Source organism: Rhinolophus sinicus, chromosome 2, assembly GCF_057876585.1.
Source record: "Rhinolophus sinicus isolate RSI-liver-muscle chromosome 2, RSI-T2T, whole genome shotgun sequence".
Taxonomy (NCBI): Eukaryota; Metazoa; Chordata; class Mammalia; order Chiroptera; family Rhinolophidae; genus Rhinolophus; species Rhinolophus sinicus.
In genome coordinates, this window is record NC_142502.1 from 94716154 (window position 1) to 94855326 (window position 139173).

General features: G+C 51.9%; 4 protein-coding genes and 2 long non-coding RNA genes across 21 annotated transcripts; 3 read left to right on the plus strand and 3 right to left on the minus strand.

Annotated features, from left to right (window-relative positions):
* Positions 1-1123: 1123 nt before the first annotated feature.
* MYMX (myomixer, myoblast fusion factor) lies at positions 1124-8352 on the minus strand. 3 transcript variants are annotated; one of them, XM_074333014.2, is made up of 4 exons: positions 7866-8352; positions 5999-6332; positions 4951-5165; positions 1124-1981 (listed from the first exon to the last, which is right to left on the minus strand). In XM_074333014.2, exon 4 carries the CDS (start codon positions 1915-1917, stop codon positions 1663-1665), a length of 255 nt encoding a protein of 84 aa, XP_074189115.1. In that variant the 5' UTR covers positions 1918-1981; positions 4951-5165; positions 5999-6332; positions 7866-8352; the 3' UTR covers positions 1124-1662. The 3 variants fall into 3 exon arrangements, with proteins under 3 accessions (XP_074189115.1, XP_074189118.1, XP_074189116.1); XM_074333017.2 differs by lacking the exons at positions 4951-5165; positions 5999-6332; XM_074333015.2 differs by lacking the exons at positions 4951-5165; positions 5999-6332; positions 7866-8352 and adding an exon at positions 2360-4274 and having other exon boundaries at positions 1126-1981.
* Positions 8353-24472: 16120 nt separating this feature from the next.
* LOC141571659 (uncharacterized) lies at positions 24473-32426 on the plus strand. Its single transcript, XR_012496622.2, has 3 exons — positions 24473-24966; positions 26980-27108; positions 28424-32426. It is a non-coding gene; the product is annotated as an uncharacterized LOC141571659 (long non-coding RNA).
* On the minus strand, positions 26001-44306 carry CAPN11 (calpain 11). Its single transcript, XM_019734798.3, has 21 exons — positions 36399-44306; positions 35959-36028; positions 34134-34252; positions 33233-33366; positions 32870-33038; positions 31406-31489; positions 31222-31307; positions 30916-30990; positions 30605-30765; positions 30232-30401; positions 28957-28968; positions 28468-28679; positions 28132-28171; positions 27962-28027; positions 27820-27877; positions 27627-27691; positions 27278-27346; positions 26992-27070; positions 26796-26912; positions 26260-26318; positions 26001-26162 (listed from the first exon to the last, which is right to left on the minus strand). The coding sequence occupies exons 1-21, from the start codon at positions 36642-36644 to the stop codon at positions 26136-26138; spliced, it is 2118 nt and encodes a 705-aa protein (XP_019590357.2). The 5' UTR covers positions 36645-44306; the 3' UTR covers positions 26001-26135.
* Positions 44307-45901: 1595 nt separating this feature from the next.
* TMEM63B (transmembrane protein 63B) lies at positions 45902-70894 on the minus strand. 7 transcript variants are annotated; one of them, XM_074333005.2, is made up of 24 exons: positions 70757-70894; positions 64221-64403; positions 63921-64000; positions 63654-63692; positions 62595-62685; positions 61127-61164; positions 59977-60119; positions 59840-59891; positions 58883-58991; positions 58199-58269; positions 55051-55131; positions 54460-54583; positions 53781-53914; positions 53502-53639; positions 53205-53358; positions 51949-52055; positions 51615-51701; positions 51295-51360; positions 49907-50069; positions 49257-49362; positions 48147-48314; positions 47800-47915; positions 47544-47624; positions 45902-47275 (listed from the first exon to the last, which is right to left on the minus strand). In XM_074333005.2, the coding sequence occupies exons 2-24, from the start codon at positions 64377-64379 to the stop codon at positions 47084-47086; spliced, it is 2499 nt and encodes an 832-aa protein (XP_074189106.1). In that variant the 5' UTR covers positions 64380-64403; positions 70757-70894; the 3' UTR covers positions 45902-47083. The 7 variants fall into 7 exon arrangements, with proteins under 7 accessions (XP_074189106.1, XP_074189107.1, XP_074189103.1 ...); XM_074333006.2 differs by lacking the exon at positions 70757-70894 and adding an exon at positions 70591-70721; XM_074333002.2 differs by lacking the exon at positions 70757-70894 and adding an exon at positions 69996-70127.
* On the plus strand, positions 69283-82151 carry MRPL14 (mitochondrial ribosomal protein L14). Of its 8 annotated transcripts, XM_088795693.1 has the most exons (4): positions 70961-71376; positions 76720-76767; positions 78493-78573; positions 81650-82151. In XM_088795693.1, the coding sequence occupies exons 1-4, from the start codon at positions 71267-71269 to the stop codon at positions 82014-82016; spliced, it is 606 nt and encodes a 201-aa protein (XP_088651819.1). In that variant the 5' UTR covers positions 70961-71266; the 3' UTR covers positions 82017-82151. The 8 variants fall into 8 exon arrangements, with proteins under 8 accessions (XP_088651818.1, XP_019594031.1, XP_019594030.1 ...); XM_088795692.1 differs by lacking the exons at positions 70961-71376; positions 76720-76767 and adding an exon at positions 69283-69634 and having other exon boundaries at positions 78483-78573; XM_019738472.3 differs by lacking the exons at positions 70961-71376; positions 76720-76767 and adding an exon at positions 70185-70339 and having other exon boundaries at positions 78483-78573.
* A 10309-nt stretch (positions 82152-92460) lies between these two features.
* LOC141571658 (uncharacterized) lies at positions 92461-95189 on the plus strand. The gene is made up of 3 exons (XR_012496619.2): positions 92461-92800; positions 93622-93751; positions 94932-95189. It is a non-coding gene; the product is annotated as an uncharacterized LOC141571658 (long non-coding RNA).
* Positions 95190-139173: the final 43984 nt, after the last annotated feature.

The window sequence follows — 139173 nt, forward strand, 5'->3', positions numbered from 1 at the left end:
GGAGGAGCATCCGAGTTGGGGAGGAGGGGCGGAAATCCTCAGCCCGGCTGGCCCCTAGTAGTCCTCTTGGCCCCCTCACCTCGGGGTTGGGGCCGAAACGGGAAATCGCAGCCCGCGCGGGGTCGGGCGGGTCTGTGTCGCCGGGCGGGAGAGGGGCTGTAACGCACTATCCCGCGCCCGGCCGACGCTGCTAGAGAGTGGGAAGCGCTTCAGGGAAGTCGGCGGCAAGGGAGGCCCGCGGAAAAGGAACAAGGCCCGAAGCAGGGGGATGGGGCGGAAGGCGCCGTGACCCCGGAGGGGGACGGGGTTCCCAGAGGATCTCACCCACTTCATTCTGCCCCTCCCCCTAGGCCTCCTTGCGGAGAGGGCCGAGCACGTGCACTGGCTTTTGAGGACTCCTGGAAGAAGCAGATGGCCCAGCAAGTGGGGAGGCAAGGGTCTGGCGGAAAGCCCCGCAGAGGCTGGGATGGTGGGGGCGCACAGCTCTGGTCTCAGGTCTTCCCCCTACGCAAGCTTCTGACGGGTATGGGGACAGGATGAGGGTCCTGAAAGATGCCTGTATCCCTAGAGCCCAAGACTCGCTGCTGGAGGGAGGGAGGGAGGGAGCGCGGGAGGACTATTGCAGGGCAACCCTAAGCAAATTATCCGGAGGCTGAATTGCAAATACACATAACAATTCTTGTTTGACCCCTGAGGGGCCTCCCATTGGGGAGGGTAAATGAAGCAGTGAATTCCTCAGGTCACCCCTCACCCCATCTCTTAAGGGGCACAGTGTCCCTCAGGGGAGCAGTGCATTTGTGGGGGGGGGGGTTGCCCACGGGCTCCCTAAACTAACAAATCTCCCACCACCACTAGCTGAAAAGAGTCTCCAAACTCTTTCAAGGACGTTTTCTTCCTTACCTTGAGGTGGACAACCGAACTCTAAAAGAGCCTCGGGACTGCTGGGTGGGAGTGTGCAGTCCTGACTGAAGGGAGACAAAATAAACAACTTCCTGGAGATGAGGACTGACAGGGACAATGGAACAAGGAGCCTTGAGTTGTTCCCCATGCCCATCGCCCAGCGGGACTGTCTTGCTGCACAAGCTTGAGTGCTGGTGACAAGACTTTCAAAGGCATCCCAAGAATTCAAAAGTATTTATTGAGTACCTGCTGCATGCTGGGCTTGGGTGTGGAGGGGTGGGGGGGCGTGGGGGTTGGGGGGGTTGGAAGGACTGATTCTCTGGGGAATCAAGTTCTTCATTCTTTTAAGGTAAATCCCGAATCTGGAAAACAGTCTGGATTAAAATCTTGCCTCTCCACTAAATTGTCAGTTGTCCCGAGGATAAATATTGTCCCACACTGGACCTCCTGTCCCCACTTATCTGGGGATGTGGAGACCAGGGAGAGTCAGTTCCTCTCCAGGCCAAGGCCCGAGGCGATTAGGATGGGTCTTGGGAGGAATGCGGGAAGGGGGGGGGGGCGGGTAAAGATCAGTTCTCTGCTGATGCTGGGCATCGGCCTAGTCATTTTTGCTGGGAGCCCGGAGGCATGTCTTGGTCAAACCCATCTCATGCTCAGTCCTGCTCAGTCTAATGCCCTGGGCAAGCTGCTGTCAGTGATGGTGCCAGGACTCGTACTCCAAAAGAAAGCCTTTCGTATCTGCTGCTACCAGGACTCATGGCCTTATTTTTGCGGGGCTAGCCTCTCCCTCCTCTCCGGGTGGGCCACTCTGGAGGCCTCCCCAGCATCTGGCCGGTGTCTCTGGCTGAGGATGAACAACAGACAGCCCAGCAAAGCCTCTCGCATGTCTTGGGAGCCCAGGCGGCGAGCCAGTCGGCGCAGCAGGGGCAAGAGGTGTTGGCGGGCCAGACGGGCGGCAGGCAGCAACAGGCCGGTCAGCAGCATTCGAAGCAGCAGCGGGAGCAGTGGAGCGGGCATGGCCGGGTCAGTGACTCCGCAGGCAATCCAGATTCTATGCCTGCCTTTTCTGCTCCCTCCTCACCTGGCAAAGACATGGGGTGGGCAGGATGCCCCCCACCACACATCCCGTTTACACGCTCATGCTCCCCAGACCTCAATTCACGTGTCACTTCTGCTTCCCTGAAGCCCTTTCTCTCAGCAAGGTACCTATGGCAGGAGGGTTCTCACTGTAAAGCCGGGACTAGGGCCCCCAGGGGCTCCTGCTGTTCCCTGTACTCTCCCCTCCTCCCCTGCTTTTGCACACCCTCAGTCTCCTGACATTCTCCATCCCTTTTCCCTCAATCCAGCAGTTCTTCCCCAGCAAGTTTTAAGTTTTCTTTTGTAGGCCCTTGATCCACCCTGACCTGACACTTCTTACCTTCCCCACTCCCCATCCCCATCCATGGGCAGCAACTCTCACCAGTCAGAACCACTGCTCAGAAGCAATCTCTGGCTGAATTTGCCTGTCGAGACACAGCCCACAGTCGCACAGGACACTCAATACACAGGGCTGCCCCACCCAGCTCAGCCCTACCCAGCAGAGCTTGCTAGGGTGGGGGGGAGCAAGGAAGAGACAGCTGTGTGTTGGCACCTGGTATATGGAGAGAAGGGGCAGCTGGCTGCAAGAAGGGGAGGGAACAGATGTCGGAATTCTCCCTGCTGGGTGCAAACCTCGGAGTTGGAACCAAGATTGCACTTTCTCATGATGTAAGTGGAGGCACATTGATTCTTTAAGGCTCCAGCCACCTCCTCAGCTACCTCCATAACTGGGACTAGCTGGGAGAAGTAAGTGGAATGGGACTGTATCTGAGACCCACTTGTCCAAACCTCAGAAGCAGTAAGACTGCAGCCCAGACACACCAGGCATGCTCAGAGTGGCCACGACAGGGAGAAAAGGACCTGGGCAGGCATTGGTGTGTCCTCTTCTGGGGTAGACTAGTGGAGTGACAGTCCAGCTCATAGCTGGGCCCAATTGGACAGAGCTGCGTGGCACTCCCACTTAGGAACGGGAAGAGCAATACCCACTTCAGGTCCCCCTTCTCCACCTACTTTTCCCCCCCAGGATTAAATGAGGTTCCATACGACAGCAAGATTTAGAGACACCCTGGGTTTGTTTTGTTTTTAAATACAGTAGTACCTTGGTTTTCGAATGTCTCCATTGACGAACATTTCGGTTTACGAACGCCGTAAATCTTATGGGTCTATGGTATCATTAGATAGTACAATTCCTGCCAAATTTGCAGTTTTAGGGGTTGCTTTTAAAGGTCTGGAATGGATTAATCCATTTTGCATTACTTTCTATGGGGAAACCGTGCCTCAGTTTTCCAACGTTTCAGAATTCGAACTGCCTTCCAGGACGGATTACGTTTGAAAACCGAGGTACCGCTGTATCTGATTCTCCTACTTAATAAAATGGAAATAATTTCTGCCTTGCTGGACTCACGTGAGGTAATGGCCTTGAAAGTGTTTTGTGAACTTCACAGCCTTGGGAATAGGATCACTTACCCACCACCAGCCTCCCTGAGCATTATCACATCTCCAAAACCATTGAAGCCTTTGAAAAAAGACAACTTAACCATCCAAAAGGCCTGTTCCACTTCTACCTGGATGAAGCAGGGGAGGAAGTAGGAGCTAGAGTGTAAATTTATAAACATTTCCTCCCTCGCCTTCCAGTTGCTTCCTGGAAAGATATGGCAACGTGTCATCCCTTGGCCATGGGCAGCATGTGTATGACAAGCCTGAGTTCCTGACCTCACTCAGTTCTCACTACCACTCTGGAAGGGTGTGAGGACTATAACCATTGTACGGAGGAGGAAACTGAGGTTCAGAGTGGTTAAGTAACTTACCTATGAGTAAAATCACACAACATATACATGGCCTGATCTCCCCCCACCCCCCAAACCTGCTCCTTTCTCAGGCTTTCTCATCTCTGTAAATGGCAACTGCACCTTTCTAGTTACTGTGGCCCAAATCTTGGAAGTTATCCTTGACTTCTCTCTTCCTATCACCTACATTAGTCAATTCAGGTGACTCTACTTTCAAAATGCTCAGCATCTCACCACATCTCACCAACACCACATGACTACCCTCGTCTGAGCCTTCATCACCTCTTGCCTGAATTATTGTAGTAGCTTCCTAACTGGTGTCCTGTTCCTCTTTTCCATATAGTGACCGGAATAATCTTTATACAACATGAATCAGATCCTGTCCTTGTTTTGCTCAAACTGTCCACTGACTCCCATTCACTCAAAGTTAAAGCCAAAGGCTTGAATTATGACCTACAAGGCCCTGGATGGTCTTACCTCCCCTGGCTTCCTGATTCAACTTCTAGTTCTCTCTCTCTCTCTCTCTCTCTCTCTCTCTCTCTCTCTCTCTCTCTCTCTCTCTCTCTCCCCCCTTCCCTCCCTCCCTCCCTCCCTCCCTCCCTCCCTCCCTCCCTCCCTCCAACCCCCTCCTCCAGCCACACTGGGTTCCTTGCAGCTCTTTAACTGTGTCACACATATTTCTGCCTCAGGGCCTTTGCACCTACTATTGCTCCTGCCTGCAAGGCTCTTTCTCTTGGTATCCACATGGCTCCATCTCTTATCTCCCTCAAGTCTTTGCCCAAATGTTGTTCATCCATCCTGTTTAAAAGCATACTCCTTCCACCCCATCCGCTCCTCTGCTGCCTCCACAGCAAATCATTGTCTGACATGCTGTATATTTAATTGTACTTCCTTATCTTGTTGATTATCTGCCTCCCCCCCGCCCGTAGAGTAAAAATTCCATGATAGTGACTTATGCCTTTTGTCAGCTGCTGTGTCCCTGGTGCTTGGCAATAAACATGTGATGTAAGAATACGTAAATGAAGGTTCTGTGACGGGCCCCACCTGCAGGCCTGCTTGCTCCAGAGTCTGTGCCCCTGAGCCCCAGAGTTCCATTGATCCAAACACACTCCTAGGTACTTGTACGTGTGAGAACCCTGCAGGTCACATACAATTGGACAGAGCTATATGGAAGGGAGGTACTGACCATACTGAGCCAAAGGAAGGGAAAGTCAGGCCTCGATGGGTCTCTCCGGGAATTTCCAAAGCATGTCATTTCCAGTATATCATGGAGGCTCCACCAAGGCGCTGGCCCACATCTGCAGTTGCTGTGACCTTGGGTGACATATACTCCACCCATCCCAGCCTAATAGTTTTTGCAGCTGTGGTATCTTGTAGCTGTGAGATTCTTCGACCCTGGGCCTGGGGACAGTGAGGAAAGTAAGGGAAACAGGATGTAGGCCCTCAGAACAATGGGGAACGCCAGAGGACTTTGGGAACAGAGGTCAGGAGGGGCAACGGCTGAGTCCAGGGCAGGGATGGAGTTATGGTTTATTCTCTACCCCTACCCCCTCCTGGGGTTAACTCCGCTTTCCTCCCCCTCTCCACCCTCACCTGGGATTAACCCCACCCCAGCCCCCTCAGCGTGCCCCAGATATTTTCTCCAAGGCAGAAAACCAAGGGCTCTGCTAAGTTTGTCCTCAGCCTTTTCTGGAAAGATAACCATCCTTTCTGGCAACAACGCTGCTGTGGGGCAGTTCCTTCCAGTTCCTGATTAAGCCTCGTGTAATGAATCCTGCCTGTACTGCCATGACCTCTTCCCCTCATCCTCTGCTGACCAGGGAGGGGCCCGGCAACTTTGAGGAAATTGGCCAAACCTCCTGTTTTGAAAAGTAAACTGAAAAAAAAAATATCTGGGGACCAACGTGTGAAGTGGAAACCTGTGGACGGGGCTCTTGTGAAACCTGGGAGCACGGGGTGTCCTGCGCCTCCCACCTCTTTCTGTTCATCTCATCCACACATTCAAATGACTCTACAGCCTGGCTACCGCCTCTGCAATGGCCTACACAGGGAGGTGAAGCGTGCTTCTGTATGTGCTGGCTCAGATCTGGATTCCCCTGTGGGGACCCTGTCTCAGGGCCGCTCTGGCTACCTGAGCGGACTGTACACTGCACAGCCTGGGGTGGGAATGGCACCCTCGGGGGGGGGGGGGGGCTGGTCCTCTTCCCTAAACCGGGAATGATCGTAACACCTACCTCCACCAGGATCAAGAGATGGGAGAGTAGTAGGTCAGAGCCTGGCTCCTCGAATGTGTCCAATAAACAAGAGTTTCCTGCCTTCCATCATTTTGGGTTTTCCCTCTTGGTATACCCTATGTCTGACGCTAGCCCAGGGAGCGGCTTCCTGAAGGCCTGCCCCTGAAAATGGATGCTGGGGCTCACTTCATGCTTGAAGAATTGATGGAGCCCCTGGGACATGGCTCTGTTATGTTTCACGGTCCTGGTGTCCCCTCCAAAGGATCGGCACTGGCTTAGAGCACTTCCTGGTCGTGGGAGGTGGAGGACAGGGCTGATGTCCACACAAGGAGCTCTGAAAAGAGGCCAGGAAGACCTCATGGAGGGAAGGGAGTGCTGAGAGGCCCAGGGGCCCAGGAGCAGGCGCGGAGACTGGCTGGGTTGAGGAAGCGTCGACGGGGAAGGCTGAATACTAGCCCAGAGGAATAGGAGTTCAGCCCTGTGACCAAGCACAGCCACAGTGGTCCTGAAACCACCCAGCTGAGTGGAGCTGCTGGGAGGATCTGAGGCCTGCATGTAGAGACAACTGAAAGAACATTTTGTAAACTGCAGCACCTCTGAGGTAAGAGGTGCTGCATGCAGGAGGGACTGTCCCTTACCCATGACCCCCATTCCTCTGCCCACCATGCCAGGCAAGGATAGTCCCATGCCCAGGCAGTTAGGCAGTAGGACACACACTACACATGCTCAGAAGACACATAGAAAGTGGGTCAGGGAGTTGGATGCTGCCTGAAAGAGTAGAGCTGACAGGTGGGACCACCCTACCCACAAGAGCAGCTGCTCTGCCCAGAGAGTGGCCTGTATAGAATGCAGGCCATTGTCTCCACTGAAACAACTGTCACTCTCCCCAGACTCAGCTGGCAGGACTCAAGTTGGGAATGTGAAAGCAACCCTTCTGGCAAGGCCTCTCAGGAAAAGGCACAGCTGTTCCTTGGACAGTGGGAGGGAGAAGCATGGACTGAAAGGCTGGAGTTGGGATAAGGAAGGACATGCCAGGCATATTTGATGCAGAGAGGGAGAGCAGCAAAACCCACAGGCCCCAGGGATAAATTTAGCAAAGATTGAGCAAGACCCTCACGGAGGAAAAAAACAACATTTTTACAAAAAAGAAGTTTTAAATGTTGGATGGATGTGCCAAGGTAATGGTCAGGAAAGTTCATGTTATAAAGTTGTTAGTTGTCTCCCAAATTAATCTGGAAATTCAATTAGATTCCAATTAAGAACCCAACAGTTGTTTGTTTTCCCTTTCTGGAATTGAGTAAGCTGATCCTAAAATTTATATGGAAGGAAAAAAGGGCCAAGAATAGCAAAGTCCATCTGAAGAAGAAAAAGAAGAGGAGATGCAAATCTGGCCCTATGGATATTAATCCGGTGAATCTGGTCAGATGGGAATGAAAACAGTGTGACAAGACGCAAGAATATGGACACAGCGACTAAAGAATAGAATACAGAGTTTAGAAACAAGTGCAAGAGTATATAGGGCAGAGGTAGAATTTCTGGTTAGAGGAGAAAGGACATACAGGTCAGAAACGGGGTTGGGACAGTTGACAATCCATGACAGAAAGATAAGATTTGATCTTTTGACATACCAACTACAAAAATAAATTCCAGTGGTGTTAGCGACCTCTGGGTGGAAGGTAAAACTGTAAAATCTAGGAGCTGATCTTTAGGAATTTGGGATAGTAGAGAATTATTTGTTTTATAAATGTTTACCTCTAGTTATGGTAATTGTCATGCAGGGACTCTGGTCCCCCTCCCCACATAAGAACACAGGACATGGTGAGGCCAAAAAGGAGCACCCACGGAACCACAGATAGGGGAGTCGTACCAGTATATTCTTGCTGGCGGCTGGTCGAGACACACAAGCAAACATCCGCCAGTACCCCAACAAGGGGTCTTCCTGTACCCCAGTCTCGCTGGCGGCCAGGCTAGACACAGGAAGTAGGTTCCACACGATCCACAATCTGCCATCCATGCTTGCTAACCCCACTCGCGAGCCACAATCTGCTGTCCACTTCTCTGCCAACCAACCAAGAGTAGCCACAACAGTTATATTAGTGGCTAATGGTTAACCGGTAACAGCTGATGGCCATCTACTACACGAGCCAGCACCTTTCCACGTGAGGCCGAGAGCCTGAAAACTACTCTCTGGGACTCTGTCGCCACAGGGGCCCTGTATCAGGTACCCAGCTCATGCTAAAAAGTTCCAGTCCAGCTCAAACAATGTCCCAGGGGGTGTCCCCCGATGTCCACCCACCAGTCTTTCTGGGCACACAGCCAGACCTCTTGGGCACAGACAGGGTCTCTCAGGGTACCACCAGCTTTTCTGGGCACAACAAGACCTCCTGTTTACAGCCAGGGTCTCTCAGGGTACCACCAGCCTTTCTGGGCACAGCCAGACCTCTCGGGCACAGCCAGGGTCTCACAGGGTACCACCAGCCTTTCTGGGCACAACCAGACCTCCTAGGCACAGCCAGGATCCTCAGGGTACCACCAGTCTTTTTGGGCACAGCCAGGCTTCCTAGACACAGACAGCGTTCTTAGGGCACCGCACTGGAACAATAGTGACTCTCAGCCAAGGTGCCTACATATTCGCGACAGCAGCCAGTCCTGACACAAAAGCAAACATCCGCCCGCACCCCAACAAGGGGTCTTCCTGCACCAGCCTCGCTGGCGGCGGGTCAAGACACAGGAAGCCTGTTCCGCTATATGGTGTACATTCCCAAGCAAACAGTCAAGTGGTCCATCAAATCAGGGATGGAAGGCACTTGCAGCATGTACAGGTGGAATCACCTTATTCAATTCCCCATAGTCCACAGTCATTCGCCAGGGCTGTGCATTGGCCTCACAATGTGTGCCCTCTCCGCAGGGCGAGGGCTCCAAGTCCTCCCCAACCTGGGGTTGAGGGACAACCTTGACCTCACCGCATCCTCCACCGAGGACTCAGCAAGCATTTCCTCCTGGGACCACAAGTCCCGCATCTGGGCCACCCCAGCAAGCACTGCACAGCCCACACGACCACAATGACCTTCACTTTCTCTGGCCTATGCTGGTTGGAGAGACATCCACGTCCTCCCACCCCTCCACAGGGGTCCAGCTCCCGAGAACGGTGGCCACTGGGCACCACACACTGTGTGGGGGCCACCTGTCCTCCTGCCCGAGTCAGACATCATTCATACCTGGCCGGAGTCCCGCTCGCCGCGCCAAGTATCTGAGTGGGTGGAGGCCTCGGTGCAAGATGTCCACAACCCTCAGAGCCTACAGCAGCAGATTACCAAAAAACAGGCGACGCCCGTCATGGCCAACAGGGTGGCGTGCCATCCAGAGGCTAGAGAGGCCCACCAATTCACCCAGGGCTCACGTTTCTCCCAGGCAGATTGTGTTTCCTGCTCCCGGCGCTGCTCCTCACGGGCTTCCCGAGACTGAGTATTCATATGCACAAAGTGCTCCACAGCCCTTCGGAGAGTTTTGGCTGGCACCGTACCCTGCTCGCTGTGCCATGTGTCATGCAGGGTCTCTGGGCCCCCTCCCCGTATAAGAACGCAGGATATGGTAAGGCCAAAAAGTAACACCAATGGAGCCATAGACAGGGGAGTCATACCACTATATTCTCACTGGGTTGGCGATACGGGAAGCAGGAGCCACATGATCCACAGTCCGGCGTCTGCTTCTCTGCCTGCCTGCCTGCCAGCCAGCCAACCAACCAACCAACCAACCAACTAACCCCACTTAGTAACTGCAATCTGCTTGCTAACTCAGCCATGGCAGTTATATCAGTGGCCAATGGCTAACTGGTTACAGCTGATGGCCAACTAGTCACAGCTGATGGCCATCTACTACCCGAGCCAGCACCTTTCCACGTGACACCGAGAGCCTGGAAACTGTTCTCTGGGACTCTGTCCCCACAGTAATTTTCAAAATTATATAAAAGTGGAGATAATATAACGAATCCCCTTTTATCAATATAACGAATCCCCTTTAATCAATCACCCAGCTTCAATAATAATTCAGAAATGCTCAATTTACAAAATACACTACAAATAAAGTGAAAAGACAGTCCCTCACAGACGGGGAGAAGAAATTTGCAATCCACATAACTGAAAAAGATTTAGCACCAATCATAAATAATTTTACAACAAATAAGAAAAGGACAAAAAAAAAAACACAACAGAAAAATTAACAAAGGACACGAGTAAGTTATTTCCTGAGGAGGAAACATGAGTGGTCCATAAATATGAACAGTATGAACAATATCCTGAAAGAGCTACCTTTTTGCATCCCTGAGCAGTGGAAATTCATAGAGTGCTGGAGGGAGGGTTACCTGCTATAATACAATCGTTGTAGAGGGCAATTTGGCAATATCTGGTAAGACTGGAAACACACATTTCCTTGGAACCCAGTGATTCTACTTGTAAGTGTGACTCTAGAGAAATTCTCACAGATACACACGGAGAGACGTGTATGAAGATGGCCTTTCATGCTTTTTGTAATAACGAAAAAACTGGAAACAACTGAAATGTCCACCAACAGGAGAAAAGCAAACTAGGTCATAAAACGGAATGCTATACAGCAGGTAATATGAATGCACTAACTGTTATGTATCAACATATCAACAGGGATAACTATCAAAAACATGATGTTGAGCAAGATAAAAAACCAAGTGGCAAAAGAATAAGAGCCAAATGATACCATTTATGTAAAAATTTTAAACCCATGAGCAATAGTGTGTGTGTGTGTATTTGTGGATACTAACCCATGTAAAACTAGAAACACAGGTGGGAAAGACAGACAGGACTTTAGGAGAATGGCTTCCTCTAAGGGAGAAGGGCCAGAGGAAATGACGGTCCACAGATGACTGTGCCCCCCATGGCGACCCAGGCGATCACAGCCTGCTCCCTGAGCCGCAGACTCAGAAGGAGTGTGGTGCTCTCCACACCTCCACTTATCTCTCTTCTCCTGCCCCTTGTGAATCCAAGGGAGACCCCACCAGGCTGTCCTCTTCCCTTCCCTCCCTCACCCCTGTCTCTCTCAGTGAGGGAATTCTGCAAATATGAGGCAAGGGACTGCACACCTCATCCTAAGAGTGGTTGGTGGACCTGGAGTGGTGGGTTTGGGGAATACACATCTGCCAAGACCACTGACAGTAAGTCTGTATCAATTATGGTAAAACAGATGCCGTTAAACTTGTCTGTTTAATTCAGTGGATGAGTATTTATTCTGTTGGAATCTAACAATACAAATGTCCAATAATGGAAAATATGGGTATGATTCTTTCTAAGGAGCTACCCTTGGAACGTGTCTTCATTCTTGGAATAGATACATGTTTATCTACACAAAAGCCTACCTACAGAATTACCATTCTAGTTAGAATTGTGCTGGGAGAGGTCACACCAACCAATTAATTAATGAATTGAAGAGGGTAGCTCTCAGACCTATAAATAATACTTCATTTATCACATTGCCATTTACAAAGATTATGATTCATTTGGTCCTTATAATTTTCCCCTGAATGTTCTCATCTCTGAAGAGATAAATAAACTGAGGTTCAGACACGACCTCAGTGACAGCCAGAAGAGGATGGTAGGAAGACAGTTGAGGTAGAGGAGTTTGCGTATCAGACCCAAAAGGGTTCCAATTCCAGCAGGGACCCCTTGGCCCTGCAGGAAGCATCCTCCATGGGGAGCTTTAAGGTTCAAAATGTGGGACGTGTTCACATTAGCTAGGAGAGCCGTTCGTTTCCTTAGTCATACACTTATTTAGTGTTCATAGGTGCATCAATGACTAAGACTATCCTGTGCCAATAGATAGTCAGTAGGGGAGTCAGAGGAGTAACCAAGAAATGACAACAGAGAGAGATTAATAAATGCTATGCCAGGAAAAATGCCTGGTAGCTTAGGAGTCCCGGGCACCTGGCCAGGGTAGGGCCTGGGGTGTGTGTACATACCACGGAGCTTCTCAGAGAAGGGCTCCTGGTGGACGGAACTTCTGAGCTGAGGCTTGAAGGAGTGGCCAGGAAGGGGTGAGGCCTCAGGAGGAAGAGGAAGAGGCAGAGGATGTGCTGGGAGCAGAGGATGGGAAGAATGTGACACACAGTTGTGGGGAGACCTGCTGCAGGTGGGGGACAGAGCCCAGGCGAGGAAAAGCATGAAGGCTGAACAGAGTGGGGTGAATTCAGGAAATGTTTGGTGCAGGCAGGCATTGACTGGAAGCAGTGCTTTGGCGAGTCTTGGACATTCCTCCTGGCTGCTGTCACGAATAGTGGGAAACCAGGATCATTTTGGGGGAAATGGGTTGATGAACCCAGGTTTCCAACAAGGTGGTTCTGAAGACCCCATGAGACCTCGAGTTTGACGTCTTTGGCAGGAGTGTGGGCAGCAGTGAAGCTTGGAAGGGGTAGGGGCGGGGCAGGAGCAATGTGGACAGTGATCCACAAGACAGAATGAGACTGTTGTGGGGATAGGTGGCGGGGGTGGGGGGGTGGGGGGGGGAGAAGTTCCCATTCACATCAGCACCTTGATTTCTCCTCCTTGTGGAGACAGAATTAGCCCAAGAGCAATCCAAGAAGTGGGAAAATGAAGTTACAGATTTCCAAAGGGAATGGGTACGTGTAAGACATTTATTTTGTAAATAAATAAGCACACATACAAACACACACAGGCATTGACAAACAGGAAGTGGTGACCCTGGGAGGTGGAATAGAAGGTGAGGTTTGGTTTGTTTCTCTGTGCTGTTCCGTATTTTCCATGTTCTAAGAAGACTATGTGACCCCTGAAGTCCAAGAAGGACACAATAGTTGTTATTTATACACAAGAGGCGTCTTCCGTATAGAGTCAGATGTCACCAGGAAGTGTGAGGAATTAGCATAGCAGGTTTTGGGGATGCATGTAGCTTTACGAGGGGACAGGTGGCCTGGAAAGGGCAGTTCTGCTGGAGTGAAGGGGCGGAGTCCATGTAGCAGGATTTAAAAACCTAGTGGAAAAAACAAAACAAAAACAAAACTAGTGAAAATGATGCAGGATTTGTTGCTTAGTGAATGCGGAGGGTTTGAGGGTTCATAGTTTCATGGAGCCGAAGAATGGATACACGGCAAGAAGTTTCACAGTTTAAGAAGATAGTTTATCATAGTAAGCAAAGAATTACAGCTTCGGAGTGCGAAGGGGTACCCGAAACTGGGATGCCCACTAGCTAAGGCATAAGCTTGTGTGTATATACCTTTATTTCTACCTGGGAGGGGATGCTGGGATGTGGGTGCCTATGGATACAATGTTTTCCAGACTCCCTTTACTGCTTAGCTTGGGGGGAGACCAGTGAAACAAACCCGATTGTCCCAGAGTATGATTGATGATATTTTTGTTCTGGTACAGTTGTTCTGGTACAGTTGCCCTGTGTTCTGTTTTTGTTTTGTTTTTGCTTAGTTTACCAAGGAGTTTTTAACTGCCTGATGTTATATTAACTAATCTGCTTTAATTCCCCCTTTGAAGACCAAACCCTAACTGCTGTTAGGGAGTGGGGGGCATGACTGCTTTGGCTACTTCAGGCTGAGGAGGGGCATAAAGAGACAGGCAGGTAGGGCTTGTCCAGAGGTCTACTTAAAGGACCTGTGTAGACAAGCGATTGCAGATGGGGGCAGTGTTGTTTCCTAGGCCATCGTAGCCACCCCAGGGCTGGTTTGCAAGATGAGAGATACACTGTAGGCAACAACATGAAGTGATTTCTATAATGATGAATAAATGAAAAATTAGAAAAGCTTTTTTAAGTTCTGTTAAGCTAGGAAGCCAGGAAGGACAGATTTACGCTGAAAAATGTTGTTCGTTGTTTAATGTATGAATTTGTTGAACTTTATTTTTAATTAGCTGAGAGTTGTCAGAAAGATTGAAACATCATAATCCTTTAAAATGTTTACATCCTTTATTACGTTTGAGGAGGAGGTAGTCTATGGCAGCTCTGTTTTCGAGAACTGCTTCTCTGACCTGTCCTAACTCTTGTCCCATGGCATGAAGTGCCTGTGAATTAGCATTCAGGGCCTTTGCCATTGAGCAAGCTATATGATTAATTTCTACATTTAGGGCAATGGTTACAGCAGGTACCACAAAAAGAGACAAGAATATATATTCAGCTGGACTGACATGCACATTCCCGTTGCAGCTAGGATTTAAAGTAAGCTCTTTGCGGTGTCTACCTTGGCAGCTTTTGGGGAAAGAAGACAATTAATCATCCCAGAGAGCACAATCCCTCAGTGCTGTAAGCTGGAACATAAGAATAGGCAACATTTTCACAAATGAGAAACCATTCAGCTGGCAATTTGTTATGGGCATTAGCATAGCTTATGAAGATGATGGAGCTACAATTTAGGCTACAAGTGGTAGAAAGACTAAAACATTGTTTGGAGCACCCAGTAAAAACAACACATTGATCAGCTGGAGTTACAGTTTTTACCTGTAAAGGAAACATTTCTTTTGGGTGCTGGTGGGACCCCAATTATAAATACTAGTATATATTGGCTTTTTTTTTTTTTTTTACTTAACTGTAATGCTCGGGTGAGAGCTATTAGCTCAGCCAGTTGTGCACTGGCACCAGAGGGAATGCTTGCATTTTTAAATATGTTATGTGAAGTAACAACAGCATATTCAGCTCTCCGAATGCCATTTTTCATAAAAAGAGCTCCCATTAGTGAAGAGTGAACAATTTGGATTATCTAGGGGTGTTTCTTGTAGATTTGCTTTAGCAGCATAGGGTTGTAATAAAACTTGTTGGCAGTTATGAGTTAATCTTTCTTTCGTTTTTGGAAGGAAAGTAGCAGGATTAAGAGTGGAGTAAATTCATATTTGGATTACAGGACCTTTAGCATTTAGTAGTCCTTGAATATAGTGAGGGGCATAAACGGTTAAGTCTTGTCCGTTGTAAGCTTGGTTGCCTCAGGGACCAGAAGAGCAGCTGCTGCTACTGCCCAGAGGCCGGCTGGCCAACCTCCCCACAGCTCTAGTTCCTTACTTAGCTAGCCCACCGGTTGTTGTGATGGTCCCTTGGGCTATGTTAGGACTTCTAAGGCTACTCCCTGTTTTTTTTTTTTTTTTTTTTTTTTGGTTACATATATATGAAAGGATTTTCCTGTGGGCAGATTTAAACCTGGGGCGCTTAAAAGAGCTTGTTTTAAAAGGCTGAAAGCCTATTTTGCCTTTGGGCTCCAAAGTAACAGGTGGGTATTTGCAGTCTGAGTGTCTTTAATCAATTGATAGAGAGGACGGGCTATTATTTTGTATCGGGGGTCCATAGATGCAGTAGCCAGTGATGCCTAGGCAGCCCCTTAGTTGCTTAAGGGTCTTAGGTAGGAGATATGAGGAGATGGGGTGAATTCTGTCCTCCCCTGGGCCCTAGTCCCTTCAGAGATAATTAGCCCAAGGTATTTGACAGAAGTCTGACGCATTTGGGCCTTGGTCTTGGAAATTTTGTAGCCCTTAGAGTGTAAAAAATTCAAAAGAGCAGTGGTGCCTGGCTAATGAGGTCTTCAGATGGAGCACACAATAGGAGATCATTAACAGATTCTAAGAGCGTGCAACTGTCATAAGAAAAGTCTGACAGGTGCTTAGAGAGGGTCTGTCCAGGGAGGTGAGGACTATCTCTAAATCCCTGGGGGGGATCGGTCCAGGTGAGCTGTGAAGTCTGGGACCTCAAAGGCAAAGAGATATTGTGATTCAGGGTGTACACATATGTAGAAGAAGGTATCTTTTAAGTTTAAGACTGTGAACCATTTGGCAGTTTCAGATATTTGAGCTAAGAGCGTGTAAGATGTGGAATTATAGGGTGTATAGGAATAACGGCCTCACTGATGGCTCGGAGGTCTTGAACTAATTTCCATTTTTTATTGGATTTTAGAGTTTCTAAGATGAGGGTGTTGCAAGGGCTACTGCATTCTCTAAGAAGGCCCTGTTGCTTGAGATTGGCAATTATTTGTATCAGTTTTTTGAGTGTCTTAGGTTTTAGAGGGTATTGTTTTTGGCAAGGAAATAGAGTGGGGTTCTTAAGATGGATGTATACTGGGATGGCTGTTAAGGCAAGACCAACTACGCCCTGTGAGGCCCAAACATTATGGTTGATGTTGGCTTTTATTACCAGGAGGCAGCTAGGAATACTTTCAGGGGCTAAGAGAACAATAGTTCCCATTTCAGTCATAATGTCTTTTCCTAATAGTGGGTAGAGCTTTCTGGCATAATCAAGAAAGAATGGGAGAATATTAGGTCACCCCACATACAGCCTAAGGGCTGAGAGAAATATTTAGTAGCTGGCTTGCCCCTTACTCCACGGATAGTAACATGTTGCTTGGAGAGCGCCCCTGGGTTGGAAAGGAGGACGGAGAAAGTGGCTTCTGTGTTTAGAAGGAAATTAATGGATTTTTTTTTTTTTTTTTACTTTTAGGGTTATCCGGGCTCAGGTCCCGATAGTGAAATGGGAGAAGGGAGACATTGGTATAAGCCCTGGGACCCATCAGTCTCCAGCAGGGGTCGGCTAGGCGAGGCTGGCCCCAGGGGTAGAGGCCTCTGGGGACAGTCTGACTTCCAATGATCCCCTTGGCGAATGAGACAGGGCTGCGGAGATCTCCAAGTTAGCTTCAGTGGCCATGGGCATTCCCTTCGCCAGTGGCCAGACTGTCCACAATGGTGGCAGTCAGACTTTCCTCGGGTACCCTGTTGAGCTGGGGTGTGTAAGGCAGCCGCTAATACCTTCGCCTTTTAAAAAAAATTTCTTTTCTTGTTTTGGGCTTTCTTCTGGTCCCAATTGTAAAAGACAGTTTTGGCTACCTTGAGTAACTGATTCAAGGTGTCTTCAGGACCAATGGCCAATTTTTGTAATTTTCTGCAGATGTTTGGGGCAGCCTGAGTTACAAATTTATCCTTTAAAATGATTTTTATTTTAAGGGAGTTTGGCCAATAGGAGTGTACTTGATTAGGGCTTCCCTGAGTCTTTCTAAAAAAGCTGAGGGATTTTTTCCCGAATTTTGGCTAATGGTAGATAGTTTTGAATAATTGATGGGCTTAGTCCTCGTGTTTTTTAGACCTTTTAAAATGCATGCCAGAAAATGGTTTGTTTGTTTTTGCCAGTTTCCCATGGCTGTGTTAGGATCCCATTGTGGATTTGCAGTAGGTATTGCTTGCTTTCCTGTAGGGAAAGTCTTTAGAGTGGGGTCTCGTTCTGTTTGTTTATTATGATATGTTAGGAACTGATTATTTTCAAATTTTTTGGCTGCTTGTAAAGCTACCTGCTTTTCAGAGTTAGGGAAAGTCTGATTTAAAAGTAACATAACATTCTTCCAAGAAAAGTTAAAGACCTGAGAGAGGTTTTGGAAGGCTTCTATATATTTGTTAGGGTTATTTGAAAACTTCCCTCGGTTCCCCCTTTATTTGTTTGAGATCCTGTAGGAAGAAAGGGACTTGAACCCTGACAGGCCCAAATTTTCCTGGCATTTCCTGTAAGGGAAGGAGATTTGTTCTTAATTGGACGCGCCTTCGTACAGGAGGTCCCAAATGTGGGGCAACAAGACAGAGCTGGGGTAGGAACCGGCTTCAGAGGAAGAGGAGGGTATAGAGCTTTGGGGCGATGCCTTGACTGGGTGTTCATTAAAGGCACCTCCTCAGGAAAGGAGAGTCCTGCTGGGGGTTCCTTTGGAGGAGTCTCCTTAGGAGGGGTTTTCTGAGGAAGAGTCTCCTCAAAAAGAGTCTCCCTAGGAGGAGGGAGGCAAGAGATCATGGCCAAAAGAGCCGGGTCAACTTTACGTTTTTTACAGAGATTTGGGTTGTTCCTTAGGGTGAAAAAAGCGGGTACATAAGGAACTTTTGTCCATTTGCCTTCCCGCCTACAAAATAGATTTAACTGCATGATAGTATTATAGTTTGTACTTTCCTTAGGAGGCCAAGTTTTCCCATTTTTCAGCTTGTATTGAGGCCAAATCTTGGCGCAAAAGAAAACCAAACTCCGCTTTTTTAAAGTTTGAGGATTAAATTTGTCCCGATGTTTCAAGATGCAATTCAGGGGGGTGAAGGCGCGTGAGGGCTGATTGCCTATCTGGAAGGGAGGAAGAACAGAAAGGAGTCCCTTTGAAATTCATTTTCCACAATTTGCTCTAGGGTGTCCCCTAGACACGGCCATGGACACCGCGACCGGTTCCGAGGCAGGTGGGGAGACACGGCGTGCCAGGATTATTCGCACTTCCCTGGGCGGCCAGCCCATGCTTCCGTGAGTGCCTACCCAAATCCGTGTGTGTGTGTGTGTGTGTGTGTGTGTGTGTGTGTGTGTGTGTGTGTCCCCGCCTGAACGTCTGGCACTGGCCCACAGGCCAGTAAAGGCTGTGGCTGATAATAAGATGTTTTAAGGTAGAGGGGTGTGGGCCCCGACTTTGAGCGTTACAAAAAGTGATGGCACGATTAATATAATAGTGGCCTTTTAAATAAAGATGTTTAAGGAGGGAATATATACTTAAGGCTTGTAAAGAAGGCATGTGGTCAAAACAAAAAGGTGTAGGGGGTTGTCTTGAGATTGGGAACTATTTTGTTTCCACCTATGATGAATGTAAGTAAGGTGCTTGTCAGCTTGTAGGGCTGTGCTGGCCCAGGGAGTTAGGGCCAAGCGGTTAACGTTTAGCTCGTTTCTGTTAGCCCATAAGCTCACTTCTGTTAACTTTTTGTTTGTTCCATCCTACCAGCTTACAACCTGGTAACTGTTAACTTCTGTTAACTGTTTATTTGTTTTATTAGGAAGGTTGCAAAAACAACAGAGCGATTTGGGGTGTGTATCAGGACACTTCCACCTGCGCTTTAAACTTGAAAGAGATCCCAATAAGAGGATATAAGAGGGTGAGCTAACTGACAGGAAAATTTTATTCTGAGCAACAAGGGATGTCCTATAGAGACAAAGATCCACGTTTTTACCTTAAGGTGTTTTGAGGCTTGTGGAATGTGTTGAGGAAATTTCACAGGGGAGAGACCCTGGACCAGTGTTTTAAAAGCTAAGGAGAGACGGTGACAGGATGAAAAGAGCAGTATAGACGGAGGAGTTATTCCACTGGCACCCTTATGGGCGGTTGGGCTGGGAAGGAACCAGAGAGACCTTTGGGACCCACCACAGAATAGCCACAGGCAGGGTCCCTCAGTTTTCTGCAAAGGCCCACAGTCCTGGCCACACGCCAGTATTTAGCTTCCTCGAGGAAAGGAGGAAAAAATAGCAGAGGTGTAGGAGAAAGCAGCTGAGAGGGGGAGGGAGAGCCTCTGGATGGCACCCTTCTGGGCAGTTGGGCCAGGGGAAGACCCAGGGAGCCTTTGGGACCCACCGCAGAGTAACCGTGCCAGAGCCCCTCAATTGCTTCCAAGAGCCATTCACCCCTACCTTGCTCCATTTTGGGGCTCCCCTTCTCACAAGAGAGAAAGCAAGAGGAAAGGCAGTCAGACTCTGGCCAATGTTCCTCCAGCTTGGTGGCGGAGGGGATTGACCAGAGCCTTTCTTCAAAGCCTGTCCTCTGAGTCTTAAGGTTGGCAGCCATGCTATTCACTTTTAACTGGCTGACAGAGGCCCAATATTTGTGTGACAAGAGAAAGAGACAAAAATAATGAAAGCCCATAAGTGGGCAAGTAGACAAGGACAGATCATATTTACCTCTCCCAGGTCCCGGACGAGCCCCCAAATGATGCAGGATTTGTTGCTTAGTGAATGCCGGGTTCGAAGTCTTGTGGAGCCAAAGAATGGATACACGGATCAGGGAGAGGCAAGAAGTTGCACAGGAAGATAGTTTATTATAGCAAGCAAAGAGTTACAGATCCCAAGTGGGAGGGGGTACCCGAAGCTCAGATGCCCACTAGCTAAGGCAAAAAGCTTGTGTTTATATACCTTTATTTTTACCTGGGAGTGGGTGTTGGGATGTGGGTGCCTATGGATACAATGTTTCCCAGACTCGCTTTACTGTTTAGTTTGGAGGGAGACCAGTGAAACAAACCCAATTGCCCCAGAGTATGATTGGTGGTATGTTTTGTTCTGGCGTGGTTGTCCTGATACAGTTGCCCTGTGTTCTGGTTTTGTTTCGCTTTTGCTTAGTTTACCAAGCAGTTTTTAACTGCCTGATGTCATACTAACTAACCTGTTTCAAAAAGACAAATAACAAGCAAAGAAAAATATTTGCAGGCTCTTTGCAAAGTTCAAATCTTCCTAAAAAAATACCTCCTAGAACTTTAGAGGGAAAAACACAGAAAGCCTGTATAAAAATGGGCAAAGACTATGAAGAGACAGCTTACAGGAAACAAAATGCAAGCAAAACATGGATATTTGATCAGCTTCACTTGCAATAAGAGAAATACAAACCACAAGGACACTGAGAAAACATTTTTCTTCTATCGGATTAGAAATATGCAAAAGTTTGACCACACACCTATTGATGAGACTGTAGGAAAATACATACTCCCTTATATTTCTGGTGGGAATGTAAATTGGTATGACCTTTATGGAGGAGAATTTGATATTTATCCGAATTACAGATATATATGTACTCTTTAGCTCAATATCCCACTTTTATAAATTTATTCTATAGAAATATTTGCCCTGTATAAAATGGCATATGTATAGTTTATTCATTATAGCATTGTTTATAATAATGAAAGATTGAAAACAACCCTCAATAAAGAACTAATAAATAAATGATGAAACTTCACTGCAGTAGAAACCTCACTACTATGTACTTATAAAAAATCATAACAGTGGGGTGGCCAGATGGCTCAGTTGGTTAGAGCGAGAGCTCTCAACAACAACATTGCTGGTTCAATTCCTGCATGGGATGGTGAGCTGTGCCCCCTGCAACTAAGATTGAAAACAGCGACTGGACTTGGAGCTGAGCTGTGCCTTCCACAACTAGATTGAAGGACAACGACTTGGAGCTGATGGGCCCTGGAGAAAACACACTGTTCCCCGATATTCCCCAATAAAAAATTAAAAACAAAAATCGGAGCTCTCTATGTACTAAGAGAAAAATATGTTCAAGGTATATATTTTAATTACTTTAAAAAATAAAGTTTATTTTAGAATAGTTTTACATTTACAGAAAAGTTAAGACAGTACAGAGAATTTCTGTATATCCCACACAAAATTTCGCCTATAATTAACATCTTACCTTAATAAAGTATATTTGTTACAAGTAAAGAACCAATAGTGATATTGATATATTAGTATTAACTGGAATCCATACTTCATTCAGATTTCCTTAGTTTTTATGGAATGTCCCTTTTCTGTGCCAGGATCCCATCCAGGATACACCACACTTAGTTGTCTTGTCTCCTTAGGCTCTTCTTGGCTCTGACAGTTTCTCAGACTTTCCTTGTTTTTGATGACTTTGACAGTTTTGAGGAGTATTGGTCAGGTGTTTTGTAAAATGTCCCTCAAGTGGGATTTGTCTGATGTTTTTCTCATGATTAGACTGGAGGTTTGGAGAAGGAACCACAGAGATAAAATGCCCGTCTCGTCACATCATATCAAAGGTACCTTGTATGAGCATGACGTCACTACTTATGTTCACTTTCATCACCTCCCTGAACTAGTGTTTGTCATGTTTCTCTACTATGAAGTTATTCTTTTCTCTCGCCTTCCATACTGTCCTCTTTGGAAGGAAGTCAGCCCACGCTTAGGGGATGGAGAATTACGCTCTACTTTTGACATACTTCCATCATTGTGTTTTGCTATTTCTTTGAGCACTTCCTTTCTGGCACTAAAAGATGCCCCCAGGCTCATCTTGTATATTTCCTGCCCCCAGTCCTAGAATCAGACATTTTTCCAAGGAACCCTGGTTCTACTTATTGGAGAATGCTATTAAAAACAAAGTACTGAGCACTAGGTGTGTTCATTGCTAGTGGGGTGTTGTTGGTTTTGGGCCCTCTCAGCTAAGAGTAAGGAAATGCACGCATGTATACTAATCCCTGTATATAGACATATCTATAGCTATAAAATTGCTGAGATCTACTCTCTTAGCAACTTTCAAATATGCAGTAACAGTATTGTCAACTATAGTCGCCATGCTGTACATTACATCCCCCATAACTATCTCTATCTATATTAAGCTAAACATGAATTCATATTGATATTTCCAAATCTAATCTATTACCACATGGATCATTCTAATCTTTTCCCCTTGCTTATCTGGACTTTTCCCAAGATATATATTTTTTAAGTGAAAAAAGTAGGGTGTAGACTGATGTGGCTGTTAGGAGCACGGTGCTCCAACCACCTGAGCCACCGGGCTGGCCCCGCTTTGCTGTTTTCTACTCAGCATGCTTTTGGGCTATAAAGCTGTTGCTGTGTGGCGTCTAGTCCATTGCTTCTAACTGGTTGTCCATGGTTTTCCTAGCACATTTTATTTTATTTTTTATTGAGATATAATTGACAGATAGCATTATATTAGTTTCAGGTGTACAACATAATAATTCTGTGTTTCTGTGCATTGAGAAATGATCACCACAATAAGTCTAGTTACTATCCACCAACATACATAGTAACACTTTTTTTTTTCTTGTGATGAGGACTTTTAAGATCTACTCTCTTAGGAACTTTCAAATATGCAGTAGAGTATTGTCAGCTGTAGTCACCAAGTTGTGTGTTACACCTCCATGACTTTATTTATTTTGTAACTGGAAGTTTGTACCTTTTGACCACATTCGCCCATTTCTCACACTCCTCACCCGCTGCCTCTGGCAACCACCAATTTGCTCTGTGTGTGTATATGAGGTTTTTATTTTTATTTTTATTTCACATATAAGTGAAAGCATATGGTATTTGTCTTTCTCTGACTTATTTCACTCAGCACAATGCCCTCAAGGTCCATCCATGTTGTTGCAAGTGGCAAAATTTCTAGCACATATTAAACACCATTTTTTCAGAGATCAGAGGTTGAAGCTATAGATGTCTTCTGTGGAACAGGAGACGTTGAGTTGAGGCTGTTCCTCTGATGTGGTCTTTGAGTTAAATTAGAGGCGGTGGAGAAGGTTCTGGAGGAAGCCGGGGCAAAAGCTGTGGCAGTTAATGGCAGTTAATCAAGAGATGAAATCTAGATTGCCACGTGGCCTCAATTGAGTTGACACAACCCAGGATGAGTTATGCAGGGTGCAGGCAGCATGGTTTAGTGCCCTTCCCAGGTAGACCTCCACCACCCAGCACTCTGAACACAGGAAATTACCGTTGCCGAGACCCAGAAAAGAAGAGCAGAGAGTGTGGTTACGCACCCTTGGGAGATAGCAAGGACATAGTGAGAACAACTTCCCAGGGCATTAGGGTGGGCAAGGAGGCACTTGAAGTAGAACTGGGATTGAGTCAGAAGGGGCTATAGAAATGGTGAATGATGTGGGGTGCAGAGACCAGATTTGGCAGACAGAAGGGAGCAGCCAGGCTATGGTGTAGCTGGGGGGGAATTTTTAGATTTCGGATGTGGAGGAATGTGACGCATATTTACACACGTGTTGAATGCATGTGTTAATTAGATATACCGAGGGTGCAAAAACTATGTATACAAGTGGACACTTCGGTCAACGTGGCTCAAGCAGTAGTTCGCCGTAATCAGAAGTGTCTGGACGCTGATGGTAACCACTTTGAGCACCTCTTGTCATTGCAGATGTCAAACGTGACTTGTATTCATCTTTTGTTACTGGTATATATTGAGTAGTATTACAATTTTAATACAGTTTTCCTTTCTTAAAATGTATATACGGTTTTTGTTGGCACCCTCTGTATTTAGTAAATGGATGCTAATTCATCTCATGTCTCTATTGCAGGACAGCCATGTGGTAAAACGCTGAAGGTGCCGCTCACGTAAACTACATGAAATGACTCCCCCTTGAGTTGTTCAGCACACAAACTAGATAGGGCTTTGCTGGAACCTGAGTGTGACAATGATGAGCTTATCACCTATGGAATGCTTACTGCGTGTGGAGCACTGAGCACACTGCCTCACGTTCACTGTCTCAGTTGTCCCCACGACACCCCTTGGAGGTAGGCCCTGTCACCCCGAATTGCCAGATGAGAAAAAGGACTCTGTTCTCTGTTAGAGAAGGAAAATAACTTGTCCAAGGTCACCCAGCCAGAAGTTAGCAGCATCTCTTGCTCGGGCTCGGAGCACGGATCAGGCCCCCCAGAACCAACTGGGACTACCCAGGACCTCTCAAAAGCTCAAAGGACCTCTTAGTTTTCAGGCCTCCCCACTGTGATCCCTGACCCCGCCCCTGGGGACCTTCACTCCTTAGAGAGCAGCTCTTTGGAGAAAAGGTGGCAAAAGATAGGGGTGGAGGAATCAGTCATTAAGAGGCTTCTTGGGGTGACTGGTTAGCTTAGTTGGTTAGAACGTGGTGCTAATAACACCAAGGTTGCCAGTTCGATCCCCGCACGGGCCACTGTGAGCTGCGTCCTCCTTAAAAGAAAAAAAAAAATAGGCTTCTTAACACAGTATGACCTTGAGGGGAGACAAGGGAGAGGGGGTGGTAGGGCCGGTGGGAAATGATTCCTCAGGAGGTGGTGGGGGTGGTGATGGAAGGAGCATTGGCAGATTCGGTTTAATCTTTGAAGTCACAAAGGAGTGGGGGCAGGGCTCATGCAGTTAGTCTCGAGATCAAGGGATATTGGAATGCCAGCCCCCAACTAAGCATAAGAGAGGTGGGTGGGTCAGTGCAAATGGACGGGAGCCTTTAGCGTTGCTCTAGGAGGAAACATGAAGCCAGCTATCTTGGGAAGCAGGAAATGTACACAGATCAGGAAGGAGTTAGTCATTTGGGGTTGACAGCTCCCTAATCAAAGGAAATGTGGAGGCTGTTCCTCTCCAAGAGGCTGAGAAACTCGCATGCCCCAGTGTCCCGGTCAGAGAGACCAGAGCTCTGGAAGCCGTGGAGAGATCAGGAAGGATGGGGACGACGGGAGGAGTGCTGGTGAGGAGCTGCGGCAGATAGTCTCCAACTTTGCACGGCAGCTGGAGGCTGGGGGCTGGGGGGCTGGGAGCGTCTGGGCAGAGACTCCAAGGTCAAGACCTGGTGGACTGAGGATCCCTGGATGCTTCCTGTGAGGGCACTAGTTTGGCAGCAGCAATGTTCTGACAATAATAACTATTTGAATATGAACACCTCAAGGCAGGAGAGAATTCACCTGTGTCACAATCCTCACCCCTCCCAGCGTCACACCCAGGAGGGTCAGTTCATATCTGACCTGTTGGCTTTTGCAGCTGTTGGATTTTTGACCTTTAAGACACCTGCAGTGCCACCTCTGGAGACCCCATTTTGAATGAGGAGGGGAGGAGGCTCAGGGCCCTGTGGACCCCTAACTTTGTTCAGCTCCAGTGGGGGTGCTTGGCTGGGCCCTGGCTCAGCCCTCCCCTCGGACGCTGCCCCATGGCTCTGCTCAGTACAGTTCACAGGGATGTGCCTTTAGCATCCCCTGCATTGCCCATAAATGCCAATAGTGCCCTCTAGCTTTTGTGACAACCACAAATGTCTAAATGCTCCCTGGAAGTGGGGTGGTACCATCCTGAGAACTACTGGAACCCACCCCCCACTCGCACCCCTTCCACCCTTCCACCCCCTGTGCCAGGGAAGTGACTTCCACCCCCGCCAGTCTTTTCCTGGCATGGAAACATAGAGACACAGAAGGCAGTGGCATGTGCTGTTTATTATAATAATGCCCCTGAGTGAGAAAGGAGAGAGAGAGAGGCCATGCCAAGCAGGGTGGTCGGCAGGGTGGTGTGGGCAGGACAGAAAGTGTGGAGAGCCTCCCCAGCCAGGGGAACTGGGGAAATGTCACTTAATCTTTAATAAAATAGACTCAGAGAGGGAGAGAGACTATGGGGGTAAATCCAGCCACCAGAAGCCTAGCTGGGGAAAAAGAGAAACACTTTGAACTGGGAGGGTGGGCATGGAGGTCCACTGCTAGAGAAAACATGGCATCTGGGCCCAAGTGCTGCTACTGGAGCCCATTCCGTCAGCAGAGACTGCAGAGCTGACAGCTGCAAAGAGTACTCGCCCCCTGGGGCAGAACCCCCAGTGGGCGGGTGGTGGTGGTGGTGGTGGTGGTGGTGGTGGTAGTGAGCCAGGCTCCTGAAGCCCCTCTAGCCCCACATGGTTATTTGCAGCCACTGTGGGGAGAGAAGCAGCACATGGGAGAGGTGGGGGTGGGACAGGATGTCTGGAGAGAGCCATGGGTGAGGGCGTGGTAAGCTCCCTTCCATGTACCTGGTTCAGGTTCAAGTGAATATGGCCAGTATTCTTGGGGTCCATGGTTAGAAAGTATGCTGTTTTGGGGAGGAATCAAGGGAGGCGGAGTTGAGAGCTGAGTCAGTGGTCTGAAAGACCCACTCCCAACCAGGGAGGATGTCAGAGCGTGTTAGAGGCTGTCCCTTGCTGCTCCCCAGCTAAACCCTCCACCTCCCGCCACGCAGGGGATTAATGACCACAACTCAGAAAGTTGCCATGATCCAAGCCCAGTTCTGAGTGCTGTCCATATACTAACTCATTTAATCTGTGCCTCCTTCTCATGGGGGCATGACTATTATTATCTCCATCTCACAGGCGAGGCAACAGAGGCACAGAGAGATAAAGCGACTTACTCAAGGCACAGAGCTAGCAAGTGGTGGAGCTAGGGTTTGAACGCAGATTATCTGAGTCCTATAAGGGGGAGTGGTTCTAGGGCAGAGCTCCTCATGCGGGTGTGTGGGAGAAGGCCAGGGGTCCCCCGCCTAGGATGGACAGCGGGCAGATGCCTGACTCACTGAACATGGCCTTCAGCCTCAGGAAACAGCTGATGAAGCTGTCAAAATCCATGATCATGTTCTCATTTGCGTACCTGGCCACCATCACTTGCGTCACCTTGTTAGTCACCTTGATGCCTGGGAGAGAGAGGAGTGTGGAGGGGGAACGGTCTAGCCCTCTGACCACTGCCTCCCCCTCCTCCAGACCCCTGACCACCTGCTTTCTCAATTGCCAAGCGCATCTCATAGGAGTTCAAGGTGCCTGAGTTGTCCTGGTCACACTCTCGGAAGATGTCCTGAAGGAACACACAGATGAGGGAGGGCCATACGCATGGTATGGTGCTTGAAATAATGAAACAACAGACCCCGTTCTTGTGTGTGTGTGTGTGCGTGTGTGTGGCCAGGGGCTCCAGTTCTAGGTTCATCCTCACTAATCCCCATCCCTCTTGAGGACCTCCCTTTCTCACCCACATGAACTGCCCCCCCGCTCTGAAGCCCGTTACCGTCCATTTCTTGATTTTCTTCCATAGGATTTGGAACTCCAGGAGCCCCAGCTTGCCAGAGCCATCTTTCTGGGGGGCGCGTGGTCAAGGATATCGGAGGAGGAGTGAGGGGTCATTGTGGGGGCAGGGAAGCAGAGGGACTCACAGGGTAGGGGGACAAGACCACGGGGTGCTGGCTGGTAACTATGGTAACAGCCAGAAAAACTGGCGTCTTTTGCTGCCCGAGAGTCTACTTCCCATCAGGAAGGAGGGCATGGCTGGCCAGAGAGTTAACCTCCGGCCAGGCGGAGGGGTAGGGGGACAGGGGCGGAGAACACCAGACAGGACCACCCACTGGACAGGAAGATACATCCAAGATGTTGATCATGCTGCGACACACGTCCAGGCTGAAGCCCTTGCTCTTAAGGTTACTGACTGTGAGGGAGGGAAGAGGCAGGAGCAAGAGAAGGGGTGAGTGGGGGTGAGTGGGGGCTGCAAAGAGTGGTCAAGGCGGGGGAATGCTGTGGGGAAAGGGCTGTGAGCAGCAGGGCTGGGACACTCACGTTTGAAGATCACCTTGTTGAGCAGCCTTTGTAGCTCGTACACGCCTATCTCCTTGCCCTAGGAAGGGGGACCGTAAACCCCTGCTCTGGCCCCTTCAGCTCCAGTCCACCTCCTTTCCGCTCCCAGCTCTCAGCCTCTCACCTCTCCTGCCACTATCTCAAACAAATGTCTGAAATCTTCGTCTATATCATCCTCAGAGATGTTCTCCTGGAGGGAAAGGAGTGGGAATCGGCCCCAGTCCAGGAAGTTCCTTTACACCTCCGCCCCCCAGAGGCTTCCTCCGATTCCCCAACCACAGAGCCTTCTCTCACCTCTTGGAGCAGCTCAGCACAGTTGGCTTCATCCATTTCCCTGGGCAAAAGTGAATGAAGCTCAGGGGTTACCAGATGTCAGAGAGACAGGGATTTCAGTGGGGTGGTTAGGGGGTTTGTCATAGCATATATCTGAAGCAATATGGAAGAGGCCCCATGGCATCTGGGTTCTGGTTCTGGCTCTGCTACTAACTGGGACTTCCCCTCCTCATGCCTCAGTTTCCCTCACTGTAAAATAGGGATAGGGTAGGGGAGGACCAGAAGACTGCTGCCTGAGTTTGGTATCTTACAGCTCTTGGGCAGGTGACCTTGGAGCAACGAGGAGGGGCCCCTCACCAGGATTCGCTGTGCTTCTCTGTGAAGACCCGAAGCAGGAAGTCAACATCCCTGTGTGGCTCGAAGGTGGAGGGAATGATGATATATTCCCCTGGAGGCAGCTGGAGATGGCTGCTCACCTCCCGTGTGTTGGTGAAGATCTCTGAGAAGCCATTATCGTGATACTTCGTGAAGAAGTCCTTCTTCAGGTGGATATCCTGGATGTTCTGCAACTACATGTGCCCTGGAGGTGGGTTCAAGGCTGGCCTGGGACGGCTGGGAGAGAGGGACCCCCAAGGTGAAGCTTGGCTGGGTAGGCATCTCCGCCAACTGACTGGACATTGCCCAGCTGGCAGGTAACCCCGGTGCGGTCTCTTCTTTCTCCGACTCCCACCCAGGGCCTGAGGGGGCTGGAATCCTAACCCAGGGGCCCCCAGAGCCCTTTGCCAAATTCCACCCTTTTCCCATGCACAGGCATCCTGGCCACGATCAAGCCCAACGTCTCTGTACCTCCTTTGGAACCTGGGGAGGGAAGAGACAGGAGGATCACTAGGGTGGTGAAGGGGCTCAGGCCTGTGGAATGTCCACAATGTGTGTGTGTGTGTGTGTGTGTGTGTGTGTGTGTGTGTGTGTGTGTGTGTTGGGCGGGGGTGTATTAAGGCCCTGGGACACTGGTGATGGGGTGGGGTGTGGGCTCTGAGCTAAAAGTCCCAGAATTAATCATTCCTCAGCTTTGGACAGCAAAGTACAGGTTACACCGTGTTTTGCCAGGGGGAGACTTTTACCACTGCAGGTTAAGGACAGGACACAGGCTCCCCAAAAGGTGAGGTAACATGCCCCATTTCACACTGCTCAAAAATGAAAAGACCTGGGGTGACAATCTAGGAGAGCACTTTCCTAAACATGAGCATTTCCATGGAACGCTCACATCCTGCAGGAAGCTGTCTAATAGGGGAGGATGAAATTGAGGGTTCAGCACAATTACATTTGTAGAAAGGAGAGTGAAACCAAGATACATAGATTGCTCTCCTGAGGGAACGACCAGAACAGTTAATATGCTGATGGCACTGGAGAGCTCTGGGTGGGGGGAAAGAACAGAGCCTTTCCCAGAAGGAGTGCATCTAACCTTGCAAACATTTTGAAGCGTGTCTGTTAAGTTAACCTGGGGAACTCGTGGCCTAGGAGAAGTGCCCGGCTTGTGTCTGTTTTGTTCACTATTGACCCCCCCGGAGACTGGACTGGGTCCCAGCATACAGTAGCTGTTCCATAAATACTCGTTGAATATAGAAGAGAATGAACAAACGGCCATTTCTAGGATTTTGCAAAGCATGGTTTGGGAAATACTTGTCGGGGATTTCTCTTGGCTGCTGGAGTCCAGGTTCTTGGTGGGACATCTGGGGGGAGGCTTGGTGGTGGGGGCTTGTGCAGAAATCTCGGAGTGTCTGGGAATCGGGACACACACTCTGCTGCTGACCCCTGCCTGTGTGAGCTTGGGCAAGTGACCTCACCTCTCTGGCTCTCAATCTCCTTTAGAAAAGGCGTTACTATTCACAAGGCCCTTGGACGGACGCCTGGCACAAAGGAAGTGTTACCTACATGTTTTAGATTTAAAAATCTGTTAAAAGCAAACTGTGGGCCTGTCTCAAAAGCACAATGCACTACTTAAGAAAGAGCCAGGGCTGTGGAGCCTGTTGGAGAGGGTGCCACTCCCGAGTGGGCAGTGGCCCCGGGGGTGAGGCCAGGAGAAGGAGCAAGAGTGGCTGAGGGGTCGGCTGGGGCGCCCACCGTGTAGATGACAAAGCCAATGGTCTGCAGCTGGGCTCCTTGGGGCCGTGCCTGCCGCCAGTTCTTCTGCATCAGGGCCACCAGGCAGGTGCAGACAGCTTCCTCATCCTCTAGGTCATCGTCCTCCTCGGGGAGAGAGATCTTAAACTGGGGGTTGGTCCAGAATGTGTCTGTGGAGGAAGTGGGTCAGGATGACTCTGCCCTTCCCAGGTGCCCCGGCTTCCCAGCCACAAGCCTGCCTCCCCTGCAGAGCCCAGTGGCCCCTGACCCCATCATGGACGCTGACCCCCGTGACCCTGGGTCCCCAGGTGGGGTTGTGTGGTGAGTCAGTGGCCCATCCCAGGCGCCAGGCCCTCTCACTCCCCTCACCCACCAGGGTGGTTCCTGCAGCCCCCCGCCGTGCTGCCCCTCCGCCAGCTGCCCTCATAGAAGGTGGTGTGCCAGCAGCTCTTGTAGTCCCCAGAGAGCGCGTCCGGCATCAGGCTGCAGATCTCCAGGGATGTGAAGTTCTTCAGGAAATCTTGATAGGACATCCTGTGAGGCAGGGCGTGGGTGCTACAGCCCATCAGCGGCACAGCCCTTCCCAGGAGCCTCCACATCCAAGGCACAGGAGGGAGGGTGGGGGTGGGGAGAGGAAGGGCTGGGGTGTGGGGGGAGGAGGAAGCCCACCCAAGCCACACTGACCAGAACTCCCCATCCTCCATCTTGTGCAGCAGCTGCTTCCGGATGCCGGGGGACACCTCTTCCCACTCACTGGCACTAAAGCAGAGACAAGTGAGGGGGAGGGGGAGGGGCTGTAGGTCAGGAGGCACCTCCTTTCTCCCCAAGACATTCCCTCACCCTGAATGCCTGCCTACAGGGGTTCCTGGGTCAGCCGGAGAATCTAGAGGGGAGGAAAGCAACCTGGTGCACCCGTGGGTCCCTCTGTGGCACGGCCTGGCTCATGGGCCTGCTGTGTGCTCTGCCTCTCACCTGGGCAGGGGCACCTACTTGTCACTCCAGGCTCCATTCCACTCCATCCGGCCCCAGGGATTCCGGACCCGAATCAGTGTTTCCGTCTTGCCTCGGTACCAGACCTGGGTGGGGTGTGCCGTAAAGGTCAGGAGCAAGGGGGCGGGAGGAAGTGCTCTTCCTTCACATGCCCCTCAGGGTCAGGGGCAGCTGTCAGACTCACATCCTGAAGTCCAGTCACTGAGTAAGCATGTCCTCTCACCAGCCTCCTCTGGGTCACGGATTCCAAGTCACTGTCGCTGGTGATCTACAGAACAGAGAGGAAGGAGAGGAATTCAGGACCTGGTCAGAAGGATTGCGACGCCTGACCAGAGGGGAGAACGCTACGGGCTCATTTCTTTAAGATGAAACTTTGTATTTTCAAATCATTGTAGACTTACATGCAATTGTAAAACATACTACAGAGCCATCCCCATGCACCCCATATCCAGGGCCCCCTTTGTGCAAAGACTAGTACAATATCAAAACCAGGGTGATGGCGTGGATGCAATCTATCAATCTTTTCCAGACTTCCCCACTTTTACTAGTATGTGTGTGTGTTCTGTGCGGTTTTATCACATGGTTAAGTTTGTGTACCCCCCATCATAGTCACGGTACAGATTTCCATCCCCACAAGCATCCCTTGTGTTGTCCTTTTATAACCACACCCACCTCTTTCTTATTACCCTCCTCCCTCACGTCCGACAACCACTAATATGCTTCCTGTTTTTTTATTTTGTCATTTCAAGACTGTCATATAAATGGAATCATATAAGACAGAACCTTTAGGGATTGGCTTTTTTTTTTTCTTTAAGTGATTTTTTTTTAAGTCATTTTGCTAGTCATAAGCGAAAGTGCTCGAATACTTTCCTCCCCCTGTTTTAAAAAACTTTTATTTATTTAAGTGTGTTTTTCCAGGACCCATCAGCTCCAAGTCAAGTAGTTGTTTCAATTTCGTTGGGGAGGGCACAGCTCACAGTGGCCCATGTGGGGACTAAATCGGCAACCCTGCTGCTAAGAACACCAGGCTCTAACCAACTGAGCTAACAGGCTGCCAGCATACCCAAGTTGTTGCGTGTGTCAATAGTTCATTTTTTATTTTTTACTTGCTGAGTGTGTGCACCACAGTTGAACTATTCACCCTTTGAAGGACATCTAGGTTGTTTCCAGTTTCTGGCTATTACAAATAAAGCTGCTATGTTCAGGCTTTTGTGTGGACATAAGCCTTCATCCCACAAGATTAAATGCCCAAGATTGCAATCGCCAGGTCATACGGTGGCACTCTAGGTTCACTTATTTATTTGAACAAATATTTGTTGGGTATCTATTGCATACCAGGCACCATGCTAAGTTGCAGGATCCAGCAGTGACTAAAACAAAGTCACTGCCTCATGGAATGTGAAAACTGTCTGGAGAACAAAGGCTATGAATAAATACATAAATAAGTAAGGCAGTTTCACATCATAATTTCAAAGTAGAGACTAGCTAATTTAGATTGGAAGGCAGGGAAGACTAGTCTGAGGAAGGGGCATTTGAATTGAAACATGAATGAGAAGGAGCTATCTATGCAGGTATCTGGGGGAAAGAACCTTCTTGTGACAGCAACAGCAGGTGCAAAGGCCCTGAGGCAGGACCAAGCATGGCTTACTTCGATGGAGCAGCCCATGAGGGAGGATCGATGTGTGGCCTTCCTAAGTATTCGCAGCAGGTTCTTAGGGGGCCTCTGGAGTTGGAAGTTATGGGTCACACCCCCTGTGAAGTCCTCAAAGCCCTCTACCGTGCTGCCCCCTGACAGTGCTTCATAGGACCCGCTCAGCCTGTGGGCACAGAGAGAGCACTGTTCGGGCTCTGGGATAGAGATGTGAGTGTGGATATCAGAGGGTGTGGTGAGGGAAGGGAAGGATGCCCTGCCTACTCCCTGCCCCTTCCCTTGATTCCAGCTGCCCCCATATCTGCCAACTGGTGGGGCAGGTTTGGAGGCAAACCCAGTTCCTTGGCTCAGGTCACTCACTTGGCATACGCTTTCTCCAGCAGGGCACTCCAGAACTCAGTGCCCTCGTCTGAGTGCACGAACACCAGTTTGCCATTCTTTGTGGGCAGCCGGTCGTCCACCACCACGTCCACCCACTGCCCAAATTGCCAAATCTGTAGGCAGCAAGATGGACCTCAGCGGGGCATGGGGCATCTGTCTGCCCCAGGACCCCCCTCCAAGCACATGCATATAACACACACACACACACACACACACACACACACACACACACACACACACACTCCTTGTGTGAGAAGTCTGTTACACGAACGCCTCCTGGTGGCCATGTTCAGTGACACACCAGTGTTAGAGAGCCGACTCTCCAGAAAGGCTGAATAGAGAGAGTGAAAGGCAACAGAAAGCATAAACCGCACCCCCACCTCATTTCCAGGTCATGCCAGGGCCTCCAGAGGGACCCTACCCATCTTTAGACTTTGGCTGAACTTTAGGATTTCTGAGGTCTTAAAAACCCCAGTGATTCTCAGAAATATTTTATGATATGGGAATTCATCCACATGTCACTAAATTTAAAGAGCAGATTGCAAAACTTATGTGACACAGACTCCCAAAATCACATACACACACATGTGTATATGTATGTGTGTGTGTATGTACTGAGAGAGAGAGAAAAAGAGAGGAGAAGGAGAAAGAGGAGAGTCACAAACCGATAACAATTATTTTGGGAAGGCGTTTAAAAAATTGGTGAACAGATTTTTAGTGATTTCTTTACTGAGCAGATATTTCTCTGATAATAGGCAAAAACCCACCCTAATAAATGTCATTTTTCAAAAAGAAAAAAGGTAAACTTCAAAGCACGTACTAATTCTCTCTCTCCCTCCCTCAGTCCCCCCCAACATGCACCCCACAGATCAGCCTTCACCTGAAAATGGAAGATTCCAGCATAGTTTCTCTGGAAGCTCTGCTCCTTGGGTACCACGCGGTACAGCAGTTTGGGGCACGTGGTGAGGGAACCAATGGCAGCCAGAAGCCAGCAGTCCCCTGGAAAGACAGGCAGGGGCTCCCCCGCTGAGCACTCCCGTATGTATGTAGGTCCCAGAATCCAAGCCCTTGAGGAGCAGCCGCTCCCTGGCAGGCCCTCCTGCTACAGAAGCAAGTGTGGAGATGGAGGGCCGAAGGGACAGGCCCTGCAGATGGGGTAAGCCTCTCTACCATTTCTGTCAGGAGAGGGATTTACAAAGCAGAGCCAGATGCTTTGGTTTGGGGGTTTGGGGGTGGGGAGGAACTTTTAGCCTTGGTCTTGCTCCTCACTCTGGGACTTGCTTTCTTTGGGAGGGAGCCAGTTTTCTCTCATCCCTTCAACAAACCGGTCACCTTCCCCCATGCCCCCCACATGTACCTCATGACAAGCTATCTCTCCCTGATATCACCCGCATACTATTGGAGACCCAAGGGGCTCAGGGGCAGTATGCCTGGTCTGAGGTCATCTGTTACCATCTCTCTCCTGGGGATCTCAGACCCCATGGGCTGGGGCTGTAGGGCAGGTGGTGCCTGGTGTGAGGACTTTGAGCCAGGCTGAGGCTGAGGGGACTGGGAAAGCTCCTGTGGCCTCTGGAGGCCTGAGATACGTAGAAGGGAGGCAGAGGGTAGGAAAGGAAGGTTAAGGGCACCTCCTCTGATATCCAGCCCGGGGCTGCTGTGGGAACTAAGCTCTCCTTGGCCTCTGCCACGCCCACACCTTGCCCTCTTCTCTGCCGCATATGTGACAGAATTCAGCCCACCCTGGCCTTTTTCCTAAAGATGCAATGAGGGCTTTGGAGGAAACCGTGGAATAGGACCTGGTTTAGGGAGGAAGATATCTCTTGGGACTGCCCATAGGAGCCAGTGGGAGAGTAGGCTGAGGGGGCCCAGTGCCTCTTTATTTGATACCTGAGACAGAGGAAGTTCTGGCACCTGCAGTGGCTTTAAAATACTCCTATGTCAAGTTCTTTGACATGCCTCCCCTCCTTCTCCTCCCCTTGAGTGTGGGCCAGATTTTGTGCTTGCTTCTAACAAGTAGAATGCAGTGGAGGTTACTTTACCGTGTGTGTGTGAGGTGTGAGAGTGTGTGTGTGTGTGTGTGTGTGTGTGTGTGTGCGCGCGCGCGCGTTCTGAGACTAGGTGGTAAAGGCGTTATGGCTTCCGCCTTGTTCTCCCTCTTGGCTCACTCACTCAGGGAACGGCCAGCTACTGTGTGGTGTGGACACTCGGGCCTCCTCCTGCTATGTGAGCACACCCCTAGAAGCAAATCCTCCAGCTCCCACCAAACCTTCAGATGACTGCCGCCCTGACTGGCATGTAGGCTGCAGCCTCCTGACACCCTGAGCCAGACCCGTCCGCTTCCGAATTCCTGCCCACAGAAACTGTGAGACGCTGTCACATTTGTTGTTTCTTGAAGGCACTGAAGTCTTGGGGTAACTTACTGTGTAGTGGTCGATAACTAATATATCACCCTAGCTTACTCCCAAACTATATTGCAGCAGGTGGGGGTGCAATCCAGATTAGGGGGGAGCAGAAAGACCCACCGGACACTCTCACTACCATCTCCTCAGAAGGGGATTCTGAAGCTAGGGGTCCCAGTTCCCCAGCCTTCAAAGACGCTGTGGCATTCTGGCCCCCACCTCAGCCCTCTGCCCCAATTCACCCCTGCCGCCCCCAGTGGAGACCGACTTTCTGCTCCCCACTCACCAAGTACCCCCTCCACTCACCGAGTAGCCCCTGGCAAATGTCAGTCGTGGTGATCTCATCCACAATGAAATGAGGATCATTTGTGATTTCCTGCAAGGAACGAATAAAGGTTTGAGGGAGCCCAGGACCCCCTCCCCAATCTCCTTCCCACCTTTCCTGGGGAGTGATGCCCGCCTGCAAGTTCCAGGGGAAAACATGGATAGGGGAGGGGAGAGAGTGCAGGACCAGGTCGTTACAATTGCAGGTTGGAATGGCAAAGGTTGGTAAGTAACTTTCCCAGGGGTTACCTGAGATGTTTTGCTTAAGCATGTGCAGAACTGTCCCCAGCCCTGACGGAAGGGTAGCTTAGTGCCAAGGCCAGGATAGGGCTATGGGGGACTGGAAATTATCGAAGTGACATGGGCATCGCTACAATCCTCCCCTCAGCCCAGGAGGCCATGCCTTCCCTCCCAGTACCCACACCGGGCCGTTTCCAGAAGATGTTCTGCACATTTTTGGAGTTGGGGCCCATTTCCTTGAAGCCCAGTGAAGTGGGTTCGGCAGGGAATATGGGGTCCCGGAACAGTTCCCCCTTCCTCAGACAGAGTGCTTGCAGCTCCTCGAAGCTCTGGTTACTGTAGTTCCGGGCCTTGTGGTGTTGGCCCACGCCCTGGGCCTTGAGTCGGTTCTGGCTTATATGAGCTGCCATTCCCTTCTCCGTGAACATGGTCTCCACTTAATCATAAAAGGACAAATAACCCAAGTAAAAAATAGGCAAAGGATCTGAATAGATATTTTTCTAAAGAAGATACACAAATGACCACTAATCACATGAGAAACTGTTCAACATCTTTAGACACCAGACAAGTGCAAACCAAGGCCATAATGATAAACTACTCCACACTCACTAGGATGGCTCTAATCAAAGACTAATAATAACAAGTGTTGGTGAGGATGTGGAGAAATTGGAAGCCTCATATACTTCTGGTGGGTGTGTAAAAAGGTGCAGACACTTTGGAAGACAGTCTGGCAGTTCCTCAAACAGTTAAACACAGAGTTACTATGTAAACTAGCAATTCTACTCCCAGGTATATAGCCAAGAGATATGAAAATGTATGTCCATTCAAAACCTTGCACACACACACACAAAAAAAAAACCCCAAAACAAAACAAAACAGAAAACAACCAAACAAACAAAAAAAATCTTGCACACAAATGTTCATAGCAGCATTATTTACAATAGCCAAAAAATGAGAAAAAACCCCAAATGCCATCAGCTGATGGATGGACAAACAAAATGAGGAATGTACAGCGCCTGGCCAGGCAGGGGCTCAGAAAAGCTTTTGGTGGATGGATGATTGAATGAATGAACGAATGCCTTGCCTTGCACTGTAGTTTGCAAATCCACATTTTCTCTCTCCTGCCCTCCCCAGCCCCCCAACTCTCTGTCTCACTCTAGTCCCTGATGTACTGAATATTTTATTGTTTTCCTCCCTTACTAGATTGATAGATCATGAGGACAGGGAGTTTTGTATATTTTGTTTGCTGTTGTATAGAGCACATAGCAGGTGCTCAATAAATGTTTTGAATGCTGTTCCCTGGCAGCTCCTGGGAAGGAGGAAGTTTGTGCACCTTAGCTCCTTCACAGGAAGAGGGCCCTATAAGGATCCTGTGAAGGGATAGATGGGTGTGTGGCTCATCCATGGGACCCTCTGTTCCATCAGAGAGATCCCCCCCACACCCTTGAGCCGGTGCCCAGCACATGGTGGGACTTGCAAACTCTAACCCAGCACTGCCAACAGGCCGTGCCTGGGGACCAAAAAGGGCTCAGCTTAACTCAGGGAATCCAGAGCACTGGTGTGGGCGATGGGCAGAGGTCCTGGCCACAGGATAAAGGTTTCTTTGGGGTCCCCTTGGGGTCCTGAGGCCTGGAGGCGCCCAGCCCCACTTACTGGTCATAAGGATTAGGGTGAGTTTGCTGCAGAAAGACTTGGGATTCTGTCCTTTGCTTTTTCCGCACAGCCTGTCGCTTGTGATGAGAAGATATTAGGAATACTCCCTTCGTTAGAAAAATAACTAGCACTTACATAGCATTTATAAAAATAATAGTTAACAGTGTTTAAAAACTCAGCACAGGCGTGCCATGGTCCTAAACACTTTATGTGCATTACCTCATTGAATCCTCACGACACCCTCTTGGTTAGGTTTGTTGTTATTGTCTCTGCTACAGAGGGAGAAACTGAAGCCCAGAGAGGTTGACCTTCCTCGAGGCCGCACACCTGGCAGGCAGCAGAGGCAGGGAGGGTCACACCTAGGCAGGCTGGTGCCTGCTCTCACCCATCACACTCGCTGTCTTACTGGGAGGGAGCCTTGGGTGCAGGGGCAGAGACTGTGCTGGAGAGAAGGGTGAGTGGCCCGTCCCTTCCTCCATTTTATTCCAGCCTCTAGGTGGTTTTTGTTAAACCACTTCCCCTCAGCTGAGAGGGGCAACTGAGGATAGATAAGGTATTGGAAAAGGGGTGAGGGAGGCAGCCAATTCCTCTTTAGCAGACCTAGTGCCCTGGGCACTAAGCCAGAGTGAGTAACTGTGTGACACGGGGCAAGTTGCTTTAGGTTTCTGAGTCTTGGTTTTCGCATCTGTATAAAGAGGCTGCTATACCCTACCTTGAAGGGTGTTTCGGGATTAAATGATACAACATACATGAAAAAGACTGGAGTTTAGCAGGGGCACAGCTACTGTTAGTTGCCTTCTCCCCACTGACCTGGCTGGTTGACTAATAATATTTATTGAGCTCTTGCTAGGATCACATGGCCTCCTGCCCACTCCTCCTTCATAGGCCTTAACGATCATCAGGAAAGCCGCAAACACACGTAACATATTGGGAACATCTGTGGGCTTGTTTTTCTCTGTCACTAGGTTTGAGCTCCTAGGAGCCAACCCCAGCTCATCTCAGCCACCCTTTGGGAGCATTTATTCTGTGCTGGGCACTGAGGAGTCAGAAGTGAACAGTCCCCTGTGTGGAGCTTTGAGAGGACCATCCCCAGGCTGACCCTCCTCGGGGTCAGCTCCGTGGGCCACAGAGACAGGGAGAGGGTGCCAGGGAAAGAGGCCACCGAGGCTGGGATAATCAGGGAGTTCTGGGGGAGTGACTACCTCCTTTCTCTGCTCTGAGCTCACCCCGCTCCCTGGAGGATGGGGTGCACCATGAGTTCCTGGTTCTGGAAGAGTGGGGGTTGGGGGGACAGGGAAAAGGGTGAGTGAAGTCGAAAGCTGGGATTTCTTCCCCCTCCCTTTCCTTCCACCCTCTCTCTTCCAACCCAAATGCTCTGGGCTTCTCTTAGACATGGTTGCTGAAGCTCCTTCCCACTCCCTCTGAATAGGGGGAAAGGAATAAAGGAGTGTGTGTGTGGTGTGTGTGTGTGTGTGTGTCTGTGGAGTGTGTGTGTCTGTGGAGTGTGTGTGTCTGTGGAGTATGTGTGTGTGGCTTATTTCTTTGCCCTAAGATCCAGTGGAAAAACTAGGGAGACCCCTTCAGATGAAAAGGGCCCAGAGATGAGGGTGAAGAACATCTCCGAGAAGGAGGAGAACCGAGAACTTTGTGTCATCGCCCGGTCCTTTCCCCCGTGTGGCCGGCAGGGCGGGAATGACTGCCGTCTGTCTGACCCAGCTGCAACCCAGGGCCCGCCCAGAGAAGTTAGGTCAGTGGTTCCCAACTGGGGATGACCATGATCATGCCCCCAGGGTATGCTTGGCGATGTCTAGAGCCATTTTTTGTTGTCATAACTGGGGAGAGGGGTGAAGGGTGCTGCTGGCACCTCGTGGTGAGAAGTCAGGGCTGCCGCTGAACATCCTACAGTGCATAGGACAGCTCCCACAACAAACAATTATCCTGCCCCAAATGGCAAGAGTGTTGAGGTTGAGAAACCTGGGTTAAGGGCGCCCACATGGTGAGGGGAACTGCTCTGTGACTGGCCTGTCCCCGGGAGTGAGTGTGCAGAGCTCTCTTGGGGGTCTGGAAGGACCCCAGAAGGTGCTGGTGCCAAGAGAACGTCAGAGGGCAGGCAAGGCGATGAAGGTTAAAATTCACGTCCCTCATTTCCCTGGGGCCCTCCGTCCGCGGGTTACCACCCAGCCCAAGGAGCCATTGCTCACCGTCCTGATTCCAAAACCTGCCTGAGATCCTGCATATCTAGTCCGCTGGGTGTGAGCTTGTTACTCAGCCAATTGGCAGGGAGGACTCACAATCACACACACATACTCCACCATAGTTATCAACACAATGTTTCCAGAGAGGGAGACAGGCCCAAGCCCCTGTCACGTGGGCAGGGACAAGCTGAGACAGACAGATAAGGCTGGCTGTGGAGAGAACAGGCAGATGGCCAGAGCAGGAATGGATAGGAAGCTTTCTGTCCCTGGTGTGTGTCCTGTCTTCCCCAGTAGGCTGGGAGTCATCTCTGAGACTAGGGGCTGCCCCCTAACCCCCGCACCCCCATCAGATAGGACCTGTAGATTTATGGACAGCTGAATATCCAGAGCTGGGAGGAAATGAAGATATTGTCTAGAATGTTCAGCTTAAGGAAACTTCTGAAGAGCCAGGACTGGGTTGGGGTCTCCTACTAGGGCTAGGCCTATATTTCCAGGGCTCAGGCAGATGTGAGGTCCCAAGAAGCCAGGAGGCTGGGTCTAGGGTGACCTTATAGCAGAAGCCAGCTGCCCTCCTCGGCTGGCTGGGGGGCAGGGCTGAGCCCCTCGCCAGCTGGAGTCAGCTGCCTCTGTCCACTTACTTCCCCCCCCCACAGAACAACTCAGCTCTGCCAGCCCCTCCTTTCCCCTCAGTGCTGTCTCCTGCGGGTCCTGAGGTCTGGTCCCGGCCTGAATATGCAACGTGTTCCTGCGGCCTTCTTAAGATCTGGACTTTCTGCACCGAGGGGCCTGCTTCTCGAGCCTGGGGAGAGGTTCTCTCTGTTCCCGGAGGTTTAATTCTCTAACTCTGCTGGGACCTCCCTCAGGCAAGCCTTTTCCCCAAGGCGCTGTGACAGTGGGATAACCCATCCCTCACTTCTCCCGACTCCAACCTCTCAGTGGAGACCAGGAGGAAAGGCTCCTGTGGTCTGAACACCAGCAGCCTGTTCTTTCCCAAATGTCTGAGGAGAAGGCTCAGCTCCTGCTCCGAGAGAGCATCCAGTCTGACGGAAGAGTCACCCTCAAGGGGACACAGCCCCTTTTGTGGGGGGAGGCCCTGGTACAGGAGTGAGACAAGCCCCCATCAGCGCCTACCTGCAGAGTACAGTCTTTTGGTGGCTAGTATGCTGTTTGACAGTTGAAGGTTCTGGGGGGAGGGGCAGGAAGATCCCCACCCCCACCCAGAACTCTCCAAATGCAGTGGGATTCCTAGGTCAGTGGCACATTTTAACAGCTGCCTCTTCTCTTCTCCTTCCCACTGGTCCCCACAGGCTGGCACTGTCAGTAATGTAGCCCCTTTCTCTCTGCCCAGTCCCCACCCACCAGCCTGAGGGCCATCTCCCTGCAGAGTCGGGAGACTCAGCACCCCCACCCCAGGTGGCCGCCTCCAGGCTGGCTGCCCTCACTGTATAGCCAATCAGGACGTGTCGGAGTCCCTCTCCTTCAGCACAAGGCTTCCAGGGAGGGGTTGTCCCTGACACCCCAAACCGACATTTTATTTTATCCTAAAAGCCTCCTCATTTCCAGAAGCCGCTTTCCTACTGACAACAGCATTCTCTCTGTGTCTCTACATGGTGCGTTGTGTCCCTTTCTTCTTCTTACAAAGACACACACACACACACACACACACACACTCCCCCCTTATTCCAGCATGATCTCATGTTAACTAATTACTTCCAAATAAGGTCACATGCTGAGGTACTGGGGGCAAGGACTTCACCATATCTTTTTTGGGGGGACACAATTCAACCCTTAACACTCTCCTTGGCATGAGTAGGCCACTGGCCTGACGGTCGTGCCTCTCAGGAGAAAGAGTGAACTCCGAGCTGGGACGTCTGCCTTGGAGCTCAGGTTTATAGGACAGAATGTAGGGCCGCTGAGGACGGGGACTGTAGGGTCATCCTGGTGCCCCTCAGCCCTGCCAGCTGGTGTGTTGGGTACAGAGCAGCTGCTCAGACAACTGAGTGGAATCCGGAGCCTTATTCTAAGCAGACCTTGGGCAAGTCCTCCCTGCCCCCTATTCTGGGTTTCAATTTCCTCACTTACAAGAATATCAATTACAGTTTATTAAGCCTTTATTATGTACCAAACACTGGGCTAAGAACTTTCCATGTCTTTAATCCTTAAAACAGCTTGAGGACACGGTATCATTAGTACCATTTTTTTTTTTAAAACATATTTTTAGAGGAACAGGACTTTATTGGGGAACAGTGTGTATTTCCAGGACTTTTCCAAGTCAAGTTGTTGTCCTTTTAATCTTAGTTGTGGAGGGTGCAGCTCAGCTCCAGGTCCAGTTGCTGTTGTTAGTTGCAGGGGGCGCAGCCCACCATCCCCTGGGGGAGTCGAACCAGCAACCTTGTGGTTGAGAGGACGCACTCCAACCAACTGAGCCATCCGGGAGCTCAGCGGCAGCTCACTGACTTCATTCTAGTTGCGGGGGGCGCAGTTAGCCTATGTGGGAATCGAACCGGCAGCCCCATTGCCCAGAGCTCACGCTCTAACCAACTGAGCCACCCACCTGCCCCTCATTGGTCCCACTTTAGAAAAGTGAAGTCCAGAGGTGACATAATAAGACATATCTATTTGGTCTCTGCCCGTGGTTCCTGACACAGAGCTCCTAAATTTCTGGGGATTTCCTAAGTGCTAAGAGCATCTTTTGTTCTAATGAGGTGATTCTTGGAGGCCTCCTGGGTGGCGTCCATGCCATGACTAGAAGCTTGGAACTCTTAGCCCCAACATTTATACTCCAGGGAAGGGAGAGGGACTGGAGATTGAGTTAATAATCCATCATGCCTACGTGATGAAACTGCCATAAAACCCCCTAAAATACCAGGTTCAGAGAGTTTCTGGGTCTGTGAACACATCCCCATGCTAGGAGGGTGGCACATTTCATTTCCACGGGGACAGAAGCTCTGTGGTTCCTTCTGGACCTCACCTTGTGTACTTCTTCAGCTGGCTCTTCACCTGCACCCTGTATCATATCTTTACAATAAACTGGTAAATGTAACTAAGAGTGTCCCTGAGTTCTGTGAGCTGTCATACATAACAAATTATTGAATCTAAGAAGGGGATTGTGGGAATCCGTTTACAGCTGGTCAGTCAAATGTACAGGTGACAACCTAGGACTTGTGACTGGCATCTGACTGAGCCCTTCACCTGTGGGATCTGACGCTCTCTCCAGGTAGACAGTGTCAGGGCTGAATTGGATTGTAGGACACCCAGCTGGTCCTGGAGGTCTGGAGAATTGGTTGGTGTGGGAAAAGCCCATGCATTTGGTGTCAGAAGTACTTTGTGTGTAAAGGACAGCAGGAAATCTCCAAAGTCACACAGCTGGGATTTGAACCTAAAGCCTCAGCACCTATTGATTATCTTCTGCTAGCCCCAGCTGTAAGGAGAGCAAGTGAGGTACACTTTGGGTCTCCCCGTGGCTTTCCTCTCCCTTCCGCGATTCCACCACTGCACCTCTTGGATCCTTTGAAGCACCCAGCACAGAGCTGGATACTCAATCCTTGTTCAGAAAATGTCTGTCAAATGGCTGTGTTGTAATTCCCCCTGCTGACTTGGGCTCTGCCGGTGAAGACACACCAGGTAGGGTTGGGGGGAGCTCAGGCGTTCCCCTCTACCACAGCCTCCCAACCTGAGAGGCCCTCCCTGGGGCCTTCACTTCATGTGTTATTTGGGGAGTACCTGGGGCCTCACAGCTGCAAACACTCAGACCTTGCTTTGAGCTCAGGCCCTTCCAGAAGACCCTGTGAGCTGGGGTTAGGGGAGACCCTCTCCCGCGGGAAGGGGGGCATGCTGGACACTGAGGAACCAAGGGGTCTAAACTGACCAGAGGCCCAGCCTGAGGTCTGTCTAGACCATGTTGTGGAGACCGATGGGTCTTGCTAGGCAACTGGCAATAGTGTGTCAGCCTGCCCAAATGGAAACAGGCTCTAGGAGGCCCAAGGGGACTTCACGAGTCAAGCTGCTCAGTTCAAAACTGCTCCTGGCTGCTTCTTAAAGCCTATCCTCCAGGACTCTGCTTAGCACCACACTAATCAAAACCAGTGGTCATTTCCAGATGGTCAGTCTCCTGAACACAACTGTTTTTTCCCTTCCTCTGCTGTGTTCTGAAGAACTGATCTAGAGCCTTCAGAGGCCGGGCCCCTGGCCCCAGGACATTTCCTTAGTGGCCTCAGCCTCTGCAGACAATGCCAGCCAGCCCTGACCTGGGATCCCCGCCCCCTTCAATCCCTGCCCTCCCCCCAGTTCCTCAACCTCACTTGGCCTTCTGGACTTTTCTGTTTGAGCTGATGAGGGGGTCATCTCACTGCCCCACCCCCAATCCCAGCTTCAGAGGAGGTGATGGGAGTGATTCTGGTTTAACCCAATGACCCTGGGGAAGGATTGTGGGTCCTTGTCACTCGTCGTCTTTGGATGTCAATTTTCTCAGCTGAACAGTAAAAAGTTTGAATGAGGCAAGATGTCCTGCCTTTGGGGTCTCATAACATCCAAAGATTTTTTTCACCCTTGTCCTACTCCATTGGGTACAAGCTGTGTCAGCTGGGGCGAGGGACCTCACCACTGCGTGCCTCAGGTTTCACAGCTATGAACTTGGGACAAGGCTTCTGTGAGGGTTCGGTCAACTCGAAAAGTGCTAAGAACAGCGCTGGACCTAATGAATGCTTGAATCTGTCTGTTCCTGCCCACTGGGCTGTGGGTGCCTAGGGGGCAGCCTTGGTCCTCACTGTGTCATCAGCATCCAGCTCAAGGTCTGGCACACAGTAGGTGCTCAGGAGGGTTCGATGGAGGATCAAGGGTGAGGCGGCTGTTTGCGGCCTCAGGGCCCTGCTGTGTGAGCTCCTTGTTGGAAATAGCCAATTTTTATCCACCCACTGGCTGGTACTCTACTCCCCAACCCTTGCCCTGGCAGTTCCTGCAGCCCTGGGACTTGAGGAACCACATTTCACAAGTCTGCAGACCTGCTCTACATGTGAAGGCTGAGGCTCACCCTCCGCCCACAGCCAACCACCAGGAAACACTGGCCCTCCAAGCCGTGTTTGTAGCGCAGGTGGCATCTCTCACTTCAGGCACCATTTGCTTCCTGCCCCTTGCTGGCACCTGGGCAATCTTTATCAGGCTTTGTGCTGAGTTTGCTGTCCCCACTGCAGGCTGTTTCTAGCTGACAGTCTGCAGGCCTTTATGGTGCCTGTTTCTCCTCCTCTGGGCTCTTTGCCCCTCTGGGTGTTCTGTGACTCACTTTCTCATTTTTGGGGTCTGCTGGTAGGTGGTGGATGGATGCCCCAGGGCCTTACGGGTCATCTGGTCACACTGATGAGGAAATAGGTCCAGAAGGGAAAGGTGAATTTCCCGGGTTGCACAGCGAGTTAGTGACAGAAGCAGGCCTGAGGTCTGGGTGTCCTGGCTCCTGCTGCACACAGCACATACTGTGGGCCTCTGGAGGGTGGGCTGGAGCGGTCACGAGAAACTTCTTAGAGAAGGTGAGTTTGTGTTGGGTCTCAGAGGATGGGTAAGAGTTGACCTGAGGGCAGGGACGGGGCTCTTTGGGGAGGGCCTTGGACACTCCTGAAGGGGAAGGACAGATAGGCTGGGGGTCAGCTCACTGAGATGCAGCAGGACCTTTTAAGACCCATCCCAAGCTGGTAACCTTGGGCAAACCTTACACCCTCCCTGAGCCTGTGTCCTCATCCACAAAAAGGAAAACCACACCTGCTTTGTAGGGACTATTAATGATCATAGTATTAATTATAGTTGACATTTACTGGGTACTTACCACGTGCGAGGATCTGGGCCAAGTGAGCACTTGACATATTTATTTCACGTAATCCTCACAGCAAACACACACCTGACCTGAGCAAACTCTCTGAGGAAATGCTTTAAAGCATATAGTAGTCACTTAGCATAATCCCAGGCACATAACCACTCAGTACCTTGTAGAACAATGACAATAATGACGATGCAATTTTGTCAACTGCTGCAGCCCCATTTTCTTGCCTCTTCTCCCTCCACAGCAGCCTGACAATTTGCTTTCTGGAAGCAGCTGTCCTGGGATCTTCCTCCTCCAGGAAGCCTTCTTGGACCAGTGTGGAACTTGTGGCTTTGTACAGTCTTTCTCTCCTGAATCTCTGTCCTGTTTGTGTGGCTCTCAGGGATTCAGTGTCGGCCTGGGTCCCCGTCCCTTGGTCTGAGAGGCCCCATAGTTTCCTCAGGGCAGTGGGTGGTGGCAGAGCTGGCAGATGCAGGGGAAGGTTGGGGGGGTGGAGGGGCAACATGAGCACAGCAGACCTCTTTCCAGAGATCCTGCAGACCCACAGAAAGGTGGCTGGACCCCAGGGGTGTCCAGGGCAGCAGCATAAACCAGACACCTGCCTCAGAGCTTTTCTTCCCACTTTTATTTTAAAGGAAAAAAAAAAAAAAAAACCCAAACAGTGCAAAAACCCATTTTCCAGTGTCAGCCATGCCCACCCCCCACCCCAGGTCACCCCCCTGGCTCGGGCCTGACTCTTCCTCCCACTCAGCACCCCTCCCCTCTCATGCAACCCATTGGGGCTGGAGGCTCCACTTCCCTGGAGTGCCAGATCCCAGGGGGACTTTAGAGGGAGGAAAGAACTGGGGGGGCTGCCCTGATCCGCAAGCCCCTCCAGGTCTCCAGCCACGGCACCAGGTACCCCTCTTGGCTCTCATTAACCCTTTCCTGACCATGCTACTAGCCTGGGGGGCACTGATCTGGGGGAACTGTGTCCATACCCCTCTGCCCCGGGTCCTGCTCGGGGCTCTCCTCACTGAGGTTAGGGGGTTCCCTCCCTCCCTCCATAGTGGGGGGGGGGAGTGGCGAAACCTCCAGGTTTAAATACCTTAATGAAAGCAGGGGATGGGGAGGAAGGGGCTTTAGATCTAATAAATTATTAGCGTTTTTTTTAGTGTCCGTGGGGGGCGGGTGGGGTGGGGCAGGGCGTGGCCTCCAGGGCCCCTCCCTCCCCTTACTGGTGAATCTCATTCTCTATGAGGCTGTCCTCGCAAGACTGGAAGTCTGTGTCCGTGAGGCCATCAGGCGGCATCAGCAGCTCCTCATCTTGAGACGAGGATGATGGGGGCTCGTCCCCTGAGCTCCCAGGAACCCCATCCCCATCCCCGTCCACCTCTGAGTCCTGCAGCACCTGAGCGATGTATTTCTGAAGGGGAAGAGGAGTGGGACATGAGGATAGAGAGCTGCCCTTTGTGGGGAGGGGTGATGGGGAGTCACAGGACCTACGGGCGGAGGGGCAGTATCCTCTGCCCAGGGGAGGTGGGCAGCCCCCAGTGAAGCCAGGTCTCTCCCTGCCCATTCCCCAGTCCCTGGGGTTGGGAACAGGCTTGTTTCTGGAGGATAATGGGACACTCAGCTTTGGGACTGAGTCTCAGAGGCCCCTCCCACCCTCGGCAACGGCTCAGAGCACTCACCGCAGATTTGGGGACAGCGGCAACAGTGGGGGGCCGTCCATTGCTTCTGGGGTCCACAGCATCTGTCTCTGTGTGCTCAATCTTGAGGGACCCAGAATGAGTCAGGGGGTGGGGGCAATTCCCCTCCCCTCAGCTGTAATCGTGACCCTACACCCTTTTGACATCCTGGTTGCCCCTGCCCTCAGATCCCAACCATGTCCCTGGCCTTCTGTACCCTCCGGAGCTTCTGCCCTCAGCCACCCCCCACGCCCCACACCTTGTAGTTGTGGGCACTGAGGTATTTGAAGTGTCCGAAGCAGACGTGGCAGAGACAGATGACGATGGTGATAACCAGGACGACGAATGTGAACATGGATGTGGGGGCGAGGAACCCTGGTGTGGGGGAGGGGACACAAAATGGGGCTGCTACTTCTCCTCTGGGCTCCCCCCGAGGCCCACTGTGCTACCTTCTGAATGCGGCCGTGGCCTCTCCCAGTCACCTTGTCTGTGGCCCCCAGCCATCATGGACTTCCCCCTTCACTGCCCAGGGGGGTGCCTGCTGTTTCGACTCTGGAGGAAGTCCTCTCTGCCCCCATGCCCCCCTCCCTGAGAGGGGGCCCTCACCCGTGCGCATGGTGGAGAAGAAAAGCAGCCAGAAGAGGCAGAGGATGGGTGCGGCCACCACCTGGTTCACAGCCCCCGAGTGAATCTTCTTGTCCAGCTTGGCCGGCAGGTAGGCGTAGTAGAGATTGTACCTGTCTACCAGGTGCTTCAGCAGCATGTACATGAGCCCTGGGGGAAGCCACATGGGCCCTGACTTCGGAACCAGTGCCGCCAGACTTCCACGTGTCTGTCACAGGTTGTCCCAGTGCTCCTGAGGTCGCTTAAGGGCTGGCCTCCCTTCTCCTGCCCCAGCCCTATACAGGATCGTACCCCCAACAGGACCAGAGAACCTCAGCTTCCTCTGCTCCAACCCCTCAATTCTGTAACCCATTACTAGCAATTCCATTAGGAATCTATTCACGTGCGTCAGTGAGCATCCTCTTAAAACCCATACCGGTTTTCCTACCCGTTCCTAAACATGAGTATAGATTAAGCGGTAAGTTCTATTTCCGGGAGGCTGAGGGAATGGGAGCTTTCGAACAAGGACAAGGTTAGTTTGGAGCCTTCAATAACCAGGGAGAGTGGTTAAGGAGTTGGGATGTTTTCAGGGGGAATTTAGAGACCACTAGTGGGGGCAAAGGTTGAAGAGAAACTTTGCTAAATTTCCGAAGGTAGAGGGACTTGCCTAAGTCACATAGCTCAGCTACAGCAGGGCATCTCCATGAGTGGCAAGGACCCAACCCCACCCTGCAATCCAAAGGTCTCTCCTGAGTTTATAGGGCTGTGTACAAGTGTGCCCATGGATCCTGGGTAGAAGAGTGTGGGTGTGAACACCTCAGTGGCTATGTGATATATGTCCTAGTATATCCATTGGAGTGAAAGCACTGGTGTGGGTGAGTACAGCCATGTGGGCATGACTTTGCTCAGGGGTCCAGCCTGGGCTGAGATGGCTTTCCCCTCCTCCCCCCAGACCAGACCCCAGACTGAGCCAGGGACCGGGCGGGAGGCCCGAGGGGCCGGTCTCCCAGCCGAGGCCCTGTCCACTCGGGGTGGCCTGCCTTACTAGAATGGAGCCGGTGAGGTCCTGGGTCCCCCCGAGCAGGGCCCAGGTCCCGGCGCGGCGGTGCCTACCGAAGGGCACGATGATGGGGCAGGTGATACTGTAGGTCATGACCACCGTGAAGACGCACATCATCCAGGCGTAGGCTGCGCCAAACTGGAACTCGTAGGCCTGATGCTGGGGGGGAGATGGGCAGGAGGGTGGCTCAGGGAGAGGAGGGGCATACTGCAGGGCGCGGGGAAGGTGGGAGGGGAGGAGGCGGGGCCAGGAAAGGAGCAACGGGAAAGGAACCCCACGTCCAGGGTAGGGAAGAGAAAAGCAGATGGAAAGAGGGGCTGTGCTGAGAAGGAGGTCAGGGTGGGTAGTCACAGGACATGAGGAGGGGCGTTCGAGGGATCAAGGGCCGGCAGGGGGTGGGCTTGGGAACGGGATTCCCTCCTGTGGGGTTAGGGCCCAGGGATCCTAGTGTAGGGACCCGGACCGCCCCCAACTCCCATCGCAGAACACTAGACTGTCAGAACTGGCCAGGGCCTTCAGGGTTACCTATGTGGATTCATCGCTGTATATATGGGAGAACTGAGGCCCAGAGGGGAAGGAGCCATGGCACTGGGCTCCCCAAGTCCCAGCACCCTTGGGCCCCACACCCTAGCACGCTGCCGCTGTTTCTGGTTGGGCCCACCAGGGGGCGCTGTGCGGGCCGGGGCGGCCCAGGCGGCCGTACCCGCTTCACGTTGCGCCTCTCGGCGGCTGAGCGCGCCAGGCAGAGCCGGATCATGTACATGAGCAGACCCGGGATGCGCAGCAGGTCCATGGCGTTGCCGATAAAGGCTGAAGCAATGACGTAGTTCACGAAGAAGGCGCCGTTGTCCGGCAGGAACACGCACCTGCGGGCACCAGCTGCTCCAGCACTGCCCTCTTGGGCACGCGGTGGTTGCCTGCCCACACTTTCACCCCCAACGTGCCTTGTGGACACCCATGTCAGCTCCCAGCTCAGCCCTCAAGCACCTGTGCCCCAGTCCCCCCAGAATGTAAACCCCAAAGGCAGGTACCAGAGTGTCAATAGATACCTCCAACACCCTCAAATATGCGTAAACACGATCTGACAGTGTGAGCCCAGAGGCACCCTGAGAACTTGTGCCCCATAGACTCATGGAGAGTGCTGGAGACCCCTAAGGCCGCCAGTGTTCAGGGTACGACTGCTGGAGACGGCCACAGACAACCCCACGGGACTTCCAAAGGCCGGAGGGTATGACCCGCAGGAACGTCCAGGAGGCTTCCTTTCTTAGACTTTAACTTAACTCCCAGTTACCCCAGAGTAGGAGCCTCTGTCACCTCCAGAACACAAGCTCCAGAGACCCTCCCCCAGAAATCTTCAGAGGAGGGAGCCTAGGAACTTTTGTCAATGCTCGTGACACCCCGAGTGTGAGCCCAAGATTTCCACTGATGGCCCAGTGCAAGACTCCTAGAGCGTGCACCCCAGTATTCAGCCGGGGTACATGCCCCCTAAGACACCTTCACAAGAATTCTCAGAGAAGGAAGCTGCACCAGAAAGAACTCCAGTCACACCTCTGAAGAGGAGCCTGAAACTTCAGAGGTGTTCCCAGAACTCATGCCCCGTCAGCACTCCGAAGCGTGAACCCCAGAGTCCCCCACAGATATTCAAAAGTGTGGGCTCCAGAGACCCTGAGGGATACCTCTAGGAACTCCCAAGTCACTCTCACAGTATACCCAAGATTCCACTACAGACCCCTTGCCAAACCTTCCGAGTGGTGTTCCAGACCCCCAAAGTTCATCCCACAACACAAGCCTAGAGCCTTCATAGAAACTCCCAGAATGGGGGCCCCCAGTACACCTTGAGGGTGACCTCGGAATCCAGAGAGGTTTCCCGAGAGACAGCTCTAATCTAGAGCCTGGGGACATCTACCAGGTACACCTGAGACATCCTGTGTCCTTCGGAATGATTATGCCAGCCCTTGATGTAAGCCCCTCTGCCTCCCCGCAGAAGCGGTGGGGAGCTTTAACTGCACCCTCCCATGGGGAATGAAGTGTCTCTCAGGCAGACCCACCCCCGCCATCCAGTCTCTTTTCTTGGGGGCCCCAGTCACTCACTCAAACCGAATAGCTGCCTCAGCCAAGAATTTCTTGTCAAAGAGCCAGCGGAAGAAGAGGTCCAGACTGGAGAGGAGGAGAGGTAGGGTGGGGGGCTGGAATGGGGAGGGGAAGTCCCTGCCAAGAGTCTCTGGGGATGCCCCCCTGTACATGGGGCCTTTGGCTTGGTAGGGGAGGTGGCAGCCTGAACTGCTCCCTCTCCCCCTCTTGCCACCTCCTCCTCCTCCACCCCGCCTCCCATCCCTTCCTCCAAAACCTACCTGCTCAGTCCCAGTGAGGGCCTTGCAACCCCCCCTCCCAGCCCTTCCTCCAAAACCTACCTGCTCAGTCCCAGCGAGGGCAGGAGCAGCACCATGAAGATGAGGAAGGTGTAGCACTTGTGCATGGTGGTCCTGTTCTCCCCGGAGCTGGGGCACAGGGCACAGGGGCAGAGGTCAGGTGGGCCAGCTCCCATCCTGCTTCCCCAGCCCATACAGTATCCCAGGAGGGTCGCCTGGGAAGGGGAGCACTTCCCAAGGTGCGGATGCTGGCATCACCCCTCCCTGCGAGCTCTAGGACCTCCGGAGCAGGAAGCCTGAGTGGCAAAGGGCTGCCCAATGACACTGTGTACCCCTAGGAGGCTAGAGCGAGGCGCCGGTGTGTGAAGGGTCTCACCGTGTCCAGTGGGCTTCAAAGAAGGCAGAGTAGTAGACGATGGTGGGGAGCAGGGCTGAGAAGCACCACAGCAGCAGGGTGGGGAAGAACTGGGTGATGATGGGGTTCTGCAGTGGGGAAGGGGGGCGCTGTGTCAGGCGGGGGCAGTTTATTGGGCTCAGCTTACTCTGCTTACTTGCCCCTCCCCCACTGAGTCCTGGGCTTCAGGGCTCTCAGAACATCTTGAGGGCAAGGGTTGAGGGTGGGGGCCAGGGCTGTATGTACTACCCCAGGGTGAATAATACTGTGTTTTTCCGAAAGTAAGACCTAGCCAGACCATCAGCTCTAATGCGTCTTTTGGAGCAAAAATTAAAATAAGACCCAGTATTATATTATATTACATTACATTATATTAAAAAGACCGGGTCTTATATTAATTTTTGTTCCAAAAGACGCACTAGAGCTGATCGTCCGGCTAGGTCTTATTTTCGGGGAAACACGGTATTAGTTAGCTTTTGCTGAGCACCTACCCTGTGCCAAGCACTGATCATGTACTTTACATGCATTCCTCCTCACAACAATCATATTATCCTATTTTACAGATGAGCAAATTGAGGCACAAAGTGATTCAACAGCTTAACCAGCTAGTGAGCAGTGGGGTGGGGATTTGAACCCAGGAAGTCTGGGTCTTATCTATTATGCTATTATCACACAGTGATTTTCAAACTGTCTCTCTTTGAATTTTGAGGCGCTAAGGAGGTACACTGTGTATGTGGCAGGAGGGGTGAGGAGAAACCAGGCAAAATGGCCCCCACTCTACTGCCATCTGAACAGCTGTGCTTTTCCACATCGGGTTTCAAGGCAGATTCCTTTTGATAAAAGCATTAGACTCTAAGTTTGGAAGCCAATGATCTAGTCTGAACCTTCCATTCTTTTGTTGGGGAGCGCGAGGGACGAGAAGGGACTTATCTGAGGTCACATGGTCAGTTAGGACTGGGCCTGGGCCCTCTTTCTTCCCTGGGTGTCTCTCTAGGTGTGTGCACACCCAAGGGTGGCCTCTTGTAGGGGAAGGAGGTGGGGAGCCCAAGAGAAGTGCACAGAAGGGTATGCAGCCCATGGTCTTGTGGGAGCTTCTTGGTGGAGCCAGCCTGAAGGTAGAACAGGAGCCACACTGGGCGGGGGCATCCCGGTTTCCCCCCGGAGGAGGGATTCAGGGCCCGGTTTCTGTGTCTTGTGACACAGCCTGGAGGGGTGAGGTGGGTGGGGTGTGGCCTCACGTTGAGGTACTCCACAGGCTTGGTGACGTTGAACTTGTCCATGGTGGTGATGATGATGGCCGGGGTGGTGAGGAAGAAGAGGAGGATGAAGAGGACGACGTTGATGACCAAGCAGCGCAGCCACCAGATGACGCCGCGGATGGAAAGGTGCTCCCTGGGGGGGCGGGGAGGTGCTCACTCGGGGACCAGACACCTGAGTGGTCCTCAGTGACACCTAGGACCTCCCTGCCCTCCCCTCTACCTACTGGGGTCCACCCAAGCCCCACGAAGCCTGCCCCTCCCTCCCCCTTTGCTCACCAGTAGATGTTTTGGGGGTCAGGGGCATAGGACACGGTCCAGTTGGAGATGTGCAGGGACTCGCTGCAGGATGAGGAGCGCGGTTCCCCGCGGCAGGTGCAGCCCTGGCACTTACACACATTGAAGTCCTTCAGGATGCTGAGGGGATGGACACCGGTTACCGCAGCCCTGGCTACAGGGGACCCCACTGCCGTCAGCGGGCTGTGAGCACAGGGACCCGGGAGCCACAGCTGGTGACTAGGGGGCGAGGCCAGGGTGGGCAGGCGGGCAGGGGCTCACATGGCGGTGATGGTCTCGTTGTGGAAGGTGACAAAGGCCATGCCGAGAGGCTTCTCGTTCACCTTCTCCTTCTCCCGCTTGTAGTCTTCCTTCAGCTTCTGTTCCAGCTTTGTGTAGTACTCGATGGCCTCCACCTGCCGGGGGGCAAGGCAGACTCTGGGCAGAGAGCTGGGCGGGGGCCTGCAGCACCGGCCAGTGCTAACCTGGAGCTTCCTACAGGCCAGGCAGTGCTTTAAGCTCTCTCTGTCTCTCACAAGAATCCTATGAGGTAGGTACCATTAGCCCCATCTTACAGATGAGGAAACTGAGGCACAGAGCAGTCAAGAAACTTGCCTAAAGCCACAGAGCCAGTAAAGACAGCATAACACTGTCCTTTTGGCTGAGCTCTTCTGATTTGGGGTTGGAATATCTGGTTACTATAGGGATATGGAACAACCCAACAGTGGGGATGGGACTTCGAGGAACATAGGAATAGGTGGGGACCCTCTGAGGGAGGGACTGCGTCCTGCTCCTGGTCCTGGTCCCAGCCCCGGCCTTGCCTCCTCTGGGAGTCTGTTTACCTTTGGGTGTTTGTGACTTGTCTGTCCAGGACCTTCCAACCCCTCCCCACACCATCAGGACAGGGGCCCTGAGATCTGAGCCAGGGCTGGGCACGCCCCATGGCCAGCCCACCCCATACCTGCTCACAGCCGCGAACCACACAGCAGCAGAGATGGCCACAGGGCTTGGGGTTGATCATGGTGGGGACATTCTCCTTGCTCTGGAGGTTTGTGAAGTACAGCTTTCCCCGTTCGGCCTTCTTTCTGCGGGACCCAGGTGCCCAGTCACCCACTGCCCAATTGGGACTGGGCTTGGATGGGAGGATGGGTAGGGAGCCCAACTCAAGGGTCATCTAGTCTACGCCCCAGTGACAGGAGCTATACTGCTCTTGGGTTTGTTTAAGATGCACAGTTCAGACAGGCCCCCATCCCAGGGTCTTCCTGCCCATCCCTTGAGAGCCAGAAATTCTTCTTATAGTTTGGCTTCCATTTCTCATACTGTAGCTGAAGAAGGGTCTGTCCTCAGACAGGGTGGGGATGGTGGACCCCTTTCCTCTTGCAACCAAGTCTAACCTCCAGGCTTTGCTCTCTCCAGAGGTTGAATTAAAATCAAATGCCCTGAGAAACACCTGGAAGGGGAGCCAGGCTACTCTGTGGCAGCCAAGACACCGTCCACAATGGGCAGGGGGCCCTCTGGTGTCACACCCCCCTTCCGTCCCCGGCCCCCTCACCTCTCTGCATCGAGGAACATAAGACGAGCCACGTTGTAACATGGGCGGGCTTCTAGAACCGTGCAGTTGGGGTAGGCCTCCCTGAAACACAGTCCACCATCATTTTCTGCAGGGATCCCCTGCCCCCGACTTTCACACATAACCCCATCACCAAGACACACATCCCCAACTGCAGCTCCCTTTTGTTTTCCTTAGTCTATAAAAATGAGAGTCACCCAAGAATAAAACTTTGAAATTCCTCCTCATGCTTATCTGAGTGAGGGTGTGTGTGCACAGAGGCATGGGGACCGTGTGAGCACAGTCTGAGCCAGTGGCCTGGGATGGGGGTGCACACAGCGTGGTGCTGGGGAAGCCACGCCTGTGGTCTGATTCTTGTCCTGGGCTGTCAACTTGAAGTTGAGAGAAACTGTTTCTAGTCGTGGGTTGTTCCCTTTACCTGTTCCCAGACCTGGGTACAGTCCAACACTGAGTCTGGACCACGGACGGACTCCAGCCAACCCACAGCCCAGTCTACAGAACGAACCCTGCCCCCAGACCAACCAATGACTGATTCTGAACCCTGACCTGAGATTAACCTCTAACCTGGGACAGAGACTGATCCTTTACCCTGACCCAAACTGACCCATAACCTAGACCCAAGACTGACCTCTAACCTGACCCCAAAGTGACCCAAACTTGACTTGAGACTGACCAAAGACAGACCATCCCTGACTCAGTACCTGGTAGGTGGCAGGGCTTGAGGGGTACCTGCTGAGTGCAGGAGCCGTTCCTTTTACATTTTGGTCACACACTGCTCCTTGATCCTAATCCCTAATCTAGACTGAGCCCCATCTTTTTAAAAAAAAATGAATGAAGGACCAATAAGTGTCAAACAGGCACAAGATACGGTTTTAAAGTAACACGATGGACTGCACAAACCCATGAGAATTTGGAAACGGAAATCTGGGATGGGGTCCTTCAAATGCACTTCCCTGGAGGCTACAGACATTTCCCCAGACACTGCTGTTGCTCAAATCATTTTAAGGTTCCCCTTTGGCAGCGCCTCGCCTCTGTGGCAGGCTGAGGCCTCGTTCTCACATGACTACTGTACTCTCTAATCACCTCGTCCCCACCACGCAGGCTCCCAGATTGTGCACACAGGATATTCCCTGACTCTGCTGGGTTAGTCCTCCAATCCAGACAGATCCCAGACCTGGACTACAAGGCCAGCCCAATGCTGTTGCCTTGCCCAGGAGCCCCATGATGACAAGGCTGCCTTTGGCGCATCCCTATGTAGCCAGGCCTGAGCTAAGAGCTGACACATAGCAGGTGCTCAATAGACATGAACAGAATGATTGGGTCAATGAAATGGCTGTTCTGTAACGTTCACCTTACTGATCCCCAAAACTCCAATTAGGACCACTGTCTGCCACACGCTGCTTACAGGCTAACCACCAATTGTAATCACAGACTGTTTCCTAAACGAAACTATAGACTGAGCCCCAAAACAGACAACTTGGACCATGAGCTCCCCACGGACAGCATCAGGTTTGGTTCTTCTTTGTCTCCCTGGTATGATGCACATAGTAGGTGTACAATAAATGTGTGCTGAATGGATGCTTGGCTAGTGGAGTTCACCCCCTCACTGCCTGCAAGTCTCTGCTCAAATGTCACCCTGTCAGTGTACCACCCCCGCCCCCACCCCACCCCGGCCACCCCATCCAAACACTCTTCCTGACTCCTTCACTCGGTCCCTCTCCCTGCCTTGGTTTTCTTCTCAGCACCTACCCCTACTTGACAGTGTCTAGTATTAGCCCATCTTTTTGTCTGCCTCGGCCCATTAGAAGGTAAGCAGATGAAAGCAGGGGCTTTTTCTTCTCTGTTAACTACTATTTCCCCAGCTCCTGCTCCAGCGTGGCCACATAGCAGCTGCTCAGTAGATTCTGTTACTGAAGGACTTGTCAGTGCAAGCTGACAGCTGATTCCAATTGGACAGTAATATTAAGATGGCACTTAGAATTCTGAGCACACACTGTCCTTAATCCTGACCCAAACTGCCCCCTAATGCTGATCACAGCTTGAACTCCAGATAGGACCCCAAGTCGTTCTCTCGTATCGAACAACTTAGATCTAATTTTGACTGCTGCTCTGTAAATTATAATGAGGGCAGGGCCTGTGCCTCATTTATTTCTACCTGGAGTATAGAAGGTGGCCAACAAATGTTGAATGAATGAGTATTCGTCCACTAATACTGATCAGAAACCAGTCCTTTTCCTGTCTCACAGGAGTCTGGAATCTCATCACTCAGAACAATGCCTGACCTCTGTCCAGGCCACCCGACAGTGGATGCAGACCTCATAAACTCCTGACGCTGACCAGAGACAGCCCTGATCCAGGCCACCAATGTCCCTTGTGAGGACGACTGGCCAACTCCGAATTCTGACCACACACTAACCTTAGGCCAAGCTCAGATCAGAGCCCGGACTGGCTCCTAAAACTGACCTCCATACTGGGAAGCCTCCGAGAGTCTGGTGATCTTTTCTGTACTTTTATGGTCCCGAGGCCCGCCCCGGTGACTTATGCCTCACAGCACTTGAGAAAGTTTGCTGAGTAGACCGATGAATAAACGCTAGGATCCCTAATCCCAGACACAGACTATTCCGGCCACCGGGCACTCCTGGGGGTGTATATTCTCCTTTCCCCCCAAGACAGATTTCCAGAGTGGAAAAAAGCCTCAGCGCCTCACGTTCTCCTAGGCTCCTTGATAATCTGTTGAAAGCCAAGGAGCTTCTCCTTGCTAGTCTGCACACAAACTCCAGCATGTCACATAGACTTTTAAAGAAGCCACACACCATGGACCCTGGGGCAACAACCCATGACCCAGTTCAAGCCGGAGAAGAGGGCGGGTGGGTATGTGAGGGCAGACTGGACTCACTTTTCAAGTATTTCTTCTCAAGCATTGCAAGTATTTCACTTGTGTTCTTAGAGGGGCCTATCACCCAGCCCAATTGCTAGCCTGCCCTGAAGTCAGAGAATTTTTCTTCGTCTGACCTCCACCTCCACTGCAGTGAGACCTCTGAGGGAGAGGTGTGTGAGGAGGGTCTTGGGAGCTGAAAGGCAAAGCAGGGATCGCAGATGCCTGGGATTGGGGGTAGGAGTGGCTACTTACTCAAAATGCTTCTTGATCTTTTCTGACTCTGCATATTTGGAGATTCCATTGATGAAGAGAGTCCGCTTCACCTGGAGTGAGAGGCAGGTGAGAGGGGCCGGAGGATGCAGGGAGGGCGTGGGGGGAACGGGCGAGCAGAGAGAAACAGACGGGGTAGGAGGAGGCCTGAGGAATAAGCCAAGTCCCAGAGAATTTCTAATAGAAATCAGGCAGGAAGCCTACGGAAAGAGCCATCTGGGCCCTTGCTCCTTGAGGGATGTGGTGTGGGGGGAAGAGTTGGGTACTAGTCTCAGATCCTCAGGCCATGGGGACCCAGCACAGTGGGCATTCATTACTTGTTTAGTGAGTAAGCGTGGCAGTGGAGGGAACTTCACTACCATATCACCCATCACAACTGTTTTCCGAGCGCCAGGCACAGCCTGGCGTCCTTCCCACCATCGTCTCACGTTACCTTCCCAGCAACAGTGGGAGAGGTACTGCTGTTATCTCACTTGACAGATGAGGAAACTGGGGCTTGGGGAAGTAACTAACTTGCAAGATGAGGGCTCCTGAACTGCTGGGTCAGGATTCAAACTCAGCTGGCCTGACCCTGGGGCTGATACCCCGAAGTGCTGAGGCAGGGGAGGCCTGGAGGGAAGGGAGGAAGGCTGGGGGTGTGGCACCCCTGGGCTCTGCTCCACTCACCAGGTCATCTTCCTTGTAACGCATCTTGGAGGTGTGTCTACGCATGCTGTAGACGGTGAGCAGCAGGTACAGGAAGGCAAAGGAGGTGTGCAGCCATAGCAGGTTGTTCCTGGGAGGAGCAAAGCGTAGGGAAGCCACGGGGCTAGGGACATGCTCAGACACCCCTTACCTCCCCCAACCTCCCAGTGTTGAGGGCCCCTGGCACTGACACCCCACAGGGTGGGCCCCACACGCCACATCATCTAGACATCCCTAAAGCTGTTCCATTCCAACTGAAGTCTCCATGACCATGTCTTCATACCCTACCCACTGGCTGCCCTCCCCCCCACCAGCCGGCCCCGCGACAGCCTCCCCTACCCACTGGCTGCCCTCCCCCCCACCGGCCGGCCCCGCCTGCTGGAGGTTGCACCCTCCTCTTTTTTCCCCCTCCTTCTTCCGCCTCAACCCCCTCCCCACTCCAGTTCAAGCCATTGTTTCTCAGTCTAGTTGTGTAGGACACAGCTCCCTGGCCTATGCTGGTATTATGAGCCTTGCACTCCCCTCAGCTCACAGGGGCACATGATAGCCCGCAGCAGCTTACAACAGCTTAAGCCAAGCTCCAGCTGCTCACGGCAGCCCAGCTCCAGGGAGAGCTGCTGTTCACAATCTTAGCTGTAGAGGGCGCAGCTCACAGGCCCATATGGAAATCGAACTGGCAACAGGCGATCTGGGTGTTAGGAGTACTGCGCTCCAACCACCTGAGCCACCTGGCCGGCCCGCACCCTGCTCTTCTTAATCTGGTTATTCTTTCAGCAGGGATCTACCTCTCCTGTCTCCAACCCAAGCCCTCAGGGCCCCTGAGCCATCTCTGCAGCCTCAGCCACCTGTCCCCTGAACACTCCCCCTTTCCTACCCTCCTCATTAGGGCCCCAATTCTGGCACAGACCCTGGCCTCACTGATCAGCTTCCCAAACTTACCCTGATTTCAAGTTGGCAATGGTGGTTCTCCCGAAGCTGTAGGCATTGTTCTCTGGGGGGAAAGAAAGGGGAGAAGACGATGGTGGAGTCAGGGCCTGTCCCCTCTCTCTGCCCCACCCATCCTGGCCCTCACTGACCCAGCAGGTCCCCTGAGAAGTTGACAGGCAGCACAATGCCGACGGAGAGGACGCCCACGACAACCAGCAGCCCAATGATGTGCCGCTGGAAGGACAGGTAGTGCACGGCGTCGGCTCCACACTTGTCCCGGATCTCATCATCCCTGTGGTGTGGCGGCAGAGAGGAATTAGGTGAGAACCAGGGCAGCAGAGGGGCCAGCATGTGCCTGCCCCTGCCCATCCCCACCCACCACCCCAGCCTCTACCAATCTGGTAGCAGTGGGGGGTTGAAATGGGGTCTCTGGGTCCCCTATTTTCTGGGAAGGGAGGGAGAAGAGAGGGAGAGAGAAATGGAAGGAAAAAAGAAGGATGTAGGGAGAAGGGGAGGGAGACGGGAAGAATAGATAAGGAGAGAAATGACAGAGGCGAATAGGAAGTTAGGGAGGAGCCAGGGAGGAATAAAAGGAAGATGGAGAGAGAGAGAGAGAGAGAGAGAGAGAGAGAGAGAGAGAGAGAGAGAGAGAGAAATGATGGAGAGAAAAGGGAAAGAAGAGGAAGAGGGGAAAAGGGAGGACGAGGCCAGAGGACGAGGAATGGTGATAGAAGAGGCAGAAGCAGGAGGTTGGATGGGGGTTTGAGGCCGGGATTCAGGAAGCAGAAGCACCTTATGGGTGCTGGTGCAGCAGGGTCCATGATACACTTGGGGAGGGGCCCTGGGGGGCCGTGGGCAGTGGCAGTGCTGACCTGTCCATCTTCCTGCCTCAGCGCTCACTGCCTGCCTGTCGCACTCTGGCTCGATCTCCTGACTTCTGCCTGCTGGATACTGGCTCCTGCCTGCTGCCCCCACCCGCTGGCTGCACGAGGCTGAGGTGGGGGCTCCAGCTCCTGCTCTCATAGGGTAGCAGGGGCAGGGAGAGCTGTGGGCAGAGTGGGCGCCCCCACATAGGGGGGCACACAGGAGACTGTTGCGGGTCAAGTGAGGCCAGTTCAGAGGCCAGCAGAGGCCAGGTCCCCAAGGCCTGGCCTCATGGAGTAGGGAGGAAGGGTGCTGGGCTGGCTAGGAGCGCTAAGGCCCTCAAAGCTGCTGGCCTCTGGATTTTGTGGGGAGATGACCGGTTCTGAAGTTTCTGTTTTTCTTTCTTTCTTTAGAGCCTGAAGACCGTTCACTTACTTTATCCTGAAGATGGCTGTCAGCCAGGAACAGAAACCCTGGGGGGACAGAGAGCTATCAGCTGGAGCCCCTATCTCACTGCCCCAACCTCCCTTCCCCCTCAAGTCCCACCCACTCCATTCTTATAATCACCCCAGGCTGTGGCTCACCCTGGTGGAGCTACTACAACCCCCCAAGAAAACTAGCTCTCCCCAGAGAGGGGGAGAGGGAAGGTGCCAGCCCTAGGAGAAGAACAGGACCAAGGCCAAAGGGGGTTATCTGTACACTCCCATGCCCAGAGCTACAGACTCCTCAAATACCCGACAGAGCAGGAGAACCAGAGGAAGCCCTGCAGTAGTGTGTGTCAGGGTGGGTGCCATTTGGGGTTCTAGGAAGAGCAGTGAGGACCTCCAGACCTGTAGCTAATAAGAGTTTGCAACATGGCTGCCAAAAGCAGAGGGGTGGGCCATACTGCCCAGGTTCCTGCCACTTATCTTCAAGTGCACTCCAGAAGGACCAAAACCCTGGGTCACTGTGAGCTTCAATCTCCCACCCGCAAGCCCCTAGGTCTGCCTTCAGGCAGAGACCCCACTCAGAGCAGGGTGGAGACACACGGGGGAGGGCTGGGCAGGGAGAACCCTCCCCCACCTTCCTACCAGAAGGTCTGGGTTTCACACCGGATGGTAGAGAGGTACCCTCCGGCCCAGATGCAGGACTATGCTACCTGTTGTCAACATCACCTGAGTCTGGGGACGACATGGACGCCTCCGGCTGGCAGGGGTGATAGCTTTGCTTGGCCACTTACCAGTTTGAGTCCAGCTCAGGAAGCTGACAGGCTTCTGCTACAGCTGCTACAGGAGCTGCCACCCTGGGACCCCCAGCCTAAGCTGGACTGACCAGGGCCACCGTAGGGCCTAAGGATTAGACTTCTGCTTAGGACCCTCGCCCTGGCAGAATGACAGGGAGCCAGGCAGGTTACAGCAGAATGCTGCTTCTGACATGAAGGAGGGTCTGGGGACAGGTACAAGCCTTGTTTCAGCGGTGACTGCCACTCTGCTTCAATACACAAGCATGTCAAGTGGCCCCACCCAGCCCGCCAGGGGCTACCCCCGCGACCTCTGAGCAACACAATGGATTCTGGATATTTTGCTAGGTGGCGTGGAAGGTTCATCATTACTTCTAAGACCATGTGTAAGGAAAAAGGGGTCCTTAGAATGAATCAACAGAGGCAGGCACAGAACTCGACGGTGGAACAAAGTCTGAAATCACAGCCATCAGGCTAGCGCTAGTCGGGAGGCAGACATGGAGGGCAGAGCCATGAGTCCTGGGTCTGGGTGGTTATCCTGTGCTTCTCTGACAAGCACAGTCCCTGCTGAGAAGGCTACATGCCATGGGTCCCTGACTCTGTATCGCTGCAATCTAGAGGCTGCTGAGCCCACCTGGTCTGGAGGAGGAGAGGGTGGCTAGGAAACCCGGGGAGGGCACTCACATTGTCTCTTTGGTCAAAGTCCACGGAGCTGGAGACAGACGTGAGACGCTCATACCGGTCATGACTGTCCCCGTGCAGAGCTGAGGCCACACTGGGGGCGGGGAGATGAAAGATGAAAGAGCCTGGTGAGTCCGAGGCCCTGGAGAGCGGGGGTGAAATGGGTGGGCTTCCCCTCCAGAGTTCCAGGGTCAGACAAGGCACAGAAAGCAGAGAGGCTGAAGCGAGGAGGAATGACTGCCTTCTCCCTGCCTCCCTTAACGGCGCCTCTTCCCTTCTTCAGGGGGCTCTGGGGGCAGAGACACAGGCAGCAGGGAAAGGGAAGCAGGTGTCTCCAGCATCGCTCACTGAAGGTTGAAGTAAGAATGTGAACCCTCCCTGCAGTTCCGGAGTTGACCAGCGGGGGACCGGGGCAACAGATCCAACATTATGTACAGGGGAAGGGGAAGGGGAAGGAAGGGATGGACTAGGAGAGCCCCAGAAGGGTGGGGGTAAGAGGGGCTGCGCCATGTCTCCCAGATGGGCCCCTACCCTCCCTCTTCTCTGACCCCGGAAGCTGCCGCAACTCCAACACCAGTCCTACAGACAGAAACCGTGATGTGACACAAAGGGCCCGACTCGGGGCTCCTTGGGCAGCATCCCCCACACCTGCCTCCAGAAGAAGTGAGCAGGGAAGCCTGAAATATGAAGAACTAGCTGTTAGGGCACAAGAAGCCCCTGGGGACGCCCAATCTTGTCTCTGACCAATGGGCGAGTGTACTGTGAGTTTCTGGGAGGACGGCCCCTCCACTCCAGCTAACAGCGCCCTGAAGGCAGCACAGGGAGGGACTTCTCCCAGGCAGAGAGCCAGAGGGAGAGATGGGGGGAGGGGGAGGCAGAGACAAGTTGGGGAGCCCCCTGCTCTGCAAAGCACACCGCCTGCGTTAATCCGAAACATGAGCCTGCAGAGGAGAAAACTGCAAAGAGAAACCAGCAACTTGGCAGGAAGAGAAGAGAAGCATGAGAGAAGAAGAAAGGGGAAAGCCGGTTCAGTGGGGATGAGGGGGCTGGTGCCCCACATACTATTCCTGTTCCACTCGGTCCCTTTCCTGCCGCCGAAGCCTGGGGACAGAGAACAGACAAAGTTAGCAGGGGAGGAGGGAGGGTCCCAGGGGACTGACAAGGAACAAAGGCCCCTGCGGGCTCTCCTGCCCCCCATGGCCTCTCTGGGACTGGTCCCTCTTCATCCCCCCAACACAGGGGGATGAGAGAGGGCTGGTTCTTCCCTATTCCTGAGGAGTGTGGAACAAGGTGTGTATGTAGGGGTGAGGAAGAGTCCCAAAGCTTTACCTGTCAGCATCTGTCACCAAAGCCAGCCGCCCGTAGTCCCAGGCCACCTTCCGGAGGATGGAGAATAAGAACAGCAATGCCTGAGGGTAGAGAGACCACTCACCCCCAGGACTCACCAGGAGGGCAGGGGCAGAGGGGCCAGAATCTTGTCTCAGTAGGGGATGGCCCTGGCCTGGGTGCTGGTGCGAGGAGAGGCGTGGGCTAGGCGATGGGGGTCTCGCCTGCAGTGAAGCCTGGGGAGTCAGGGTCCAGTGGGAGAGTGGTTAGAGCTGCGGGCGAGGGGTGGCACGGGGCACTCACAAGGAAGCACATGAAGTCGAGAGCCAGCACGGTGGGGACGCCTCCAAAGGGCAGGCCCTGCAGGACGGTGCTGCGGATGCGGGCACTGTAGCAGTAGTCCTTGGGGTTGGTGTTGTTGAGGGCCGTGGTGCCCAGTGTGGCCAGCATGAAGGGCAGCATGGCTGCTACTGCCGCATGGTCCTCCTGGGCAGAGGGCAGAGCGGTCAGCTGGGCTCAGCCCCTGTGCCCCTCATGGCTTTGGTACGGTGGGTGAGAGGAGGGGGCAGCTGAGGGCAGCTGCAGATCACAGGGCTGCCTGGGTGGGTGGAAGCTCTGGCCTCCAGAGATAAGGCCTGGGGAGGCGAGGGTTGAGTCACATGGAATTACCTTCACTGGAGCTCAGGCTGCGACCCCACCCTGGGTCTGGGGAACTTGGCCCAGATCTGGACTGGGGAGACTGGTTTTTCTAAGGTGGAAGCTGTCTGTGAATCTCTAACATCTATCTCCCACCACCTCTATATTCTCATTCTCTCTCTCTCTCTCTCTCTCTCTCTCTCTCTCTCTCTCTCTCATCCCCAAACTTACAGTCTGTCTCTCCCAGTCTCAGGCAGGGGGCGGAGCTGAGCCTGAGGGAAAATGGGGAGGGGTCATCAGTCTGAGGATCCAAGGCTAGGAGGAGGGGTCTCTGGGCCAAAAAGGATGGGTTAGGAGACAGTACCTCACCCTGATCTTCTTTCTACCCCTATTAGAAAAATGGCATGTTTCCATTTGCTTAGAGTTTTCAACTTTGTTAATCACCTCCCCAATATAATTGGCTTCGAAATAAGATAACATGTTCAGCTTCAGAGTAAGGGGTCTGAGAGTAGGGTCAGAATGGGAAGTCAGTTAAAAAGTAGGATTTCTGGATTTGCTTTACTTGCCTGGACCCAGTCACGCCTGCTTACCCTCATTTCCTTTTCCTCTGCTAAGGCAGCACCTATACCTCTCTTTCCTCCAACTTCCTCACATTTCCCCAATTATCTCTGCATAGAAATCACCTGAGTGGTCTCAGAACTACAACTCCCAGAGTGCCCTACTCCTGCCTCCGGAGCAGGGCAGGCTGGGAATGTCGTTTCTCCATGGAGCTCTTCCATTGGCAAAGGAAGAGGGGGGGGGGGGGGGGACTCTTAACCTGCCTAAGCCTCCTGCCACCAGGATACTGCCCTCTAGCCGGTTTCTTGCTACTGCTGGATCGTCTAGCCCTCAATGGTCAGATGGTACATGTGGATGGGGTGGGTAGAAGGAGGGAAGGGACAGGCAGCCCAGATGCCTGGGTTCTGGAAGTGCCTGGGGATGGGGTGAAGCAGGGCTCTGGGGAGGCTCCCAGGGCAGAGAAGTGCGGCTGTGGCATCGCTGCCCCACCCCTATCCTACTGGAGGGCCCCTGGGGGCCCTTCTGCTGACTACACCGAAGCTCTGCCTTTGGGGGAGGGGGGTCTCCAGGGAAGAAAGGAAACCAGACAAAGAGAAAGAACAACAAACCCAGAATCAGTGACTGCAACTCTGGGAGCCAGTGTTCCCCCAGCCCCCTGGGGTGACTCAGAGGATTTCTCCTGTCCACCAATCCCCAACCCCCCTTCGTAACACTTCAACTGCTGGGCAAGAGGCACCAGCTCTCAGACTGAGGAGGAAGCTGGGGTTGTTTATGTGTTTCACTTGGTCCCAGGGAGTCACTGAAAAGCCTGTGTTAGGAAGACTAAAGAACTGCCCTGTGTGTTATGCTTCCATCTTCCTTCCCAGCCCAAGCTGCCTTAAAAAACAAAAACCAAAAAACCACCAATTTAGTAATCGCAGCAGGCACCATTTATCGAGTGCCCACTGTTTCAAGAATAATAAGTACATGATTTCATTTAATCCTCAATAATCCTGAGTTGGATGCCATTGTCATTTTAAGATGAGTGCATTTTAAGATGAGGGGCTCAGAGAGGTTAAGTAACTTTCCCAAAGTCACACTGTTAATAAAATGATGGACCCAGGATTCAAACCTAGGTCAACTTCTTTCTAAACCTAGAACACTTTTCAGGGCACCACAATGGTTTTCTCATGTGCCCAGAATAGGGCTCTACATGGAAGCTTCATATAAGCTCATTAAATGTTCTCTGGCTAAAGAACACCAGAACACTGTGGGCACGTGTGTGTTTAGGTGTGTAAATGCATGTTGATGTGTGCGCATGTGTGCATGGCAATCCACGGCAATGAAGTGTGTTGTTGGTCTCTGAGTGGGGGTGTGTATGTGGGTTTGTCTGGGAGCCTCGCTATGTAAACATAAGGCATTCAGAACCTTGGGGTACCAGGGGAGGTTAAAGGTAGGTATAAGTATCTTGGGTCTGTGGTAGTTGGGGGGCCTCTAACTTAGCCCCCCTTAACTCCCAATTCCAACGCACTTCATAAATCAAGACAGCCCATTCCCACTCCTTGCCTGCTTCTCTCCCCAACTCCAAGGCTCCACCAGGCCAGAATGGAATGGGTACAAACCCCTGGAGTACCAACCCCCTTTCCCATCCTCTCCACTTGGAAGAAAGGTGGGACGTCCTGGGAACTTGTACATTAAGTGGACCTGGTGGGGCGGGTGAGGGTCAAATCACCATGTCCATCGGGTGCCTCCTTTTTAACAGCTGCAAAGCACTCTGCCCTCCACAATTGCATTGATCTTCCCACCTACACCCTGAGGAAAGCAGGGCAGGCTTGATCAGATCACTATCCGCATTTTCATGGACCCACGGAGAAGCAACTGGCAGGAGGTCATAGGGCAGGTAAAGGGTGGAGCCAGGGCTGGTGGCTCTGCTTGCTGACAGGGTTACTCCAAGCTCTTAATTGTGGGGGCGGGGTTGCTGGGCTGAGTTTCACCAAGGGCAGCTGCTCTCAAAGCCCTCACTGAGAGCAGCTGAGAGGGAAGAGAATGAGGCAGAAATTTGTTTGGGGGGGGGGGGGGTAGATAGCAGGGAAGGGGGAAGCAATTCCTCCACTCCACAGGGTTGCCAGAGCCAGCTGTATCTCGGAATTTCTCTAGTCTGACACTGAGGCTTTTAGCTGGAAGTGTGTAGATAGAGTGATGGAGGGTTTTATTTCTAGCTAACTGAAGGTTATGTTACCATTAAGAAGTGTGTGCATGGTAGGGGTGGGGGAGTTATAAGTTACAAATTTTTTTCTTATCTTTACCTGGGAAGGTTTAATTTAGGAATCATAGGAAGGCAATGTGGTCTGATGGGAGGAGATGAAGATGGAGGCTAGCTCTGTTACTATGTAACCTGGGCCTCAGTCTTCCAGTCTGTAATAGATACTAATATCCTTGCTCCATGCCTACAAACTTCAGAGGGATGGGCAAAAATGTATCTACAAATGAGGATAAAAGTAGTGTAGGACAAGAATACATTTATCAAATACTTATTTAACTCTTATCCTGTGCCAGGCACTGTTCCAAAGGCTTTACAAATATTCACTCATTTATTCCCCATCACGAGATAACCCTAGGACAGTGAGGTTCAGAGAGGGTATATAACTTGCCCAATGTCACACAGCCAGTCTGTGGTAGAACTGGATACGGACCTAGGCAGCCTGGCTGGAGTCTATGCTCTTAACCACTGCACTTTGCTGCCTGGGCCAAGAGAGGAGCCACTTCCACCAGGGAACTGGGGGCTGCCAGCTACCACTCTGGAGAAACGCCACACCCTATTTTCTACTTTGGCTTCCTTCGCCTCCTGCTTAAAACTCCCAGACCCTACACTTGGGCCATGGGTTTGTAATTTTAGGTTCTGAGGCAAGTGTAGGGGACAGGCAACAGAGCCTGTGGTTAGGATGAGACAGATCTGGCTTCTGAACTGGGCAAATTATTTCATCATCCTGTGCCTCGGTTCCTTCATCTGTAAATGGGGATACTAATTCAGTTGTGTGGTTTGGAGGATTAAACAAGATGACTTATGTAAAGCTCTTAATACAGTTCAAGGCACATAATGGGTTCTGAAAAATTAGCTACTATTATTAATGAAGTGTGGAATAAAAGGGGTTGGTTTAGTGGAGGAAAACTGGTAAAAATCAAAATAAAAGAAACTATAGAATTTAATATGATTGAGCCCCTCAGTCAGGATGGGCTTCTTGTTTAGATCTAATGGTTTACACTGCATTCGGGACTCTGCTACTCAGAGGCAGGGAATGTTCCCAAACTCTTCAATTATACCTGATCCATCTGCAGCAGGCTGGGAGGTGGGGGTACGGGAGGGTGAGGCTATGCCAGGATGGGTCAGAAGTTCAGAGAAGATAACCTGTTATTGATCAATTACCAGGCACGGGTGCCTGTCTCTACCTGTGTTGTCTAGTTTGATCCCCATGATAAATCTTGAAAGGAAGTGATAGTAAACACACCTTTAATTGAAATTAAGGTTCAGACAGGTAAGGTAAGTCGTCAAGGTCACACAGCTTAAAGAATAGCAGAGCTGGAATTGGAACCAAGGTCTACAAGACTGTTATCATTGGAGGGAACTTGTAAGATGTCCAAAAGGGGGTTCTTAGCTACCCACCACCTGCCTCTGCCTTGCCACATCCCCACCCACCCACCCATGGACCAAGACTGAGCTGGGTGAGCCAACAGCAGGCCTCAGCATGTGCCACCTGGGGCATGCCAGAGCTTGGACCCTCTGGTGCCAGGGAGGACAGTCAAGCTACCAGCACACCCCCGCTGGAAGCCTCGTAGACACTCCCACTCCCTTTTTCACATGTGCCTGGGAGGCAGCGCTGGGGGCCCCCTACTCAGGAGGGATTGGGCACAGCCTCATTCTTCCTAGGGTGTTGCAGACCCAGGATGAAGCTAGAGAGTTGTATTGGGTAGAGAACTCACCCGGGAAGTAGAGTGCAGAGCGGCCAGACCTCCGCCCAGGGGACCCAGGCAGATGGCAGCACACAGCCCCAAGGGCAGCCCGCCCCTCTGACCTATCCTCTCCACTTCCCAAGCTTCCTTCTCGTCTGGAGAACAAGACGCCAAAGCTTTGGGGCTGTCTTCTCTAGGTGGTCAAGAAGGCCAGGAGGCACAAACGCGCCCCCTCCCCCCAAAAGGGCCTTTGCCCCATTCCCGGTTCCCCGCTGAATCTTTTCCCCACCGTACCCTCCAACGCAGGCCCGGGCGGCTCATGAATGAACTGCACTGTATGGGGCGCAAGAAGAGGACACGCTCCCGGGGCCAGTCGCCTTCCCAGCCCGCCGACCAGTCCTCAGACCGGCTGGGGACAGCGGCCGGCCTCGTGCCAGCACCCACGAAACCTGCCCTTGCTCGAGCTCGACCCCCTGCCCCGCGCGGGCTTCGGCGGTACTCGGCCCCGGGAGCAGGAGAAAATATAAAAGAGAACGAGGCCATCAGACTTGGCGACCCTGGAATTCAAAACTCGGAGGCGGGGGCGGCGGCGGCAGGTTCCCTACAGCGGCGGCGGGCTGATGGGGCGCAGCTGGAACCCCTGAGGGGCGCGGAGGTGACGCGCACCTGGACCAGGCAGGTGGGAGAAGAGTGGCTCTAGGGGGCCGGGGGCGGGGGTCCCACCCCTCGGGATCTCCGGAGGGGTGGGGACAGGGGTCTGATGACTCACATTTGGCTCTGGATGGTTCGGGATGGGGGCAGCGCGCGGCACCACTGGGTCCCGCGGGCCCGGGCACCTCTGGGTCCCGCAGGAGGTTGAAGGGAGGGGACGCGCAGCTGAGTCCGGGGGTTTTCTTTTGGATAGTGGTGGGATCCTCAAAGAAAAGAGATGAGGCTTGGGAAGGGTCGCGTACTCACCCCCAGGCGCAGACTCGGCTCCGGCTCGGAGCCCCGGGTTGGGGCGGGGCGGGGCTGGGGGAGGGGGAAAGGGACTCGCAGGGCTGCTCGAGCTCCGGGCTCCTGCGGCGTCCGCGGCAGTGTCGGGGGAGGGGGAGCAGGAGGAGGGAGGGGAAGAGGGGGCGGGGCCGAGCAGGTCCCACCCCCCACGCCAGCACACGCACGGCGCTCGCGCACTCTCAGATCACCGCGCGCCCAGCTGGGTGCGGCGCGCAGGCGCAGGGGGAGAGGCCGCGTGGGGTTCGGGGGGAGGCGGTGCTTGGCCTGGGAGGCCCGCGGCGGGATATTCCAGGGCGGCGGGAGAGGTATGGAGTGGGGGTGGGGGCGGGGGCGTCCGGCTCCTAACTCTCCACTTCCCCTCTCCATTTCTCCCCTGCAGTAGGGGAGGCGCACTGCCAGGGTGGGTGAAGGAAGGCCCGAGTGAGAGGACAGTGGACCCTTTGGGGCAGTGGGAGGGGTCCCGACGTGGCGGGAGGCCTCTGACCCGTCCCCCCCCTCCCACTCCCAAGAGCGGCGGGACTCCCGTGGCCTCTGCGCCCCCGCGGCCGGCGCTCACCTGCCCGCGGAGGGATGTGGGCTGCTGGCCTGGACAGGGGCCGGCTGCCGTCAGGCTTTCGCGAGGCGGCCTCGGCCGCTCACTCTGGCGCGGCTCCTCGAGTGTCTGCTTCTGGTGTCCTCCCTCCCCTTCCCAGCTTGGGTCTGGAGACGACTTTGTGACTTACTTGTCAGGTGCTTCTGATGTGAAGAGTGAGTCTGTTGCTTTCACTGCCGTGCCGATGAGTGGCTACCCCCTCCCCCGCTTCATGGGGTTCCCTGGTTTCTTCTCATTTCACCAGAGGCTGCATCTGCCAGCGATTAAGCATGGAAAGATGAGGGTGGGGTGGGGTGTGTGTATGCGCGCGCACGTACATAGATACAGGAGTATGTCACCCCCACAAAGATGGTGAACTGAACTTCCATTCAAACTGAGCCCCACTGGTTGGAAATCAGTTTAGTGGATCACAGCCATCCTTTATAAAACAAAGAAATACAAGACAGTAGAGTGCATGATCCTTTGTAAGGGTCAGCATTACTGCTTGGCACTTGCTTCAGGTATATGCACATGTGTGAGATGTGAGATAACGTGTTTCTGTGTCACAGAAAAGTTCGAAACATTGGTCTCCTGGATCCTCCTGTTTGCCCTCTTTCCTTCCTGAGTCTGAGTTTTCACTCTGTTAAAACTGTCCACGAGGATGCAGTTAGCACACCAGGAGTATGCAGTCAAGAACAGAGGGGGTCCCTTTCTTCAGGGAGGATACTGCCCAAGAAGGAAGACGGTTCACTGTTCATTCTTTGGAAACGTGCAATTGAAGAAAAGGATTTTGTTGGGGTGGGAAGTAGGTTGGCTTACCTAGGAAGAACTGTCTTTGGTAGACTGCCTGGTGGGAAGCAAGTGTCTGTGGGTTTGGTTGCTGGGAGTTGTTTTTGGGTAGGAGCAAGCAGTTTAGATGAAAAAGGATTTGCTCTAGTTGTTCTTTGTCTTGGATGGAATTGCCCATTTTCCCCTTAGAGCTTCTTGGATGTATATTTCTTATGGAGCTTTTTACATACTGAGTTGAAGACATTGCTTATGTATTATTATTTTTAATAATACAGTTATGAATCTGGCCATGTGATGGATTCTTGACCTATTTTTGCCTGTGCATAATTAGGGTCACCACATGTTAACAGACAGAGAAGAGGAAACATTTCAGAAAGGCTGAAATGAGCATAGAATTAAGTATACTGTGGGATCCATGAAGGAACAGTGGCCAGAAAGATGTATTATTGCCCCTGAATATGAATGTTAAAACTTTCCCTGAGGTCCATATTTCAGGAGGTGTACTCTGTTGGGTAGTGAACATGATTTAGACTCATCCTCAGCTTCTAGAATCTTAGATGATGCAAGAGTCCTTAAAGCCTATCTTGTCCCACTGCTGTTACGGTGGATTATAACATCTGGACCCACAACAGATGGATTTTCCTATTGTTTAGTTTTTATGACCATGTGTGGGCTTTGGAGGGTCTCAGAAACCAGGTTGTGATTTAGCCTTCCTTTTTAAAGGCTGATGGTTTGTTTTGGGTTGTAGCTCACACTGTGTGATTTTACATGTGTATTAATGATGACAACCAGCATGTAAGGAGGGTTGTGATTCAGATCTCAGAAATGTTGCTCTGGGTCAGATAATACGCTCTCTTATTCAGAAAGGTACTCGATTGCTGATTATTCACTAGGGAAACAACTCAGAGTTGGAAAGTCTCCCTGTCAAAACTTAAAAATATCATCTATGCCTTTACGAAAGAGAGGGAGCACTTTCCCATGTCTACTTGAAGCTGAAAAACACTTTTAGGACTGATTGGTCTTAAAGAGACTCTCAGAGTGCTGTCCTGAGAATCAGAGAGCGAGGCTGTTGTTCCCAGTCAGGATCTGGAAACTCACTGCTTATCCTGCAGATCTGGTCCCTACTGGTTAATTCAGAAAGGGATTCCACACTTTAAAACGATCACTTACAGGAGTGAAGCTAAAAGCATGTTCACGTCCGTGCCTCTTTGCTCTTCCCAATTACCCCTGCTTGGAAGGGCCGTTGGGGCCTGCAGAAGTTGATTCCAAGGTCACAGACTTAGCAGGAGAAGAGGGGAGCGTGGGGTGGAGGAGATAGGCTCTCCATAAGTAGCGTTTCATGTTTGAGTCCAGGGACCCCCCCGGCCCCCCCAAGCTCTTCCTTTCCTCTGCTCCCTTTCTGCCCACCTGACTGTCCTCCAGAAGCCTGGCTCCTTGCCACGGGCCCACTAGAGGTGGTACTAGGAAGGAAATACGAACACGATTAAATAGAACTGAACTTTGCTTTGGGCAGTTTCTCTGAGTTGAACCATACTGATTATTGCAAACAGTTCTGGACTATAGGTGTTTGCACACTTGTGAAGTGGGGCTGGGGAGGGAGCAAAGCGAGAATAGGTAAAATGTACACATTGAAAAACCAGCTTGAATAATTGAGAATTGTCAGATGCATTTAAGAACCACTGCTTTACATACTTCCGTAACAAGGTGGGGCATGAGGTGAATAAATAAATATAGGGCAAAAGCCCTGGGAACATTTTTCTTTTGTGAATCAGATTCACAAAATGGGGTCCTGAATGGCAGCCATGGCAGAAACAGCCCATTGTGCTACTGAGGGATACTTGGCTTCTGATAGTGACGCTGGGAAGACTCACCTTGGCAGGTTGTGGTGGATGTAGTGCAGATATTTACTGAAAAGACAACTTTTAATTCCTGAGTCTTTAAAGATTATGTGAGAGGCTCCATAGAGAGGAAAGAATACTTGCCCTACGTGGGGTGTGTGTCCCCCCCCCCCCCCCCCCCCCGTGAAGTTTATTAAAGCAGAATCTTAGCTGCACAGGTATTGTGCAGGATGTAATAGAAACAGCCTTCTAACCTTGGACAAGTTAACAAGTTGTTTATCATTTAAGACTTCATTTCTTGTCTGCAAACTGGTACTTACTCTGTGGAGCCCCCAGAACCAATCTGTAATGCTTAGCTGATTGAACCCCTCGCAGACTGTTGCTCTGTTATTTGTCTTTGTATTTGCATTGGGTGCTCAGGAATGAAATCATCCAAGAAAATGGTCTGTGTGAAAATACTTTGAGAATTTGTAACATGTTATACTTGTGTGAGGTTAAAGAAATTCCTGAAAGAGCGACCCTTGGACAACAAAACAGTAATGAGTTTTTAAGTAACAATACGAATACTTATTGGTCAAGAATGATTGGGGTGAAACCTGCAGGAGATGGCAGGGTAGCACAGGGTCCTGGGATTTCCTTTTCTTGGTTCCTTGAAGCTGCTAGGCCTCTGCTTTTTCCTGCTTTACCTAGGAAAGATGGGTAGGTTCTCACGCTTGTGGCTGGGCGTTGCATTTAATTTCCCTTAGTGTTTCTTTCCCCTATTGTTACTAACAGAATCTCCTTTAAGCACTCCTTTGCGACTGCGGAACTTTTCATTTGTTTTGTCTCTTTTTTATATTAGCGCATTCCTCCTGGAAGGCATTTGAAATGTATGTAAGGTGCCAGCACCTAAGGGTGGAAATTGTTCGTGTGGAAACAATGTGTAATTATGTCTAGGTCTGTGATAGTAAATACATTTATTTCTATGATCCTCAAAGCTCCCGGAGTGGTATAAGACTTTCCAGCTTTCCACAAAGCATCAGAGCTGTAGGCTCTTTCTATTTGTTTTTTTTTTTTCAGCTCATTCTCCGTGTATTAAAATTAGCTTAAAAATGAGCTCTCAGTGTGTAGGAGGTTCCCTCAAATCTCTGGGAACCTGGGAGAAGGGCCCAAGAACCCCTCCCCCTCCAACATGGAGCCTCTCTGGAGCTGGAGGCTGAATTGCAATTACAGATTCATTTTATTCATTTAACAGCTACTCACTGAGCTGCACTTGTGTGCCAGGGACTGCTCTGCGTCCTGAGCACGCAGGCAGGCACGGCCCCTGCCTATGAGGTGATGCAAGTGAGAAACTCACCTTGTGTGCACGTGAAAGGTATAGTTCCCCCCGGGCTCCACAACTGACTGGAGCGCTTCAGGTTAAACCAGGATGGAAAATGAGCATGGCTCTTGGCTTGTATGAAGTCGTTTCCCTCCCTTCCTTCCCGCCCTCCCCCCCCCCCAGGTTGTGATTCATACTCTAAACTTGGAGGGCAGCACTCAGTGCTGACCAGGAAGTGGCATTAAAAACCATCTCTGGCACTGGAATCTTCGGGACACCTGGCTTGTGAGTGAGAGTGTCATAGAGGAGGAAATATCATTGGGGTCACTTTCCATGCAAACACGAGAATCAGTGTGGAAACAAAACACAAACAGACTACATCCGAAGTGAATCAGACTCTGTGTCAGGGTACATTTGTGCTAGGAAATAACACCAAGGCCAATCAAAGTTGCTTTGAAGGAAATTGCTGTCTCCATTACTCTTCCCTGATTCAAGCCAGTTATATGGTGGTTGGATGAGGTGTTTTTCCACAGTGGGCAGTGTAGGCACGAGGCCTGGGGAATGATTCCAGGGGCCTGTAAACACAGCCTGGGCTAATCCTTCCACGACCAGCACATGGTTTTCCCAGAGCATGTTTGTGTGTGTTGCCCTGGTTCCGGATAGAGAAGCGCTCGCAGTGTGTGGGGGGCCGTACGTGGGGGGTGTCCTTCTGGTGGCTCCCTCATTCGCTTTATTCAACAAGTGCTCATTGTGCTCCTCGGTGAGGACCTGCTGCTGGGGTCAGAGTGGAGGGGACCACAGGTGTTTTGTGTTTTGGGTATTTTTGAGGAATAAGGAATATATATATATATACAATAAGAGAATATATTTGTGTGTGCTTGCGTGCGTGCGTGCTTTCAAGTTCATAGGAAGGCTTACTGTTGTACATTTGATGTCTTATGTCCTTTGGGTCTGGAGATCCACCAAGAGCTAGTGAGAAGTCTTTGAATCGGCCCCTTGTGAAAATGGAAGTGCTCCTTGGAGACAGGAACGTGTGACTCTTGCGTTTGAGGGCGGTGCAAGTAACCCTCATGAGCTAAGCCTGGGATTCCTGAGTTCCTGCAGTGAGTTCAGATGCCCAGTGATCGAGATTTGTGTGGTGTCTGCGTTTGGGATGGTGAGTAGCAAGAACTAGCCGGTCGAGGGAGATCATCAGCCTTGTCTCAGAAAAGGTAAATAAATTATTCCGTTTTTGAATCTGGGTAGTGAAAGTGGGAGCAGTGAGAGTTCCTTTGGCACGGGATGCCCAGATGTCCTCATTACACGAGGGGTACCAACTGAGGCTGGGTCAGAGTGGGCCGGGTAGAGATGGGTGTAGGTTGGGGGCGCGGCTTGTGAGCGAGCTGTGAGCGAGGTGTGAGAGGAGGCCCGGGTTTTCGTTTTTTTTGCATAGAGCGCCCTGCAGAGTTTGGGGAGGTGCCTTGCACGGCAGGGTTTGTTATATCCCAGTCAGGAAAGTTCTGGGGAGCCCCCAGGCATGGCTGCAGTTCTTGGACGAACATAAGTGTTATTGAGGCTGCAGTGCTGTGTGTGGAGAGGCAGGTGTCACCTTCTCAAGAGAGGACATGTGGGCGGTGCTGGGCTAACCTTGAGGGTTCTGTGGAGTTGCTGGGGAGCCTCTTCTCTCCTGGGGAGCGAGAGCAAGGGCCCACCCGCATCAGGTGGGAAAGCTTGGCCGGGATTGGGGGTCACTGCAGCCTGGACCAGAAGGGCTGCTTTTCAGAGTTATGGTTTTTTTTTGTTGTTGTTGTTGTTAAAGCCAGTTTTCAGTTACTGCTCAGAGTATGGAGCTCCTCTTACCCACCTACACCACAGATCGTCTTCAACACTTAAATTGGATTTAAGTGAATATTTTCCACCTGGTGTTTGCGTACATTTCAGTTGGCTCAGCAGACATGGAGTTGGGAATGGGTGAAATGTGCAGCAGTGTCAGCATTCTTGGTGGAGCAAGGATGATTTAACAGTTGGGAAAATATTAATATTTAAATTAAAGTTACCATGTTAACTGTTGCCTAAGGCTAAGAGCATGGGTTCGGGAAGCCAGCAGCTTTGTCCCTCCCAGCTGTGTGACCTTGGGGACATTATCTAACCTCTGGGCCTCATTTCCTCATGAATAACAAGGGGCTAATAATAATGCCCGTTTCATAGCGTTTTTGTGAGGCTTAAAGGAAAGGATAATGTGGAAGGACTTAGCTGAGTGCCTGACCCAGGAAAACTACTCATATGTATTTTCAGAAAGGAACTAGAAGAGCAGGTGACCCTTCCAGCTGCTTCTTACCCTGAGCTCCCTCAGGTGAAGTGAGTTTTGTGTTGCAGAGTGAGGTGGAGTGTGGCGAACGCCTTGGGCAGAAGCTGGATCTACTTCTGCTTCTGGTTCTACCCGTGGCCCGTGGTGGGGCTTTACAGGCAGTCACTTCATTTCTCTGTATCTCAGTTTCCTCATCTGTGAAATGCGTTGTGACTAGATGACATCGATGATGAGGACAGCTAGTGGGTATTGAGTGCGAGGCGCTGTGCTCTGTGGTTGGAGCGGCTTCTCTCCTGACCGCCTTGTGAGAACGTGTACATGGGAAGCCCCGTGTTGCAGATGGGGAAGCCCCGTGTTACAGATGTGAAAACCGGCGCTCGTAGTTCCTCGGCTAGGGTTACCTAGCTATAAAGGGAAAGCTGGCCTCATCTAATAACCTTAGGTTCTGTGTATCGGATGTTAGTCGTTCTATAGGTTAGCTGCCTTCTTTTGCATTTAATTTTCTGATCATAATTACATTTTGGCCGATGCTTCCTGTGTTGTCATAAGGAAAACACTGGAGAGTAGCCTTGTGATTTGAGGCTAAATTATTATAGTTCATAAACATTTCTGAAGTGTCTAGATATTCCTTTGGAAGTAAATAGTGGGTTTCCCCCCACCCTTATTAAACAGAAACTTATCTGAGGTGCTTTGAACTTATGCAAGTCAAAGCTGTGTGTAAATACTACAGTGGTAGAGGCCTTTCTCAGCAGAGCTCTCGAATGAGGCCCTTTGCAGCCAGACATTTGGCTGGAAGAACAGCATTTTTTGCAGCTGGAAATACCAAGTGGCTGTCGGTTTTTCTTAAACCCACCCCGACCTGTTTCCCAGGTGTTGCGCGAAACAGGGGTTTGCCGTATTTGTTGGTGCTGGGGAGCCACAGAGTTGAGGTGCTGCAAGCCGGAGTCATCTGTGTTGGGCTCGTGTTTGCTCTTTCTCTCCAACGTGTTCTCCTAAACCCCGCTTTTAGCTCTAGTCTGGGGTCGGTCGTGTTCCTGAGGTGTAATGTGGTTTGGGAGACTGACTCACATGGAGGCCTCGGTCAGTGGCTTGGCAAGGCCTCCTCTGGCTCCGCTTTGCTAGCCTGGATCTGTGCAGGTGTTCCAGCTTTTACCTGGGGGAAAGGTGCTCTGGTGACAGACAACCTGGGAAGTCGCTCAGAGAATCTGCTTTCTTTCAGGGAGTACATGTTCTGGTTTCAGGAGACTGCGAGTGTCGACCAGGGCAATATGGTGTGCAGGCTGTCGTTGGAGAGCTTGGAAGGGGGTCACCAGCCTGTACGTACCAGAGGACGCATGTTTCCTCCTGCCTGTGGTAGTGAGATGATGCTCGCGTTCTCCGTGCTGTTGCAGTCCTCAGAGCGAGGAGAATTCGTGTGGGTCATTCCAGCTCCCTGACCCCAGTTCGAATATGAATCAGCAGAATTGTAGCTGGAGTTCCAGCTAATCACCTGCCTGTCTTTTAACCACTAAGATTTATATTTAGTGACTAATGATCTTGTGCGAGAAGTGCCATCTCCCATGCAAGTCCCCGGCAGTCTTTTATTAAAACAAAACAAAACACTGGCTCTGAGTAAGGGCACAGACTTAGAAATAAATCCTTTCCCCCCTCTTTTTTCCTGCAGGATTCGCCCTGTGTGATCCCATGGCTTCCTTTACTGGGCTCTGGAGCCCTGTTGCCCATGTAAGCAGAGCACTCAGCCAGCGCTGTTTCAGGTAACTTTTCCCATGACGTCCTTAGCTGTCTTTGAGTCTTAAACCTCCCGTCCTGGCTGGATATTATGGTGATTAGAACAGGAGTGGAGACCCAAGGACGTGGGCCTGGGGTCAGGGAGGCTAAAGGAATCAGATGGAGCTGTGTCGTAATGTCCGGTTAGGTGAGGACATAGGTTAGGAGGTGACATTGCTGCTGAGAGGTGGGACACAAGTGGCAGATGGTAGAAGATGAAACTTTGCAGCCCTTGCCAGACTTGCAGTGAATCTGACATCTCTCGACCCCCAGTGCATTAAAACTTTCTCTTTTAAGAAGGGAATCATTTTTTTAAAAAATTATGTGCTTATTACCAAAAACTCCAGCATAAGAGAAGTGTGACAAGCTCCTCTCCTCTTAGATGCTAAGCCAGGGGGAGAGCATGGGTTGCATTCCTGTTGGCAAACATGCCTTTCGGCCCCATTCGTATACTCATTCACAAGCATTTGCTGAGCACTGTGCCTGGGATTGGTCATAGAGAGATGAATAAGAATTGCTTCCTGCCCTGAAAGAGTTCTCACAGTTGGCCACGGGAGCAAACTTGGAAACAAATAACTCTAAGAAAATGTGACAAGTATAATAATAGAGGTTTGTATGGTGCTGTGGAAGCCTGAGACCAGAGCTGCTAATGGAGGAGGGGGTGGAGGAAAGGGAAGTGGAGGCAGCCTTCCCAGAAGAGAAGAGGGAGGAGGCCCTGTCCAGGCCTCCAGGGAGGGCTGAGCGCATGGCGTGCTTGGAGAGCTCTAGGGGTTCCCGGCCAGGGCAGAGTGGGTGTGGAAGTGGCCGGGCCTCAGAAGGCAGGTACGTACATTGTGGCCGGGTTGTTGACAGTGTAGAGCGTGGGGAACCACTGGACAATGCTAACCGGGCGGTAGCCTCGGTTTTATATTCTGAAAAGTGCTCTGGGTTGGTAGAGTGAGGTGCACTGGCAATCAGTGAAGACACCAGTGTAACAATCTCGGTATAGGAGAGTGAACTGCCGAATTCAGAAGTGTTGATGGGGGGGAAGGGAGAGGACAGAGGTGCTTAGGCAGGCGGATCAGGAGGACCTGGGAGCAGTGGGTGTTGATGGAGAGAAATGTGTATGGCTTGGGAGCTGGAATTTCTGGAGAAGCCATCATCTCGATAGGAAATGCAGCCGCAGGAGGAGGATTACAAGCGGAGGCAATGAGCTCAGCGTGGGACATCCAGTGTTTGCCGTGTTCTTAGGACACGTCGAGAGTGTAGAGTGGAAATACAGGGCTAGGATACAGGAGAGAAGTGGGACTAGAGATGGAATTTACTAGTTGGAAGCAATGGGAATAGATAAGATTGCCCAGAGTAGAGGTGCGGAATGAGAGGAGGGGACCTGGGATTGCCCTGGAGAACACCAGCACTTAAGGTGCTAGCATAAAGAAAGCGAAATCCCACTATCAGCAGATTGCTAAAGAGTAGTTTATCTGCCTTTAATAGGACACTTTAAAAAAAAAGTTCTTTCTAATGGGGAAAAATGCATTAAAATAAAAGATTGTTACTTTGACTTATTTCTAGTTCTGCTTTGTTGTGTCAAGGGACTCCCTTAAGCAAACCTACTCACTCATATCTTCTGGTTCCCAGCAACATGTATGATGTGTGATCAAACACTACAGTGAATGTTTAAATAAAAGAAATTTATTGGGCTGGCCTGGTGGCGCAGGTGGTTGGAGCCCCATGCTCTTAATGCTGAGGTTGCCGGTTCGATGCCCACATGGGCCAGTGAGCTGCACCTTCTACAGCTAAGACTGTGAACAACAGCTCTCCCTGGAGCTGGGCTGCTGTGGGCTTCGCAGTGTTGCCACAGGCTGCTGAGCTGCTGTGGGCTACCTTGTGCCGCCATGAGCAGCCAATGGCCAGCGTGAGTGGCTGGCAGCCAACGAGAGCTGCGGTGAGTGGCCAACCAACTACTGGCAACCAACTGCCTCAGCCAGGAGGAGTGCAAGGCTCATAATACCAGCACGGGCCAGGGAGCTGTGTCCTACACAACTAGACTGAGAAACAACGGCTTGAACCGGAGTGAAGGCGGGCAGGTGGAAGAAGGAGGAGGGAATTTATTACAGTAAAAGACACATTTCCATTAATCCCCCTCTCTTTGAACACACTTATCCCATCGTTCTTGCGTTTCTGAAGCAGTTCTGGAAGTCCTGTTTCGTGAGTGTCTTTAGTTGCGCTGTCATGGCTGCCTTGATGTCCTGACTCATTTTGACTTTGGGGAAGATCCAGAAGTCGCATGGTGCCAGATCCGGTGAATAAGGTGGATGAGGACACACTGTAATGTTTTTATTTGACAGAATTGCCGTATCAGAAGCGATGTGTGACACAGAGCATTTCTGTTGTGATCACAAACTATTGTGAATGCTGTTGCCGAGTGCCATCCAACGGAAAGGCAGGGATCTTCAATATGGGAAGTGGCGTGTCAAACCTTAGTAACAGTGTGTGACAAGTTTCAACTTGTTCAGGGCAGTCAGTCGGGTGTGAGCTACGGTTGAGAGAAGGTGTGTTTTAAAGTGTGCCGTCAATCATCCTCCATCATGACAACACTTTGTGTCACACATCGCCTCTGGTATGGCAATTTCTGTCAAATAAAAATATTACACCATATTGTTTGATCACACCTCATAGATGAGAAGCTGTGGGAATCAGTGTATTCTGGGAGAGCAGGTTTTGCAGGGTAGGCAGTGGGTGAGGCCTGACCCATATGGTATTCTCTTAATCCTCAGAGTCCTTTCGGAAACTAAAGGCTTTAAATTACGGGTGCCATGAAGGTTGTTGTAACAGAAAATTGTGTTCTCTTTAAAACCCATCCAAACCCAATCTTGACCTGGCAGCAGAAGCTTTTGGCTGTAAGGAAACTGTTGGGTACAGAGAAGTCCTCATAAGCACCTGACTTTGTGTCAGGGCCCTGGGTTGTGCTCTGTTCAGCACGTTGTTGCTCACGTGTGCTCTCTCCCAAACCTTGCCCTCTCAGAGGCCTCTGCACCCTGACCAGGAGGAATCCAGATCTCAAACTGTACTCTCTCCCTCCAGCACTGCCGGGAGCCTCAGTGCGATTCAGAAGATGACGCGGGTGCGCGTGGTGGACAACAGTGCCCTGGGGAACACCCCCTATCATCGCCCTCCTCGTTGCATCCACGTCTATAACAAGAACGGGGTGGGCAAGGTGGGCGACCGGATACTGCTGGCCATCAAGGGGCAGAAGAAGAAGGCACTCATTGTGGGGCATCGAATGCCTGGTCCCCGGATGACTCCCAGGTTCGACTCCAACAATGTGGTCCTCATTGAGGACAATGGGAACCCTGTGGGGACCCGAATTAAGACTCCCATCCCCACCAGCCTGCGCCAGAGGGAAGGCGAGTTTTCCAAGGTGCTGGCCATTGCTCAGAACTTTGTGTGAGCAGAGCCCAGGCTGCTGGCTGCTGTGGGGCTCGCGAATGGAGCAGTTCTGAGAAGTGCGCCTTTGCCAAAGGGAAGCTGGGGGCCCCGTGGCTGGGAAACAGTGTGTCCTGTGAGAAATAAACATTTGCACGTATGTTTTCTTCCTCAGCTTTCCAGAATGTGGTTGTGAGGTCAGTGGCACTGAAGCAGTAGAAATGGCCATGTGTGGTCACACAAGATGGCAGGCTTTGCATGGAGTAGCCTCTGAGCTCCTCCAGGAGTATTAGGCTCTGGAAAATGGAGGTACAGACCAAATGCCTGTTTGTAAATGTACAGTGGAATCTGTCATTTCTAACCAGGCAAACTCCCCCCCCCGCCCCCCCACATCCAAAGTATCCCCTCCCTGTGTCAGAGGGCTTGAGATACTACATGGTTATGAAGATTCCTGGGTTCGCATGACTAAGAGCACAGTAACTTGTTTAATGGAATGTTGCCTTTTGGCTCTGACAGCACCTAGACAGTAATCCTTTCTCTACTGTGGAGTACCCTCTGCTGGGGACCAAAGCCTTCCTCTGTGCCCAGAGCACAAAGCTGCCGCCCTTGACTGCTGGGGAAATGAACTAGCCCTTGAGTTTTGCAGATGACCTCATCTTGGGCCTGTGCAGGAGAGTCAATGCCAGCTTATCTTCCATTTATGTGTTGGTATCCTTAGGGAGTTTGGGGTCTCCCTTAGTTCTTCTCCTGGAATTTCATTTATGAATTCATTTGTTCACAATATCCTGGGCACTTACTCATTAAATATTCCAGTGGCCTCTGAGCGGTAGATCAGCGTCATGATTAAGAATGCATGCTGTACAGACGGCCGGATGGCTCAGTTGGTTAGCGCGTGGGCTCTCAACAAGGTTGCCGGTTCAGTTCCCACATGGGATGGTGGGCTGCGCCCCCTGCAACTAAAGATTGAAAACAGTGACTGGACTTGGAGCTGAGCTGCGCCCTCTACAACTAGATTGAAGGACAACTACTTGGAGCTGATGGGCCCTGGAGAAACACACTGTTCCCCAATATTCCCCAATAAAATTGAAAAAAAAAGAATGCATTCTCTATATCCAGACTGCCTGGGGTCTTATCCTGACTCCACCCCTTACCACTTACTAGTGACTTCGGGCAAGTTATTTAACTTCTCTGTCCCTCAGTTTTCTCACCTGTAAAATGGGGATATAATAATGGTACTTACTTGATAGGGTTGATGTGGAAGTTAAATGAGTTAGTACCTACAAGTGCCTGGTGATAATAAGCACTCGAGAGGTATTAGCTATTTTCTAATATTACTAAGCGTGTGCCAGGACTGGGAAACAAAGGTGAGTATCAGCAGATACGGTCTTTGTCCTCGTGGAGCTTACAGTGCCCTAGGGAACATTGACACAAATCGTGTAATTAATCAAATGCAAATCCCCAAGTGGAACAAGTGCCTGTGACAGAGGAGTTAGACCATTTCTGTGGGGTTGGAGGCAGCTGCCCAGAAACGGTTGTGTCAGCTGCATTCTGGACAAGGAACAGGCATTGTGATAGAGGTCAGAACAGTGGTTACCTGGGGATGGGGAGGAGTGTAGACTAAAAGGCAAGAGGGAAACTTACGGGTGTTGGAATTGTTCTCAATCTAGATCTGGGTGGAAAATACCTGAGTGTATACATCTGCGACTAATTATGGAGCTGTGTACTTGAGTGCACTTTATGTACGTTATATAATAGTTAAAATAAATGGATAGGCATTAGCTAGGGGCAGGAGGAGGGAAAATGTTTCAGGCAGAGGGATGGAGTTCCAGGCATGTGCAAAACCCCAGTGGCAGGAGGGAATGGGGTAAGTACCAGGGACTTGAAGAAAAAGGCAGTGTGGCTGGAGCAGCGAGAGCCAGAGGGAGCGAGTAGGGTGTGGGGTGAGGCGGGCGGCGGAGGAGGAGCAGGGCCTGACTGCAGCGCCTCGTGAGCCCCGGGAAGGGGTTTCCTTGTGTGGAGGGCACTGGAGACTTGTAGGGCATTTAGCAAGCAGGTCGGCGTGGTGGGAGGGGAGACGGGTAGATTTGCTCTGTGGAGAGGGGCTGAGGGGGGCTGGCATGGCTGGTGCAGGCTTTGTAGGAGGCGATGTGCAAGATGATGACATGTTGGCCTCGGGTGGTGATGGAAGGGAGGAGACACCTTCAGGAGGTGCAGTGGGAAGGTCCAACTGACTGGGCTTGGTGGGGGGGCCAAGGATGGGTCCTGGGTTTCTGGCTTCCATGCCTGTAGCAGAGAGAGGCCTGGGAGTGGGGGAGGAAAAACAGTGGGGGGCATCTGATTGGAGGTGCCTTTGAGACACCAACAGATGTCTAGTAGGTAGCCGGATATAAATAATCTCTTCAACTGGAATAGCACTTGGTATCTATTTTGAAGGCATTTATGTACACGCATATTCTTGGTGTTCCTCGCAGCCCTTAGGTTTGGCAGGCACTGGTCCCACTTTTTAGATGCGGACACAGAGGTTTAGAGGTGACGTGATTTCTCAGGGTCCTCCAACTAATAGATGGTAAGGCTGGTCTTAAAGCCAGATCCTGCGACTTCCAACTCAGGTCTTCCTACGTTACGGGGTCTTTGGCGGTGGGTGAGCCCTCGCCGTCTGAGTTGATGCCCCCTAGCCGTGCTCCTAGAGGAGAAGGATCCGATTTTCCCGTGTTCGGTGGGTACACCCTGGAGCCTCTTGCCTGCTAGGCCTTGATTGCAAGGAAGTGAAAGCTTTTAGTTTTCTGTCTTCCCGGTTGAGGAGTGCACTTCTCCCCAGGGCTCCTCTGACTAAGCTTGATTCAAAGCACCTCTGGGTATTTTCGGAGCTAATACCCTCTCCATCCGACCTCGGGAAGGGCCAGTAGAATCTATGGCTACTTGCTCTGCTGCAGTGGCGACTGTGGCCAAGGACGAGGAATCACCCAAACCAGGCCTGCTTTGCCTGTGGTGTCTCCACTGCAGCAGCTCGTCTCCAGCAGGCTCTTCATTTCTGGTTTTTGGGCTGCTCCCCAAAGGCTGCGGGAGGAAGAGACCCCTGTCCTGAGGTAATGGAAAGGTGGAATTGGTATTCTCAGCCTGGCACCACCAGCTCGGGCTGGGCCTTGGGTCTGACCGGGGCAGCTTGACCTGAGCCACCCTCTAAGTGCAGGTCACTTGCCTTCTGCGGCCGGGCTAACTTCTTCCTCTCCCCTTAATCCGCAGAAAGTGTGTTCATCCTTTCATGAGTTCGCAGGGTATTGGCTGCTCTGCTGAATCCCCTCACCGCCCTCCCAGCTGTCAAGGTTTATCCAAGTCATTCCAATGACTCTCCTTGCTGTCCCCTCCTCTGGCCATCCCTGGCCTCAACCACTCCTCCCAAGGTGTTCTTGCCGACCCCTGGAAGGCTGTGGTTTCCACAAAGTTGGTGGCCACAGCCCACGCTCCGTTTGTGACGCAGGCCCTCGCAGCACACAGCCCAGAATAGCCTCAGCTTTGCTGCTTTTCCAGCTGCCCTATCACTTTGCAAACTGGGATCTAATTTGCTGTCCACCCTCCCCACCCCAGTCTCTCAGCCAGTACTGCTTTCTTTGCTCATGAAATATTTATAATCACAGATTCTGTTTCCCTAGGAGTATAAACTTGCTTTTGTGTTTTTCCCTTCCATGCCCTAAAGAAGCTGCCCCTGACGGGTCCCAGAACCGCATTTCTCTGGGTTCACACACTTCATCACAGTGGCTGCTGCCATGCCCAGCTCTACCCAGGGTTGGATTCCCTCTGCTACGCCACTGCCGAAGAACTGCGGTGGCAGAGGGCTGTAGATGGGTAGTGTGGTCGGGACACCTGGGTTCCATCCTGCTAACTGTGTGACTTCGGGCAGGCCACAGCCTTGGGGGTGGGAGGCCTGGTACGCGGGACCCAGCAGTGGGGTGTCTCTGCAGTAGACCAGGCATGGCTCTGATTGTAGCCCTCACCCGAGCAACCTTGAAGGGCGTGCCCTTGGCTGCACATGGGGACCTGGCCAAAGAATGTGCAGAGATCATCCCGTCACCATCAACACTCCTGGAAAAACAGTGAGAAGCCAACCACCTCTGGCAGGGGTGGCCAGGCCACTTCCTGGATGACAGGCAGCTCCTTCCTGGAACTCAAGCTCAGCCTGGCTTCAGCGGGGCAGCTGAGGGCAGTGAGAGCTCACTGTGAGGCAGCAGTCATCCCAGGCAGGCTTCCTTCCAAGTCAGTGGGAGGGGAGCCCCTCCCTCGGCAGGGGACAGAGCCCTGGGGACTGGCTGGGGCCTGCGGGGGGCCAGGGGGCCTGCTGCTTCACTCTGGCCCAAGCCGCAGCCGGGCACCTCCCTGAGGTCCCTGCTCCATCCTCTCCTTGCCTTGTTTGGCTTCTTGCGTTCTGTCACGTTCTTTGAGAATTCTTGTTTGTGACCAAAATTGCATGATATTGGAATTAAATACTTAACTGAAATTCAAATCTGTCCCAGCCGCTTTTGTGTTTTTCCTTTCTCTAATTTTGAAATTCGATCTTGAACCCAAAGTCGCAGGATTTTGTTTTGTTCTTTCCCACCTGGAGGACAGTTAAACAGCACAGTTCAGTGCCTCTCAACATTGTGGACAGTTGCTGCATTGTTTTGCCAAATATGAATACTTTTCCAAAGTATTTGGGCTTCCTGGACTCAAAGTGGTCATCGGTTTGTTTCTCAACTTTCGGCACAAGCCATTATGATTTTTTTAAAGCCGGTGGTTTCCAGCCAGATCCAGGAATAGTGATAATCTGTTGTTATTTGCTCGATATGATAGGCTATCTGATAAGACATATCACAGCATTTTTTTAAAATGAAAGTGAATTTAAACTTATTTTATTTGGAGGATTTCACAAGAGCTCTTGAATAATTGGGATGCCCTTGGATATTATGAAACCTTGTTTGGCAGTTGATTTTTGGCCAAATATTTACATGCGAAATAGAGGCAACTCTTGGTCAATTGGGAGTGCTTAGGGCTGCCCTCTCTGCTCCCCACACCTGCTGCTGGCTCCCTGCTGGCTTGTGCCACCCGAGGGCAGGGAGGGGAGAGAAAGAGAGAACTCTTCCACTGGCTGAGATTTTCAAGGATGCTTTGCATGTCCTCCTGTGGACTTCCAGGGCTGGGAGTGGGCTGTGCCACCCCCTCCCCACAGGCTAACCCAGTGCCCTTGCTGTCTGGCACACACGGGCCAGGGAGCAGAGCTTTCACTGGTCCATGTGCCTCACTGGCACTGTCCTTAGCCAACTGAGTTAGCTCATCATTTTGCTGCCAGCTCTGGTTAAAGGTTTGCTGGTGAAGAAGAATGAAACCTTTGCTTAAAATGAGATTTTAGGGTTGTCTGAATTTTGTTGTCCATGCTGGTTCCCACAATATACAAACTGAGAGTTGGTTATATAGTTCTCTATTTTAAACAGCCTTTGCTGCAGACAGATTTCCTGTCCCATAGGCTTCCCTTTATACTTAATTAAATTGCTTTCTGGTACGTAACTGCTTGCAGAGAGACTGTGTGCATATATGTTTTCTTTGTTTTGTTACATATTATAACAATTAGTTTTACTCTTACCCATTCCCTTTATAAGATCATGTATTTCTGTTTTTAAAAAGCCTGATACTGAAGTACTTAGACGTGCAGTGTCATGATGTCTGCAAAAAATTATCAAGTGATGACCCTAAATGAGTATGTGGTGATTGTACTATGCTTTCAATTTTTTTTTTAGGTTGCACATTTTCAAGGTAATGTTAGGAATAAATGAAATAAAAAGGAATCATTGCCTTTTTATTTTAAAATTCGGATGATAAAACCAGCCTGTGATTGAAATGTACTCCTGCTGGCCTGGGCTCAGGCTGGGCCCCCTGAGCCTGGGGCTCTGCACTGGCTGCTGGGGCCTGGATAGTTCAGCGAGCAGGAGCCGGGCTGCCATGCACTTATCCACTCACTGCTGTCCCCGCTCTAGCTTCTGGCTCGGCCTTCCACACCGCAGCTCCCCTCTCCCCGTGGCCCCGGCTTGGGTTGTATTCTTCCCTCCTTCCAGTTCAAGAACGTTTAACTCTGCATTCCCAGCATCTGCCACATAGTAGGTATGCAGTAAATGGCGAGTTAATAAATTACTTCTGTTCAAGTCTGTGGTAAATTTTTAAAGGAAAGGAGAACTTTGTGTTTCCCAAGTAACCACTGCTAGTCTAGTGTGTACTTTGAGTTTTCCCTTTGGTGACGTAGATGGGAACGCATAGGGTGCCTGTCGCACCAAGGCCAAAGGCATGTCAGAGCTAAGCCACCTGCGGCTTGAGTTTATTTCAAAACAAAACTGGTACGGTTTGAAACTGTCACTGTGACCGTGTAGACTTCGGGGCTGGGGAGGCCCCCAAATTTCCCAGATGAAAGTAGGAGATTCAAGAAGAGAACTCGGATTTTCAGGGTCCCAGTGTAGTTCTCTTAAGTGTACCTCACAGCATCACTGAGCACTGATTTTCACCACTGAGATTCGAACTATGATGAACTTCCTGAAAAACACTTATGGGTGGGGCCATACCTGCCCTGGGCTGTCAGGGTGGAAAAGAGCGTTGCTGGTGAGGAATTGGGAGAAGCTTAGCGGCCCTGGCGAGCGTGAGATTTCCCGAGGTGTGGTGACAGGGTTTGGGGGTGCCACGGTGATGGCCTGCGGGAGGAGCAGGACGTTTGCGCTGCTGTGATGGCTGAAGCCTCCCCTCTGACGCCTTCATTCCCCACTGGGTCCCAGAGCTTCAGAGCCCACCTCACTGCTTCCTCTTCTTCTGAGTAGCAGCTGCTCCCTCATGGGGTCCCCGTGGTTCCTGAATACCGCTTCTGGCAAACCCCTCCCTCTGCAGTGCGCTTTCACTCTACCAAATGCTCTCACCTCTGTGCTCTCACCTCAGGCCTACTGCTAAGGTTTCCTCCAGCCTTGAACTTCTGGACTCCAGCCTTGGCGACAACTCTGGATGGTTGGTAGGACTGAGGTCCTTATTTCATAGAAAACTGAGTAAGTACTCAGTGGCGTTGGGCCCAGGGTTCTTCTCATTCCTCTGTGGGGCCCCTGCTGTGCCCGGCACCCCCCACCATAGCACTTTCACACCTTTGCAACTGGGCAAGCCCCTCGGGCTCAGGAGCAGGGTCCAAGGTCTTGTTCACTGCTGTGCCCCTCATGCTCAGTAGGTGCACAAAAAATATTGAGGTCTCCAAAATTCAAATTAGGATTTTCAATTGAGGAGTCTATGTACAGATGTCGAGTATAGGAGTTGGCAAAAGTGGAGACATTTACAGAGTATTTCCAAAGACTGGTGCTGGACAGGCTTGCATATATCCATATAGATCCTTACCCGGGGATTTCGCCCACACTGGCTGGGTGCCCAGTGTTTCCTGCTCATAGGATACCTTTCCCTGCCAGGCGTAGACCGACAACCCTGTTAAACTGTAGTTCACATTCATGGTCAAAGAATCAATGTGTGCTTTCTTGGAGAGAACCCATGATGAGGTGTGGCTTTGGGCCATACCTTTGATGTCTGTCCAGGACTAGCCAGGATGAAAAAGGAACCCTGAACTGGGACGTGGTTTCTTTCTTTTCCAAATATAAAATATGATGTCCTCACCTAAACTTAACTTTCAATCACAAAAATGGTAGTACCTTCAAAAATTTCACGCAACGATAAAAAAGATAATTACAGGTGGGTTATTTTTTTCTACAGGGGTTCAGAGGGCAGCAATCCCTTCAGGCTGGGTGAAGATGGGATGGGTGGAAGGGGTAAGGTGAACTGAAACAGCTCAATCCTGGGCTTACAGTCATTGGGTTTAAATGATGTCCTTGGAAGCAATCGGCAGCCCTTGCGCTTAGACAGGGGACAGAAAGAAAGGGAGTAAGAGTGGAAAGGAAATAGGACGAGATGCATGTGATGAAAAGTGACAGTGTGTCACCGTAAATTGGCTTCAGTGTTCTTCAGTGCCCAGGCCGTTGGTTACTTCTTGTTGGCAATTTTCCCACCTTCCTCCAGCTTGTTGAATAAACATGCGTGCTAATGGACTAAAGTTTTTAAAATCTTCACCATGTTTAGGAGAAAAGAAAACTGTGCAAAGGATAAGGCAGTGGTTCTCAACGGGGGCGTGTGGCAATGTCTGAAGGAGACATTGTTGGTTGTCACAACTGGGGGTGGCATGTAGTGGACAGCGACTAGGGATGCTGCTAGATATGCTGTGACATAGAGGACAGGCCCCCACAAGAAAGCACCATCCAGCCCCCAGTGTTGGTGGTGCCAAGGGGGAGAAACCCTGGGGGTAAGACTAGGTGGGAGCTTTTGTGTGTGAGGGGACAGGGCATCTGGAGTCATAGCAAACTGTTGCGTCCTAAATAATGGTATAGAGTTACAGGAATGAAACCCACACTGAAATCCATGGAACCGCACTTGACCACTGTTTATCTGCCCATTGCCCTGCCTTGAGCCTTGACGCTGGAGGGGTAATGAGGATTTAGAAGGGCTACAGCTTACTGAAGAGTTGAGAAATACACTAACAGAGTCACAACAGAGTCAAGGCCACCAGCAGACTGGGACATTTGGCTCACAGAGTGCAGATGGAGGGACGTGGTCCACACGAGACGTCAGGCTGGGGTCAAGGCTGTAGGTTGGGCTCAGCCACTTCCTCATCATGGGCTGGGGCAGCTCGGCCAGTCACTTTTCTCAGAATTTTGGCTTCTGCCTCTGCCCTTGTATCCATGACTGTCCTAGCAGTAGCACCAGCAACCTTCCTACCTTATAAGTCTTACAACTTGGGAGTCACTTTTGGGTTTGTCCCGCTTTTCCCTGTCCGTTTTTAGTGTTCACAAAGCGCTGCCCACTCGCCAGTGGTAGAAGCGATCATCCTCCATCCCAGGGCCCTACCAGCCAGGGCACATGCTGCCCAGTTCCTGTGCCAATCCAGCTGCCCACCAGAGGCCTCTCTCTACGTGGACATCGCATCTCTTTCAGCCTGGGGTCTGTAGCACATGGTTGTAGGAGCCGAGAAGAGAAACCAATATATTAAGGGCTTGTTTTGTTCCAGTTTTGTACTAGGCATTTTGCACATTCTGTTCCAAGTAGTGCTCGCGATGACATGTGACATCACCGTTGTGACTAATGTTTGAGTGAGAAACCCAGGCTGAGAAGAGTTAGGGGATGGGTAGTAAGTGGCAGGCTGGGATCTGAAGTCAGGCCTTGCTGACCTCATAGCTTCTGCTCTTTTCTGCTGTACTGACCTGTGGCGGAAGTATTCTCAGTAACATGCTGTCCCTCAGCTATTAAAATCATCTTCCGGAAGCATCAGTCGGATGAGCACTGCAGATACTCACAGGTGCTTCCAGTGGCCTCTTCGGGCAGCTGCTTCCAGCCAAGGGCAGTGCTTCCTGCTGGAGGCCCGCTCCCTGCCTTATTGATCAGCACTGTTTCCTGTCCCTTGCAGCTTGAGCATCTACTCTGGCCAAAGAACTGGGCCTCCGCCTTCCGCTCTGTGTGCCCAGGCCGACTGTGGGTTCTCTGGGGCGCCTCCTCTCGGCTCTCTGTGCAACACTCAGCACCAGTACTGGCTGGGCTCTCAATGTTTGCTGACTGTTTGTGTCCTTCTCAGCCCCCATGTCAGACTGCTTCCGCTTCTCCAAACCCATCCGTCAGCTGGAAAACCCAGGCCAAGGAAGTCCTGTAGAGGCCAGCTAGACAGCTCTGCTCACCTGGTCCCTCCAGTGTGGTGATGGGGTTTGTTCTGCTCACACTTTGTCTCTCCAACCCTGTCCGCTCTGCTGCTGCCTCCATGCCCAGCACGAGCCAAGCTGAGCCCACAGCTATGCCTTTGCATGTGTTTGGCTTGGAATGTCCTTTTGTCCTGGAGAGGCACGCACTGATCCTGTGCAACCCTGCTCAGACATCTCAGCGGTGAAATTCTGATCTACTGGTGGCTGGCCAGGTGGCTCAGGTGGTTGGAACACCTTGCCCCTATTGCCGAGGTTGCCGGTTCGATTCCCACATGGGCCAGTGAGCTGCACCCTCTACAGCTAAGATTGTGAACAATAGCTCAGCTGCCACTGGCAGGAGTAGCTGGTGGCCACTGTGAGTGGTCGGCTGACCGACTGCCTCAGCAGTTGCAGCGCAAGGCTCATAACACCAGCATGGGCCAGGAGCTGTGTCCTACACAACTAGACTGAGAAACAAAGGCTTGAACCGGGGAGCGGGAGTGAGGGGGGTGAGAGGCAGAAGAAGGGAAAAAATAATTCTGATCTACTGACATTTATTGAGCCCCCGGATTGACATCTTAATTTGCCCTTCAGGACCCCTCTTGCCCCTTCCCACCCTGCTCCATGCCCAGGAGACTGAACTGTATGGACTGCACTGGGGGCTCCCGTGTTCTCTGGCCTCCGATTGGGTGTGGCCAGTAGGAGGCACCAGCCGGAGCTTGAAAAAAAGGGTAGGGGTGTTTATCACGGCTCCCGGAAGGGCCGCCTTTCCCCCACTTCCTGCTTTCGCTTTCTCCCTGCACGAATAGCCTATGTCACCACACTCCTTCCAGGAGCCGTGGCCCCAGGGCACTGCAGTACCCACTGTACTGGCCCACACCTTTGCAAATAGTCCCTTTGTTAAACCTTCTTTAAATCATCCTAACTACTGAGCGGCCCACCTGTACGTGCTTGGACTCCACTTAATACAAACACTGTGTGGACCCAGCTGGGCAAAATATGGTTCCTGCCCTGGAAAAGCTCCCAGAAGGTAACCGAATCAGTTCATTCTATGGTAAGTGTCAGCGTGTCTGTACGCATGGCCACCCTGAGCCTGGGAGAGTCAGGCTGCCTGAGGAGATGCCTGGAAGCTGGACGATTAGTCAGAGTTAGTCAAGTGACAGTCGGAAGTGCCAGCACCTTTCATCCCAGATAAAGCCAGAGGGTGACACCCAGGTGGATGTACGGGGACCTGCCCGCAGTTTGGGGTTCCTAGAGGGCGGCAGTGAGTGAGGAGGCAGGTGGAGGTCACACCAGGGGCCCAGACTTAGATCTCGTCACTGTCCTCCCGTGAAAGGCCCAGGGGCTCCTCATCCCAGATATGCATTTGTCAGAACTGCCCAGCTGTTGTGTTGAGTTGCCCTCTAAGGGGATGGGGTGAGGGGCCAGGCAAGCAGCAGGGAATCTGTAAGTTCAAGAGATGATAAGAACAGGAGGGCAAGGCAAGGCGGGGATGGAGGATGGCAATCAAGAAATATTTGGGGGGAAATAGGTATTTAGCAGGTTGAGATAGTTTGGCATAGAGGAAAGTCATGTTGGGAGACAGGGCAGGGGCCCAGAAATTCAAGTTAGCACAACCACGCTATTTGGGGATACGCTTTAAGGGGTGAGCTTTGTTTTCAGAGGGACCGTGTGGTGGGAAACAGTGAAGGAGGGTGGATGGGGAGGGGAGGGCTGCACATGGGGAAACCAGCAGGCTGTGGAGGGAAGCTTGGCCAGCTCGGGTGGTGCTGGTGGTGGCCTGGGCTGAGGAGGGAGGGGGCCTTGCCTGCAGCATCCCTGGGAGGGGGCCCTCAGCTGCCCAGTGCAGCTTCTCAGCCCTGACCTTGCACTCAGGAGCTGCCCCTCCTTGAAATGAGCCACGTCCTTGAAATAAAATGCATCCCTGCACCTTGCACCTTGCGTGTTAAAGCTGCTAGGCCACCTAATTGTGAAACTGCCCCAAAGGTGGAATGCGCCAGATCTGGTGAGTGAGTGGAGGCGGAAGGAGGCCAGGGTGCCTTCTTTCTTGGTCTTCCGGCTTGGGGTGCTGGTGGAGCTCCTCATGGGGTTTGGGATCCTGGGAGGGGAGCGGAGAAGAGGAAGGGAGTTCTTTTCTGGTTGTTGAGGTGTGTTTGTGGACAGGAGACTACACTGAACACAATGTCAGGGGAGAGAACAGAGTAGGAGATTTCAAAGGCATCAGGATGTAATGGTTCTTGACCATGAGGTCACTTAAGGAGAGGAGAGGGAGAGAGGAGCACAAGCCAAGGGCAGAGAGCTGATGGAGAGCACTGATGTTTAAGAGGCGGGTGGTGGAGGAGGAAGTTGGGCAGGAGATCAAGAAGAGATGGTCACGGAGGGGCGGGGGTGGGCTGGGGAGCCGAGTCCGAGAGGCACGGAGGTGAGCGTGAGGAAGAAGTGGTCAGCCTGGTCAGGTGTGGCCGGGCCCTTTAAGTGAGGTCTGCAGAGGAATGGGTGATATGACCACACGCCCGTCATTGGCGAAGTGGGCAGAGGCAGCCCACAGTGGGGTGAGAAGGGGGTGGCCCAAGGGGACAGTCGCTGGGAGTGTGAAGGACTTCTTCAAGAACAGAGGTGGGCCGTAGCTAGAGGGTGACATAAGGCGTGTTTTAGCCTGAGAGAGACCTGGACATCTTTTTATAGACATGTGTCTCCATCCCCTCGCTGCGACGGTGGTCTTTGGTGAGATGTTAGCATCGGTTAAAATAAAAAAACAAATGGAGACCAAGCTTGAAAATCTCCCGAGTAGACAAAACCAGTTGAGTCACTCAGGCAAAGCTTAATGCAGCTTATTTTGCAAGACTAACTTGACCTGTGTCAGTTCTTGCTTATGCCCCTGGAAATCACAAGCAAAATTGAAGCTGTTTCCCAAGGTCGATATGAGGTATCCACTGAACAATTCCCTATCCTTTAAGAACATTCTAATATTATAACGAGTCCTTAGGAAGAATAAACAGAGCCTTGTCACAATCTGAGCTGCTTTACAGCAATATACCCCTGAGCCTCATTCTGAGTTTTGGTTTGAGCGCTCCCAGTTTACAAACTGTCTTTTTGGTGTGTGTGCAATAAACTCGTACTGACTGCTACTTTACTGATTCATTGGTTTCTCTTCTGTTATTGCTGAACTTTCGACACGTGGTAAGTGCTCAGAGGTCAATATGAGCAGCGCAAGAAGACCCGCTAGCACTGCCTGTGTTTCACTCTGAAGGTCTTCCCTCCAGTGATGCCCACGCCCGACCAGGCTGACCCCTGGAAGGATCTTGGAACAAAATTGCCTGATGGAGAGCCGGACCCTGGGTGGAGGTGGGCAGAGATCCTAGGAGGGATGGATTTGAGTGTTCCTCTGACTTGGACTGAAGGATGATTTGATGTTCGGGAAAGTAAACAACCATTTGGTGCCATCCCCGGATTCTGCATTTCTGATCACCTGAAGATCATTGCATGGTGCCTTTGTGCCCTTTCAGGTATTGTGGGTGTCTCCTGCGGGTTAGAGCAGCAGTGATCTCATTTAGCGAGCACTCCCTGCCTGCCAGCCCCCTTCGAAGCATTTTCCGTGCTAATACCATCTCGTCTTCCCAAGGCCTTAGGAGGCAGGCCCTGTCCGTCTCTCTGGGTTTTGCTCTGTACTGCAGATGTGGGGAGTGTAGCTCAGACTGGGGGGATAAGTAACTGTCTAAGGTCCCGGGGCCAGGAAACGGCTGCGGTGGGGTGCTGAGCCCCTGCAGTGCTGCTGGAGGTAAGAGGAGGCTGTGGTGCCTGATGGAAGGAGGTTCCAGCAGAGGGAGAAGCAGGGGAGCCTGAACAAGCGAAGGGAGCCTCAGTGCCCCGCTGGGCAGCACACCGGGTGCTCAGGGAGGTCCATAGGGGGGGCAGGATATTGAAGTTGTTCACTCCTGAAGGCCTTGGTGGGGCGGCTGTCCATTGAGGGTCGGGGTAGAGAAGGCAGAGCTAGGCTGCCAGAGGGAGGGAGAACCCTGGATGAAGAAAGGGTTGTCAGTGCCCTGGGGTGCTGAGCCCCCCTGATTCCCTGTCTGTACAGTGGATAGGGTCTGTTCCCCAAGGCTCAGTGGCCACGTGGGGTGGCGGAGGAGAGCAGGTAGCTGGGTCGTCCTGGGTCAGGGTCAGCAGGGCCTGGCAGGGGGAAGTGCCCCCCCCAGTGCGTTTGTGGCCCCAGGACAGAGTTAACTCCACCCTCCTATCTCTCTGGGTTTTGAACACACTTCTGTTCCTGAGGGCCATGCGGAGGGTTGTGCTTGTTGAATTACGTGTCTTTCTTCAGAGGAGTTAATATCTAACTGCAGAGGAATGTCATGTCAGACTCTAGAAGGCAAAAGAAGAGGAAGAAAAGAGGCGTCTTTTTCTGTCTCCAGCACTTGGTACAATGCTGGCACCTGGAAATATTGCTAGAACCCAACTGTCTTGTTTTCATCCCCTGTGAGTTCCCCAAGGTCAGGAGCCGTGCTTGGCGCCTACGAGGTGACTGCATATTTGCTCCACCATCCTGGAAACTCCTCAAGGAAAGGGGTCCAGGCTTCTGCTTCTCAGGAAACCCTGGCCCCCTTTTGGTCTCTGCTTCTCCCAACACATCTGTACATACTCGCACATACGCACAAACTCACACTCACATGAAGGTCCACTGCCCCTGAGCAGGACCTCTAGGTGCAGGGCCTGTCCTGGGGCTTCCAGTACCCGACTGGTGTGTGGCCCAGGGAGGCTGGGCGGGGATTCCGCTCACAGCACAATCGCTCCTCCGTTTGTCCATGGCAGATTTAGGCTCTGAGCCTAAGTGGGTTGTAGATTCTGGGTGAGCCTTGGTGCCTGCCGTGGAGAAGGTTCTATTGTCTAAAGGGCTTGGCCAGAAGTGAAGGAAGCCAAGGACAGGGACACGTAGCAGTACCTGCTGGTGTGCTAGACGTTTGGCACAGGTGATTTCATTCACTCTTCATACCTAGGAAGCAGGCATTACTCGCCTCACTTTATGAAGTGGAAACTGAGGCTCAGTTACCCACAGTGAGGGATGGAGCCAGGATTTTGACCTAGGTCTGACTCGAAAGGTCCCCTCAGCCCTACATGGAATCCTTATTGGCAAGACCACTGGCGGGGAGGTGGGGGGGAGGAAGAGGCTTTACGCTGCCCACCTTGTCTTCTGAGCACATAACGTGTGGGAACAGAGCCAGGAGTGCTGTTTCCAGGCTCTCGGCCTCATGTGGAAAAGTGCTCACTCAGGCAGTAAATGGCCATCAACTGTGATTGGATGGCCATCAGCTGTGGCTAGTTGGCCGTCAGCTGTAACCAGTGAGCCATTGGCCACTAATATAACTGCCGTGGCTACGCTAGCAGAAAATGGGGGCTAGCAAGAAGGTGGTGGCTGAGCTAGTAAGAACAGATTGTAGTTAGCACGGCGGATTGCAGCTAGCAAGTGAGGTTGGTTGGTTGGCAAAGAAGCGGACTGCAGGTTGCAGATCATGTGGCTCCTGCCTCCTGTGTCTCCAACCCAGCCACCAGCGAGACTATAGTGGTATGACTCCCCCATCTATGGCTCCATGGGTGTTCCTTTTTGGCCTCACCATGTCCTGCGTTCTTATGTGGGGAGTGGGACAGGAGACCCCACATGACACCCTGCACAAATATTAACATCAGCTACACCTGAAACCTGGTGAGGGTTATGGACCCTCTCCAAGCAGAGTCCACACATGCAGAGGCAGGCTTAACAATATGACAGACACAAAGAAGTGACAGCCCATGCCCTGCACAGGACACATGTCACAGTGCACAAGGAGGTCTGCTTGTGTACATTTATTTCAGTCCCGTGTTTAATAGCAAGAACTGGAAACAAATGGAAAGGCCACCAGGAGTGGGCTGGTTCAATAAACAAAGCCCTTGCCTGCAACGGAACACCACACAGCAGGTCCAAGATAGGATGGCATAGGTCTAAATAGATATAACTCCCCAGACATATTGTTGAGTGGGAAAAAGCATGTTGAAGAGTGACATACACACATTTATGCAAAATAAAAGCACTCAACAATATTGCTTGTTTCCTACACGTGTAGAAACATATGTGAATGCATGTGTAAAGGGCTAGAATGATATCCAGGACACTGATAATATGGGGGTACTTTGGGGAGGATAGAAGGTCCTGGTCACAGGTGACACAGCCCTCTCTATAGTGTTTTAATTTTTTATAAGGAGAATATATCCTTGTATTATTTATATAGTACTTAAAACTAATTTTTAAATGCAGCACATCCACTGGGTAAGTGAGGGAAGGAGGGAGGAGGAAGGGATTCTGAAGGAGGTGATGTGGGGTAGGGAAAAGCCTTCATGTTAGACTGTATTTCAGTCCTGACCTTGACAATTACCTGCCTGTGACCTTGGGCAAGTCATTAGGCTTGAACTATGAGGTCATGAGGCTTGAGGCTGAGCTCTCTGAGCCTCAGCTTCCTCATCTATGAGATAGGAAGATAATGTCTGCCTTCCAGGGCTCTTGTGAGGATCAAATAGGAAAAAGAACTCCTAGCATATAGTAGGGTCTCAATGAATCATAGCCATGATCGTTATTTCAAATTTCAGCCCCAACGATATTTGAGCTCTTACTAGGTGACACTTGGATTAAGACTTTGGGACCACATCTGGTTCAATCTGACATGACTTCCTGGCGGAGGAGGAGCTTGAGCTACGCATCCGAGTCAGAGAGAGGGCAGTGTGCAAAGGCCAGGAGGGACATCACAGACAAGGACCCTTGGAGAGTCTAAATAAGTTGCCCGTGGACACATAGCTAGGAAGGGCAAACTGATCCCACAGAAGGAATGAACTGAGGAGGAAAACTTGGGGAAATGCAGGAAATGGAGTGATTTTATGGGAGGGAGAAGAGGGAAAGAGTGGGCTTTGGCACCAGAAAGACTCTTGAAGACAGATGTGGGGCTTTGAATGGCCCAGTGTGACCTCGGTGAGCACTCAGTAAAGGTGGGGAGAGCAAGGACCTAAGGTCTGACATTTGCAAGATGTTTTTGACATCTTGTTCCGTCCAAGTGGGAAGGATTTGGCAGGGACGCCAGTCTGTGCTGTCCTGCGAGGCCGGTGGGCTTTTCCCCAGGAACCCTCCAAGAAAGGGTGAGTGGAGAGCTGGCTGGTGGTGTTACATCACATTAAGTGGACATGTATCCTGTGACCTGGCAATTCCTCTCCCTAAGTTCTCTGACAAAGCCACAGGGGTCCTGTGCAATGGCGCTCATAGCTGGATATGGAGGGAACCGAGGGACCTTCACCCTCAGAGCGGGGCAATAAATGCATGGGGTGCTCACCAGTGACTAACTGCCTATTAGCAGCATGGACGGGTTTTACAAACACTAAGTATGAAACTGAAAAATGCACGCCCATGTGTTGCAAAAACACATACAAATGATTGGCTGTGGGGTGGGGGTGAGGAATGGAGATAAAAGTGAGATAAATACAAAGGGTGTGTGGTGAAAATTCAGTCCCTCTTCGGATGAGAGGGGAGGCCCAACGCTCAAACCCACACTTCTGTGAACATCTCGCCATCTAGTGGGCACAAGGGCTCCTAGCTCCCCGGGTCCCCGTTGGTACACGCCTGGCGTCAGGGCACCCTGGGCAGGCACTGCCTAGCTGGGCCTCTGGAGCAGAGGGGTGGGTGAGAGCTGACTGGGGTTGGCTGTGGGCAGGCTGCCAGGTCTGGGCGGGCCCTATACTGGTTGGTGCAGGGTGTGGAGGGTCAGATGTGCTTGCCCTGCCTCCCCCAGAGGGGCCCTCTGACATCGGGCAAGCTCCTCACACCCGACCCCACCCCACACTGTTGCAGGCAGGCAGGTGGTTCCTGAGAAGGCAGAGGCTGAGGCCCAGATGCCAAGTCCCCACAAGCAGCCCTCACTCCTGGCATCTGGCGTCATTGTCATGAAAGCAAAGAGTGTTGAGAAGAGATAGGAGTAAAGACCTTCAGAGCCAAAGGAGAACAATGACTAACTGAAGACTCAACGCAGAGCAGAATCTACACCCAGACCCTGGCACCAGATTGCCAGGGTTCAAATCCTTTGGGCAAGTCCCTGGTGCCACATTTCCCCCTCCTTGGAACACAATAGTATTTACTCTGTAGGGATGTCGTGAAGATAAAATAAGTAAAAATAAAGCACTTAGAGCAGGGCCCTTCTCAGAGTGAGGGCGGTTAAGGGTTGGCTGGTGTCAGTATCTGAGAGTCACCTGATCATGTGGAGTTGACACCCCACCTTTTATGCTCCCCAGATAATGGGAGGTAGGGCCCTGAGGAAAGATGATGGGCCTGGGGGTTGCGGGGCATGAACAGACAGCCCTAAGCTGATGGGGGTCGCTGGCAGCAGGGCCTGGGGCTGTTGGCTCAGAATGCACCAGGGACCTAGGCTGGGCCTAGAGGGGTGGAGTGAAGCAGGGTGGGGTCTGCCCTGTGGCACCCCATTCTTGGGGTCTGCAAAACTACCTCCTGTCTACTTCCTGAGCTCCTCTGCTCTGTCAAATAGCCCCCAGCCTGGTTGTGGAGGTTAAGTGTGATCAAGATAAACAAGCCACTGTCCGAGTTGAGGACCAGCAATGCTGGTTATCTCTGGGTCTGGGGGGCCGGCCCTATCGTCCCACCTCCCTCTATAGACATGACTTACCCTTCCCACTTTCCTCTCTCCTTTCCTCACTTATTTCAGCCGTCCCTTCCCCCCAGCCCCAGCCTTTCCTGGCTCCTGCTCCAGAGGCAGCTTCCTAAAGCACAGAATAGCTTAGCCTGTTTGAGAACCATCCTTGGCTTCTCCTTGCCTGCGAGCGAATTCAGAAATCCGTGATAGGGGTGGCGGGCCCCTTGTCATCCGGCCCAGCCTGCCTTCTCACACCTGTCTCCCGTGGCTTCCATGCTCCCCCGCTCATCGCCTCTCAGCCCCCAGACAGGCCACATGCTCCCCATCTCTGCCTTCCCTTCTGATCTCTCCTCGCTTTGAATGCGCTTTCCCCCCATCCCACTTCTCCACCTGGTAAGTCGTCCTTCTCATCCTTAAAGGCCCGATTCAGCCATGAGCTTCTCCACAAAGACTTCCCTGGCCACCTCCTGCCCCTGTCTTCAAATCAGTTGTCATTAATCACTCACCGGTTACCACATTCGGAACAGCCAGTCCAGTGCCTGTTCAGTGGGTAGAGGGACGAAAATATGTAGGCTCTGCCGTCAGATGGCATGGTGGAATCTCAGCTTGGCCACTCACCAGCTGTGTGACCTTGGGCAAGGTAGGTCACCTCTCTGAGTTTCGGTGTTCTTATCTGCTAAATGGGGATAAGGCTCTTATACAACCCACATTCCTTACGGCGGCCTGCAAGGCCTTGCCTGGCCTGTCGCCTTCCTCTCTCCCCGTGGTTCCCACGCTGCAGTCACGCCTGCCTCCCTGCTCTTCTTTGAGCATGCTAAGGCCTTTCTTGCTTCCTGGTTCTTTGCACTCACTGCTTTCTACCTAGAACATTCTTCTCATCCTCCTCCCCTTATTCCCAATGTCCTCTCCTCAGAGAGGCCCTCTGCAACCTCCCTCAACTCACCAGCCTCCTTCTGCTTTGTCTCACCTTCTGTTTATTTTTCTGTAGGCCTTACCCCAGCCCGCACTTTTCCTACTTTTTCACTTGCTTGTCAGCTCCATGAGGATGGGGTTCTTGTCTCTGGGATTACGGGTGATGAACAGACTTGATAGGTGTAGGTTCCGGACTCACCTCTTCTCCCTGCTCATCTAGGAGCCCCTCAGGGCGGGCAGGGGCTGCTTCCCTTTCATGGCTGTATTCTTAGCACCGAGCGCTAGGCCTGGCCCAGAGTGGGCCCTTCCTCTGTACTTGCTGCCTGCCCTCTCATCCTTGTTTTTCTCCCTTTTCTCCCTCCCACACTCCTCATGGTCAACTAATGGCTTCTAATGCATGCCAGGCTGAGACTGGCATCTCCAGAGTGGGAGCGTGCCAGGCAGGGCCCAGGTATCTGCCAGTGACTGCTTCCAAGCCAAAGACAGGATTTTAAGTGAGGAGTTGGGGTACATTCCTGACTGAAGTACAGAGGGCTTGGCCATGCCAGCCTCACCCTAGGTGGTAGGATGGTGACCTAGAATGGTCTGGTCTAACCTGAGAAACTTGGAAAAAGCCAGGCGGTCCCAGTGATGCCCATGGGCCCCTCTCAAGTAGGGGAGCTTCGGCTGTGAGTTGCTCATGGGGAGTGGGGTCCACATAGTCTAAAGAAGCCTCATTTGGTTCACAGGAAAATTGGTCCCTGAACATGGCTTGTCCTTTCTTAAGCTAAACTGGATGTCTGGTAAATGGGAGAATACCGTGGCTCCATGTCACCTACTCTGCTGCTGGAGGATGGGTCTCTTGTGCCAGGATGAGAGAACCAGCCTGTTGGCGTGCAGACGGTGGCCTTCAGGCTGTGGCCCAGCCTGGAATCAGTTAACTGCTATGGGGACGAGAAGGAGGGCCTGAAGAAAGCCACCCCGGCAGGGACAGACCCCAGGGCCCCATCCCCCTCCTATCCCCTGAGCAAGTGAGGCAGGATTCACCCCCTGCCTGAGGAGGGAGGCTTGGGGGGCAGGCAGGTAGAGCCATGCTCCTCGGAGTTGAGGATTTACCAACAATATTTTAAAAAGTCATTTTGGGAATTGATATAGGAGTTGCTAGAATTTTATTTTAAGTACAGGCAGGACAATGAAAAACAATTAATTTCTTATGACAACATTCTAAAAAATGAACATTTTAATACCAAAAAAGAAATAAAGACTAGTCAGTCTTTCCCGAGAAAGTGTTGCTAGGCATTCTCACACTGACCTTTTGAGGTGCGGACAGGTGAGAACATGGGCAGGGATGAGCTCCTGGGAATTGTTGGCTTAGGGTGGGTGTGTGTGTGTGTGTAGGAACGTGGTATGGAAGCAGTCAGCTGCCTAAGTGTATGACTGGAGGGAGAAAGGAGTGCCCCTCCATCCCAAATATTTCTTGGGTGAATCCAGAAATGTTTTGCTTCCCTCTGTCACTTAGGCTTTCTGTGGATTAACTCGTTTTTAATTTTGAAAGTACAAATATCCCATGGGCAGGCTCCATCAGGGACGCTGTGTGTACAGCTTCCAGGAAGGTGTTTGTCCAGGTGAAAAAATGTCAAGGGGCTGTGTGGGTAAAGGAGGGAGAAAAGGGACCAAGCATGGCTGAGCCCCACCGTGTTCAGTCCTGCGCTCGCGCTCTCCATGTATGTTAACTCCTTGAATTCTCCCAAAGACATGGAGCGCTGCTGCTTCTTATCTCCATTTTCCAGATGAGGAAACTGAGGCCCAGGTCACACAGTCAGTGGTGGCACCAACACTGACATCCAGGTTTGTCTGAACTCAAGACCAGAGCTTTTGTTTCTCCAGTGGGCCAAGGCCCACAAATTTCTAAAAATAGCTAGAGTCCCATATCGATGGCAGCACAGCGTCTGGTAAACTTGTGTTTTATTCATTCTGTCCATCCCCAAACCATGTGGCTGACTCTGTGTCAGCCATTCTCAGGCCCCTGGAGGGAAGTTTGAGAACCAGTCTGGTTCAGGCTCTGCTCTTCAGTCACTTAAAAACCCCCCACAAATTCCCAACTTTGTAGAAAATTGTGGTAAGAGATACGTAACATGAAATGTATCATTTTAACCATTTAAAAGTGTATAATTCACGACACTGCGTGTACTGGATTCAGTAGCCTTTAGTACATTCGCAATGTCGTGCAACCATCACCACTGTCTACTCCCAGGACCCACTAAGCAGTCACTCCTTATTTCTTCCCCCCCCAGCCCCTGGCAATCACTAATCTACTTTCTGTCTCTGTGGAGTTGCCTAGTTTGGACATTTCATATAAATTTTGCATAAACCACATTTCACATGGTCTTTTCTTCAGCACGATGATGTCAAGCTTCATCCGTGTTATAACGTGCCTCAGTCAGCATTCACTTTTATGGCTGAGTCACGTTCCATTGTATGGATTTGCCACATTTTGCTTATCTATTTATCAGTTGGTGGACATTTAGGTTGTATCTACCTTTCAGCTGTTGCAAATAGCTCTGCTATGAACATTCCTGTCCAAGTTTTTGTCTGAATACCTGTCTTCAATGTTTTGGGTACATGCAGCGGAATTGTGGGGTCATATGATAACTCTATGTTTAACTTACTGAGGAACAGCAAACTGTTCCCCACAGCAGCTGCAGCATTATACATTTCCACCAGCAGTGTGTGAGGGTTCCAATTTCTCCACCTCCTTGCCAGCACTTATTTTCCTTTTTATAGCCTTTCTAGTGGGTGTGAAATGGTATGCCATTGTGGTTTTTGTTTGCATTTTTAAAATGACTGGTGACATTGATCAACTTTGTCCTTAACTCTTTGGGGGGCCCCAAGCAGATCCCTCACTCGCTCCACTGCTTTAATTTCCTCATGTCTCAATCAGGATACCACGTAGGGTTGTTGTGAGGATGAAATGAGTCAACCATGCAAAGAACTTAGCATCTGTCATGGGGTTCTCAAGACCATCTCAGGCAGCCCAGCCCACACTTGCGCAGCTAGGGGAGAGGCTGGCCACTCCACGGACCTTCCTGGCTCTGACCAGCTGGGACTGCCCAGTAAGTTGGAGTTGCTCCCCTCTGCCTGGCAGTGAGCAACCCCTCCACGGCCCCACCCACTGCTCTCCTCAGGGAACCAGACCCATCAGAGGCTGGGCCAGGACTGATTGCCATTCAACGCAGAAGACATTTATGGAGTGTCGCAGAGCCCCTGAAACCCCTTTTCTATTTCTGTGCATGCTCCTTGCCCTCTGTGTGCCTTCCCTCTGTGTGTGCTCTCTCTGCAGACTGCGTGCAGCTACTGGAGCACAGCACAAGTGCCTGGGAGTTTATCCCTCAAAGTAGCCCTTAACTAATGACTGGGGTGCAGGACAGTGAGGTCCCAGCTCCCTAACCTCCGATGGGGACAACCCTGAGGTGTTACTCACACTCCAGAGTCCCCTGCAGAACAGGCTGAGGGCATCCTCTTCGCCTGTTGCCTCTTCCTCTCCTGTCCTGCTTTCCCCAGTCCCTTCATGTCTCCGGGGTAACTCCCTCAGGAACTCACTCCTCTGGGAATCCCCATCTCAGGGTCTGCTTCTGGGGAACTCAACCTAAGACATGGAGCACCTACTGTGTGCCAAGCCCTGTGCAAAATGGTGAGAAAGACAAAGATAGACAAGATGCATCTTCTTCCCCAAAGGAACTCACAGCTTGGTTGGGGCTGGGCCTGACAGCAGTAGAAATGCTAATAGCCAACGTTCGTACCTACTATGTGCCAGGCCCCAGGCTGAATGCTTTGAATATGTTACTTCATTTAAACTTTGTAACAAGTCTGTGAGAGGATGGTATTATCCCCACTTTACAGATGAGAAAACTGAGGCCTGGAGAGGTTAACTAATATGTCGTCTCGGAAGTGGCAGCACTACCTTGAGCCCCGGCTATGTCTGCTTCCAAAGACCATGCTCCTGCCCACTGTACCACATGCCATTTCTCTTCAGAGGGACAGGTTTCAGGGGGTAGGGGAGGAGGATGCCCCAGCTCTTCCTATTCACCAGAAGACAGAGATTCTGCACTATGACTGAATGTGAGGTGGCTTCACAAGTCATTTGTTACTGACCTTGGTTAACTTTGTGAAATTTTAATTCAAGACTGAATTCAAGCCCATTTTTCTGATACTGTCGCTCCCTGCTCACTTCCCTTCCACTCTGTTTTCCTGAGCAAGAGATGAGTGAAGGTCCTGCCCACGTGCCGATGCAGGCTGCCCCAGGTAAAGACCTCATCCCACGAGTTGTGGTGTAAACAGGGTAACAGCTGCTGCCTTGCCTGGTCTCCCCACCATCGGAGCTCCCAGGAGGCAGATGGGGAGTGGGTGCCTCAGGCTCATGGGGGAAGGAGGTGTGGCCATTGATCTGTGCCCCTTTGTGATAAAGCCCTTCACCACCCTCTCCTCACTGTCAACAACCACCGGACCCCTGGGAAATGAGAAGTATAATCTCAGGAGAAGCCAGACTGTTGCTCTCTGAGAGTGTATTGGGGTGGTTAAGAGCACAGACTCATGGCAGACTGCCTGGGATCAAATCCTAGCTCTAGTATTTATAAACTGAGTGACTTTTGGAAAGTTACTTACCCACTCAGTGCCTCTGTCCCCCCACCTGGAAGGTGAGGACAGTAATAACAGTGACCTCTTAGGACTGTAGTTGTCATTTTTGAGATAATATATCACAAAGCAAATAGAATGCTTCCTTGGCCATAGTCTCCCCTTATCCGTGGGGGATAAGTTCCAACACCCCAAGTGGATGCTTGAAACTGGAGGGTACCGAACCTTATACATGCTATGTTTTTTCCTATACATGCCTATTGATGATAAAGTTTCATTTATAAATTAGGCACAGTCGGAGATAACAATAATAACTAATAATCAAATCGAATAATAAATGTACTGTAATACAAGTTACGCGAGTGAGACATTGTTAAATGAAGTAATAAGGGTGTCTTGAACAGCAGCTCTGAGATGCTGCAACATTCGATCTGATAACCACTGAGTGACTAATGGGCAGGGATCGTGTGTGGAGCGTGGAGACGCTGGACGAAGGGGTGATTCACATCCCGGGTGGGAGGGAGCGGGATGCAGCAAGATTTCAGCACGCCACTCAGAACTGCATTCAATGGAAGACTTATGAATGGTTTGTTTCTGGAATTTTCCACTGCATGTTTTTGGACTATGCTTGACTGCGGTTAATTGAAACTGAAGAAAGCAAAACCACGGAGGAAGGGGCACTGCTGTAGCAGGAACTCTACAAGTGTTGGCTGTTCTTATTACTATTACGAAAGGAGAGCCGAGGCCAGGCTAGGACTCCTGACTTAGGTGTCACCAGCACCCCTGAGAAGCCCAAGTCTGGACATACTCTCCTGGACAAATGTCTCTGACCCCTCTATGTTCCTGGGGAGCAGGGTGAAGGCTTCTGCCTCCCTCTTTCCTCAGCCCTCCTCCCCCTGGCTTGCATCTCGCCCATGTAGGAGAGTCGGACTGGGGGCTGGAGGGGCGGGTCCCACCATGGACTTTTTATTTTTATTTTTAATTTTTTATTAAATTTATTGGGGTGACAATTGTTAGTAAAATTACATAGATTTCAGGTGTACAATTCTGCCACCATGGACTTTGACACTCTGTCTGCCAGCCCACAGGCCTCCCGGGGTGTGTGGGGGTCAGCAGCTGGCTCAGTGTCCTACACCTGTGAAGAAGCCAACTCTGCCACTACCTGGCTGCGTGACCTTGGCCAGCTCCCTCCCCTGGTCCTGTGACAGAGGAAGCATTTACGAAACATGGCCTCATTTAATCCTCAGAATCACTGGTGATTCTGCTCCTCATTGTATAGACATGGCTGCAGAGGCAGCAGAGAGACTGTGTCGGGGTGGGGCCAGCGGAGACGTTTCCCCGCTGATAGAAGCAGGATACACTGGGCGTTTCCTCTGTGCCAGGCACGTGTGCTGTAAGGTGAGGAGGCTGGGGCCATGAGCAGGCAGTGCCGGAACCGGAAACAGGCTTGCTTAGATGTGGGTCCAGAGCTTAACCCTTGGGCCTCAGCAACAAGAGTCAAATCCGGGGGCTCAGCCCTTAGTGCTGGGACCAGGCCTCTGTCCCACATGTGGCCCCTGGCCAGCCGGGTGGGCTGAGAAGATGCAGCAGAAGGAAGACCTTGGCCACACAGAAGGCAGGGGGCTGTGTCTCCCCTGTCAGAGTGGGGGCTTCCTGAGGTCAGGGGCTAGTCTCCTCACATGGGAGACTTTCTTCCTGGGAACTTTGTAAAGTTTTTATTATAGAAAGTTTTACACATACACCTAAGTAGAGACCAAGACGTAATAAATCCCTGTGCACCCATTCCCAGACTCAGCAGCTATCATTCGTGGCCTATCCGGTTTCATCAATCCCCACCCTCTCTTCCCTGGCCCCACCCTTAGATTATTTTGAAGCACACCTCAGACAGCATGTCATTTCACAGATATTTCTGAATGTGTCTGGAGATAAAGACTCTTCTTTAAGAAAAGGAAAAAAAAAAAGTACAACACCCTTAATTATAGAGACTTGCGAAGCCAAGTACTTGCTTCTCATTTCCTCCTTGCATCCGGCTCAGGCAAGTCCCATGCTCTGGTTTAAGATTCCTTCTGCTTCCATTTCCAGGGCACGAGAGCTGCGCGAGCTGGTAGGGGCTGAGTGTGCAGCAGATTGACTTTGGCCAAGACCTTCCCCTGCCAGTGGAGGCGACCTCTGAGGTCAGCCTAGCTCTAACCCTCATGCATGTGGCTCCTGGCTCCACCTGTGAGCCTGTGCCAAGGTCCTCTGGGACTGCCACCCTTTGTGGCCTTCAGGTGCAGAGTTAGTCTCACTCAGTTCATGGCAAGCTTTCAAGCATCACTGGACTTTCTTGTTTTATTTATATGTTTATTCCCTTTCATCCCCTTCCCACACCCTTCCCTTTTCCTCCCAGGCTTTGATGCCAAGTTTTTTTCTGCATGCAAATGGGTATTACTGTTTTATAAACGTGTTTTTTTTTTGTTTTGTTTTTTTTTTTACTTTGGTAAATGTCATCATGGTGTGATAGATATCATCTCAGCACCGTTTTTAAAAAAAAAATCTAGCCTTGTTGCTTCAAACTCCTTTCTCATACTCCATGATGGGCAGCCCCACAAATTTCTGCCCACTCCCCCCACCATGAATGAGCTGCATGACTCCCCTGCCTTGCCGGTGGGGACCGGGCTGAGATTCCAGGATGCAATCAGGAGTGCGGTTGTTGGGTCACAGGACACACTGGTATTTCATTTCACTAAGCACGGCTAAACCGTGTGGCTGCCTGGCTTGTGTGTCCCCACGTCGCTGTCAGCGTTGGGGTTTATCCAGCTTTCTCATTTTTGCCCATCTACTAGCGGTAAGTTGGATTTTCAGCACCTCTTCACGTGCTTGTTAGCTTTTGGAGTCTTTTTAAACTGCCTGTTCATATCCCTTGTCCATTTAGGGGTCAGGTTGCTGTCCTGTTATTGTTCAGCAGACGTTCCTTGTATCTTCTAGGCTAGAGACTAATCCTTTGTCAGTTTTGACATGGCGAGTATCCACCATCACTCTGTCTTCTTCTACCACTTTGAAACCTAAGTCCTTTCCCTCCTGCCTGCCAACCGGCTCCTTGCTGAGTGGATGGCACAGGTGAGGCCCTTCTCACTGTCTCTGCCCTTTTGGTAAATGCCAGGCGTCCAGGACAGGGTACAGCCTGCACCAGGAACTTGCTTTTAGCGCAGAGCACAAGCAAGGGGGAGGGAGAGACTGGCCAGGGCGGGACAGCAGCTGATCTCGAGCCCTGTGCCTACCCGTTGGTTGTCCTTGCTCCTAGCAGGTCTGTGTCCAACTGGCCAGGCTTCTTTCATTCCACACACACTAGCAGTAGGTTGGATCGTGGTATCAGACCTGGGGTCTCTAACTTGACTAAGACTCTGCCCTTGGCCTCTAAAACTCCAGCTTGGTGGGAGGAAACAGTAAGTCCACTGACCAGTGAGGCGGCTAGGCCTAAGAGAGGGCACTGCAGGACCCAGCTTGTACCACGGCTATTGCTGGTCAGGGAGGGCTTCCCAGAGGAGTTGCGTCTGGTCTGGGCTTTGGAGGAAGCACGAGCATTCTGCAGGCCTCAGCAAGGCCTTAGTGAAAACCTCAAGTGGGAAGGAAAGTGGAGCTTGTTTCATCCATTTCCAGCCAAACAGCCTTGTTGCTTCAAACGATTTTATCGTTCTCCATGATGTGCAGTCCCACCAACGTGGTTTGTGGGTCTCTCTAGGTTTTTCTTTTTCATGGAGTTGAGGAGTCTTTGCCCTTGGCTTTCCTTCTGGACTAGGGCCAGGGTGCATCGCAGGGAAGAGGAGGGTGGCTTGGGGACTGGCAGATCTGCCTTTTGTCCTCACTCACAGAGTGACCTTGAGCAAGTCCCTTTTCCTCTCTGGACCTCGGCTCCCTTGTGTGAATGATGAGGGCATAGGGTGGAGGGAAGCTCCCCAAGGACCCTCTGGAACCCTCAGGAAGGGTGCCAGCGTGGCAGCAGTGGCTGTCTTACCCTCTTCTTTGTCCCTTCACACCTTTCCAGGGACAAAGGCATGGAGCACAGGTTGTCCTGGGCCCATGGCCCCAAGCTCTCCCTGCCTGTCTGTTCTGTAAACCCTTTACCAGCCCCCGGGCAGGCTTGGCTTAGTTTTCAGGGTTTGCTCTCAGAGCCTTTCTGCACTGTCCACATAACAGCTCCGGTGAGTTGAGCAGGTCCTGCGTGGCAGGCACTGTGCGTGGTGTTTTACACCCATGACCTCATTGACTTCCCACAGTCTGTGAGGTGGGGACTACTGTTATCCCCATTTTGCAGATGATACCGAGGGGATCAGAGAGAGTAAGCCACCTACCCAAGGTCACCCAGCTGATACGTGACAGAATAAGGATTTCATCCCAGCTTTGCCTGCGCCAGAGTCCGTTTCCTAATCGCCTCTTCCCATGCCCCCATGGCTTTTCCCTTTCCTAGATTCCAGCTGCCATGTCAGCACTCCTTGGCTAAGCCCTCTCCCTGCTTCTCCTTGATTCCAAACCGTGACCTCACATGGACACCATCACCTTTCCCAGATTCCCTCCAACTTTCCCGTCTGCCACCGCTCACGTCGCCCCCTTTCCTGCTGGAGCCCTGATGGCCCCTCCTGAGCCTTGCTGCTCTGTATAGGGGGATCCCTGAGGCTCCTGATTAAGCCCCAGCCCTGCAGCATATACTGGCTCTGAGGAGGGGCTTGGGTGGGGGCTCCGGGCCTCACATCCCAAGGAGTCACCCCCCTTCCTGAGGTTGAGAAGGGTCAGCCATGGAGGGCCCAGTGGGTGGGGCTGGAGACCTGGGCCCCAGCAGCTGGCCTGGCACATGCCAGACGTGGCCAGCCTGAAGGGTACGTGCCTATCCTGCTGGCAGCTGCTGGGTTATCAGAGGGGAATGAGGGGGCTGGGAAACCCCCATCTCCTGGGACGTGCAGGAACTCATGCCAGCTTGGGGCTGTGTGTGTGTGCACGATTGCTTGTGCCTGCTCTGCTAGCCCAGGGCATTGCAGGCCCAGCCCAGAGGACGGTAGTGGGAGCTCTGGGTTTAACACTCAACTCTCCTGCATTTAATAAACAGCACAGTGTCTGGGACCCAGCAGGCCTCTGACCTGTCTACATTGATATTATTTTGATAATTGTAGTCAAAATCACATTTTCGTTCCCCCGCGGCAAAGCCTGTTTTCCACGTGAAATCCCAGCTCGTGGAGGGCTGGAGGTGGGCACGTAAAGTGAGCTGGGAGTGCAGTGACCCAGGCCAAGCCCCAGTTCTACCTCTTTTCCAGCTGTAAAGTTGTTCCACCTCTCTGAGCCTCAGCTTCCATCCAGCAGGGCCAACACCACCTGGGAGGGTTGCTATGAATCTAAAGTGAAACCCAGGGTGTGCAAACTGTGTGTAAATGTCACCGTACAGCATAAATGTGGGTTGTGCTGTTGGCCAGCATCTTTCACTTCCCTGAGTGCAGGGCCGGGCCCGGGAAGGCCGACTGATGGACCCCGACTCCACTTGTTATAGATCTAGCCTGTACCCTTGAAATGGGTTGAGTAGTTCACTGGAGGGGAAGTTCGCTGGATAAATGAGTGAGTGAATGAATACATGAAGAGGTGTCCATCGACGCAGGTGCTGAGGCAGAAGGCTGCTCCCCACTGAGAAGTCACGGGGGGCTGGACCAGATGACATTTGAGGTGACTTCCCCCTGTTGGTCCTTTACAGGGTCCGTGACTTGAACTGAGTTCTACACCTTTTCTAAGAACTTCTTGCTCCCAAGCCTCCCTGTGGCTGCTGCTGGGCTGGGCACAGTATCTTTTGTGCCCAATGGTCCTGCCCTCAGGGGTTCTGGGGTCAAGTTATGGGAGAACACACAGCTAGCAGAACCTATGTGATGGGCCAGGCGTGAGGTAGGGAAGGGGCGGATATCATTTGGGAAGTCAAAGCTGGGTGTATGTGTGTGGGTACTGCCCACCCTTTGTGGATCAGCCGGGAAGTCGTCCCAGAGGACTTGGTATAGAATCTCAGTGTGGGAGCCACTGGGCTGGCCCCAGGGCTCAGCCATCACAGGCTTGTGACTAGGATGCACTTGCGGCATCCTGCCCAGTCCGTGACCCTGGAGGACAGGAGGGAGGAGCGTCCCGTTGGGGGTGCAGAGGGGCTCCAGCCCAGGAAAGCACGGGAACTCCTGAGGCTTCAGGTTTCAGTTCTTGCTGGCTCCCTTGGGGAGTCTCTTGGGAAGCTGGGGCTTCTAGGTGTGGTTCTGACACTGCCTGACCTTGACTAGTTCTAATATCTCAGAACCCGTTTCCTCCTCTGCACATAAGTGGTTAGCAAAGGTGATCACCCAGACCCCACAGTGTAAGGACTCTGGGTGAGGGTCTGCTGGGAGCTACCTGGTCAGCCCAGCCTGAAATCTGGTGCCCTGGGGTGAGCTGGGGGTGCGGATGGCTTTTCTCTTTGCAGCTGCCATCTCCTGGAGGGGGCGGGAAAGAATCCCCGGCAAAGTTCACTCCCTGGCATCCACTCCCTCTCCAGGTCTCTCTGCCCCATTTTGTCCCCTCAGTGTTACATTCCACAGAGGAAAGTGATCCCTTACTCAAGGCCTGAGGATTACAGGCGGGAGAGAAGCCTGCGTTGCCCTGGGAACGCCCATGTAGTCCTTTCCCACTGGTGCCCTCCTCCTCCCGCCAAAGGCCAGGGCGGGGCAGTGATCCTGGCACACTCCAGGCTGAGGCAGCAGCAGGGCCCCTGGGGTGGAAGGGCCGGTCAGTCCTTCTCTCCCTCCCTGGGGGTCTGTGACCCCCAGGGTGGGGGTGAACTCTGCTGGGTTTCTAGTGGGCCCTCTAAAGGGATGGCTGGGGCTGGGCCCTGGGATCTCCGCGTGCCTGGGCTCGCCTGCCCCCCCATTTCTGCTCTGAACTCCCTCCCAGGCTGAAGCCCCCCCATCCCTACTAAGCTGGGGATTTCCGCAGGCTGAGCCAACCACCTGACCCTAATTATGGCACCTTCATCCTGTTGGGGTTAAGCTCCCTTTGGCCTTCCCTGCCCCCACCCATTGTGCCCCCATCCACAATGTCTGGGGTCAGAGATTCAGGAGGTTCAGGCTGTTGGACCCCCTCTGGGAAGGGCTGAGGGCCAGTGTTCTCCCTGGGGGATCCAAGGGTAGGTGGGCAGGCAGCTTGTCCCTGGGGTCATGGTGGACAAGTTAAGATGTCCAGGGAATGCTGGAGGATGTAGGGGCAGTTGCTATGGAGAGCCCTCAGGGTGAGGGGAGCCCTGAGAAGCTGACCTCTGGAGGGCAGGGAAGTCTGCGGATGGGAAACTCCCATACGCCCCCTTCCCAACACTGGCTTTATGGAGAATCACCTAGAAAGAGTTTTAAAAATACCCATACCTCAACCACACTCATACTGATTTTGATTTCATCAGCCAGGGCTGGGGCAAGTATCTGTAGTTTAAAAATTCTTCCCAGGTGATTCTCATGGACAGCCATTTTGAGAATCACTGCTCTATCCAACACCCCACAGTGCCCTAGAAGAGACAAATGCTCAGCCATCAGATGCTCCTTGAGAGAGGTCACTCTATTAGTTGGGCAAGGCTGGGTTGGAACAAGGCTTCTAGCCCCTTGAGGGGACACTTCCTCTGTCCCCCAGACGCTTGCCGGGTGTTTCATTCATGTCATTATTTGGACACTTCGGAGCTGTGTGACCCTGAGCAAATTGCTTAACCTTGCTGTGCCTTGTCTCCCTGTTGTGATAATAGGCCTTAGTGATAATAATTGAATGAGACAGTGCATATGAGGCACCAGTAGCACTTGGGAGAAGGGAAGCCATTGTCCTTCTGCCTTCTGCCTTCTGCCTTCTGCCTTCTGCCTTCTGCCTTCTGCCTTCTGCCTTCTGCCTAGGCCAGGGCAGGGTCTGAGCAAGGGCCTCCTTCATTATCCTGCCCATCAGGTAGGTGCGACCCTCAGGGCTAGAGCTTCTCCCAGGTGGAGTGGGGCGTGGCCATCCTGGAGGTTCCTTGGGCTCTTAGAGGGAGTTGGGAGGTGCAGGGAAAGTGCTGGAAAGAATGGCTCCCTTTTCCACCGGACCTCAGGCCCTTCCTTTTGGAAGGTGTCACTAGTCCGGGTCCTTCAGATCCAGGAGTAGCCACCAGGTGTCACCCTCAGCTCATACTTGAAATGAAGGCAGAGCAGAAAGGAAAAGAGCCAGATGGGAAAAAGGGGGAAGACACCCCTCCAAGGAGTGAGTGACTTGGAAAGGGCCCAAGGCTGCTGGGGTGGCTGCTAATTTTTTCAGGAAGGTGATCTCCTATGGTTCATTTGTCTGCTTTCAGAATTCTCCTTCCCATGCTGACGGCAAATCACAATTCAACTGGTTCTTTGTGGGCACCTGCTGCATGTAGCGTGTAAGAATCTTATCGAACACCTACTACCGCGTTTCCCCAAAAATAATACCTAGCCAATCAGCTCTAATGCATCTTTTGGAGCAAAAATTAATATGAGACCCCGTCTTATTTTACTATAAGACCAGGTCTTATATAAGACAGGGTCTTATATTAATTTTTGCTCCAAAAGACGCATTAGAGCTGATTGTCTGGCTAGGTCTTATTTTCAGGGAAACACGGTATGTGCCAGACCCTGTGCACACAGTAGGCCATTCAAAATTCACAACAACCTTGTATAGTAAGTACGATAATTAGTCCCATGTTACAGATGAGGAAACAGAGGCTCATATTGGTTATGTGTTGGGCCCAAGGTTACCCAGCTGGACGAGGATTGAGGGCTGTCTAGAGCCTAACTTCTTTCTTCTATATCAGGTTAACTTTCAGAGCATTCGAGAATAGGAAACATGCAATAGGCTTCCCACTATGTAGGGAGAGGATATAGCAGGTGGCAGCCCTGCCTGGCTCTGCTACTGAGGAACTAGTGAGGAGCTCAGACAGGCCATGCTGCCAATGGGCAGAGGTGGAAGCTATGCACCCTGGGGTGGGTGGAAATGGGGTTTGAGTGCATTCTGGATGTTGGGAAGGGTAGGCTGCAAACATAGCAGCAATGACAGGTCTCTCTACCTGTCCGTGTGCTCTTCTGAACAAACTCCCCCCCACCCCACAGTCATTTCAGTTTCCTCATCTGTCAGTTCTAGAGGTAGACTTTGTTCCTTCCACACTGTCCCTTCTTCCTGCCTCTGCCAGGCTCTGAGCTGACCACTTCTCTGGACAGATACTAAGATGAACGAGACAAGCCATTCCCACCCACAACCGTCAGCTGTCTCACCTAAAGGCTAGACCAGTGGTTTCTAAAAGTTTTTTTGATCATGCCCCCAGCAATAAAAAATTTTTGAGCATGCACCTGTAATATAAGCATATTTTAATATTGTTTACTTTATAAAACACACTCACACTAAATGGAAAAAGATGAGGTAAAAAAAAAAAGATGTCCTGATATTTTCCTCTTGCACCCCTGTACCCATGCATACACCCAAGTGCACCAGGAGATGGGAGGGCAGACTCAGTCCAACCCCCTCAGGATGGATGTGTGGTCCATGTTCCAGAACATTCTTGCCCACCCCTTGCAGTGGAAGGGAGAAACTTCAGGGACGGCAGGTGGGAGTGTGGGCAGGCAGGAGGCACCAGCAGGGCCCTGTGTGGGGAGAGACACAGGTGACCTGTACAAGACGCAGGTTTTCAGACCCTACTGCTGAACGTTTTGTGATTACTTTTTATACTCTCCCAGCACGTACAGAACCAGGATATCATGTCCCTGATATCCTGTATCTGATCTCACGTACTTGAGGTAGTTCTATTGCATTTGCCATAGTTTAAAATGTCCCCCCCCTCCTGGAAGCTGGGGATGACACCCCCTACCACACACATTTGGGGCGGGAAGGACAGAGCCCGCCTGTGGAGGCACTTAGTGCCCCTCCTCGGGGGCTTCCTCCTCTGCGACACTCCTGGGCTAGAGGACCCTGTGTGCCCCTTGTGTGGGCAGGTCCTCATGCAGGGCCCAGCACTAGGGGGCCTCCATGAATGCGGGTTGCAATAGAGGAGGGGCCAGAGGCGGCTTCTGCGTTATAGAAGGGAGCCCCTTTAAGAGGCCCCCTTACTCAGAGAAGTCTCAGGAGAAGCCCCTTCCCCCCAAACATGGCACAGTGCTGGAGAAAGCCCAAATGGCTTGTGAAGGCATCTGTCTGCTCCCAGGGTGGCTGCCAGGGCGGCAGCCATGATGGCGGGGCGGTATGGGTGCCTTTGTGTGCAGTGACTGGGTGTCTGTTTCTGCAGTCACTGGGCACTTGTTCTGTGGGGTGAAGGGGGTGGGGGGTGGGGGGTGGGGGCACAGCCTGTGTCTGGGCATGTACGTGAGGCTGGGCACGAACAGCCTCAAGTACCAGCCCTACTGCTACCAGGTACAACCCACTGCTGTGACTGCGCCGTGGTCTGCCTCCTCCCTTGCCTGGGCATGGCCAGGCCAGGGGGCAAATGACTTGTTGGGTGCCTCCCTTTGCTTGTAGCCACTGGGGCAGGGCCAACTCACCTGGGGCACAGGCACGGCTTTCAGCTAGGTGGGTGCTGTGTCAACCCCTCCCCCACTCCTCACCAGGGGGATGGGGTGGTGAGGGGTCAGAAAAGGGTGCAGGCAGAGTTAGCTATGCCTCCTGTCCTCTCCCAGACTGTGGATGGATAGAGCAGGGCAGAGGGGGCTGAGAGAAGGGGGAGTTTTCTCTGTTTGGGGCCAGGAAACAATTTCCATGCAAATGAGATGCAAACTCCCTAATGAGTTTGCAATTAGGAGACCGAGGCTGTCATGCCCGGGCAGTGCCTGCGAATTTTATGAATGGGCCTGCGTGGGGGGTGGGGCAGCGCGCCGGCCCGCCCCCACATTTCCCTGCGCTGCACTGCGCCCGCGACATGCCGCGCCGCACGTTGCTGCCTCCCTGCTGCGACCTGGCCTGCAGCCAGCCGGTCAGCTGCTTCCAATGGGGCTCGGGAGGTTCCCGGCCACAGTCCCCGCCACCCGCCAGCCGGCAACGCGTTGGGCCGACCACACGTCCCCTGAGGCCCTGCAGAGTCTCTATCCTCTGGAGCCCCTTTCTCGGGTGTTTGGAATGGGTTCTTGAAGCAGGAGGAAGTGAAGTTAGCCTTCGGGCCCCGTTTCCCTTAGGACGGCGGCCCTGGGAGGTCACTGACCACAGGAAGGGGGTGGACCCCTACTTTGGGGGGAGGGTGGCAATTACCTTGGGCAGGATGGAAGTACAGTCGTTTCTGGGTGTCCTGGGTTTCTGAGTGGGGGAATTAGTTCCAGGACCCCTGGGAAAAGCAAAATCCATGGATGCTCAAGTCCCTTACATAAAATGGCATAGTATTTGCATAAAACGCAGACACATCCTCCCTGTACACTTTAAATCATCTCTAGATCACGTATAACACCTACTACAACGTAAGTGCTACCTAAATAGTTGTTTTACTGTATATTGTTTAGGTTATAATGACAAGGAAAAAAGTCTGTATAAGTTTAGTTCAGAGAAACCATCCTAAGCCTAACCGCCATCAGCAACAAGGTAACATTTATTTTTTTTTAGAATATTGATCTGCAGTCGATATGTAGGGCCAGAGGGCTGACTGCAGGTGTAGGAGAGAAACCAGTTCCCCCATCCCAGAACCCCCTGCACCTCCCCACTCCCTCATGGCAGTTTCCACCTGCCTAACCACAAAAGCCTGTTCCACCACCCCAGGGCACCTGCTTTATCCTGCAGGGCCACCCCAGTCTGTCTGGGCCTTGCTCTGACCTGGGGACAAAGAGTGGGTCTCCGGGGTGGGTGGGTTCACTAAGCTCAGCTTTGGTCCGGACAGAGTGTGAAGACCTATTAAGCTATAGAACCTATTCCCCTCCCTTCCTCCATTGCTTTTAGTGTAAATTAATTACCTCCAATTAAACTGCCTTGCTCTGTATCCCCTCCTGGGCCTCAATCCCAGCCCCTGGGAGTCCTCTTCACCTTGACTGGGTCTGGCAGGGAGGTCTGGACAGTAAGGTGGAAGTCAGCAAGTCAGTGAGTAGAGTGCTTTTTGGGAGTGGTCCGGGCAGCCAGGCCCTCTGCCTTCCTTGGAGTCTGGGGGACTTGGGTTCTTAGGGGGCCTGTGAAGGTCAGAAGCAAGGGCTGCCTTTGAAGGTAAGACCTTGGCGAGGGGCCTGTGCAGATGCTGAGACCCGGAGGGCAACCCTCTTCAGGAGAAGCAACTTGAGGGGCAGGTTCTATATACGCTGCCGATCCTTGGTGGCACCTGCTGCCTCCGTTACCCAGCACACCAGGAGGGACCCCAGATGCCTGGGGGTTCCACCCGATCCCTCCTCTCTCGAACCTGAGCTCCTCCTGCTGCAGCAGTGAGAACCCCTTCATTCTTTTCCTCCTGCCCCCTTGGTGGCCCTAAGGCACCTAGGGCTAGCACGGCCTGCCTGTGCTGACACTGCCTTGGACCTGCCCTGGCCCATGTGTGAGACGTGAGCGTGAGACGTGATTGGGAAGATGCCTGGTGGCTGGAGTCAGGGAGAAGGGGTGTTAACCTGGGTCTCACCTCTGGTGGAGCTGGCCTTTCCTGAGGCACAGAACCACACCAGGCTGTGACTCAGGCCCCTACCCCACCTTGAGCCCCACCATGCTGAGAACCCAGGCTTGGGCCATCCTTGTGTATGTGAGGTGAGGATGGGGGGCAGAGATTTGTCAATTGCAGGCTTCTCTCTGGGGTCACCTTCTCTCCCAGCCCCAAGGAGCCAGGCCATGACCGGGAGATTCAGGGCTTCCAGGCCTGGCTGTTCCTGCCAGCTCACCACTCCAATAGAGGCTGGTGCGAGGACCCCCTGGCAGAGCACAGCAGCCATCAGGGTCAGTGGGAGTGTGAGCCATCCAGGGCAGGGGCCGGGCTCTGCAAATAGGAAGGGTTGTCCCTGGCGTGTCCTGAGTCCCCATCTGCCAGCTTGGTTTGCCCTCCTCGGCCTACTGAAAGCTGGCTCACAACTCCCACCTTCAGGAAGGCTTCAGCATGCCTCCCTCATGTGTGGCCAGCTAGCCACCACTCTCAGCGGGCGCCCAGTTTTCCCTTGTTTTTCTGCCTGTCGTCCCTGTCTCCAGACCCTTGCTGAATGCATCTGCAGGACTCTGTTGTTGCCTGCAATTCCCAGTGGCCAGCAGAGGGCGCCGCCCCAAACACTGAGGCACCAGGGAGGGAACAGGCAAGAGTCCACTTTTCTGGATCCAGGCTCTGTGCAAAGCCCAAGCTCACGGGTCTATTTGTGTGAAATGAATGTGACCCAGGACGCCTGCCTTCCTCGGGATCTAGACTTAACCTGTCAGCAGAGGGCTAGAGGTTAGACCACAGGTTGAACCCCTTGGCTGCCTGGGAGGTGAACCCAGGTGACCCTGGGCAGGGAGGAGAGGACCAGGGAGCTAGCTGCCCCTTTCCAGCAGCAGAGTGGGAAAGGGGCACTGGCTGTCGCTAGCTTTCCTGCCCAGACCTTGCGAGAAAGGTTGGGAGAAGCTGCATGGAATAGCTGGGATCTCACCCTGTGGGAAGGGCTGCTGTGGACATCTGGGCCACAGCTGGGTTCCTGGCAGGATGGGGGAGCTGATGTGTTTGGGACTCTCCAGGGATATAAGATCCACCCCTTGGTGTCCTCTCACCATTGCATTGCTGGGGAGCTCTTTACAAACAGGTGTATGGGGCACAGCCCCGCACCGCAGTGAATTCATCCCAATGTAGGAGGGTCCTGGCGACATGCATCCCTTTGGATGTGGCTCTGGGCCCTGGGCAGCAGCCTGCTCTTCAGGGTCACTCAACCTTTCCCCTGTCCAGAGTGCGTCTGGCGAAATGCTGGCCTTCCCCTTGTGGAAGTGCTGGGAAATCGGCTGTGGCGCCCATCCTGTCCATGCCATTTCCTCCAGGTGGGTAAGAGAGAGACGGAGAGTGAAGCCCGTGAAAGGTGGAGTGGGGTAGGGCTTCCTGCTGGGTCATCTCACACAGAAGCCTGGGAATTTGATTAGGACGGGAAGAGGGGTCGGCAGCAGTGATTCCTTTTTGGGTTTGGGTTCTGCGTTTTGGGGAGGGGACAGCACGGAGAAAAACCCTCTTGGTCGGCTAGGTTCCAGGACGCCCGGGCAAGGAACATTGGAATGGCCGGAATGGCCTTGCAGAAGGGAGAGACGGCGAGGGGGGAAGTGGAGGGGGGAGCGATGTGCCCACCCGGGCTCTCCCCAAGCCCCTCTCCCCCAGCTCTCCCTCGTCCGACCGGCCGCGTCCCCTCCTCCAGACGTGGGCGCCGCCTCCCCCTCCCCTCCTCCTCCCCCTCCCACCCCGCGCTGCAGCTGCTGCCGACGGACCATTCTGCACGTAGCGAATGGAGGAGACGCACAAGGGAGGCCTCGAGTGCGCGCGCGCGGGAGCCGGAGCCGCGCGGGCGGGGGAGCGGCTGCGGGTGCGCGTGCGCGAGCGGTGCCGGCCCAGAGCGCGCGCGCCGAGCTCTGGAGCGCGCGGCCCTCTGCGCGCGGAGGTTGGGGATGTTCAGCGTTAGGCCCCTCGCCGCTCCCAGGCTCTCCCACGGCATTCTGTCCCCCTAGTAGCTAGCCGCACCTCTACCCAGGCCCCTTTGCATCTTCCACCCCAATAGCACGGTTCTTTGCGCGTAGTAGGCACTTCATGATGACTGGGTGCTGGAATGATTGATTCCCTCTCCCTCTTTAGCCGCTGGGTGACTGCCACTCACCCACCACCCTCCCTGCCACTCAGAGGCATGGGATGAGGCATCTCCCCACTGTGCGTGCTGTGCGGAAGGCAGGTGCAGGGCCTTGCAAAGGGATGTCTGAATAGAAGTGGTTGCCTATTGGAAGTGGAAGGGGACTGACTGGTCAGTGGCATATGGGTGGGGGGCGAAGGTGGCTGAGAGTTCTTTGTCACATGTTAACTTGAACTTGCCCAAGTTTGATCTCTGTGAGCCCGAGTTTCCTGTCTTCTGGGAGTACAGCATTAACCTAGTGGGGCTGCTGAGGATTAAAATGTAGTCTGCATGTAACATGCCTCATGTGTCGGAGGCAGATGCTCAGCCAGAGCTTATTGGACTGGCTGAAAGGCTGGAGGCATTTCCCTCAGCTGTGTTTCCACTGATAGAGTGAATTCAAATCCCAGAGCTGGCAGCTCCTTGCAATTTGGAGGTGGGTTTTGAGAAAACTGGAAAGAAACCAGTTTATGTCATACTTCTGTCATCATCCAAGAATGGACAATTTCACACTGGTTTTCCAGACGTTAATATCTAAGACCTTAAAAAGAGATATTTTGGATAGAAATCACTAGTGGGCATTACACACTTCCCTGCCTTCTTAATCAGAGTTTATAGAACATGTGAGTCTCTGTGACTCAGAATTGTGGTTACAAGTGTGTAACCTGGTTGTAATACTGTGAAAATCCAAGGTTTTGTTTGGCCCCACACTAAAGGCCCATGCCATTATGACTACGTTTTCATAGTTCTTGTGTCTACTTTTCATAGTTCTTCATCACTTTATCAGCTCCCTCCCTATTAGCTGTCCCTTTCACTACCATCACTCTGCTGCCGCAGACAGACCACCACCCCACTTCGTTCTTCTCACCTTGTTTGTATTCTGCTATGCGCTGAGAAATCAGAAGATCACATCTGTTAGAAGATGTGAAAAACAGCAAGATCTTTTAAACTTGACAAATTATAGTAAATTTCATTTGGAGAAATAAATGCAAAAAGAGCTTGGAAAATTCTGCAAAGGGCATTACCAGGGATGACCAGAGCTACTAAAATGTTGTATAAAGCTACTAAAATGTTGTAATAAAACAGTTGGGTTCTGGCACAAGAACAGATGGATGGATCAAAGGAACAGAATAGAGTACAGACACACAACCATGAACAAATGAAAATTATTAATAAATATATGATAAAATGACATTTTAGATTAGCGGAGAAAAGATAAATTATTCGATCAAATTGAACAACCGTCTAGATGTTTGAAAAAAAAGTAAAGCCAGCTCTCCACTTCATTCCTTACTCTGAAAAAAGTCCCAGATGGATAAAATATTTAAATAGAAAAAGGAAATCATAAACTTACTAGAAGAAAACATTAACAAAATAATTTTAAATTTGTATTCTTGAATTGGGGAAAGTATGACACTAAACCTAGGCATCACAAAGGGAAAGATTTTTTAAAAATTGGCTACGTAGAAATGCAATATCCTAAAATCTAAAGGCAAATAAACCAGAAAAAATATTTTCAATGTTTGTATATGACAAATGAGTTCTTAGAAGTCAGTAAGGAAAAGAAAAGCAAATAGAAAATTGGGCAAAGCTCATGAACAGAAAAGGGAATATGAATGGCTAACAGGTGAAAATGCCCAACCTCAGTCTGAATGCAAGAAGTCAAAATTAAGAAAAATAGGAGGTGTTCTTTTCCCCGATCTGACTGACAACTAAAGTGGGCAACCTCTTACTTGGCGAACACAGGCATCCTTGGAGTTGGTGGGAAGACAATTGCAGCTGTGGTGGGGTTGGCAGTATACATATATGAGAAGAATTAATTCACAAACTATTGGCTCAGGGGTTCCATATCTAGAAATTTGTGACAGATGCAGTCACAAATATGACATAGGATTCAAAGTATATGAGGTCTGACAAGTTCATGAACTTGTTGCAACGATGTTGCTAACATTTTTTGGGTGTCAGAGGGATTATTCATTATGAATTTGTGCCAACTGGACAAACAGTTCACCAAGTTTACTATTTGGAAGTATGAATGGCTGAAAAGGCTGCGTGAAAAAGTTAGACGACCTGAACTTTTCCCCAATAATTCATGGCTCCTGCATCACCGCAATGTATCAGCTCACATGACACTGTCTGTGAGGGAGTTTTTGGCCAGTAAGCAAATAACTGTATTGGAACACCCTCCCTACTGACCTGATCTGGCCCCCAATGACTTCTTTCTTTACCCGAAGGTAAAGGAAATGTTGAAAGGAAGGCATTTTGATAACATTCAGGACATAAAAGGTAATACGATGACCGCTCTGATGTCCATTCCAGAAAAAGAGTTCCAAAGTTGCTTTGAAGGGTGGACTGGGCACTCGCATGGGTGCACAGCTTCCCAAGGGGAGTACTTCAAAGGTAACCATAGTGATATTCAACAATGAGGTATGTAGCACTTTTTCTAGGGCGAGTTCGTGAACTTAATTGTCTGACATCCTACATACAAGTGTGTTCTTTGCAATTTTGTTTCCAAATCTGAAAAACTTGAAGCAATGTCAAGTCCATCAATGGTGGACTGATTAGCTAAGTTATGGGGTGTTCAACAGAGTAGTATGTAGTGGTTAAAAAGAGTGATGTTCGTCTTTACGCCTTGAGATTCACTAAGAGGAAAAGCAAATGGCAGGACTTTGCTTAGACGCTGCTGGTCAACAAAGGGTATGTCCTCCGGGCATCCCATGGAGCCTGTTAGAGACCCAGAATTTTGGGTGACCTCAGAATAACTGGGTCAGGAACCCTGGGGCTGAGGCCCAGCAGTCTGTTTTAACGCTCAGTCTAGGGGACTGTGATGCATCACGTTTCAGAAGTACTGGTGAAGAGGATGTCATTATTTGTGTAAAAAATGGATATAAATCTATCTGCCCTCTGCTTGGAAAATTGCAGAGATTCACTCTGAGCAGAATGAGGTGGGGCTGAGGTGAACTTTCATTTTTCACTTTATTCACTTCTGAACCCTTCAGACTTTTTACCCTGAGTATTTGTTACTTTCATTTTCTAAAAACGTAGTTAATAAACAAGTTACCCAAAACGAGAAACAAAATGTGGTATATACATGCAAGGGAATATTATTCAGTCTTGAAGAGGAAGGAAATTCTGATATATGCTACAACGTGGACACACCTCGAAGACATTATGCTAAGTGAATCAGCCAGTTATAAAAGGACAAATACCGTATGACTTCACTTTAATGAGGTACCAAATTTATAGAAACAGAAAGTAGAATGGTAGTTGCCATGGGTTAGGGGCAGGGGAGGATGAAGGGTTTTTTGTTTAAAGGGTACGGAGTTTCAGTGGGGAAAAATAAAAATACTTCTGGAGCTGGATAGAGATGATGGTTGCACAACAACACAAATTGCTTAATGCCACTGAAATGTGCACTTAAAAATGATTAAGATGGTGAATTTTCTGTTCTGTATATTTTACTGCAATTTTAAAAAATATGAAAAACAAAGCTACCTGCCCCCAAAATTGTGTCAAGTAGGGATGATGATTGAAGCTGGCAGGTCTGTGAGAGCCTCCCTCTTCAAGATTACAGAGTCGAACTTGAGGGTTGGGCTTGATGACAACTCTTTCTGCTGCAGAGTTGGGTTGCAGCAAGTCTTGGCATCTGATAAGAGACAGACCACGTCCTCACCCACACAATGGGAAGCAGACCTAATGAACTTGCCAGCTTAAGAGTTGGCATAGGTTGGCAGTAGGACAGATAGGACAGTGGTTTGGGTGGAGTGGAAACTGGGTCATTCATTGCCCCTTGGATCAGAGGTCTGCAGAGACTGGTGAACCCAGTGGTCTCAGAAGAGATGGCTCTTGTGGGGAAAGGAGGGAGAGAGGGCAGGATGAGCAGAAACTGGCAGGATAGGGGACAAGTCTGTGCTCAGACATCTGGCTGGAGCAAGGACTGTACTTGAAAGAGGGATGATAGAAGGATTGAAAGGGGAGGGGGTACTGGCTAAGCTGGACCTAGCACAGCCAACTGGCTGGGGCCCAGTGGCAGAGGAAGGCACACTGGCTTCTGGCAGCCCTTATGCCGGCTTGGGGGAGAGGGCTCCTGCACAAGGCTCTGGGACTTCTCCAGGTGGCCCATTCTGGACTGGACGCACATCTACTGTGTACTATAGACTCTTCCTCCCCAGGCACCAGGAATCCGGGGATACCAGGAACCAAGTGTGTGTGTGTGTGTGTGTGTGTGTGTGTGTGTGCTTGTGGCCCAGGAGAGGCCCAGAGGTGAGGAGTCCCGGCAGCCAGCACAGGAAGTGGGGAAAGGATTGGGAGAATCTTCTGTGGGTTCTCTAGTACTCCGGCATTGAGATTGGAGGTTTCCTGTCTGAATCAGGTATTATATTATATTATATTATATATTATATTATATTATATTATATTATATTATATTATATTATATTATATTATATTATATTATATTATATTATGTAAGACCCAGTCTTATATTATAGTAAAATAAGACCGGGTCTTATATTAATTTTTGCTCCAAAAGATGCATTAGAGCTGATGGTCCGGCTAGGTCTTATTTTCGGGGAAACAGGGCATTTATCAAGCTCCTTTCAGGAAGTTGGAGACCAGTTCCTGACTTCAGGGAGCTCACAGTCTCACCGGGAGAGGGGCTCCTCTGACTCAGGATGAGTGGGTGCTGACCACAAGCCTGGCTGGCTCATTCTAGGGCTGGATCTACCCTGGCTCCCCAAAATTCGCAGGCCTCAGTCCCCACATCTGCACAGTGGGTTTGATATCTCAGGGCACTGTCAACCATGGTGATGCCCAATGCTTAGTGGTAGGTGGGGAGGCACACTCTCCGACCCTGCCAGCCTGGAGGTGGGGTTGTCAGTGGAACAAGGAAGGCCTAGGAGTCTGTTTTGGCTGTGGCCATGCCAGCCCCAGTGCTGTATGGCCCTGTGGTTCATTTCCCGGAAAGAAGGGCGGGACGTGAGGAGGAGACAGGGAGGGATGGGGGGAGAAGGCTGGGGAGAGCCCTGTTCCTGGTATGGAAAGGTGATTAAGGACGCGGTGACTCCCAGGCCTGGTGGGGGCTGCCTCCTTGCGGTGAGCCCCTGAAGTAGGTGGCCTCCCTGTCCTAGTGCACAGGTTAAGGACGAGCTGATGGAGTTTGGACCCACTTCGCTGCGGATCTAGGGTGGCCAGATAGGAGATGATGATGCCAGAGAACGCTAGCCCTTACAGCTGGACCCCACCCCACCAGGCCCAGGCAGGCCCTGCGCGCACGTCCTGTGGGTCCGCCCTGCCCCTCTGATGATTTCGCATGGAAGACTGGGGCTAGACTGTGAGAGGGACCACCCAGAGCGGTGAGTGGGTGGCAGGGAGCGGGCTGCTCGTGGAGGATGCCCTTATCAGTGAGAGTAATTGTCCTCTCTCAGGATGGGAGTTGGTTGGGAAATTGATCCCTCCGCCTCCAACCAGTCTGAAAACCCCAATGATGTAGATGTGGGTGAGTCACCTGTTCTAGAGTGAAAGGAGATGCAGTTCAGATCCATTCTGATGGGAAAGACACAGCCCCTGCCTTCATGGAAATCACAGGCTGAGAGGTGACCCAGCCTGTGATTTCCATGAAGGGGTGACCCAGCCCTGCCCTCAGGGAGTCACCGGGTGATGGGCAATGCCATGTGCTCCCTATTTCCTCCCTCCCAGGAATGTTCTTTTCCCTCCCTAGCCCATGCTTTCCCAGGAAGGACTGGGCAGCCTCAGCACTCGTGGCCGGCACTGCGCCTCCTCCCTGCTGACGCCAAGCCCGCTCACCGTGTCTGCATGCAGCCTGTGAAGCCTGAACGCGCGGGCTCCAGGTGGGGAGACTGAGTCATGGTGACTCAAGGGTGGCCTGGACCCCCCTCCTGCCGACAGCAGTGGCTGTATGAGAGGCCACACGAGCTCTAAGGGCAGGAAAAGAAGGGGCGTCTGCTGACTCCCAGTCCTGGCTGCCCTGTCCTGTGCGCTAGGGCCACGCATGTGTGTGGGAGAGCATGTGCAACTTGGAGCCCATGTCTCTGCTTGGAGTGAATCACGGAGCAAGAGGTGGATGTCTGGAACCCAGATGTGGCCCAGCTGTTCAGGGCAGCGAGCCCAGCCACCCCCAGACTAGATGTGGCGGCACTTCTGTCTCCCTCCACTCTATCTTACAGTCTCTCAGAAAGCATTTCTGGGGGAGATCCCCGGCCGGGCTCAACCAGGGATTCTCTGTAGGGAGCTACAGAGAGGAGGCCTCTCCCACCATGGGGGTGGGTCCTGAGGGGGTGAGAACCGAGCCGAAGACTTAGCCTCCCTGAGAGCAGAGGCTATGTCTCCCCGTCACAGTGGATCTTCCATAAGGCAGATGTCAGTCCAACTTCCCTGTCAGATCGGGACCCCCTGAGGGCTGACCACCTTCCTCTCCCTGTCAGACTGCGGCTCGCTAAGGGCAGGGCTGTGTGTGCCCTCAGCCCGGGTTCCTGTGGGGGCAGGGCTGGTTCTGCCTCCCTCAGGCTGCTTCCTCTGGAGTCCCTGGAGCTACTACGGGTCTGCTGCTGTTCCCTTCCTTATCTTGTTTGGCCACCTCCCCATTCCTTGAGGCTTCCCTGTGTCTCTTGCTGGTTCCTTCTGTGGTCACCTCCCTCCCCGTGGCTGGGAGGGCAGCAGATTCCCATCATCTTTGACATGGCTGGTGACTCAACCCTCTCGGCGTTTCACCCCCCAGCTAGACCCCACATCATGGTGGGGAAACCCCTCTGCTTCCCTTTCTCTGATGACTCTGCCTATCTCCTCTGTCCTCCTGATCAGGCTGGTCCCTAATCCACTAGCAGAGATCATGAGGGGGGGGGGCGGGGGCGGGGGGGGGGTGTTACCCATGTGACTTCCTTTTATCTTCACCAGCCTAGGAGATAGATAGGGAAGGTGATCTCCATTCTCCATTTGACAAGTGAAGAAATCAGGGCCCAGAAATGTTGAGGGAACTGCTCAGGGTCACACAGCTCCTGGGAAGCAGACTGGGACTTGTGCCCGTGTGCCCAGCCAGGTTGCCCAGCCCAGACAGCGTGGCTTGCTCAGCTTCTGCTCTCAGGGAGCCCTTGGGGTTTCCATGTCTGAGGGAGCGCCTGCTTGAGTGAGCTCTGCACACTTGTGTGCTGTTACCTTTCCCGTCTTCCGTCAGACCCTCTAATTTGATGAGGGACATGTGGCCTCTGCCCTCAGCCCGCCCTCCTCGGCCCCACTGCAGGCACTGAGGAGCTCGTGTTTCTGAGGAGAGAACAGGGAGAACTCAGTGCTCATGGAGGGTTTCAATGACAGTTCTTGAGCTGAGCCAGCCGTGCCATCAGGGCTACCTGGCTGATGCATGCTGGAGATTTGCAGCAGAGCCCCAGTGCCAGGGAATGGAGCTGCCCTGTGGGTTTGGCCCGAGGGAATGGAGACCTGAATGGTGGGTTCAACCAGCCAGACAGAGGACGTTCTAATCACTCGATGGTGAAGGGCAGTAGCACCTTCCACAAGTGAGGCACCTGCTACTGCAATTTTTCACAATGTCACTGTGCTCATTTTATAGACAAGGAGACATTGGCCCCAAGAGGGACTTCACTTGACCTAGAGCAAGAAGTTCCCAGTCTTGAGCCCATGTCTGTCAGACCCCCCATGCATCGTTCCCATGGGGTAGGAGGCTGAGCATTGCCCAGTCCCATCCCTGCTCCTGCTGTGTTCTGTTGGTTCTTGACTCGGCCTGCCTGGGTTTGAATCCTGACTCTGTCCCTACCAGCTGTGTGGTTGTGGGTAAGTTACACAACCTCTCTGTGCCCCCGTTTCCCCATGTATTAAATGGGTATAATGGAATACTACTTATTACTGTATATTGAAGCATAATTGATATTTGTGAGCTGGTGACCTAGAGTAATTATACAAAGATGTCGGGCCTTTCTTCTCTCCCACCCCAATCCCCTCAGTCCAAGAGGAGAAGAGTAGTTGACAGTTGGGACTTGGCAAGATGGGGCTAAAGTCTCTGGGGATTGGATACTCCCCAAGGGGTACACAGGACCTGGTCAGGCCCCTCTTTGGGGGTTGGGAAGGAGCAGAAAGCCTTACTCCCCACTGGTTCCATCCATCTCAGGAATCTAGTCCCCTCTCCACTGCAGAGTGTGGGCATGTGGGCTCCTGGCACGTACCGGGTGATAAGGGCCACCCAGCAGGCAGGACGTGGACTACGTGAGGGGCCCGCGGAGGCGGCTGCTTCAGCTGTCAGCTCCTTGCCCAGCTCACGGGGCCAAGGCCGGGAGGCTGGGCTATGGGGTCCATTCATTGTCTGCCTGCTGCCCCCCTTCTGGCAAACTCAGGCTCAGCTGCAGCCGACAGCAGGCTCTTGGCTGAAGCTTGGTCCTGCTCCCCCCACGCAGGCACGCCCTGGCTTGCACGTCCTCCCCTGGGCCTCCAGCCATTATGGCGCTGCCAGCTGCACTGGCCACTGCGGCTGTTGGTCTGCAGGGGGCACTGCTTGGGCACCTGGGAAGTCCTTGCCATGCGAGCCAGGGCCTGGGGGCCTCATTTTGGGGTTGTCAGGAGCTCAGTACACCAGGGTAGGCCAGACTGAGAAGAAGGCAGAAGAAAGGGGGTCCACTGGGCACGGGGCTGGGGCGAGGTGACCCCTTCAATGTGGCCTTGGAGAGTTATTGAAATATCCATGTCCGATTCCAGGTCTGCAGGTGGACAAGAGGGCAGGGAGCTGGTGCTGACCTGTGATATGACCTTGGGCCTTCCCTTTCAGGTCTCAGTTTCCTTAGCTGTACAATACAGGGACTGGAGAAGACCCGTCTCCATATTCAGTATTCTGTGATTTATGGTACCCTTGCTCTTCCTGGCTGAGCTCAACCCCAGCTGAGACCAGTGGACAAGATGGGGCATGTGCTCCTCTGTGTCTCCCTCTCCCCTTCTCAGACATCAAAGTGACGTGAGGGACGGGGCCTCTGTAGCTTAGGAGTCACTTGGGAGTCACTGCGGTGAGGCTGACAGCTCACTCACCCCTCAGAGCCCCCAGCCCTAGGCCACCCAGGGCCAGAGCTGTGGCCTCTGATCAACAGGTTAAAAATAACCCCGTGGGCCCTTCTCCCTCCAAAGGAATGGTGTTTATGTTGGCATCTGTGACCCCTCTGGTCCTGCCAACTTCCACAGCATGTGACATTGTCAGGGGACCATAGGTGTGAGAACATCAGCCGAAGGGCTCGTGCTGCTCTGACTCCAGGTGAGGGCATGGTGCAGAGAGGCTGGCAGTGCCACCTGTGGCCACGGGGCTGCCATGGGGCTGCCACGGGGCTGCCACGGGGCGAGGGGTACGTGATGGGCAGGACGAAGCCCACTTGTGGAAGTAAAATGATGCGGCTACAGGTGGAGCTGTCAGGTGCTGGGCTGGGGTGACGTGGGGCACAGCTGTACTGTCACGTCATCCCCAGTCCTCAGACCCCAGAGTCCGAACTGGGGGACCACAGGATTGTGGAATCAAAGAATTCTAGGCTTGAAAAGAACTGAAAGAGACACTTGCAGTCCTATTCCTTCCCAGACAGGAAAAAAAAATAGCAGCTCACTAGAGAATATTTATGGAACTTGTCCTGGGTGCCAGGCTCTTAGCTGGCAGCCACTGAATTAATCTTCCCAGAAGCCCTCTGAGCCCAGCTCTATTTGTTTTTTGCTTTTGTTTTTTTAAACAGAGGAATAAACAAAGGCACAGAGCAATTAGGTAATTTTGTCCAAGGTGGCTTTAAACTCATCTCTGTGTGAGTCCCAGACCCATGCCCAGAGTTGTTACTTTGTCCTGGTCTAATTCTGCAGAGGTGGGAGCAGAGGGGCTCAGAGGTATAGCCACTGGTTGGAGGCTGCATTTAGGATTGCAGGACCCTGTTATTCCTGACTCTGTCCACAGCTCTTCTATATCAGAGCTCTTCTTGTGGGCAGCCAGAACTCCCCCTTAGACCACCTGGAATCATGGTGACGCTAACGTAAAATCATTTTTCTTCATTTGCTGTTCTAAGGAGACGGTACAGCCCTCAGTTCCCCTCATAAAGTCCCTTCTGATCTTTAACAGCGGTCTTGCTCATAATGTACACCCTGCCCCCCTGCCGTTTTTTCTGGGGACTTTCAGGAAGGGCATCCCTGTCCATTAGCTCAGCTGATTGCTAAAGATAACACTGAGGTGAGCCCTGAGCCTTGCCTTCCTTTCCCCAGGCAGGACAGACCAATCCTTTCCTGTCCCTCTCGGGCCTGTGTTTGCCCTCCACGTGGCCTCTGCTGCCCTGTCTGGCCTCTCGCCAGCTTCTTGTGACCAACCGTGGACCGGCTGAGGGCCTGGCCTGACTGCAGTGGGACAGCAGGCTATACCTTGGTCACCCCCACCCTACCAGGTCTCTCCACTAATGTCATCCCCTGCTCTGGGGACCCTGATGGAGTGGAAGGTGTGGCTCTCCCAGGGAGTTAACGCCACTTGAACTTTAGGGACCCAAGGGCTTGATGCTGAGGATCTGGGGCGAGAATCCCAGAGCTCTTTCCCTAAACTTGCAGCACAGGCCAGGCGATGGCATCTCTTTGTTCCTTACACCCCAGGGCAGGATTTCAACATTAGCACTGACGAACTCGGATGGTTTCCTGAGCACTTGCACTGCGCTGTACACGGTGAGAGGCACATCGCGGGATTGGCTCCCTGAATCCTCATGACAACCAAGGGAGGTGGCGTCCATCGTTAGCCCCACTTCACAGGTGAGGAATCTCAGGCACAGAGAGGGACTGGGGCCAGTAGTGGCGTAATGCCAGGCTGATGTGGTGGGCTTTTTAAATCACTTCGCATCTGCCTTGAGTAGTGAGGCAGGAAATGCCTGTTGTGAAAGCACCGTTGGGGAAGCCACGAGTTGGACATGGAGAGTGGGTCTGGTCAGCCAGCCTGCTCTCCCTACCCTTCCCAGGCTGCTGGCTGTCGGCTGAAGCCTTTTCCCAGGTTATTTCCTTCCTTCCGGATATCTCTTCTCATCTCACTCATTTATCTGAGACTCCCCTTCTTCCCGCCCTCCCTTTCTTCTTTCCTTTCTTTTTTTCATCCATCCATCCAACCCCAGCTCCCCCTGGAGTTAAGTCTTCCCAGCAGGGTATGCAGAAGGAAGTGTTTCTCCAAAGGATGTCTTCTTTTCCAGGGACCCACCTGTCCCACCCCACCCAGCCATACAGAAGTCTCGAGGGGCCTATATCAGAGTTAAGTTTGGTTTATACAAAATAGACCTGCATTTTTTTGCTTGTGTATTTGAAGTCTGGAGTTTAATATTCCTGGGCCTGTTTGACAGCTACATGTTAGAGACTCAGCCTCCTTCTTTCTTATTGATCTGCTGGAGAAGGAAGGAAATAGCCTGGGAAAAGGCTTCAGCCGACAGCCAGCAGCCTGGGAAGGGTAGGGAGAGCAGGCTGGCTGACCAGACCCACTCTCCATGTCCAACTCGTGGCTTCCCCAACGGTGCTTTCACAACAGGCATTTCCTGCCTCACTACTCAAGGCAGATGTGAAGTGATTTAAAAAACCCACAACGTCAGCCTGGCATTACGCCACTACTGCCCCCAGTCCCTCTCTGTGCCTAGTTGCCATGTCCAAGGTCACATCATTGCTCAAGATGGCTGCTGGAGCTCCAGCCAGCAGGAAGGAGGAAGAAAGGACTGAAGAAGGACATACCTCTTCCCTTTAAGGAAACTTCCTGGAAATCACACACTGCTTACATCTCATTGGTGCACACAGTCACCCAGGCACTCTTAGCTGCAAGGGAAGCTGGACAATAAGGTCTTTCTATCATAGGGTCTGGCTGAAAACTGGGGAAGAAGGGATGAGTGGATGTTGGGAGACCATGTGTGCCACAAGCACCTTGTTCCCTTTAGTTTGCAATTGGCGGAGGGTAGTTGGGGCCTTCCCAACTCCTTTCCTCAAGCACCCTAGTTCTCTACCTTCTCTGAAGCCTCAGTTCTTCCATGGTACTGAGCTGTTAATGCAGCAGCACAATGCCAAGAATGGCTGCCGTTGGCTGTTGTCCACCCACTGTAGCTGTAGGACACTGCACTCCTTTATTCTCATGGCAGCCCAGGAGGCATCTAGTCTTCATCTCATTTTACAGTTGAGGAAATTGAGGCCCAGAGAGGTTGAGTAACTTTTCTAGGAGCACCCAGCTGGGCTATGAGCCCATTTCCTGTGTGTTCCTTTCTTTCCCATTGAGCCTTTCCTGTAGGAGTGGATGCACTGGGCACTCTCAGGGTCTCATAGGAACACCTGGAATTATCTGGGTTCCAGGAGTGGCCTGTCTGGGAGGAGAGGGCAGGCAAGGGTGTGACCTCAGTCTACAGGTTTCTCCTCAGCACTTACTCACCGCCATGGTCAGTGAACATGTCTGAACACGGTCCACTGACGGGCTTGGGGATTTCTGCTGGTGCCAGGAGCTGACCATTGTAGCCACATCCTCAAACGCCACTTTCCCCAGCATAAGCATCCTGGTGCTGGGCACCCAGCAGGGAGCAAGGGCAGGGATTGTCTGCCTTCACCACTTCCCCTTTCTCTGTTTTGCTCACCCTAGTGGGGGAGGGGGCAGCAATGACTGAACCCCTGCCCCAGCTAGGCTGCTTGGGGAAAGGGATTAGGGTGTGCAACCAGCTCTGAGGGGAAGGGACCAGACGCTGGGCTTCTCAGGCAGACCAGGCCCATTCAAGCCATCACCTGGGCTTTGGGATGGATGGTGCTTGCTTGCTGCTGACCCCTTAGGGTGAGGTCATTGCTTTGGCCTTGGGGTCAGGGGAGGCGCTCTGCACGTAAGCATGGTCACTGCCATGACATGCGGTTAGTAATGTTACTGTAATATCTGCTCCCTCATCTCTAGCCAAGAGGAAAGGCTTATAAGCTGTGAGTCACAGCTGGCAGTTGACAGTGGAGCAGGCCACGTGCACAGGGCTCCAATGGTGATGTGCTAGGGATGTCCCTGAGACCCAGACATGACCTCTGCCTTCTGGGAGTTCCCACCGGAAAGAGGTGATAAGTAGGAAGAAAGATGTGCGACTGGAACCCCCTGCTCCCTGCCCACCTCCACCAGGAAGTCTTCCTTGATTAACTACTTAGGAATTGCTCTGGGGTTGACCTTGAGCTCCCAGCTCTGGCAAGAAGGGCTCTTTTTTACTTTACCATCCTGCCAAGTCTGAGCACAGAGCACCTATGGGTTCTGTCTTAGGGGCAAGGGTACAGACAGCAATGTGGAGCTTTCAATCAAGTCATTCATTCATTCATTCATTCATTCAACAAATGTGCCAGGTGCTCAGGACACACTGGCAGACTGCAGACTCAGTCCTGCTCTCATAGAGCCTGGAGAAGGAGAGACTGAAAGCAAATGGCCGCACAAATATAAAAGAATTACAAAGTGGGCCCAGGGAAGGCAGGGCCTGGGAGTTGGGGGTGGTGGTCAGGGGGCTTCCTGGGGGTCGGTCACTCCTGATGGGTGCTGACCCCCCTGACAGCCACTCCTCCGCTGACAAAGGTTCTGCAGGGAGTTGGCTGGCCTGCACAATGGCATGGTGCCCACCAATGGGGGCTGTGCCAAGTGTGATGTGATGTGTGCTGATCGCTTTCCGCTTCTCGCTGAAGACCAGCGTCTGCTACCCCCGCAGCACAGAGAGCCTGAGGCCACTCTCCCATCACGTCCGGCTTTGGGGGGACATGTCAGAGTGGGGAGAGGGTTCCATTGTGCTGTAAGCAGAGGGGCCAGTCTAAAAGAACCCCCCCTCACAGAGGTAGTCCTCCCCCCCGAGTTGATGTGGCTCCTCGACACTGTCCAGGGTGTCAGTCCCCTCTGCACCCCACTTGCACCTCCACAATGGACAGAGAAGGTGGCCCAATGATCCTGTTTCTCCTCTCACCCCCCATGCTTTGGACCTCTCACACCAGGACCTGCGGGAGACATGCTGTCTTGCCCTCTTTTGCCCCTCTCTGCCTGTTTAGACCCCAATTCCGAGAGAGAGAGAGGGAGAGAGAAAAAGAGACAGAGAGAGATTGGACCTGGGATTATAGGGGGTATAGAAGCAGAGATGCTTGCACCCCTGACCCCCAGAAATAATCAGTGCAGATGGTTAAACTCTGTCACCCATTTCCTTTTGTGGAGTCCCACTGTCTGCGATAGGGGCTGCACTGGGCAGGAGGAGGTCCAAGCCGGGGCAACTATTGTGTTTAAATATAGACCCTTGGGTCCTAGTCACAGAGACGCTGATTCTTTATGTCTGACAGGACCTGAGGAATCTGCATTTTTAAAAGCCCCTCAGTGTTTGTGACATCAGTGGCAGAGGATCTTGCTCTACTTTTGAGGGGAGAGCTCAGACTCTGGAGGCAGGAAGTCTTGAGTTCCGATCCCAGCTCCTCCTCTTGCCCTCTGGGTGGCTTTGGACACTTCCTCTTGAGGCCTTGGTGTTCTTATATGAATAGTGGGACCACAAGACCTACCTTGAAGACTAAATGGACGAGTACAGGTAAAGTACCAGCATCAGGCCTGGCACACAGCAGGTGCCTAGTAAACAGTACTCATCCTCGTTATTTACCCAGGCTGTCTTCAAATGCAGCTGGTTCATTCACTCCCTGGGCAGGGTTGGGGCCCCTTGTCCCTCCCACTACTTGGGGATCCTGGTAGGGTGAGGAAAGGGATTTTGAGTTGGGAAAATGGATGCGTGAGGGGAAGCTTCCCAGAGGCTGCTGGGTGGTCAGTGGGAAGGGTGAGAACCTCCCACCCAGTTCACAGGGATTCTCACCTTAGAAATAATAACCTAAACCAAACAGCATGGTGTGCTAGGCACTGTTCTGAGTCCATTAACTCATGCAATTCTCATGAGGAAATGTTATCTCATTTTATAGATGGGAATATTGGGGGCACGGAGGGATTCAGGAAGCTGCCAAGAGCACACAGCCAATGATTGGCAGGGTTGGGGCTTGAACTCAGGCAGCCTGGATCAACCACTGCCTCTCTCTGCCATGGGGCCCCCTGGGGAGAGGGATGGACTTGCCTTTCCTTCACTCCCTCTGTGGGGGATTCTGAGGCTGGGTTGTCTGCGTTGGGTTCTGGTGCCTGGTGGGAAGAAGCAAGTTCCTTCACACCTCTTGGGGTCTCCCAGACTCCAGCAGCCCTGCCCACTCTTCCCTGGGTTGACACCCTCCACCCTGCTCCTCCTTCCCCAACACCCAGGTCAATGTTCACCTTCTCCAGCTGTGAACAACCAACCGGAACCCCCCTCCCCCGGAGCTATTGCTGGGCTCCGCCTGCCCCAGGTTGCCTCTGCTCAGAGCCCAACGATCAGGGACAGGTGAGGACCTTCCATCTGAGCTCCACCTTGACCCAATGGCCCAAGACCAGTGGCCTCTGTCCACTGCTTCCTCAGTCCTCAGGGACCGTGTGCTTGAGGACACTGGCCCCCATTGAGCTGCTGTTTACGACCCGGTAAATCACTCACTGTTCCCACCCTGAGCCTTAATGAGGGCCAGAGCCCACTACGACACCTCAATTACCCACACCATCTGTTTCCCTTTAGTGGAACCAGTGTGGCTGGTGAGCAAGAGCACAGAGTGGGATGCTGTGGGGGGCGGGGGGAGCTCCGGGGCTATTTTCCTCCCTGGAAAATGACTTACCACCCACCCCAACCTCTACCATGCCTCTCTTCCCTCAAAGGGGGGAGGCTGGTGGCTCCTGAAGGGCGCAATTTTCTGTCCCACAGCAGCTAGCTTCTGCAGCAGGCTGGATTTGGGTTCAGTGGTGACTCAGATAGGATGCAGTGCCCTATTGCATTCGGGCTTCCTGGAGATTTGGGAGGCCATATGTCAGTGTCAACAAAGGTAGTTGAGTACGGGAATGGGCAGGAGGCAAGGATGGGAAAAGGGAAGCCTGTGGTTGGTGAGGTCACTCCCTAGCAATCTGTGTATTCTTTCATTGATCCATGGGTTTATCGAGCACTTCCCGAGTGCCCAGCACTGATTGGGCACAGAGATGCATGAGGGAGGGACTTTTGGAAGGCTAGAGGTTAAGGCTCTTCCTGGAGGAGGTGTGTGCTTCCTTTCAGTTCAAAGAATTAGCCCATTTCAGCTCCAGCTCTTTCCTGAGGTCAGAGCCCTGGTGAGCGTGAGAGCTAGTGTGAACACTGGAATTTACAGTTAACCCCTGGAGAGGGATTAAGTTGGGGAAAGGAATCCGGAAGCAATAGGAATTGTTGGTAAAATGGGTCAATGAAGAAATGAGTTGGGGAAATCAGTGGGTAGTCTCGGGAACATATGAGGTGGCAGTAGGTCTGGGTAGCTGTGGGGTGGGCTCCAGGGCTATTTCCGGGGCTGAATAGACCCTCGTCTAGCTTAAGCAGAAAGCACCTTCATTCATTCTTCCCTCAAATATGTGAGCAACTACACAGCGTGCATATTGTCATTGTCTACTTCTGCACCACGGCAGGCATCACTAGCAGATCATAGAGCTTTCCTCCTTCTGAGTCCTGAAGCAGCCTCACACTTTTTCCTCACACACTGGGCCAGGCCATCACTACTAACTGATCAGAGTTGACAGATGAAATGAAAATCTATTTCCCACCCTGGACTGGGATTCAGACATGCACAAAGGTCTAAGGAAACTCTCGAAGAAAACTCATCCAAAGGTGGGAGACAATCTTGGCCAAATGACAGTGCTTCACTGTCAAAGGGCAGGGCAGTTGTAAGCCAAGTGGTGACTGTCGGTGGACTTGCCCTGACCTACCGTGTTTCCCCGAAAATAAGACCTCACCGGAAAATAAGTCCTAGCATGATTTTTCAGGAGGGGATTCCCTGAACATAAGCCCTCATGCATCTTTTGGAGCAAAAATTAATATAAGACCCGGTCTTATTTTAGGGGAAACACGGTAACTCTCTGGTAGAATCATATTTGGGAGACAGAGAGAGAGCGAGCAAGTGAGCGAGCTGGGAGTGGAATACAATGCCCTATGTATCAGGATTCCATCGCAAAGGACAGAGTCCACTCTAGCGAGTTGGAATGGGAGGAACGACAGAGAATGGAATGGCTACAGAACTATTCGGAGGGCCAACAACGTAGGCTTGAGGTTGAGCTTTCAGGAACAGCTCTCAAAACCACACTGCAGAACTGGGCCACCAAAGGAGCTGCGGCCTCTTTGGCAATCATGAGGTTACCAGCTCTGGGACCACATGCAGAACTGTGATCGGGAAGCTGCTCCGGCTCCCTGTTCCACACTGCACCTGCTGTGAGCCACACTAGTACGTGGATGTCTTGGTCCTCACTTCTTGACCCCCTCTGCCCGCATTGCAGCAAAACGACAATAGCAACAACGAAAAAACACATGCTGTCCCTCCCTCTTGTTCCCAGAAAGCAGCAGGAGCTGCAAAAGCACAACCTTCCAGATCTCATGCAAATACATCTGATTGACTAAATCTGAATCTAAATGTTGAATCCTAGTAGCAAGGGGTACTGGGAAATGTAGTTTTTAAGAAACGTTCCCTGTCTCCGCAGTCTAGGAAGGCACGTAGCAAAGGGTAGAAGGGATGTTGAGAGCCAGTCCACCATATCCACTGCACATTGTCTCCTAAACTTGTACAAGATGCCAGGCACAAGTAGCTCTGTTTTTGGTTTCTCTCAGAGGAGAATGGAAGAGGGAGATGCATTTTCCCTTCTTTACCACAGACTACTGCACAGTTTTGGCATCTTGAGTGTTCAGGCACATCAATGGTGCCCTTTGTGGGTGGTCCTGGGGGACTTTTGGCACCAGGTGATTTCAGCAGGCGAGGAACCTCCTAGGCCTGTCTGGGAATAGTTGGTGGGGCTTTGGAAGAAGCTGGGACCAGCAAATATTGGTTATTAGGGTCTGAGTGATATTATTTAACTCCTGGCTGGACCATCTTTGGAAATACTACCATGAGCACCTACTATGTGCAAGGCACAGTGCAGGGTGTTGGGAATACAGAGAGGAATGGAATGTAGCCCAGTTGTCTTTTGTGGTTCCTCGTCTAGCCAAAGAACAAATGTGGAAAGCAGATAAAAGGTTGCCCATGCCCCTGAGGCTGCACAAAGGAAAAGGGGCCCAGGAGACCCGGGGATTGTCCCAGGAGAGGTGACATTTGAGCTGAGTCCTGGAAGGCCCAAGGATGCTGAGGGGAGGCCTGGGTGAGAGACAAGTGTACGAAGGAGAAAGGCACCAGAATCGCAGAGAGCTGGCCTGGCTGGAAGGGATGTGGAGGGTGGAAGGAGACAGCGTTTGGGAAAGCTAACCAGGGATTTCTCAAGGGCCAAGATTCAGCCTCCTCCTCCAGACCAGGCTGGGTACTCCTGCACTAGGCACCTGCGTCTGGCCACTCCTGCAGTTTGTGCCCTGCTCTCCTCAGGTTGTGGGATGGGGTTTGCTGCCTCTGCATACACAGACTGCTGGGAATGACTCATGGCTGAGGAGGGGCTAGCGGAGCCA

Coding starts and splice junctions, on each gene's coding strand:
- TMEM63B (XM_074333005.2), bottom strand. CDS start 64,379: ATGCTGCCCTTCATGCTGGCCACACTGGGCACCACGGCCCTCAACAAC. Junction 63,693..63,920: donor TTGGTGACAGATGCTGACAG/GTAAAGCTTTGG, acceptor CTCTGTCCCCAG/GCTTCGGCGGCAGGAAAGGG. Junction 59,892..59,976: donor CTTCTCAGGGGACCTGCTGG/GTCAGTGAGGGC, acceptor CTTTCCCCCCAG/AGAACAATGCCTACAGCTTC.
- MYMX (XM_074333017.2), bottom strand. CDS start 1,917: ATGCCCGCTCCACTGCTCCCGCTGCTGCTTCGAATGCTGCTGACCGGC.
- MRPL14 (XM_088795692.1), top strand. CDS start 69,358: ATGAATGAACTGCACTGTATGGGGCGCAAGAAGAGGACACGCTCCCGG. Junction 69,635..78,482: donor GGCGGGGGCGGCGGCGGCAG/GTTCCCTACAGC, acceptor TTTTTCCTGCAG/GATTCGCCCTGTGTGATCCC. Junction 78,574..81,649: donor CTCAGCCAGCGCTGTTTCAG/GTAACTTTTCCC, acceptor CTCTCCCTCCAG/CACTGCCGGGAGCCTCAGTG.
- CAPN11 (XM_019734798.3), bottom strand. CDS start 36,644: ATGTTCACGGAGAAGGGAATGGCAGCTCATATAAGCCAGAACCGACTC. Junction 36,029..36,398: donor TCTTCTGGAAACGGCCCGGT/GTGGGTACTGGG, acceptor CGTTCCTTGCAG/GAAATCACAAATGATCCTCA. Junction 27,347..27,626: donor GCATGATCAACATCTTGGAT/GTATCTTCCTGT, acceptor CGCGCCCCCCAG/AAAGATGGCTCTGGCAAGCT.